The sequence below is a fragment of the Sciurus vulgaris genome (assembly GCF_902686455.1).
Source record: "Sciurus vulgaris genome assembly, chromosome: 4".
NCBI classification, from domain to species: Eukaryota; Metazoa; Chordata; class Mammalia; order Rodentia; family Sciuridae; genus Sciurus; species Sciurus vulgaris.
In genome coordinates, this window is record NC_136464.1 from 113,696,257 (window position 1) to 113,840,435 (window position 144,179).

Below are 144,179 nucleotides of genomic sequence, written 5' to 3' on the forward strand. Positions count from 1 at the left end.
ATGCAAAAGTACATTGACAATAATCACTTTGGAGAAGAAAAGATATCAAAACTTTAAATAACCACTAAATACCAAAGCATAATCCAACTCAAAATGATAGAAATCCTTGTGAATAAAAAGCAAAGAACGTCTATTGAGAAATCTTAAGAAAATCTATGAAAATGAGAGAAGATGTGTTTTCCTGGTTGAAAACATTGACTCTTTGCAAATTGTTTGAGACGGAAAAATTCTAAAATGATTCTCAACAAATTTTAGAGTAATTTCATGAAATAGTTTTAAAGTTCATTTAAATAATAAATAAGTAAAAATAGGTAATAAACTATCATCAGAAAAAAGTTGTGAAAGTTGCTCTATCATTTATAAAATATTATAAAATTAAATTATTTTGTACTAGTACAACATAGAAAATGTTCATCATTATTAACATAGAATTATGGAAAAATGGAGCAATGGAAATATAGAGGATTACCCTATTATCATTTGGCCCTTTATATTTACACATAAAATTTTTTATCTAAGGGACCAGTAAAAAGTATAGCCACAAGAAAGGAATAAATGAATTAATCAATATACACAACTCACATAAAATTTAGTATGTGGTGTTATGGGCTGAATGTTTGTCTCTCCATAATTTGTATGTAATTTGAAACATTACCCTTAAAGTGATGGTATTAGGAAGTGAGGTGATTGGGAGCTTTCTAAGAGGAGGTCATGAGAGTGGAGGCCTTATGAAGAAATTAGTGCCCTCATAAGAATCATAGAAGTGTGTTTCTTCACTCCCTCTTTGTGCCCTGAGAGGAAACAATGAGAAGTCAGTAGTCTGAAAACTAGAAGAGGACCCTCACCAGAATCTGACCATGTTGGCACCCTGATCCTAGACTTCTAGTCTCTAGAATTGTGAGAAATAAGTATTTTTTGTTTAAGTCACCCAACCTATGGTGATAGCAGCCCAAATTTATTCAAGATATGATAAAGCAAGAACTATCAAACAGCGAAACATGAAATATTCAAATTATGTCACTGAGAAAACCGACTACATTTTTAGAAAGAATCAATTCCTGTGAGTCCTTAAGCCATATATTGAAATACATTTCAAGTTGCTTTCAGAAAACAGTGTCAAAACAAAAAACACTTTGAAATATGAAAAACGTGAAGGATTATCTTATTTCTGAAGGAAGAAATACTCTCTAATCCCTAGAGTAATGGAAGAACTTAGAAAAAAATGGGTATATTTTGAATGATTTTATGTTTAGAACTTCTCTTTATCAAAAATATCATTAAGTTAAAAGGCATAGTACAAATTAGGAAAACATGCCCCAATTTCACAAAGAATGAATATTCTCAATATACAAAGAATTTATATAAATTTGAAAAATAAAAAATATTATCTAAGAATCAGTAGTAATATGAAAAATGAACTTTAATAGCCAATACATAGAACTGGAATTTCATGCATCCAATAAGCATGAGAAGAAAGATTCAACCTCATAGTCATTCAAAAATACAAATTGAAATGAATATAAAATTTCATTTTTCACATATCTGAATAGCAAAAACATTTAAAAATGTTAGTTATCTTGGTAAATAGGAACAGAAAACATACATTTTCCTATAGTGTTTGTGAACATATACATTGGAAGAAAGCAGTTAGTTTTAAGGACCTTATACTCTTGCTCAAATGTTGATGACCAATTCTAGTGATTCATTATAAACAAATGATCAGAAAAGGTAGTCAAAAATGTATATAGAGAGAGTTCATTGCAGTACTATCTATCACAGAAAACACTGTCCATTAATGAGAAAATGACTAAATTATGACAGATACATAATGGAATATGAGATATTATTTTGAAATGTAAGGACTAAGGTTGTAGCTCAGTGGTACTTTCCCAGCATGTATAGGCCCTGAGTTTGAGCCCCAGCACTGAAAAAAAAACTTTTAACAAAGAAAGACATCACAACATATTTTTTTTACTCATTATTGAGTAAAAGTAAATAAAAAGAAAATGCAGTATAATCTCATCCATATAAAAAATTACGGCACCAAAAATATTCATAGTGATTTTCTCTTGTTTGGCAGGATATGCTAATGTTGGATAAAGATTCAACACTACTAAAAAGAAATTAAAAGCACGCATAAACAGTTTTTAGTTGATATTATGGCTCTACACTATTGGGGACTATTATGGTTTGGATATGAGGTGTTCTCCTGTATATTCAGAGATAAAATGATTTGATTAGGAGAGTTGTAGCCTTATCAGTCCATCCTACTTTGAATCGACTAACTGGGTGGTAACTGTAGGCAGGGCAGATTGGATAGGAATAGGTGGGTCCCTGGAGGCATGTCCTTGGAAGTTTCCACCTCTCCTATGGTCAGTCTCTTCTGTCTCTCTGCTTCCTGGCCACAATGGACAGAGCAAATTTCCTCCACCACACTCTCCACCATGAGGTTCTGCCTTCCCTTGGGCCCAGAGCAATAGAGTCAGTCAAGCATGGACTAAATCCCAGAAATCATTAGAAAAACAAACAAACAAAAAAGCTTGATCTCTTCTAAGTTGTTCTTGTCAGGTATTTTGGTCACAGCAATACAAAGCTGACTAACAAAGTGACCCCAACTCCTTCTATCTTGTCATGCCAAAATCCTGGAGGGTTGCTTTCATTTCCAAGAAACAAGACTCATTCTTGCATTTACAATCCAGACAGCAGGAAGAAAGAAAGGGGGAATGTAAAGAAAATACTTCTTCCCTTAAGGATGCAACTCCTAAATTCCAAACATCACATTCATTTTTATACCATTGGCCTGAGCTTATTCACAGGTCCACACCTAGGTGTAAATGAGGCTGGAAAATGAAAGCAATCATTAATTGGGTGATTTTGTGACTAAAATTTCTATTGTTGTATAAAAAAAGGAATGATAGAATATTAGGAGACAATATTCACCCCATTTCACCTCTTTGGTCACCTAGAGATCCATGTGCACCTTCACATGTAGAGAACATATGCACTCATTTCCCAAGAGAGACAATCCAAAAATCTCATTCAGTCATTAAATGTATCTTAATGTCCAAGAATCCTGGAAGATGCCCAGTCCTCTCCATCAGACTGCAGAATTGTTCTACTTGGTCCAACATCCTACAAATCAGAACACCAGTTATCTGTCTCCTCTACTCAACAAAAACAAAATACAATGGTGGGGTAGAAACAAGCTAACTGCATTAAAGGAAAAATGTTTTCCCTGATAAGTGGAGAATGATATATAATGGGGGTGGGGGTGTGGGGAGTGAGAGAAAAAAGGAGGAACTTTGGATTATGTAGAAGGAAATGAGAGGGAGCAGGGATATAAAAAATGGTGGAATGAGACAGACATCTTTACCCTATGTACACGTATGATTACATGAATGGCATGAATCTACATTGTGTACAACCATAGAAACAAAGTGATGTACCCCATTTGTGTAAAATGAGTCAAAATGTAGTCTGTAAAAAATTTTAAAATAAATAAATTAATTAATTAATTAATTAAAAAGTTCTCATTTGTTAGATTAAGAAAATGTGATATATATACATAATGGAGTTTTACTCAGTCGTAAAGAAGAATGAAATTATGGTAATTGTCAGTAAGTGGATAGAACTGGATAGCATTATGCTAAATGAAATAAGCCACATGCAGTTTTCTTTTATATGTGGAAACTAGAACAGAGTAAGGGAAGAAAAAAGGAAGGGGTAGAATTTCATAAAGATAGAGGAAAAATCAGTGAAGTAAGAGGAGATTGATGAGGAAGTAGGAGGCACAGAGAAAACGGAGGCAATACAAAATGAATTTGACAAAATTACACTACGTACATGTATTAAGGTGTACATAAAGTTGGATCTAAATCCAACTCTAAAGCACTGATTTAAAAAATAAGTAAATAAATAGAGGGAAAATCAGTAGAGCAGAGGAGGGGGAACAAGAAGATGGAGGAAGAAAAGGAGTGGGGAGGCAGTGGGGACTGAAATGGAGCAAATTAAATTTCACACATTTGTGATTGTATCAAAATGAACCCAACTATTATGTTTAATGCACTAACAACATTTTTAAAGTTCTCATTCATATAATCACTACAATGAAAAGAAAATGTATAAGTTTAAACTTAGCAAAACATAGGCACAGTGTATATGCTGAAAATTCCCAAATACTGACAAAACTAAAGGAGATTTAAATATACAAGAGAGAAATTGTGTCCCTGGATTGAAAGATTCAGTGTAATAAAGATGTCAATATTCCCCAAATTGATCCATAAGTTTAATGCGATTCCTTTCAAAATCCCAGCAAGGGTTGTTTATGTTTTTATAGACATTTACAAACTTACAATAAAACATATGAAAAGGCAAAGGTGCTAGAATATCCAATACATTCTTGAAAACTAAGAATAAAATGGAAGCAATCACTCAGTTTGATATCATGGCATACAGACACATAGTCAAGACAGAGCATTGGTAGAGAGATAGATACATAGGTTGATGGTATAGAATAAAGAACTCAGAAATATATGCCCAAAATATGTCCAACTGACTTTTAATAAAGATGTAAACTGGGCATGGTGCTGTAATCCCAGCAGTTTGGGAGGCTGAGGCAGGAGGATCAAGAGTTCAAAGTCAGCCTCAGCAATGGTGAGGCACTAAGCAACTCAGTGAGACCCTGTCTCTAAATAAAATACAAAATAGGACTGGGGATGTGACTCAGTGGTTGAGTGCCCCTGAGTTCAATTCCCAGTACCAAAACATACAAAAATAAAGATGTAAAAGCAATTGAATGAAGAATAGCCTTCTCAACAAATGATGTTAGAACAAGATATGGAACCCTCACCCAATAAAACTAGCAACCAGACCTAACCCTTAACACAAAAATATATGTAAAACTACAAAACTTTAGGGAAAATATTATAAAACCTCAGAGTCTAGGATTAAATAACTTGACAACAAATCGGATTCCCAATAGGAAAAATTGGCAAATAATATCTCATCAAAACAAAGTTTTTGCTTTGTGAAAGATCCTGTGAAGAAGATATAAGATCAGCAGCAAACTGGAAGAAGACATTTGTAAACCACAAAGAAATCCTTCAAAGTACTAATATCAAGAATATATAAGAAACTCTCAAATGTTCAACAATAGAAAATCAAGCAATCTAATAAGAAAATGGGCAAAAAACATGAACGAAAATATCAACAGAGAATATATAGATGTCAAATGAACACATGAAAAGAGTTTCAACATTATTGAACTTTTAGTTTTGTCCATTAGGGAAGTGCAAATTAAAATCTCAGTGAGAAATGAGCACTTAATATCTGTTCATATTTATAGCACATTCATTCAAAACTATTTTTTTAAATGTGATTGTGAGGTGAGATTGAGAAAAATATGTGTATGACCCCCTGGATCAGGCCATGAAATGCTATATAGACTCTAGCATTTCCGGGGTCAGTCTATGTATCCATTTACAAGTAGAGAAGATTTAGGACTGTTACCTCTCTATATCTTCGGTTGAATTTGGATTATTCCATGTTGATCTCACAGTATTTGTTTATTCACTCACTCAATAAATATTCTTGTGCCAGGCACTGTTGAAGGTATACTTTTCCCTCCCTAAATATTCCAAGATGGGTGGAACCTAGAGAGAGAAGTTGTTCAGAAATAGTTTTCCATCTGTCCTGCTCACATTATCCTCCCAAACCTGAAAAGAAAGAATGTAGATGCCAAAAGAGCAGAATACAGGCCAGGAAGACAAGACGTGCTTCCTGGGTACATGTTAAATACCAACACCGGTCACACGTACAGCTGCTGAGTACATTCACTCACCCTGTGGACTATTTAAAAACACAGCAGAGATTCAGCATGGTTCACCTGGACTGGAGAAGAATCTCAAAGATACCAGGTCCTGGTGTATAAAGAGAGGATGAAGACTTCAAAAACTTTTTACTTTCTCTCCTCTTTGTGTTTTCTTTTATTGTTTTCTTGTCTTTTCTGAAACAGGTTTGCTCCTAGTTCCTCATTTCCAGACTTATATTGGAAATATTTTAAGTACCATAAAATAAAAGTTATTTAAGCTATATATGTCCTTTACAGGGCCTTAGTCCTCTAAAAGGAAACACTGATACAGAAATATATTTTCTCAATGTGTATAATAGTATAGGGAAGGCCCCAACATGAAAGAAAGCATAAAGCACAAATTTTGGAAAATAAGTCAGGGAAAGCACAGATGAGGAGTTATGGTAACCGTCTGTCAAAGCTTAAAATGAGAAGTTAAAAGGAGTAGCACCATTAATAACACTGCAAACAGTAATCAGATAGCAAACATTATACTCCCATGCTGTGAAAAAAATCTGTCTTAAAAGTAAACAACAACAAAAAAAGCTGCCAATGAAAAACATGAGTCTAATGTTATCAGTAATTTTGAAGGTAGATGTGAAATCTATATCAGATATAATTAAAAGCTTTGGGAAAGGAAACATGCCAGGACATTATTATAAACAGGAGTCTCTTAGACTTGGTTTACTCCCACATTTGGGAAGTAAGCATTCCCATAGAACATGGCTCTGGATTTTAACAACTTGTTTGACGATAGACAGTAAATGAATCATGAATGGAATCTACATTTTCCAGCTCTTGTTTTAATGGTCTGGCTACAAAAATATATATATACCTTTTCCTTAAGAAATATACTTTGACATTTAAGAGTTCTCTGTTTCATGGACCACCTTTCATTAAAAAGAGTTAAAATGGCACTTTCCTTTGGACCACATCTAACAATCATCCCTTCTAAGCAATATATGCTTAATCTATGTTGCTTATTTCTCATTTGACTCAAAGGCAATTATTCAATGTTGAAATTTTAAAATAATTTTTGCTCTTAGTATCCATGGTATGAATTCAAAGAGGACAAATTCGCATACTATTTTTCAAAGAAAAAGTCAGAAGCGTATGTTTTAATATGTAAAATACAATAAAGCCATTCTCAGATCGTAATATCAGTATTGATTTATACATTAGTTGTTGTAGATAATCAGCCAAAGAGCTTAGAGACCCCCAAATCATTCTATAGGAGGCAAACTGTCGGTTTCTTCAGAATCCACTCGTTCGTGCCCAGCAGGAGACCATGCCCTAAATAGGGACAGAAAGCTTGACTTAATAAACTCAATATTTCATGTAAGCCAAAGATGGGATTATTTAATTTAATAGGAAACAAATATTACAAGAATACAGGAAAGCAGCACAGCTTTCACACTGACAGCATTACTACTCTTATTAGTAAACAAAATTCTGGTCCACAGCAAACACAGCCAACCTGAAACAGCAGTGGCATAATTTTGAAACAGATATGCCATGGAAGAAGTCACTCCCTGGGAATTTCTTACCCAGGTGAATTTCAGCAGTCCCTGAGGGTTCATATTTTTCTTTCTTGCCTGTAAATACAGTCACTATTAAGAATTATCACTCCAAATTTGGTTTGCTAACATTTTTGAGAAATCCACATAATAGCAAACAAGTATATAAACCCATCAAAGTTGTTGATGTATCTTAGGAAGAAAAGAATGAACTAATACCAGGGTATCACTAAGATAGGTGTTAGTTAATTCAGTGATAACCCATGTCCTCTTAAAAGTGAATAATCTGTTTATTATTAGTGATTTTCTGCTTTTAAAGTTCACATTTTTGTAAACTTGTAATAGAAATTGGAAAATGCAGATACCTAGGGACTGCCAGAAATAGAAACTGCTTTTTCACATTTATAATTTCAGGAAGATGGCCATCCTTGATCTTTGTTAGTAAATTAGCATGAAGATTCTACCAGGGGGAAGAGCCAAGTAACAAAGTAGTAATGTTGTTAGGCAGAGAAGAGAAATAATATTTAAGTAAGGTGCTTGTAATGTCCTCTGCAAAGAGTCTCCCTGGACCAGAACTAACTCAGGATAATTCATGTGATCTATATTTATCTTTTGGTCTGTGAAAGCTATAATTTTGTAAAATTTCTAAATGTGGTTTTTCCTTGTTTTTAATGGAAAAGGCAAGGTTTTGATATGACTTTGAATCTTGATTTAGCCTCTAATCAGCTGTGTGATATTGACTGACTAACATTTGTGATAGTTTTCCCATTTGTAAACAGGGAGAGTAATACCTGGTTTGGGAGGCTTATTGTACAAATTATTTGAGATAACACAAAAATAACCAAATGCTTGGTGGAGAGAAGAAACTCCAAAAATGGTAGAGCCCTCTCTTTTCTTTTCAGGCTAGAGATCAATTTCTATAACTTTTATGATTCCTCACAACTCAAAAACTTCTACATATAATGGACACTCAATAATTTCAAATGACTACATTACTAAAATATCTCAGCAAAACTGTTAATATGTGAGTTTTAATCACTATCTCCAAGTAAACAGAATTTCTACCCTATAATTACAACTGAAGATGCACAAAAAAGAAAAATGCCAAAGTTAAGGAATAGCAGATTTGTATGGCTTCTGTTAAAATAATTTTTTAAATTTTTTTTATTATTTAGATATTTATTTTAATTAAAAATCATAAATTTACATAGGGCAATATTGTTTGATTCATTCTGTTATTTTTTCCCTTCCCCCCCACCCATCCCACCCCTCTTTCCCCTCTATACAGTCCTTCCTTCCTCCATTCTTACCACCCTCCTTATCCCTAACCCGAAACCTAACACTAACCTTAACGCTAACCCCTCCTACCCCCCTTATATGTCCTCATCCGCTTATCAGCGAGATCATTCGTCCTTTAGTTTTTTGAGATTGACTTATCTCACGTAGCCTGATATTTTCCAATTTCATCCATTTGCCTACAAATGCCATAATTTTATCATTCTTTATGGCTGAGTAATATTCCATTGTATATATATACCACAGTTTCTTTATCCATTCATCAACTGAAGGGCATCTAGGTTGGTTCCACAATCTGGCTATTGTGAATTGAGCAGCTATGAACATTGATGTGGCTATATCTCTGTAGTATGCTGATTTTAAGTCCTTTGGGTATAGGCCAAGGAGTGGGATAGCTGGGTCAAATGGTGGTTCTATTCCAAGTTTCTGAGGAATCTCCATACTGCTTTCCAGAGTGGCTGCACTAATTTGCAACCCCACAAGCAATGTATGAGTGTAACTTTTTCCCCACATCCTCGCCAACACCTATTGTTGCTTATGTTCTTGATAATCACCATTCTAATTGGGGTGAGATGAAATCTTAGGGTAGTTTTGATTTGCATTTCTCTTATTACTAGAGATGTTGAACATTTTTTCATATATCTGTTGATTGCTTGTACATCTTCTTCTGTGAAGTGTCTGTTCATTTCCTTAGCCCATTTGTTGATTGGATTATTTGTATTCTTGGTGTAGAGTTTTTTGAGTTCTTTATAGATTCTGGAAATTAGTGCTCTATCTGAAGTATGAGTGGCAACGATTTTCTCCCACTCTGAAGGCTCTCTCTTCACATTGCTGATAGTTTCCTTTGCTGAGAGAAAGCTATTTAGTTTGAATCTATCCCAGGTATTGATTCTTGATTTTATTTCTTGTGCTATGGGAGTCCTGTTAAGGAAGTCTGCTCTTAAGCCAACAAGTTGAAGGTTTGGACCTACTTTTTCTTCTATAAGATGCAGGGTCTCTGGTCTGATTCTGAGGTCCTAGATCCATTTTGAGTTGAGTTTTGTGCAGGGTGAGAGATAGGGGTTTAATTTCATTCTGTTGCATATGGTTTTCCAGTTTTCCCAGCACCATTTGTTGAAGAGGCTATCTTTTCTCCATTGCATATTTTTGGCCCCTTTGTCTAGTATGAGAAAATTGTATTTATTTGGGTTTGTGTCCATGTCCTCTATTCTGTACCATTGATCTACCTTTCTGTTTTGGTACCAATACCATGCCATTTTTGTTACTATTGCTTTCTAATAGAGTTGAAGATCTGGTATTTCGATACCCCCTGCTTCGCTCTTTCTACTGAGAATTGCTTTAGCTATTCTGGGTTTCTTTTTCTTCCAGATGAATTTCATAATTGCTTGCTCTATTTCTGTAAGGTACATCATTGGGATTTTAATTGGAATTGCATTGAATCTGTATAGCACTTTTGGTAGTATGGCCATTTTGACAATATTAATTTTGCCTATCCAAGAACATGGGAGATCTTTCCATCTTCTAAGGTTTTCTTTAATTTCTTTCTTTAGTGTTCTGTAGTTCTCATTGTAGAGGTCTTTCACCTCTTTTGTGAGATTGATTCCCAAGTATTTTATTTTATTTTATTTTTTGAAGGTATTGTGAATGGGGTAGTTTTCCTAATTTCTCTTTCTGAAGATTCATCACTTATGTATAAAAATGCATTGGATTTATGTGCATTGATCTTGTAACCTGCTACTTTACTAAATTCACTTATGAGTTCTAAGAGTTTTCTGGTGGAATTTCCAGGTTCCTCTAAATCTATAATCATGTCATCAGCAAACAGGGATAGTTTGAGTTCCTCTTTTCCAATTCATATCCCTTTAATTTCTTTGGTTTGTCTAATTGCTCTGGCTAGAGTCTCAAGAACGATGTCGAATAGAAGTGGTGAAAGAGGGCATCCCTGCCTTGTTCCAGTTTTTAGGGGGAATGCTTTCAGTTTTTCACCATTTAGAATGATATTGGCCATGGGCTTAGTGTAGATGGCCTTTACAATGTTAAGGAATGTTCCCACTACCCCAATTTTCTCTAGTGTTTTGAACATGAAGGGATGCTATATTTTATCGAATGCTTTTTCTGCATCTATTGAAATAATCATGTGATTCTTAACTTTTAGTCTGTTGATATGGTGAATGACATTTTTTGATTTCCGGAAGTTGAACCAACCTTGCATCCCTGGGATAAAACCCCCTTGATCGTGGTGCACTATCTTTTTAATATATTTTTGGATGCGATTTGCTAAAATTTTGTTGAGAATTTTTGCATCAATGTTCATTAAGGATATTGGTCTCAAATTTTCTTTCCTTGATGTGTCTTTGTCTGGTTTAGGTATCAGGGTGATATTGGCTTCATAGAATGAGTTTGGGAGGGTTCCCTCCTCTTCTATTTTATGGAATACTTTGAGAAGTATTGGAATGAGCTCTTCTTTAAAGGTTTTGTAGAACTCAGCTATGAACCCATCTGGTCCCGGACTTTTCTTTGTTGGTAGGCTTTTGATGACCTCTTCTATTTCATTGCTTGAAATTGATTGATTTATGTTGTGTATGTCCTCCTCGTTCAGTTTAGATAATTCATATGTCTCTAGAAACTTGTTGATGTCTTCGAGGTTTTCTATTTTGTTGGAGTATAGATTTTCAAAATAGCTTCTAATCATGTTTTGTATTTCACTTATGTCTGTTGTGATATTTCCTTGTTCAGTCCGAATTTTAGTAATTTGAGTTTTCTCCCTCTTTCTCTTTGTTAGTGTGTCTAAGGGTTTATCAATTTTGTTTATTTTTTCAAAGAACCAACTATTTTGTTAATTTTTCCGATTGTTTCTTTTGTTTCAATTTCGTTGATTTCGGCTCTGACTTTAACTATTTCCTGTCTTCTACTACTTTTGGTGTTGGGCTGGTCTTCTTTTTCTAGGGCTTTGAGCTGTAGTGTTAAGTCGTTTATTTGTTGATTTCTACTTCTTTTGTTGAATGTGCCCAATGAAATAAATCTTCCTCTAAGGACTGCTTTCATAGTGTCCCAGAGATTTTGATATAATGTGTCTTTATTCTCGTTTACTTCTAAGAATTTTTTTATTTCCTTCCTGATGTCTTCTGTTATCCATTCATCATAAAGTAGTGTATTATTTAATCTCCAGGTATTGGAGAAGTTTCTGTTTTTTATTCTGTCATTTATTTCTAATTTCAATCCATTATGATCTGATAGAGTACAAGGTAGTATCTCTATCTTCTTGTATTTGCTAACAGTAGCTTTGTGGCATAAGACATGGTCTATTTTAGAGAAGGATCCATGTGCTGCTGAGAAGAAAGTGTATTCGCTCTTTGTTGGATGGTATATTCTATATAAGTCGGTTAAGTCTAAATTGTTGATTGTGTTATTGAGATCTATGGTTTCTTTATTCAATTTTTGTTTGGACGATCTATCCAGCAGTGAGAGAGGTGTGTTAAAATCACCTAGTATTATTGTGTTGTGGTCTATTTGATTTCTGGACTTGAAAAGGATTTGTTTGATGTACATGGATGAGCCGATGTTCGAGGCATAGATATTTATGATTGTTATGTCTTGCTGATTTATGCTTCCCTTAAGCAGTATGTAATGTCCTTCTTTATCCCTTCTGACTAGTTTTGGCTTGAAGTCCACATTATCTGAAATGAGGATGGATACTCCAGCTTTTTTGCTGTGTCCATGTGCATGGTATGTTTTTTTCCCATCCTTTCACCTTTAGTCTATGGGTATCTCTTTTTATGACATGAGTGCCTTGCAGGCAGCAAATTGTTGGATTTTTCTTTATAATCCATTCTTCCAATCTATGTCTTTCGATTGATGAGTTCAGGCCATTAACATTCAGGGTTATTATTGTGATATGATTTGTATTCCCAGTCATTTGACTCATTTTTGTTTTTTGACATGATTTGGTTTCTCCTTTATTTGGCTATTCCTGGAGGGTAATTCCTCCCGTTGCTGATTTGCATCGTTGTTTTTCATCTCTTCCTCATGGAACATTTTGCTGAGAATGTTCTGTAATGCCGGCTTTCTTTTTGTAAATTCCTTTAGCTTTTGTTTATCGTGGAAGCATCTTATTTCATCATCAAACTGAAAGTAAGTTTTGCTGGGTATAAGATTCTTGGTTGGCATCCATTTTCTTTCAGGGCTTGGTAAATGTTGTTCCGGGCCCTTCTAGCTTTTAGGGTCTGGATTGAAAATCTGCTGATATTCTTATTCATTTCCCCTTGAATGTAATTTGATTCTTTTCTCTCGCAGCCTTTCAAATTCTGTCCTTATTTTGTATGTTAGGTTTGTCATAATAATGTGCCTTGGTGTGGGTTCTGTTGCAATTTTGTATATTTGGAGCCCTATTAGCCTCTTGTACTTGGTTTTCCATTTCATTCTTCAGATTTGGGAAATTTTCTGATATTATTTCATTGAATAGATTGTTCATTCCTTTGGTTTGTTTCTCTAAGCCTTCCTTAATCCCAATAATTCTTAATTTGGCCTTTTCATGATATCCCATAATTCTTGTAGATTCTGTTCATAATTTCTTATCATCTTTTCTGTTTGGTCAACTTTGTTTTCAAGATTAAATATTTTGTCTTCAATATCTGAGGTTCTGTCTTCCAGGTGTTCTATCCTATTGGTTATGCTTTCTATGGAGTTTTTAACTTGGTTTATTGTTTCCTTCTTTTCAAGGATTTATGTTTGGTTTTTTTTCAATATCTCTAACTCTTTATTGAAATGATCACTTGCTTCCCGTATTTTTCCTTTAACTGTTGATTGGTGCGCTCATTTAATGCCTGCATTTGCTCTTTCATCTCCTCCTTCAATGCCTGCATTTGCTCCTTCATCTCCTCATTTGCTTCCCTGATTGTTTTAATTATGTACATTCTGAACTCCCTTTCTGACATATCTTCTGCTGTGCTGTCATTGGGTTTTATTGATATAGTATCTAGGTTTGTTTGGGACATTTTCTTCCCTTGTTTTCTCATTTTGGTCAGATGTCAGTGGGACTTTGTGATATTGCAGAATTCTTCTATTGGCTTATAGTGTCCCTGTAGATATCCAGTGAATCACCTTCCTGCCTTCAGTAGCCTGAAGTCTTGTAGTAATTTGATAATACAGTGCTTCCAAGGAAAGCTGTCCCTAGCCCGCTACTGGTTCCAGGACTTGGAGCTGGCTCTGTGTGGAAAGACTCTCACTGGGGGGCCTGCTCCGAGAAGCTAGCCTGGAAAGGTGCTTCCCCCCGGAGGGAGACAGGCTGCTTGGGGAAGTCCCTGGCTGCCCTGTCCTGGTGCCTGAAGCAACCTGCAGGCATGAACTTGCCGTGCTGGCTCAGGGACTTGGAGCTTGGTTCTGTGCAGAAAGGCTCTCACTGGGTGGTCTGCTCTGAGAAGCTAGCCTGGAAAGGCGCTCCCCGCCGGAGGGGGCCGGGCTGCTTGGGGAAGTCCCTGGCTGCCCTGTCCTTGTCCCTGAAGCAACCTGCAGACAGGAACTCGCCGCGCTGGTTCAGGGACTTGAAGCTTTGTTCTGTGCAGAAAGACTCTCACTGGAGGGCCAGTGTTAATGTAGCAAAAACTTTTGAAGATTTTTAGTACTACTTTTAATGGTAAATTAAAAGCAACAAAGTAAAACCTAATTTGTCAATGAGCATTCCAGACTAAAGAAAGTACAAAATTGTTTAATCAAGGGCATGTCTAGAATATTAAGCAACTTAAAATGCTCAATTAAAAAAACAACTTAAACAAAAAGAAAATATATTAAAGATGCAGATGCCTTTAATAATAACTCTTAGAAACATAAATACCTAAGTATCTTTTAAAACCTATATGGTAGCCGTGCACAGGGGTGCACACCTGTAATCCCAGCTATCAGGGAGGCTGAGCTAGGAAGACCACAAGTTCAAGGCCAGACTCAGCAACTTAGCAAAACCCTATCCCAAAAAAATTTTTAAAAGGTTAGGGGGTGGGTATGAATATAGCTCAGGATAGAGGCTCAGGGGTTCAACACTGAGTTCAGTTAAAAAAAAAAAAAAAGAAAGAAAGAAAAAGAAAAAATGTATGGAAATTCACCAACATATTAACAATACCACTGGGTATAAAAATTTGGGTGATTTTTATGTACATTTTTATATTTTTAAAATTTTTTGAATGTCCTACAAAAATATGTAATACATATGAAAGTTAAACACAAAATACATGTTAGCATTAAAATTATTATCCAGGTTAGCTCAATATTTAAAAATCAACTAGTTACCACACTAACAATTAAAAACACATGCTTATATTAATTCATGAAGAAAGTATTTAACAAAATTCAAAATCTCTTCATGATAAAAATTCTCATCAGACAATGAATAGAAAAGAACTTCTGTAACCTGATAAGGGGCTTTCACAAAAACATACTTCATGTGAAAGATTGAACACTTTCCCCTATGTTCAAGAAGAAAGCAATTTAGGACTCCTATGACAGATGTTAATAAGAGACAGTGACCTTGCTAAAGTGTGGCCCGGAGACTAACAGCCTGGGCATATCTGGGAGCACATTAGAAGTTCAGAATATTAGACCATCTCCTGGGCCTACTAAACCAGGACATGTAGCTTAACATGCTGGTGGTCTGTATGCATATACCATTTGGAGAAATATTTGTGTAAAAGATCAGCACAGGATTTAGAACTAGACACCTTTGGATTTCAATCTCATCTTCCTATAATGCAGCAATGAACAAGTCATCTAACTCTCTGGATTTCAGATTTCTCATCTATAAAATGGGGAAATGATACGTCCATTGCCAGGTTGCCATGAGAATAAAGATCAAGTGCCTGATAGATCTATGCTACCAAATGTGCTAGTGTTAATAAAGTTTTCATCCAAGAAGCCTAACATATAAAATAGTGACAGTTTGAAGTGGATTATAAATGTAAACATACAGAGAGAAAGTCAACATTCCTAAAACTATTAATAGAGAAAAAGAAAGGGGAAAAAAAAAGAAAAAACTCAGGTCTCCTGAGTGCCAGACTATCATACACTGTGTTTGATTGAACTGGGCCCTTGTCATAAAGCTCAAACTCACCTCACCCCAAGCCACTTCCTGAATTGCTGAATTATTCATTTCCCAACATGACATTACAGTCATAGGTAGATTAGTATTAGTCGGTATGTACTGTTGTCACATCTAAAGGCCAAATTGAGACCTAGGTATGACATCTTCCTCTCTGATATTTGTTTTTTCAAACTTTAAAAAAGAAAGTTCCTTATTTCAATCCTGTCGATAGCTCTACAAACGAAATTTGAAAAATAGTTTATCAGAGAATAATAGGTAAGGTGGCAAATAGGAAAAAAAAACCTGTCCTAGAACTTGATTTTAGCTCTAAATAGGTAGGAAAGGATCAAAAAAATGAATTTCATCATTCGTATTGGTCAGCAGCAAAGAGTTAATGGAGCTAAGGAAACACAATGGGCTTCTTACTCTTGATTCCAATATTTCAGAGACCTAAATCATCATCATGTGCTCTTTATGTCTGATTTATTACCTTCCTGCTGCTATTTTAGCCAATGTCCCCTTTTGTCCTTAATGAGGATGTAGAACATTTGGTCACCAGTCATGTTCTCAACGTCCTTATTCTATCATCCCTCACCTTTTTTCTCATCAACTTTGCTAAATTTTATCTTATGAACAAACCATTTTTCTTGTTGCTTTTCATTCAGATGAAATACCAAATTCATCCCTCTCTCCTCCTATTTTCTTTAGATCCCTGTGGAGACATTTTTTTTTCAGGGTCTCTGAAAATTGTGTTTCTAGAAATAGCTATATAGTTCTCATCTGCTGCTCTAACATCATGTCTGACTTCATATAGTGAGACCAGCTCCTGTAAGGTCTGATATAGGCTGCAGGTCTCTTTAACACTATTTAGTATTTCTGTGCTGTATGGTACCAATTCTAGAACCATGTGCATCAGAAACCATCCCCAGTGCAAGGTGAAAAATAAGGGCACTGTACTAAATTTTCATGAGAACATGTTGCCTTGTATTCTCATATGTCTTTCTTGCTTTTTCCATTTTAAATGTTCTTTATTTTGTTGAAATAGGATATTAACACTGCTCTTTTATGAAAGAGTCTTAGCAAAACTAAAATGCTCGCAACCCTCCATTAGTGTCTTTATCTTTTATTTCTTCTTTACTGCTCTGTGAAATCTCAAAGTTTGGGTATAAAGGTTAGGAGCACACACCTTTATCTTTGTGGTCAGGAATGGATTTAAATCCTTCCTATTTTTTTGTGTGTTTGTGAAGTACCCATGCATAGATAAGTTGTTAAACCTCTCTAAGCTTTTGTTTATTTATATTACAATGGAGTAATAGTACCTACATTGTGAGGTTGTCAAAGAATACACACACACACAGAGCAATGAATCAAATAATTGTGACGATTATCATGTTCCATGAAGTGTTATTTGGCTAAACATTTAAAATAAGTTCCCATCTGTTCTCAAGGTACCACTTTCTCCAAGTGTAAGATCAACATCCAGTCAACGTCAAAATCTCAGCTTTAACTTCAGTTCAGCACCATCAGTCAGCACTGCATGATTCAAGCAAAGCCAATGTATTAGCCGTGTTTCTCATTTTTTATATTTCATGATGCTCAGATATCTTGAAGTCCTTGAAGATCAGGCAAGAGATTGGCCCTCCGAGGGTAAGCTAATTCCTAGAAATGGCAGATGATTTACTGACTAGTACACCTTTCCTATTCAATCCAACGAATCCAAAGATCACACCCATATCCATTTCCTTTAGCTGACTCTCACACACCAAACCTGTATTCCTCCTGCCCTTAATTACCTGAGGGCCAGGTACTGGAAAACTAACCACCAACTTATGGCCCTGAGTCCACCAAAATTATTTAACCTAGAAATTCCAAGGTGTTTGGCTTACCCTGCCTTACCTTTCCCCCAGAAACCCAATAAAAGTTTGTGACCATGTCTTCCCTTTTTTCTGCCTCCTCACTGACAGAGTGCTGCCCATGTAGTCCTGTGTGTTGTACTTCCTGATTCTAAGAAATTATCAGTAAAAAAATCTTCCTTCTTGGCAGTTGTCTCTTGATCTGTTGGCATCACTAGACCCGAGTGAAAAAACAAAACACAAAAAACTAGTGAATTTTGATCCAATCAGCAAAACAGACCTGTCCCAGATGTTTCTTTCTTTCTTTCTTTCTTTCTTTCTTTCTTTCTTTCTTTCTTTCTTTCTTTCTTTCTTTCTTTCTTTCTTTCTTTCTTTTAAGCTAAATACTCCATTAAATTTGCATTAACCAAGGTACTACTATCAGCACACAAATGTATTAATTAACAATAAACACCTCTCCACCTCTACTCCAAATCTACTTGGTACTAGATATGAATAAAGAGTAGTCCCACCTTATCTGTGGGGAATATATTCCAAGGCCCAAGTGGATGCCTGAAACTAAGTATCAATAGTTATATATATAACTATATGTATATATATAGTTATGTTAAGCATATATATATGTATACATATAGTTATGTATAAACTTAGTTTTATATATATATATGTATATATATGGTGTATACACACACACAGTGTTCTTCCTACATATACATAACTATAAAAAGTTTAACTTACAAATTAGGCACAGTAAGAGAACAATAATAATATAGAACAATTCTAATAATAGCTGTAATGAAAGTTAGTTGTGTGAAAGTAGTCTCTATCTTTCTCAAGACAAATGGTCATATTTTCAGACTGAGGTTGGCAGCAGGGAACAGAAACCATAAGAGGTTTAGTATGTCTGGAGTGACTAGAAAATGGATTGGCTTCCCAAGGATAACTTTCAGAATTGAATATCATCCTCACTGAAAGATGGCACAGATTTAGATCCCACTCTGGCTCCCACTTGAAGTGCAATGGTAGATAATTGAATTCAGAGAATTTTCTAAACCAGGATTCAGTGATCTTACAATCATTCTTTTGTTTCCTTGGGGTCAATAGCAATACAGTACAAGAATCATAAAAGAATTGAGAAGCAGCCTGGCCACTCTTGCTCATTTCCTATGAACAAACTCACTTCTGATTAATTTACTTTGTGTTAAAGGATGTTAAAGATTCCTTTCAGTTCTTAAGTTATATGAAATTTTATGATTATTACCATCATTTTATTTTCTCCCCACTTTTGATACAGTTTGCTGAGATACCATTGGGAGGTGTGAATTGTTATAGACAACAGATAAGGCTGAACTACATAAGTGTATTTGTTTCATTCAAATAAGTAGTTTCATAATTTGTTTCATTCTGAAGTTCAAAAATTTGAGGGTTTTATTTCTTCCTATCCTACTTGACCAAAATAAAAGTTTCTTGCAATCCCCTAAGAAATCACACTCTCCGGAGAGTCATATCCCCCACCTTCTGCAGCCATTGAGGATGGTAAAATGGAGCACAGAATTTTAGAGATTCTGAATTCCTCACTGTCTTGATTCATTCTGGACATTGACCAGAACAACCTGCTGGGAGACCCCAATAAAAAGGCCACCTTAACAAACACTTTGCCTTTCCCTTCATTTATAATTGAGGTTGAACTTGTCAATAAAGCTTTCCAAAGGCCATTCACCACAGTATTCTTAGACTAGTATTTACATTCTTTCCCCCTCCCCTACCAGAAGCAAGACTATTTTTCGTTACCTTAAAAAAATGAATAGTAGTAGCAGGCAACTGGAAGCAGACCTTAGCTTTTCTATCCTGTTATGGTTTAAAAAGGTACCTACTGTAACAAAACACATCACAGACAATGAGAGCTTGTCCCACTCTCCTCCTGCTTCAGCTCTTCTGATGTGGTCTAAAGAAATTTCTAAGATGGGGTCCTGAAGTCTTTTTGCTCCCTGCTTCTCCTGCTGTGACTATTCTGTTGCACATTGCCACTTTTCCCCCACCTTTATTTGTTCCCTCCAACCTTTGATAACAAATGATATGATATATTACTGGACTTGGGCCCAATATTTTTCCTTCCCCCCCCCCTAATATCCACTGTTCTTATTGGGTTCTTATGATTGTGCTCACACTTATGAAGATGATTCTTTGTAGACCTCTATTAATAAATATAAAGTAAAATAGTAAAGCAGCAACACTAATGAGCTTGTTCCTTTTCTTCATTTTGTCAATCGTAATCACCCACTGCCTGCACATTCACCAAATATTGAAAGTGGCTCTCCTCCTTATTTGTAATGTTTACTTTATTTTACCTCAAAACATATGCAAATAAAGATTAATTGCACCCAGACTTTGTAGATCATTTTTTAATTAACAGAGAGTTCACTGTGCTTAGAGAATATAATGATTAAATAGGACAGCAAAATGACTAATCCATCATAAAATTTATAAGTTCCTCACCTCGAAAAATTTCAACTTAAGATGCTTTTAGTCATTTGAACAATTCAGCCTTGCAGTAAAAGACAGGAAGGCAACTAATGTGAGCTAAAGCCCTGTATTTGCATTAGCACCAATCAAATAGAAGAAAACAACATAACCTATTTTAATTACATTCAAGGTGTTTGTCCTATTAATCTGAAAATTAACCATGAAAAAATAAATTCCATTGGTGCAATACTATTCTCTGTGTATTGGAAAAAGAAATAAAACTACCCTGGAGATAAAGCAAAATGTGGTAAACCCATCTTACGAACTTGCATGGTGGTTTCCCAGGAAACCAAAACTCTGCAGATGTACCAACTAAAATGCAGATGTGGGTATTTCAAATAACTAAATCCAGTTTTCATTCCTAATGAGGCCAATCCATTTCCAGACTTTTATACAGAATGCCATCTTCTTCTAAATTGAAATTAAAATCTGATCTCCCAAGTATAAACTTGGGTGCTGTTTGAGGATGAACATTTTTACAATGAATTTGATTTTTAAACCCATATACTATATATTCTCATAGACTGGCAACTAGTGAACCACCAGGTAACCTTGCTCTTTGGTATCTCTCCAGGGGCTCTGCTGAATCATCGCCTTACAAGTCGTGTGCCAACTCTGGAACAAACACAAACGTATATTTCCTCTCCAAATGCACCACTTCTGCCAGGAAACTAACAGATGCACCAACAAATGTTGCAAGTCTGCCTATTAAACATGGAGCTCATTGAATTTCTATTGCATTTCTCCAGCACAAGTGCATTTGGAGCAAAGAAAGAAATTAAAATGAAGTCAGGTGTCATTCAAGAAAATTACAGTCCCACAGAGGACAGTTTTGAGTTGCAGCTTTGAGTTGCCATGCTGTGCCTTTCACAGCTGCCTACAGTTTCTGTCATTAATAATCAGTAAATAAGATCTGCAGGTGGGCCCGGAAGGCACCCCGAGCCAAGAAGACGGCAGTTAGGGCTTCTGTCTCTAAGATGGGTGGCCAGGCTCATTTGCACAACCCAGCTTATGTTTCCACACAAAAGTGCAACCCTACTTAGCATAGCTTCGGGGAAGCTGCCACAATACAGGGAATGCTAATTACTGTAACCAACTGGCAACGATGCATCCAAAATTAAATGGCCTGTGACTGAGCAGATGAACAATTTTTATGGCCCAAAGATCAGGGAACAGGGATAGTTTGTTAAATTAACTGACAGCCTCTTTGGTCTAAGTAGGTGAGTTGAAGTCATTTGAAAGCTGTGTTTGCATGCAGTTACATACCAGAGTCTCTCCTGTGTAAGTACAGTTCCCCCTGCAGTTTTATGTGGGAGTATGGCTACATTTAGTACATAAAATTCACAAAGTTCCCCAGTTCAGTTCATAAATGACCAGGAGAAGCCATTCCAAATCCCTGTGGGATTGATCTTTCACATACAAAGATCTTCTCTTTTTAAATTCACCTGAAACTAATTCATAGAGTTGTGGAGAGAGGTTTTTAGTAAACCTACAGAACCCTGCATGAACAAAAGCTTTTAACTTCTAATTTCCAACATTGATCACACTTAGAAACCAAGCTGTTTCACCAGCATATCTGAAGTGGCTGTTATTACAAGTTCATTCCCAACTTTAAGGTTTATCTAAAAGTCTTTCTGAAAAACAAATAATATAGAGATGGGAGCAGAGCCTCTAAAATTACCAACATATTGAAAAAAACACTTTTTCATATCACAATTGAATTCAGAATTTCTCAGATATTTTCTCTGATATTTTGCACTGAGTTCTCAGGGAGTGACATGGGGACTATTCTGAGCATTATAAGATGTTTGCAATATCCCTCAACTCTATCCTTCACATGTGTTTTACTCATCTTTTTCATTGTTGTGACTAAAAGACCCAACCAGAACAATTGCAGAGGAGAAAACGTTTATTTAAGGGCTCACAGTTTCAGAGGCCTTTGTCCGTTGAAGACCAGCTGCATTCCATGGGGCTCAAGGTGAGACTGAACATCATGGTGGGAGAGTGTGACAGAGGGAAGCAGTTCACATCATGGTGATCAGAAAGCAGAGAGAGAGTCTCCACTTATCAGATACCCCAAAGCCATGCCCCAATCCCCACCTCCTCCAGTCACACCTTACCACTTCAATTACTGCTCTATCCCTATCAGGGGATTAATTCACTGATGGTTAAGACTCTTTACAACTAATCATTTCTCCTCCAAAACTTCTTGCATTGTCTCATGTGTGACCTTTTGGGGGACACCTCACATCGAAACCATAACAACATGTCAGTAACAACCCCTGCTCCCTCCCAGTTGTGACAACCAAAAATATTTCCAGGAACTGCCAAATGACCCTGGGAAGCAAAATCACTGCCAGTTGAGAACCACACTTATTGAATTCCTGTGATATTATACCAGACTCTGTGCAAGACAGAGAATGAGTAAGCATTAGATTGAGAAATAATAGTCAAACCATGACACAATTCTGACCTGAAGGAGTGTGTAACTTAATGAGAGACACAAACATACACATCAAAACTGTATGATAAAGGCTAAAATAGAGATATGTGCAGGATGTTCTGGACGTATAGAAGTGGGATGACAACTCTTGGAGGAGATAACTATGAGTTGGGACTTGAAGAATGAGTTGCAATTGACAAAGTAAAGAATGATGGAAAAAGCATTCCAGGCTGAGGGAACAGCATGGGCAAAAACTTAGAGATGTACAACAGTGGGTATGTATGAGATACTGCATCCAGTTTTAAGTGGTTCACTCCATTGATACTGCAGATTTTAAAAGCACATAAAATTTTTGAAAACAAGAAAAAAATGCTGTGAGTTAGGAGTGGAATATATCATGTTTTATGTTATAAGAAGGTTCTTCCTAATTATTAGTTCTAAAAATATTGATTCTATAGTAGGAATACAAAGAGATGTGTCCTTGCCATGTAGATGCTCACTGTGGTAGACAGCTTTTCACCCCTGTAACAAATACCAAAGAAAATCAACTTATGGAAGGAAAGATTAATTTTGGTTCATGGTTTCAGTCCATGGTCACTTGTCTCTATTGTTTCTGGGTCTGTGGTGAGGTAGAACATTGTAACAGAAGGGCATGTCAGAGGAAAGATGCTCACCTCATGGCAGCCAGAAAGGAGAAAGAGAGAGAGACAGAGGCACAGAGAAAGAAAGAAGATAGGGCTGGGAACAAGATATAACCTTTTGGGGCACAAACCCCAACTATGTCCTACCTTCTTGCAGTTTTCCAATAGTCTATTCTATTATTCTATTATGAAAACATCAATGGATTGATCCACTGATGAGGTCAGAGCCATGATGATCCAAACATTTCCCCAAATCCCCACCTCTGAACACTACTGCATCGAGGACCAAGGAAACTGTGATACTCTGCCTGGCATTGTGAGGTCAGGAGACAATCTTGATGAAATCAATGAAAGAAGATAGTACCAAGATGCAAAGAACCATTAGGCTGGAGGATAGGAGTGAAGTGGGGGACGGTGTGGTTAGTCAGTGCTCAGGACTTAAGTCTATCTTTGAAAATTGCATAGAATCTTGATAAAAGTTAGCAGTAAACACATTTACAATGTTCAGGAGGTGGGAAAAGAGCAGATCTCCAACATGGCTGGAAATTTTGTTGGTTTTAGATGGTCTTACATGATAAATGAAGGAAAGATTTATTTGCCTAGAATATTTTGCATTTTATGATAAACACCACAGATTTTAGCACCATTCATACATAAAGGTTACCATAATCATTTATTGGAAAGTTTTTATTTTGTTGGAAAAAAATTTAAAGCCATTCCTTACCATATACTGTACTTCTGCAACCAAATGTCAAGCCTTTAAGAAATGACTTCTGCCATTCTCCTCCATTCCTGACTTCAAAAAAATGACATTCACTTTTCTCATCCCCATAGAGCAGGCAGTAAATAATGCCTCTGACCACAGATGTTTCTGCTCCACACCCCTCAGGGACTCTGTTGCCTGCAGCCAATAAACTTAGGTACATTCCTGCCTAGAGCAGGTAATAATCCAATCCAGCTAGTTAGCATCCTGCAAGTTAACTCCTTTGCTCCCAGAGGCAGGTGTGGTAATCTCTTCCCTTTTTCTTGCACTTTCTTTAGAGGCACACAATTTTGATTATAAAGGTATTACGTTGAATATAAAATGTGCCTTCCTATTACCCTTTCCTTCAGGAAAGAGATCAGAAACCATATTATAAAACAAAAAACATACAAGGAAAGAAATTTCCGCCTATGGTTCTCAAATTGGGATGTACCTAAGAATCATACGAATATCTTCAGGCTAGAAATTCGGTACACATGGGGTTGGAAACAAATATCTACTTTTATTTAGATGTTTCTTACACAAGGTCACATTTTTAAAAACAAATTTTAGAGGAAAACAAGTTATCATTTTAGAGAACATTTCAGACATCTTGCTGAAGATTAGGCTTACCTTTACTTTTTTCTGCAAATGAATGAATGAAATGATTAATCAACAAACAAACTTGTTAACTATGAAACTTTGGGTGATGACCCAAATGGATCAGGCATATTCAATGCTTCAATATCACCTCAGGAGTTCTTCAAGGAAATCTCCAATTTCATTTCATATGGGTCAGACCCAAATCTTCCTTGGCTTCTTTCATAACTCATGTTTTTCAAGGGATACAGGAACTCCAAGATACTCATCTCAAGGAATCTTCATCCATTAAACAGAAGAGAAACTGTGTCAAAATCCATTGTCATCAGTTGAATGTCATTTCTTGGCCGAATTTAAGACCTGATGATAACAGCCATAAAACCTCTAGTTTACTTGATGCTTCACCTTATGTCTCAATTCTTTGTCTTAAAAAACTCAAAATGGATCAAGGACCTCAGATTCAGACCAGAGACCCTGCATCTTATAGAAGAAAAAGTAGGTTCAAACCTTCAACTTGTTGGCTTAGGATCAGACTTCCTTAACAGGACTCCCATAGCACAAGAAATAAAAGCAAGAATCAACAACTGGGATAGATTCAAACTAAAAAAGCTTTCTCTCAGCAAAGGAAACTATCAGTAATGTGAAGAGTGAGCCTACAGAGTGGGAGAAAATCGTTGCCACTCATACTTCAGATAGAGCGCTAATTTCCAGAATCTATAAAGAACTCAAAAAACTCTACACCAAGAATACAAATAATCCAATCAACAAATGGGCTAAGGAAATGAACAGACACTTCACAGAAGAAGATGTACAAGCAATCAACAGATATATGAAAAAATGTTCAACATCTCTAGTAATAAGAGAAATGCAAATCAAAACTACCCTAAGATTTCATCTCACCCCAATTAGAATGGCGATTATCAAGAACATAAGCAACAATAGGTGTTGGCGAGGATGTGGGGAAAAGGTACACTCATACATTGCTGGTGGGGTTGCAAATTAGTGCAGCCATTCTGGAAAGCAGTATGGAGGTTCCTCAGAAAGCTTGGAATGGAACCACCATTTGACCCAGCTATCCCACTCCTTGGCCTATACCCAAAGGACATAAAATCAGCATACTACAGAGATACAGCCACATCAATGTTCATAGCTGCTCAATTCACAATAGCCAGATTGTGGAACCAACCTAGATGCCCTTCAATTGATGAATGGATAAAGAAACTGTGGTATATATATACAATGGAATATTACTCAGGTATAAAGAATAATAAAATTATGGCATTTGCAGGCAAATGGATGAAATTGGAGAATATCATACTAAGTGAGATAAGCCCATCTCAAAAAACCAAAGGACGAATGATCTCGCTGATAAGCGGATGCTGACACATAATGGGGGGTGGGAGGGGTTAGTGTTAGTGTTAGGGTTAGGGTTGGGGGGGGCAAGAATGGAGGAAGGAAGGACTGTATAGAGGGAAAAGAGGGGTGGGAGGGGTGGAGGGGAAGGGAAAAAATAACAGAATGAATCAAACAACATCACCCTATGTAAATTTATGATTACACAAATGGTATGCCTTTACTTCATGTATAAACAGAGAAACAACATGTATTCCATTTGTTTACAATAAAAAATAAATTTAAAAAAACGAACACATACAGAGGGGGAGTGCCTGAGTTAAACTGGGAAACAATGGGATGTGGCTCTGATCTAACATCAGCCAAAGTAGAGCTGACTCTGAGGCTTGAAAAATCAAAGAGATAAGAAGAAGAAAGAAACAACTTCATCGAAATTAAATACTTTTACTTTTCAAAATGAATTATTAAGAAAATGAAAAGATAGGCCAAAACCTGAAGAGAAAATATTTGCAAACCACATCTCTGGCAAAGGACTTATATCTAGAATATATAAAGAACTCTCACAACTGAAAACAAAGACAACCAATTTTTCAAAGACAAGACTTAAAACACTTCACCAAAGAAGATATATAGTTGGCAAATAGCATATGAAAAGATCATTTAGGGCAATGCAAATTAATATGATAATAGATACCATTACACATCTATTTTAATGGCTAAGCATATGAAAGGCTGACTATCAAGATTATAGAACATACAGAATTCCTATACACTGCTGGTGGAAATGCAAAATGATAAACCACTCTTGACAACACTATGATGGTTTCATAAAATGCAAACACACTAATAAATTCTGCCTGTTGTAGAAGGTTTGCTGTGTCGATAATAAGGGGATATAAGAATGAAGAAGCTAAAAGTGGAGCCTCTTAATCTCCTTTGGGAACTAAGAAGGATCATCTATCTGTTGGTGGTTTTCCCTGGCTGGGAGAGTGAATTACTATCAATCAACTAGCAGAACGAAGCCTGTTTTCTCACGTCTGTCTCAAGCCTGGCATGTAAGGCCCAAACTTCCAGTGGGTAGCCCTGAAGATTCTGCATCACTTCTCCAGGCACACTCGGTGCCTGTCACCACCAGGAGGGTACCAGCAGGGGTTGTCAACTGCAGCTGTTTCCCAGCTGTTTATAGCAGAGCTACATTGCTTCAGGCTGAGAGTATGTGGTTTGTCCAGCCACCTGGTCTGTTTATTTCCATCCATCCTCTATAAATCTACAGATGGTGGTTTAAGTGCTATTGGAAGTATCACAAAGTCTGATCTTCTTCTTGCATTGGAGTTAAAATTTTATAAACTCCAGAATGGTGCAAGGCCTTCCCCTGGACCTGAACTCATTTTCAGATTAGGTAATACCAGAAGATTTAGCTGGTCATTCACTCTGTATCCTGAGTTGATGTCAGAGCTTTGTGAACTGGTGGATTCACTCTTGTTTTCTCACTTTGCTATTTAAAATGAATATCTCTTTTTTATTTCTAAAATGACTAGAATCCTAACAGAAATGAGTGATATCATCTCAATCAACTAAGCCTAGACCAAGTCATTCCTGCTCCAGGAAATTTCTCAGTATTCTAGCCTATAGAGATTCATCTCTCTTATGCCTGACTTACCATCACACTTACTGCTATACACATTCACTTGACTTTATTACATATATCACATATAGTAATCTGCATTTTTAATTCATAGTCCAATCTATTTAATACACTACCAATAAGTTAGTTTTCTTGAACACTTACACTTCCTTTCTTAGAAATTTTCATTGGCTCCCAAGAGCTCACAAAGTAAAGTCTGAAATACAAATCAGGAGACCTCTACTGCTAATTTCAGCCTATCTCCTTGGTCTATCTACTCTGGCCCTTTTCCCAGTTTATCCCCCCACTAAAGTGAACCATGGATTGTCTTTATAATTCTTTGCTATTTTCATAATTTAGCAAATGCTATTGCCTCCACCTATAACATCTTTGCCCCTCCTCTATATGTCTATATCTGACCAGCTCAAAATTTTTTATGCAGTTTTTTTTATGTCCTCTTAACCTTCCCACTTCCCAATTCCCATTACCACATATTTTAATTCTCTTAAGACTCTTAATCATCTTATTCCTTTTTAGGAGTTATTTGCCCTAGCAGTGCTATAAGAACCATAATGGTAAGGTGAAATCCATATCCAGTTATCTTCCTTCATAGTGTCTTGCATATAGTAAAGCTTAACAAACAGTTCTTTCAATTCTTTCAAGCTCAGTGTTATTCTCTGAACAGAAGCAGCTGGGCCAGAGTTCGAGTGAAGGGAAGAACTTGAATTTTTGCCCTAATATTTGTTAGTTCTGCATTCCACTTAGCCTTAGTTTCCTCACATGTAAAACTGAAATGAGAGCATCTTCCCAATCTATTCATAGAGTCATTGATCAGCTAATGACACTTTCAGACAATGTGTTGAAAGTGTTTTGACAACCACAAAGTATCACACAAGATAAAGTCAGTAGGTGCACATGCCTTCATTAAAACATATATATTTTATATATGACAACTAAAGATGTTAGAGTAGCTTACTGACTTTTTTAATTTGGTTTTTTTTTTTTAGTTATACATGACAGTATAATGTATTTTGGCAAATTATAAATACATTGAACATAACTTATTCTAGTTAGGATCCCACTCTTGTGGTTGTATATGATGCAGAGTTACCCTGGTCATGTATTCAAATACAAGGCTAGTAAAGTTATATCTGATTAATTCTACTGTCTTTCCTATTCCCTTCCCCTCCCATCCCTTTGCTTCCCTTTATCTAATCCAGTGGATTTCTATTATTCCCCTCCCAAACTCCCTTGTTTTTGGGTTAGCATCCACGAATCACAGAGAACATTTGAACTTTGGTTTTTTGGGATTGGCTTATTTCACTTTGCATAATATTCTCCAGTTGCATTCATGTACCAGCAAATGCCATTATTCCATTCTTCTTTATGGCTGAGTAATATTCCATTGTGTATATATACCATGTTTTCTTTATCCATTCATCTATTGAAGGACACAATAGCTTGGCTATTGTGAGTTGAACTACTATAAACATTGATATGGCTGTGTCATGCTCAGTGACTCTTGTATAGTATACTTCAGTTGTATAGTACCCTTCAGGCCAGAGAAGATTGGGAATCTGTCTCTAAACATTACTGTCAGAGCCATATTGCCTGGCTGTCTTACGCAATTTCCACTAAACAATTTATAACAGACACTAAAAATATTTGCTGAACCAAGTGGATTCTGTGACATTTTGACTGGAAGTTCAAAAGAATTTAGAACCTCCCTGTCTGAAAAAATATCACTTGAAGTGCAGTGATTAGGAACACATGCTGTATGCCCTATCATACAATATCTGTACTATCCTAGGTAATGTCTCACAACCTCTCTAAGCTTCCACCAGCAAGTAAAGTATAGGAAGGTGGGAGATTTTGTATCTATTATGTTCATTGCTGTGTACTCAAAGTTAGATGGGTGCTTGGCATATAGTACATGTTCAAATATATTTGTTAAATGAATGGTAACAATCTCACAGAACTGTTCTGTGAATTAAATGAAAAGTATCACTTAGAGTTTATTACAAAGACTGGAATACAGAAAGTCATTTTCAGTAAACTGGCCATTATTACTATAATAAACTTATAATCATTTCTTTGAATTGGGCTGGATGGAGAGAAGGCTTCAGAAGGATGGATTCTCTAAACTGAACACCTAATCTTGGTTAGTATGGACTGCAAATTTAGAAAGAATTAGAAAGCACATTCTGATGAACATTGATTGCACAAAGGTACCTCTGTGAAAGCAGGAGTTACCACTGAATTTCAGAACATGGAATAACTAAACAAAAAGAACTCACTGATGCCATACACCAACATCATATGCAGATTTTTTTAAATCAAAGAAACATATTTTCTCGAACAAAATGCCTCAAAAATTTTAATATAGAAGCAAATGTATAAATAAAGCATTCATAGGTCTCTAAGTAATCATTCTTTTATATCGAAAGGTGTTCTATTAAAGGTAACATTTACATCCACAGCTGGAAACCACTTATGAAATCAAATGTATATGTTGTCATTTTTTTAGCTAATATTGATACATTGAAAATTGTGACAGTTATTTAAATATTGGTTTTTTATTAGTTTTTTTATTGTTACAGAATTAATTTTGATTCATTGTACACAAATGGGGCACAACTTTTCATTTCTGTGGTTGTGCATGATGTAGGTTCACACCATTCATGTAATCACACATGTACATAAGGTAATACTGTCAGTTTCACTCTTTCTGTCCCCCATCCCCTCCCACTCCATTTTCCTCTTTACCACCATCCAGAGTTCCTTCATTCTTCTCTCCCCCTCCCACCCCTGCCACCCCCCTCGTTATATATCGTCACCACTTATCAGAGAAAACATTCGGCCTTTGGTTTTTTGGGCTTAGGATCAGACTTTCTTAACAAGACCCCCGTAACGCAAGGCATAAAAGCAAGAATCAATAAATGGGATAGATTCAAACTAAAAAGCTTTCTCTCAGCAAAGGATACAATCAATAATGTGAAAAGAGAGCCTACAGAGTGGGAGAAAATCTTTTCCACACATACCTCAGACAGAGCACTAATCTCCAAAGTTTATAAAGAACTTTAAAAACTTTACACCAAAAATACAAAGAACCTGATCAATAAATGGGCTAAAGAACTGGGCAGACACTTCACAGAAGAAAATATACATGTGATCAACAAATATATGAAAAAGTGCTCATCATCCCTAGTAATTAGAGAAACACAAATTAAAAGCACCCTAAGATTTCATCTAATTCCAATTAGAATGGCTATTATCAAGAACACAAGCAATAATAAGTGTTAACATGGATGTGGGAAAAAAGACACACTCATACATTGCTGGTAGAGTTGCAAATTGGTGCAGCCACTCTGGAAAGCAGTACAAAGATTCCTCAGAAAACTTGGAATGGACCCACCAATTGACCCAGCTTTCGCGCTCCTCGGTTTATACCCAAAGGACTTAAAATCAGCATACTACAATGATGTAGCCACATCAATGTTCATAGCAGCTCAATTCACAATAGCTAGATTGTGGAACCAACCGAGATGCCCTTCAGTTGATGAATGGATAAAGAAACTGTTGCATATATACACAATAGAATATTACTTGGTCATAAAGAAGAATAAAATTTTGGCATTTGCTGGTAAGTGGATGAAGTTGGAAAATATGCTAAGTATTATTGTTAACTTAGAACAGCAATGCATAACACAGAGGGATAACCAATATTCAAATAACACAATAAAATATAATTAACAATACTATTGTCCTTGACTCCAAAGCATCTCAAGATCCTTGAGAGTCACAGAATTATCAAGAATTCCAGTTACACTTGTCATTCTGATACTGGTTACCTAAGTTTTCTGGTTGTTTGAATTCTGGATAATAGAGGTTTATTATATAGTTATGTGAAGGCAGGTGTAAGTGGGGACAGTACCAGTGCATACATACACATACAGCATGAATACAGTGGAAATTCAGAATGCATACATCTTTTCATGCCTTGTATTTCTTTTCTAAAGCATTGTCTCCTTCCCCCACCCCAAAAGAACACAAAATATTCTAAATAAGACAGTTGGCCAGTTTAAAACAGGGCTCTAGGCAGTTTAAAAATTTTATTATCTATTCAGCATATACTTTAAATCCTAGAAGATTGTTCTTTTTTACTTTTAAAAATTTATTTTAAAAATGATGTTTTATTCCTAAAGGAGTCCTGATTAAATAATGATTAAGAGGACAAAACAAAGACAGTTATATAAACATCAACAAATTCAAAATTTACTTAGGGGGTTGGGGTTTAACTCACTGGTAGGGAGCTTGCCCAGAAAATCCACCCTGGATTTCATCTCCAGCACTGCAGAAAAGTACTATTTTAAATTGTAGCCTATTATCATTCAACTAGACTTTATCTTCTGGTGTTTACCTGTCCATTATTTATCTACTTCATCCGTTTCTCATATCCACATAAACACTCTTAAACTGGGCTTTTCTATTTCATTAATCTTTTCAATTAAATCAAAAGAAAGGAATCCCTTTTTCTGAAAACTTTGCATATTACTCAACACGTATGGCATAATCTGTTTTCCTAAGATAAATTCCTAAAACAAAAGAAGTGGTTTTAATTCAATTAGCATTTCCCATATCTTAGTTACTAATGATAAATATCAACCTAACAGTATGGAAAATGTTAAGTCTCTCAGGCAATGAGTATTCATCTGAAGGCCACAATACTGAACTTTTTAATTATTTTTTTAAGTTGACAAAAAATAATTGATATGTTGGTGGGAATCAATGTTATGTTTGATATTTGTATACACGCTGGAATGATTAAATTAAGCTAATTAACATATCCATAACCTCATATGTGTTTCATCACAGTGCAAATGTGTAATACAGATCTACTCTCTAAGTGATTTGAAAATGCACATTAATTTGTTATTAACTGTAATTACTGTACTTTGCAATTGATGTCAAAAACTCATTCCTTCTGTCTGAAGCGATGTACCCTTCAGCCAAAATTTTCCTACACCTCCAGCCAAGATAAATACCATTCTACTCTCTACTCTTTGAGTTTAACATTTTTAGATTCCATGCAAATGAGATCATGCATCACAATACTGACTCTTAGTGAATTCATAAATTTAGTAATCACCTATTTTCCACACCTGCTCCCTTTGTTCTTGCTATAAGCCTGGGTACAGTCCCAAATCTATTTTCCTTTGTATGCATCTTGATTATGAACAGAAGACACTATCTCACCCAGCCAGTTTCTCTAGGTCCTAAGGACCTTGCTATCCTTGGTTGCTCTTGAATGTCCTGATCATCCTTTTCGAGATGAAAAAACTCACCTGATCCCTGCCCCAAAAGAGACTTAATTCTTGGTGTCCCCACAGAACTGTGCAGACTTCATGCCTCTCTCCCAAATTAACTGTTCCCTAAGTGGTAGCTGTTATGGCTATACTATCCTACTATATTTGACCAAGTTTTATATTGAGTGACTCAAGTTCTTGGAAGGCATACACCATGTCAAATCCAGGTATAACACATGATTTCTATAACATAGTGCATCTTTGACAAAGGATTTTTGGCTGACCAGCCCGTGAAATCAAGTCGGAAATTACATGAATGGCATTTATAGCTGTGCAGTCTCTGCTACCTCTTTGAACCTGAGTGCTCTTAACTATAAAACAAAGTACGGCAGGATATCCCCTTATCAGTATCATTGTAAGGAATGCATAGTATGCATTGCAGAAATATCTGCTGGTCTGAACCTCTCACTATTTTCATTGGATTACTTTTTGCAGCTTGGTATAGTTATGTGTCCAGGAAAGAAATAATGATAATAGTCAGATTTTTGCTTCCTCTTAGGTTTTGCAAAACTAGCGTAATGAGGTTCAGATTAGTTCTTGAAAACGTATGTTTAACTTTATGCTTTCATTGAAAGCTAAGGAGAAAAGAAAATTGGAACAAGGAAGGAAAGTATTCATCAAAGCGCTTATAGGTTGGTAAAATACCATCTTGCTTAGGATGGGTGAGTAGGGGAACAAAAGATTTCATTTGGCTCAAGTCTCATGTCTCATATATATTAAATGAGCCAAATTTTTTACTTTCAACAACTAGCTCAAAAAGAATACCAATAGTAAGGAAAAGGAAACAGTGTAGAGACATACCACTGATAGGAAAAGGAAACATCCAGCATTCAGTCTGAACTTATATACTAAGCCTGGCACAGTGGTTATCATGCAAGCTATTCCTAAGGCTGAAGTAGGAGGATTACAAGTTTGAAGCCAACCTGGGAAACTTAGCAAGACCCTGAATCAAATCAAATCAAATCAAATCAAATCAAATCAAATCAAATCAAATAAAAAATAAAGGCTGGGGTAGAGTGTCTCTAGGTTCAATTCCCAGTACAGCAAGAAAAAGAAACCTATCATACATTACAATCAGCACACACGCACACAAATCAAATAATACTTATAATTACCACATGCAATTCACTGTGTCTTTGGGTTCCATTCCCTTCTATGAAAAGTTTCTTAAAGTGTCAGTTGCAACCAGAACAATTAGAGATGAAAGTGAGCGGATGGGAAAAACAGAGAGTCAATATAAGTTACTAAAGCCCTGCAGGATAGAAGGACTACACACGAATCCCAAGTAAAATTTTTAGTACATCCACTCAGGCTGGTTGGAGAGAGAATTAAGGGGTTTTAATATTTGAACCTACTCTTGGTTGGCCTGCTCCTCACTTACAAAAACATTTCATGACCTTTCAATGAGGATGTGATCCATGGGTTTAAAAACAAAAATTTTCATAAGACAACACTTGTCTGTAGTGTGCCAGGACTTATTATGATGAGTCCTACATCATAAGGCAAGGAATGAAAGCAATTTTATTGTATTATGTTTTGTGTTAAAAATAATTCATCTATTAAATGTAAATCTTCAATATAAACCATAATATTTGTAATACTATATTGGCATTTTATTTTATTCTTAAAAATACATTGAGAATCTTTAAAAAATAAATAAAAATGTGTTCCAGTCTCTTGACCTATGAAAGTACCTTATTATAACTATAGGTGATAAGGAGTTTCCCCACAGGGTTGGGGATATAGTTCAGAGGTAGAACACTTGCCTAACATGCTTGAGGCCTGCGATGGATCTCCAATGCTGAAAAAAAGAAAAGAAAAAAGAAAAAAAAAAAAAAAAAACTTCCTTTCGTTGACTTTCAGCAAAAATCCAGTTTTCTTCCTCTTAAATTTGCATACATAACATATCTACTAGAAGAACATAGATGGTTTCTGAGGCTCACAGGAGCAAAGGCTGGCAGTATTATTAGTTATAATGGCATATCTCAAGAGCAAACAGGTCACCAAAAGAGGAAAATGGGGAGATGGGGAGACACCTAGGCACAGAAGCCCATAGCAAACATGCAACAAACTCCAACAGACAGCTTCTGGCTACAAATATCAAGCAGCAGCTTTCTCAGTGATCTTTCTCTCTAGCATTCTCCATGGCCTAGGAGCCATGACCTTCCAGACTCTCCACTTTCCTTTGCTTTAAAGTAATGGTTATCCAGTGAAAGATACAAATCACTAGAAAGGGGTTTCCCTGTTTGTGAATTCATGAATTTGCATTTTTCTTTATGTATCCATATAGGGGAGTCTGATTTTAAAGTGACTCTTATGAGTATTGATTACCTGGTATATTCTAGTTTCTGGCCTTTTAAGACTTAGAGCAAAGCCCAAAGCAAACTAAATTCATCAGAATAATACCACCTGTGGAGCTCTAGGGCACAGTTCACAGCTTCTCCAGGTGCTTCTGTCCATTTCATGGATCTCCTAGGTGACCCACTGGTTCCTGGGAGTGCAGCAACCACTTATGCTTCCCTAGAACCAAATATGGAAGTTCTGTATATGATAGGTACTTATGCTATAAAGAGATAACATTTTATACATTATTTAAGAACCTCTTCTGAGGTTATTTTGCCTGATTCTTTTAACATACAGTTGAGAGGTCTGATGTCCACAGAGGTGCAGTGACTTGCCCTCCATCACACAGGTAGATAAGCTGTAGTGACAAAGTTATCTTCTACCCACCTTGATGTCTAAAGCATTTGTTGTTGAGATTACTATGCATCAAATGTATATGTGATGGTGGTAATGAATGGTGAGAGGGGACAAAGAAAGTAAAGTCAGAGATCAAAGAATTGAGGATTCTAATCTAGGGAAATAAAACCATACCTTAAGTAACATTTATAATAAATCATTGCTTAACCAATTACTGAGAACGTTGAGTGTGTAAAAGAGGTGTTGGGTCCTGTTTTTAGAAAAGACAACTTGACAAGATCCTGGCCAGCAGATGAAGACACCATGGGTAAGTACATGATGCCTTTTTTGGGGAAGTGCCCTGAAACAAAATGCAATTATTTATAGAGCATCAGTAAATAGGAGTTTGAGTTCCTATGAGGGAGCATCACCTTGGAGATTTATGAGGGCAAGAAGAAAACACTTGTTCTCCTATGGGCAACTTAAAATCAAAAGCAGTCAGAATCTCCAAGCTGGTTTCTCTACTCTATTACTTAGGAAAGTCCTATAACCTCTCTGCATTGGTGATTCTGTTACAATCCTTCTGGAGGTAATATTTTCTTCATTTATTCTCTAGAATTCAACAAACATTTTGGGAAGCAACACTTAGCCTTGGGTGAAACTAAACTATCTCTTTAAAATGAACTAATTTAAAACAATTGCCCAACTTGTAACATTTTAAAATATTTAAAATTATAACTTGCTATGTAACAATGGCTGGGGTGAGCCAATAACAACAGCATTCAAAACAAAATCACTGTAGAAATTGACATTTTTGGATGAAATAGAAGAGTTGGACTCTGTTTTTCCATTGCTAAAGTGGCTCATTAATAGTAGAGTGGCTGGCACATTATTGTTAGTCATTAAAGTATTTGTTGAATGAATAAATTAAGGCAGGGCTCTTGTTTGTTTGATTCACAGCTGTATACCCAGCCCTTACAGTAGTGCCTGGCACATAAAAAGTATTTAAATGGGATGAACAAATAAATAACTAATTACATTTATTTATTTCACAATCACTTATTATGATTACATTTCAACTCAATGTGCAGGTTCAGTATTAAAACCTCTCTTGCTACTTGAGAAGACAGGTTTAGTTTCTGGCTAGCACAGTGTGACTTTCCCACCAGAATGTAAACTCCATTAAGCAGAATTTTTACTGAGTTATCCTTAACACTTTTAATAAACATGAATCAAGAGTGAATTCAGTTTTGCAATGCAAGTGGATAACAAGTATCAATATATTCTAAAAATAAATAAAAACAAAAGCCACTGTGCACAAGAAACCCAAGTTTTTCTATTGTAGTAAACATCTTTGCTGCCACCATCTTGAGATATTTTAACGCAGGATTCCCAGGCCTGTGAGAAGATGGTACCACACCTGACGTCTGTGCAACTGGACTAGCACCTCTCATTAATATTTAATGCAATTTTTATGAGTTTTCTCAGTTTTAACCACAATCCAGGTGGGGGTGTATAAATTTAAAACAAACAAAATTGTCATTCAGGAATGAAAAATAAATGTAATCTGAAATCAATATTTATGAAGTTGTGATTAATTGACTGATGACCAAATGATTACAAAACGTCTGTCTGAAACATCTACTCAAATTTATTAGCTTTGACCAAAAAAAATTAAAAAAACAATCTGAACTGGGTCAATGAAAGAATAATGCATTCCTAATCAATTTTTAATAGCACTTAAGATTTTATATTTTTTTAAACTTGCTTTTAAATAATTTATCATTAAAATGAATCTGATTTAAACAAGGGGTAAAAGGTGTTCCATAGCTATTTGATGGTTTTCTTAGCAAAGAAATTCAATTATGACTGACTTTTTATTACTGAACTACTTTATTAATAATAATACATCTTGCACTTACATGAAGGCATTGAGCCAACATTCTCAGAGAGTCCATCAAGTGTGATCTACAATTTAGATCCAATTCTAACTATTATCCAGTGATTTACCTTACTCTTGCCTCAATTTCCTCATCTGTAAGAGGAAAGGCCTTCATGATGACCCTCAAAAGTTTTTGTAGGTCTACAAATTTATAAATAAGGGTTTAGGAGGCCTTCACCTATTTTAGGTGTCATATGTAACTGATTTCTGCAGGTCACAGGGCTTCTCATATGATTCTACTAAAAAGGTGAAATAGATATCAAGCAGCCATGCTTGATTGGCATGATTATAAGTCAATGAGCCATGTAATCTTTGCCTTCCTTTTAGAGTAATCACAGCATCATCACACAATTTGAGTCAAACAAGTTATTTAGAATATGATTTGTCAAAAACCAGGAAATCCTGTTCACAGAGCAGAGAGAAGAGATAGTTCTTGATCTTGACCCACTTGCATTATTAAAAGTTAAGCCTGGGAAATGACCTGGAATCAATCTGGACCTTGATAAAGTCGTGATCAACCTGTATTGTTAACAATATTATTGGTGGGTGTACGTGTGTGTGTGTGTGTGTGTGTGTGTGTGTTGGTATTTATCTAAAAAGCAATAAATGTACAAAGTGGCTATGTTGTGGTATGAGTCTACTTGTGCTAATGCATATAGTAACATATTAATTAAAATGTTTGCAAGGATATGCTCTAGAATGGCAATAGTGATTACTGAAAAGAATTAGAGAGATGTGGCAAAAGAATATTTTATATATTTTTAAATACCTTAATTTAAAAAAAAATTAGCGTATATTATTTTCATAATTCTCAAAAGTAACATGGTCTTGTGTTTTGAGGTAAAAACAAATAAACATGTTTAAAATAAAACAGCCTGGGCTTTTAATAAAAGTAGGCTGTGGCTAAGGAAAGTATTGCTGTCTGTGGCATATTCACTTAGTACCAGGTATTAGATAGATTAGATGCAATCCCTAGCCTCGAGAAACATAGTCTGTTGTGGTGGTAAACACATAATCAACTATAATAGAATGTGATCAGCATAGAACTAGTCATATGGTCAGAGCACTAAAACAGCACTCAGAAGCGGTGACAACAGTAGTAAATGTGGATGGAGATGTTGGAAATAGTCTAGATTTTAATATTCTACTTAAAGTGTAGGTTAAAATGGCTTTTTAAAAAAATATTTTTAAAATGTTGATAGACCTTTATTTTATTCATTTATTTATATGTCGTGCTGAGAATCAAACTCAGTGCCTCACACATGCTAGGCAAACACTCTACCAGTGAGCCATAACCCCAGTCCAGTTACAATGTTTTAAAATGGTCTTTGTTACTAGGTATTGACACCAATCACCAAGATAATGTGTAAGAAATTAATTTGCCTGGCAAGGATGGAAAAGTCTTTTTAAAAAGAAGTGTCTTGGGCTAGGGTTGTGGCTCAATGGCAGAGCACTTGCCTAGTATGTGCAAGGCATCGGGTTCAATTTTCAGCACTGCATATAGACAAATAAAATAAACATCTATTGCCAACTAATATATGTGTGTGTGTGTGTGTGTGTGTGTGTGTGTGTGTGTGTATAATATATATCACATATATATGAAAGGTCTTTAATGTGTCTTTCTGATGCACTGTTTCCAGGGATGGATGTTGGAGGCTGAACATTCTTAGTCTTATGCCCCCTTCAGAGGCTGTAGAAGGAGGCCCTGAAAGCAAACCATGTTAAATCTGGGCAAAAGAAAGCATTAAGATGGGAAAAGATGAAACCAGAATGACCAGAATGACAGTAGGTGATGACCTGGAATAGTCTTATTCTAAATCCTGGGCTTCACAGTCAGGCACTTGAAAGATGCTGGACCTCATATAAATATGACTTTTTAGGAAATAACTGAATTAGATGACTTATGCCAGACATTCTGAAAAAGGTGACATTAAACAGAATCAGTATGATTATTTTGCCCAACTCTTCAACTGCAAGCATATGATGGTCTCCAATTGCTAAGAAATAAAGTCACTAAACTGAAAGAATTCTCACTGCCACTTCTAAGCCATTTTGGACAAGATTTGGGATTCTTCAAGTGAACTACTAGCTGTTCCCATTGCATTATTGCCTGGCCCTTTTAATAGACATGATATGATAGTAAGTATAAATTGCCCTCATTTAAAACACATATGCACACACCACACACACACACACACAACAGGTAAAACACTAAGAGGCAAAGATTAAATAAGTTGCTTGATATCACAGAACTAGGATGTTGTTGAGGGCAGGGATTTCTATTCCAGCTGTCTAGGTTCAGAAATTCTTACTCTTAAGCCTGAGGCTGCTTTTTGCCATTGTATTGCCTCTTTTTCAGAAAGATTAATAAAATCTGTTCCTTTAATATTGTTTCTAAATCTCCCAACTCACAGATTATATTCGTTTGCATAATACATCACATCAGCTCTTCCTCGCTTAAATCAAGTTACAATTAAATTCCAAATCTGTTAATATTTAAGATTCATTTAGAAACATTTAGGTTTTTTTCTTTTTCACATTTGGGAAATACTAATTTATAACCACAGAAATTCTCTCATGGAGTTCCACAACAAGGCGGTACACTTCATATCCAAGGATGCACTTGAAAGAGTTAAAATGCATTGCACAAGATCGCAGCTCACATCATTTGCAGCTTTCTCACTATGAATGTAAACCAGACTCCTGGCTGGAATCCTTAAATCTACTTTTAGTAGAAATCACAGAAGGGTCAACAACGAAGAGAATCTTGTCTTCTCGGAGAGCTGATACTAGACGTATCCAGATTACTTCTGGATACACCATGAGAAAAATTATGGTTTTCAAAGCGAATTATCGTGCTCCCTGGAAGCACATGGTATCACTTCAGAATGAAAAAAGGAGCTGAAAGGAGTAGAAACGTTGTTTGGAAAAGTTTAAATGTATAGATAACGTCTTTTTTCTTCGTGTCTCGACTGCGTCCAGTTTAATGTGTGGGGTTTCATCTTCAAGCTATCCCCCATCCCAATAAAACTCTCCAGGGAAAAATCTGGGGATTTAAAATCGCCGATCCATACTTCTTTCTACTATTACCCCTTGCCCTTAAATTTTCAAGATCCTCGATACTTGCAGAAATCCACCTTTCTTCTCATTCTCAGGAATCTTGCGGCTGCTGAACTGGGGAAAGTTTTTTTCTTTTAAGGAAACGAAAAAGCCCGGGCGAAAGCGCGTTTTCGTTTCCTCTCCCGGACGGACCCTGCCGGGCCGCCGTAGCCGGCCTCGCGCGTCCTTGGTCCTGGTGAAGAACCGCTGTCGGCGGGACTTCCGTGTTGGCGGGATTCTGAACGCTGCCATGGCTCAGACGGTGCAGAACGTTACATTGTCTCTCACTCTACCCATCACGTGCCACATTTGCTTGGGGAAGGTAATGGTTGATTGCGGGCACAGCTACGAAACGCGGTTGGGTATGAAGTGCCCTCCGGATCCGAGAGCGGTCACGGTGCGGGCGGGGATGGGGCGTGAGGCGCCGCGCTGGGAGAAAACGCCAACCCGCGTTCTCCTCAGGCTGCCCGGAGGCCGTGTCCCGGGCCCGGCGGAGCGTGCTGTTATTAGTGGGTTCATCTGGAAGCCTTGCAAAGCAGGATGACACTGCCCTGCCCTTCTTGCACCACCGGAGGCCTCACATGGGCCGACGCTGGCCGCAGAGGGGCCGCATCAGAATTGCTTCGCCGCGGTATTTTAGCCCCTTCTGCAGCCGCGTGTGGCTTGTGGCCCGTTAAAGCACATTTCCTCGGAGCCTCGTCTCAGGTTCCTTAGTGCCCTGTACAGAGTGTTAGTGTTCTGGGGCCTACAGTGCTATTGGGGGGGGGGGTGTGGTCCATTTTAAGACCCTTATCTTATTTTGGCCTCTAGGATGGCCTTTCTCTTGGTTCAGAATTTGAAAAGTAAATAGTTCATGCCCCGGGGTGGTGTTTAGAATAAGAAGGATGGTCTTTAACTCCTAGAAGGGATCCGTGATCTGACAGAATACTGTCTTTGTCATGCAAAAGGTGCCTAATGCATTTGTGAAATTGTGGAGAAAGTAGTTCTGATTTAGAAACGGAGTTTCCAGTGTTCTCTGGTATTTGTCTTCCCTTATTTTAGTTTTTGCCTCCCATTCGGCTTTTTAAAGAGCATTTCTTTATCTCGTGGATCAAGGAGGGGGAATATACACAATGAGATTTTTTTCCACCCTGAAGTGTTTTTTTATGTTTGTTGTGTGTCTGGGTCTGTGTTTCCCCCCACAGTGTAGACAGACTACAACCATAGGCTTAGAATTAACCCTACGAACTTAATAGGGCAAAGATTTGAGTGCCAGTCAGTACTAGATTGAGGTTCATGTGCTGAGTTCAGGAAGTAAAAGGAAGTCAGGATTGGAAGCCACTGATAACTCTTGATACCAATCAGAAAGAAATGCCAGAGAAGTAGCTAGCAGACGTGCTGTGAGTGTACATAGGGGAAGACTTGATCAATTCTGACTAGAAAAATCAAGAATGACTTAATCACGGATGGTGTTTGAGCTGGCATTTGCCTTCACTGCCAACTTGCCATGCTGGTGGGAGGAGGAAGTGATGTTTCTATTTGCTTCAGTCCTGTATATTTGGTTTCTGATAAATTTCCTGAAGTACTGTTAAATTCTGAATGAATTTCCAACAGTAGCCTTAAAGCTGACAGAAATATCCTAGGGACCAAATTTCTTTTGGTCTTCAGTGTATATGTTGTACGTAGTTTCTGTTAGTAAGCTGCCTTTTAAAATTATGTTGAATTGCATGTTTTACATTTACCAAACCTGTGCATTTTGTGTTTAACAAAAGTGATATCAAACAGAATCTGCTTTGCAGATTACAGAATGCTTGAGGATGTATTTGTTTACTCCTCAAGTTAATGCTATGAGTTAGATGAGGTTTGGTTTTCTCATATTTTTAAATAAGGAAACAAGCTTAGAGTCTCTAATGGTGGAACTTTTGTCATTAGTATCTTCAGTAGAATGTTTCCTAAAACACCTTGAGCTCATCCATGCCACCAAACACTTTAGGTGGATTCACCCCAGCACCCTCACCCAGTAATGGTTAGTTTTATTCTAAAATAAGAACCAGATAATAAAAATTAAAGGCTTAGCAATTTGTAAACAGGCATTTTTTTCTGTTATGAAGGCAGAAAGGTGTGGGCCTGAGGGCCTGGGTTCTATAGTCAGATGACTTGGGTTCTATCTAGGTTTTGCCACTTACTGGTTATATGACCTTGTACAAATTATTCTCTGGGCCTCAGTTTCCTTATCTGTAAAATGGGAATGGTAATAGCATCAACTCCCATCTTTATGTTTTGGGGAAAATAAATTAAACATACACTCTTTAGTATAAAATCTGGCACATAGTAACATTCAGTAACTGTTAACTTTTACTCTGGGCATTGAGACAGGCCCCCAAATTGAGAAAATCATTCTTTTCAGTGACTATGTTTTGCCAGTTGCTTTGAGAAGCCACTGCACTTCTGGAAATTGCCACAGTACATCCAGCAGTTTTAACTGGTTCCATATGACTGTTGACTTTTCTAATACAATCTGCTTGTGCTACCCATTCTCCCACACACATATTTCTGGGGTACTAAATAAATAAATAATTTTTCATTTGGAAAGAAATCTGTGTTGGTCTAGCTCCATAGTATTAAGAATTCTGCTAAGGGTAAACCTTTTGACCGAAGTAATAAGAAATGAAACCAGTTTACCTACGATGTGGGCATTCCATCTTCTCACAGTGTCCAATAATAGTATGGACTTTTTTGTTAGGAATACTATCAGAAGGATCCTGTTTCATCAAGGACTGCCTCCTTTGCTCATCATCCATCTTGTTGATTTAAAAATTTGAAAGATAGGACTAGGGACAAAAATCTAATGCAACACTTCAGGTTAAGAAAATTCATTTATCACTGGGGATTTTTGACTGGTGAGCAAGTCATCCTCTTTAGTACATTGAACCCATGTTTGAATCCTAATTGCCTCAAAGTTCCCACTAGTGGGATTATGAGCCTTGCATATTATTGTCACAAGTAAATTGCCATCTGGAATACAAGTTCTACATTTTTTTCTCTTTTCCAAATTAAGTTTAAAGAATATAGTCATTTGACAATGTTGACTTTAGATACTTAGAGTATAATAGGAAGATAAACTCAAAGTGTTGATAGAGCCCAATAATTATCAGGTTGGTGTATAACAGCTGCTGTATCTATTAATAGGATTCCAGTTCATCTATAGAGCATGTCTGTTGGGAATGAAGGTAGAAAAGGGAAGAGAGGATAGACAGGATTGAGGACCTCAATAAGTACGTATTATTAATTTACTTATTTCATGTGGCTTTAAAGTTCTAGAATATAAATTCTGGCTCAGACCCAGAGTTTCCTTAAAACATAGCAAGAATAATGTGGGAACTTCATTTTGAAGTTTCCAAATTCTGAAGGTTGAAGTAGTGAGGCCCCTACTATAGTCATTTCTACACCCTAGCCTTATCATTCTAGGTCTTTGTTAGGGAAACAAGATGTGACAAGGTACAAAAAAGAACAATAATTCTTTTGGGAGATTAGGCTGACTCTTGTCCCTAGCAAGGGTGCTAAAGAGGCAGAGGAATTGATTTTAAATATAATTGCCAAACTAGTTGATAAAGCTGATCTACAATTTCTTTACTCCTGTCATCTCATTAGTACATAGTCTCTTCTTTCAGGGACATATGCCCTATTTCTTATTCTCAGATTATTGTTTGTGAACCCTGCTGCAAGGAAGAAAGAACTGTTTTTTAACTAAAAAGTTTATGTGATTTTAAAGTGGAATTACACTGAATACAAATTCATGATCTGCCATCATAACCTGTATTATTATTTCTTTGAGTCTCAGTTTACGAACCCCATTAACTTGTTAGGAAGATTCATTTGGATATCCCAGACCAATAGTTCTCAGTAGGGTGGAGGTAGATTTTGAATCATCTCTGACATTTGTTAATGTCTGAAGACATTTCTGATGTTTCCTAGGAGACTGCTACTGGTATCTAGTTGGTGAAAGCCATGGATGCTGCTATCTAAACATCCTACAATATATAGGACATTGCCCTACAACAAAAAAATTCTTTAGTCCAGAATGTCAGTAGTGCCCAAGATAAGAAAGCCTGCCCTAACTGAGTGTGTAACTCCTAGTAGCTGAGCCTAGGATGGTATGAATATTAATGGACCACAACTTTAGGTGTGACTTCTCCAGCTATATTTGCTGTTTTAAGAAAGAGGTTTCAGTCATAATTTCCCTTAAGATGGAAAACACTCATATAAAAGAAATAAAATGACATAGAAAAACAGATAATAGGGTTAATCTTTTTTGCACCAAGAATAGCACCCTCTGGTCCACTGCAGTGTGAAGAGTCCTCGTTTTATACCTTGCTGTCTTAACTCTTCCTCCTCCTCTTTCTCACCAGTCTTATGGGACATTACCTTAAAATATCATTTCAACATGCTTTCTCCAGATGAATTTGGGATTATATTTGTCAGTTACCTTGCATGCAGGTATATATAAAAATAAAATGTGGTCTTGCATTTTTATTTCATAACAGTGCTGTTTTGTTGCCACAGGTCCTGTTTAAGAGTAAATTGGATAGATAAAGTGAACATTTCAATTGAGAGTATTTTATTGGATGAGAACTGAGGGAGGGATAGATTCTTTGTATTTTGCTTTGCAGGCTACAGTCAAACAAATGACTAGTAACTTGTTTTAGTAGTTCTTTCTCCTTTCTTTCAGTTCTAAGCTAAATTTGTACCACTGTCCAGAAATCATCATCTGAAAAATACCCCATGCAAAGAAATGAATTAGTCAATGGTTTAAAAAAATCCAACACAATGACAGTGATAATACAAATGATTCTCCTATGAGTGACACTGTTAATGGCCTTTAGTAGACAGAGCCACTTAGTCTTGTCTGTGGTTGTTCTTCTGTATCATTTTAGCATGTTAAATGAGAAGTTGAACTCCCCTTTCTCTGCACAGTTTATCTATAGCCATTGATTTTGTGCTTCTTGGGATACTTTTTGGGATTTTTATCTCAGCTTTCCATTTTAGTACATCATAATTCACTTCTGTTAATCTTACAGTTTGCAAAGCATTGTACCAGATGCTCTATGTAGATAGAAAGAGTAGGACATTGCCCCTGTCCCTAAGGAGCCTGAAATCGAATGGGAAAGGCAGTATGTAAACAATTTTCTAAGCAAGGCACAGTGCAGAAAGAAGCAAACATTAAGTAAGTTAGTGAGTATCCTATTGGACAAAGACGCAGTTGTATTAGCTTCTTTCTGTCACTGTGACAAAATTCCTGAAATAATCAGCTTACAAGTAAGAAAAGCTTATTTTGCCTCATAGTTCTAGAGATTTCAATCTATGACTAGCCTCATTACGTTGAACCTGTGGCAGCACAGTACATCATGAGAGAAGTTTGTGGAGGAAGCTGCTCACCTCATGGCATCCAGTAAGCAAAAAGAGAACGAGAAGGAGCTGGAGTCCTAATATCCCTTTCAATGGCTTAATTGTACTGAACTAATTTCCTTTCACTGGGTCCTACCTCCTAAAGATTCTACCAGTAGCACCATGGGCATTTGGCAGACATTCATGATCCAAACTGTAGCATTCTACCCTTGGTTCCCAAAGGCATATGTCAGCTTCTGGGCAAAATGTATCCAACCTATTTCTAAGAGTCTCCAGAATCTTAACTATTATAGCACTGCTTAAAAGTTCCAAATCCAAACCCTCCTCCAAGGCTTAAGGCAGACTCATCTATGAGCCCCTGTAAAAGTTAAAAAAAAAAAAAAAAAAATTGCATACTTCCATGATACAATGGCATAGGGTAAACACTACCATTCCAAAAGCAAGTAATAGGGTCATAGAAAGGAAGGATTTGACTAAAGCAACAAAAACCTAATAAACAAAAACCTAATAAAGCCCTCTTGTTCCATGTTTAACATTAAGTCCTAATGGTCCATGTCTGACATTCTGGCCATACTGTAGTAGAATATGAGCTCCCAAAGGCTTGGACAACCCTGTTCTTATGACCCTTGCCGGGTTCAGTCTAAAATAGTCACTCTCTTGGTCTAGCTCTGCTCACTGCCTGTAACTTTCCTTGGCAAGTATTTCACGTTCCTGGCATCTCTAACTTTCTAGGGCCTTTTTTTGCAGCTCCACCCATCTCCTTTTCAGGGCCTGCACATAAGGGCTAAAATACTGCCTGACTTCCTAGGCTTTCCTTTGAAATCTTGATAGAAGCCTTTATGACACCCTGACTCTTGCATTCTGCATGCCTAAAATCTGGCATCATGTAGATGATGCCAGGGTCTGTTACTGCTTTAACACAACTGCAGTAGTCTCAGAGTGCCTTGACAGCTGAAAAAAGGGAAACAAATTCTAGTGAAACAATTCCCTAGGTGTCTGTGTGAGCAGGGCCCCCTAGCCCTCCTCTCAGTCTTTGAAACAAGTTTACACGTTTATGCCTTTGAGCGCATGGTGAGTGGCATCTTGCCGATTCCTGAGATGCCTTAATAATCTTTCATAGTGTCATAATGTGAAATACTTGACTTCTTTCTGATAGTGCTGACTTTTAGCAACTGCCCCTTACTTGGCAGCACCTTTAAAGGTGCTCCTTTTCTGGGCAAACTGTAAGTTTTCCAAATTCTTCTGTTCTGTTCATTTCTCCTGATTCTCACATTAAATTTAGCTAGAAGCAACTGGTAATACCTATGCCACTGCCTGAATGCTTTGCTGCCTTAAAAATTTCCTCTGCCAAATAAACTAGACAATCACCATTAAATTCCACCTCCCACAGAATCTCAGAATATATATATATATATATATATATATATATATTTCAGCCAATTTCTTTGCCGTAATGTAAAAAAGGTAGCCTTTAGTCCAGTTCCCAAATGAAGTCCTATTTCTCTGTGAAACCTTATAAGCATAACCTTTACTATCACATTTCTTTACTTGTACATTTCTATCAGCATTCTGATCTTCTGAATCTCACATTAAGCTCTTCTTAAGCTTTCCGTGCTTTTTCTAGCCTGCTCCTCCAAACTTTTCCAAACTCCTTGTGCAAACCAGTTCCAAAGATTTATGACCATATCATCAACGTATGTAGTCACAGCACTGAACTCACTCTTGATACTAATTTTCTGGTAGTCAGCTTTCCATTACTGTAATAAAATATCTGACATAATCTGCTTATAAAGAGGGAAGGTTTATTTTGGCTCACAGTTTTGAAAGTTTTTGTTCATGGTTGGTTGGCTGTGTTGCTTGGGCCTGTGGCAAGGCAACATATTGTAGGGTGTGGTTGATGGAGCAAGCTGCTACCCTGATAGCAGCTGGGAAGCAGAGAGAAAAGAAGGGCCTGGGGTCCCAGTGTCCCCTTCAAGGTCCACCCCAAGTGATCTGATTTCCTGCCTCTAAGGCCCACCTACCTCTTAAAGGTTTTAGCACCTTCCAATATTTCCACAGGCTGGTGACAAAACTTTTAACATACGGACCTTCCGGGGACACCCAAAATGTAGCTATAGTTAATCCTAAAAATCATTGGTGAAGGCTTTGCAGAGGAATTATCATTTGATTTGCATTTAAAAGGTGAGAGGAATTTTATTTTGGTTGTCTGGGGAGGATGGAGAGGCCAACAGGACATAACAAGCTAAGAAAGGAGAGCTCCATAAATAGGGAGCTCCTACTGTCCATTTTCTTTTTGTGAACATCAGATAGATCATGTGGTTGAAATGTAGCTTGTATCAAATACTGAAGTGGCAGATCCAGGGAAATACCTTTTTAAGAACTAGATTATATTCTTCAAATGCTATACTTAAAACTACAAGTAGGGAAAAACCGTTGCCATCTTGCAGGAGAGCAGTGAAAGCTGCTGATTCACGTTTAGTAAAGTGGTTCTGGCATCAGAGTGAAAGGTGGACAGCTGTGAGCATTTGGAAGCTTGGGAGAAGATCGTTTTAATAGATCAGGGACAAAGAATGAGAACCTAGACTCATTATTGGGGTGAAGAACATTTGGGTGTAAATCTGCCATGCAGTGGCCATTCTGAGATGTACGTTTTCCCCATTCTAACATATCTAAAATCTGGTTGCATCTTACAAGTGATGGTATCTTGCAATTGTAATTGGCAATGTCTTTCATTCTGGTACATAAAATATTAGGGAATCTTAAGAATCCCTAACTTCTTACACTTAATGTTTAATACAGTCTTTGGTGACAGACTGTATAATGAGGATATGTAAAAGAGGTAAGAGGCAGCCCCTTTTTAGTCCAAGTAGATAAGTGGTGACACCATTATGTGGAGGAGATCAGGTTTGATTTTGAATATGTAATGGTGCAGGAAACTGTAGGATTCTTATAAGGATTTGGTTCCCAAGACATAGTAATAGACTTGTTATTTTGTGTGTATTGGGGGGAGAGGGATTGCTGTGTGAAAGTATCTGGGCTACCATCCATTATTTATTTTGAAGCCACACCTAAGTGAAAAGGGTACTAGGTTAAACCCTTATTTTCAGAGGCAAAAACTGATGCTCAAAGTAATAGAAGTGCTTACCCATCAGTAAATGGGAGAGCTGGAGTTGACCCCAGGTTTGTCTGTGGAAGCCTAAGCTCTGCTTCTTACCAAGGTTCAGTTATAGAGAAGTTGAGTGGTTATCATAAAGCTGATATTAATGCCATATGGCACATGACAGTAATAAAAAAAAAAAAGAGAACATATCAGATAAGTTGACCCAGGAAAAAATATTAGGAAAAGTAATTGTGCCACTTCAATATCTTGACTATATGCATTTTACTCCCAGTTTCTGTTTTCATCATAGTCTCCAGCATTACTCCAGCCTTACTGAAATGTACCCATTGAGTTTATCACTTTTTGCTGCCATCATTACCACTTAAGTAATTTCACTTATTATTTGTGGTGGTCTATTATTATTAGTCCTTTTTCTCTCCATTTCTCCTTGGCAAAAGCCAGCTCTGGGTAAGCTGAAATAATTGTCTATTTCCTGCCTGAACCTAACTAAGCAGCTAAATATTGGTAAGAAAAATAAACACTTACGCTAATTAGTCTTGCTTTGCATTCAAAACCACAGACCTCAAATAGGAACTCAACAATGTAAGCAGTTGTGCTGCATGCCTCTAGTAAACTTTATCATATTCAGAATAACTGCTTTGTTGTCTTTTCTCAAATCTATATCCCACCTCCCTTCTCACTTTCAGCTGATAACCTCACTTCATATTTAATGACAAAATATAAGCAACTGGGACAATTGGAACATGAATGAATTCCTTCATCTTTCCCATCAGCAGGTCGTCAGTCCCTTAGTGTTTGCTCTTAAACCCCTTGCTTTCCCTTCTGTTAAAAAGGAAGACAGTTGCTCACTGCTATAATAAAACAAAATTTCCTCTTGGGCTTTGAATTCCATTCCCCTTTACCTAGAAATTTTTCTATCTTAACTATAATACTCCCTCACCCCTTCACTACTAATATTCCCTCTATACTATATCATTCCCTTTGACTTTTCTGACCATGGTCTAATTAATTAGTATGCTCTATCCTTTGCATCAAACCTGAAAGAATTGTCTGTGTACATCTTTCATTGTCTCTCAACATCCAGTCAGATTTCCTTCCTTACCATTTGCTGAAACAGGACTTTCTAGTAACAGATCACAGTGACTTCCATGCAGTTAAATCCTACAATCTCATTTTAGTTCACATCAAACTTGATCCCTCATCAGTATTTTGCATATTTGGTTACTGTCTCCCTCTTGAAACACATTCTTCTCTTAACTTCTGTGATACTGTATTCTCCTTTCCAATATGACAGGACCCCTCCTCCTCCTCCTCAGTTTCTTTTGCTGGTTGTTCCTGCTTTTTCTCTACTTGGTGGAATGCCCCCCACCCCTGCTGTTTTGTCCATACAGGACACCTCCTCCAGTGACTTTAAATACCATTATCTTTTATACCAATGACTCTCAAAACTTGCCTTGCTAGACTTATGTACTTAATTTTTGGGGGGCAGGGTGGGTAACCAGGAATTGAACTCAGGGGCACTGGACCACTGAGCCACATTCCCAGTCCTGTTCTGTATTTTATTTAGAGACAGGGTCTCACCGAGTTGCTTAGTGCCTCACTTTTTGCTAAGACTGGTTTTGAATTTGCAATTCCCCTTCCTCACCCTCCCAAGCTGCTGCAATTACAAGAGTGTGCCATTGTGCCCAACTGAGACTTATGCTTACAAATGGGCTTGGCATCACAAATTTCACGTGACTGAAACTGAATTCTTGATTTTCATCATGTGTGAAACTTGCTCCTTCACCTTTGGAACCTTAGTGATACCACCAACCACTGAGTAGCTCAAAACCATTTTTAAGATTGGGGTACTGTTTGGGAAGCAAATGCATATAAAATACTGATCGCTTTTAAACATGTTTCTCATGGAGGGAAGCATCTTAAATCCTTTTATATAATAAGTAATTTTATGTCCTGAACATTGACTTTCATCCATTTTTAGATGAGTTTATGACTAAAAAAATTAAATTAAGTTACCATTATAAAAGTAGTTACCAGTTCAAGGAGATAACCCTTCCTTAACTAAGCTTCTTGGAGGGAATAAGGTACTATTAGGAATATTATAGGGTGCAGGAGGGGTGGCAGAATTTTTGTATTTCCGAAAAAGTTCATGGCATACAGATGAAGTTAAAACATCCATGAACACATTATACTGTGTACTTCAAAATCACATGAATTTTTAAGAAAAAACAGAAATGCAACTAAAGTTCAGATGTGTCTGCCACTTGATACTGACCAGAAAAAATGCCTCACAGATTTTATGCCTACCTACTGCTAGGAGCACTTTGGAAATAGAGTTTGAAATATTGTACTTCATGGTTTTTTTCTTGTTTGTTTGTTCTTTTTGTTTTTAAAGGAATCTTGTCAAACCCTTTGAACTGAATAATTAGATTTTTCCAAAAGCAAGTTTAAATTCATCTTCAATAATCTCTATTTAGTTTTCTTGAATTAGTGTTCATAATCAAGGGAGTAGCAAAATGTTTGGAAAGCCAGACTGAAACCAGAAAGGTCTTTGCAATGAGACTGAAATGATTACCTTTCTGTATTGAATAACTATGCATCTGTGAATTTTTTTTTTTTGACAGTGCAGACCCCTTCCAATTAATAAATACTTGGTATTCTTCTAAGGCAGACATAGAGCAACACAAGCATTTTTTCTGAGGAAAGTGGTTGATGGTAGTACTCTGTCTTAATTCTCCCTCTAATTCTGCTTTCCCTTGATCTTCTAGTTTAGTACCCAATGCAGAGAGCCCTACACTGGTGGTATTATTATTTTTATTATTATTATTATTATTAGAACAGGAAAATATTGAAAATGGCTGCAGAATATTTTGAATTCCACAGTGGAAATACGTTGATCAAATGAAAGTCTAAGTCTTTATGTGCTGTTTTTGTTTTTATTGTTAAATTAATGCTGTTTGAAAAATATTGTCAAGATTCCCTTGTGCAAGTTTCATCATCTAATAGAATGTTAAATATTGCCTTAATAGTAATTCATTCATTAAACAAATCAATTAAACAAATCTTCATTGAGTACTTGCTCAGTACCTGTCTAACTTCTAGGCACCAGGAATTTAGGGATGAATGAGACTGGTAAAGAAAATTCTGAGATGAGTTAAAGTTAACAAAGTTTATTTGAATAAGAAAATGGTTTTAAAACCAGGCAGCATTCTGGACCAAGTTGGGTCCAGAATGCCCTGCTTCACCATGTATGCAGGGTATAGTTCATAGCCAGAGAAGAGGAAATGGCACACAAAAAGCAGCCATTTGTTACAAGAACATACTGTACTTTTCTCTTTTTCCCTTGACAAAACTGCAATAGTCAAAACACTCCAGTAACTCCAGCTACCTAATTTCTTCACACTTTGTCTTCTTTACTTGTAGTGTATATTCACCATATTTAGTTCATATGGTTGCAGTTTATAAAAGACAGAAAGAGATAGAGAATGTACATGTGGAAGGCCTTCATAAAATATGACTGTGAATGTAAGGTATTGTTACTTGTACACATTTAAATGGAGTCAGGGATTTGTATATTTCATATATCTTTATATTTCTGTCACCATTGTTTGTTGTTTAGATAATAAACCACTTGAGATTGGGACTCATACCTTTTAGATTATTTTTGCTTTTATGACTCTTTGGTTCCAGGAAATTTCTAATGGAATGTCTTAGTCTGTTTTGTGTTGCTATAACAAAATACCTAGTACTGGGTAATGTATAAAGAAATAAGTTTATTTGGCTCATGATTCTGGTGACTGGAAAGTCTAAATAGAATATCACCTCTGAGGGCCCCCTAATTTATATTATAAACACAGCAGATGGCATCATATGATAGGAATGTATATGAGAGAGAGAAAGGAAAAGAGAAAGACAATAACATGGTGAGACAGGAAGCAAGAGACAGAGTCCAGACTTACTTTTTTATAATAGCCAGCTCTCCTGCCTAAGCACTCCTGGGAGACCTAACTCACTCCAGATCACCATTAATCCATCTTAATACCTAATCATCTCTCTGAAAGGACCTATCACCCCAATATCATACATGATATTGGGAATTGATGCCTCAAAATGAGTTCTTTTGGGGACAGACCACATTCTGACAATATCAGATGTCAATGCTTAATGACTGGTTGCTGTTATTCTGTAATGTAATGAATTAAGGAAAGGATTCAAGCAAGCATCAGAAGGATAATGGGGCAAATGATCTTTAAAGAACCTTCTAATCTTGCCATCCCATAATTCTAAAATAAAATAGTTTGAGGAAAAATGTCCTAACTTTAGTTGAACCAAAACAAAAATTTTAAATTTTTTTTTTTTTACCATGAATGTGGTCAAGTACAGAATAATACATTTCATAAATATGTCAAGTTTCAGCTCCATAACCAGCTATCTCAAACTAGCATCTCTGTTATACATGTAAAGAAATGATGTGGTAAAGATAATCAGCATTTTTAAGTCCTTCATATTCCCTGCTATACACTCACTTTTCTGTACTCTAGAGAAGCAATTTGTTTGCTCTACAGGAAATATTGGGAATCTAATTATGACTGTTGACTGCACTAAAAGTAATTTTTTTTTCCAAAGGTACGCCAGCCTGTCATATGCATCAACAATCATGTATTTTGTTCTGTTTGTATTGATTTATGGTTGAAGAATAACAGCCAGTGTCCAGCTTGCCGAGTCCCTATCACTCCTGAAAATCCTTGCAAGGAGATTATAGGTAAGGGCCTATTTTATATACACTGAAGAGTAGATTTGAAACATTTTCCAAGTTACATATATTTGGGGGAAGGTTGAAGTAGTTTTCAGTGGTATTACTTAGACAGCGTCATACTGATGAATTAGTAATTTATATAATGTGTATGTAGAGCAACTGAAGGGCACAAAGCACTGTGAGAGATGCTAAGAGAACTAACACTTGAAACTTCATGGAACTTACCAGTAGAGACTGCATGTGGACCAAAATATTAATGATTTAAAGTAGCAGACGCTAAGGGCCAAAAACAATAAAACAAAATAAGGCCTGGGGAGTTTACACAGGAAAATTCAATTAAGAACATTGAGGAAGGTTTCATGAAGTAGGTGGTCTTTTAAGTTGGACAATTCAGGATATATAAAATCTTAACTAGTAAAAAGTAAGACATTGGAGGGCATTTCATGGAGTGAGAATACTATGAACAAGACATATGTAAAATAATAAGCTTGTTTTTTGGAAATGATCAGTAGTCTAGTTTGGATCTGACTAGTGAAATAAGACTGAAAAGGTAAATTAAGACTAGTGTAGAGAAACTCATGACAGCTAAATCAAGGACCTGCTCTATGGGTGGGAAGAAGAAAAAAGAGAGCAAAACACCCCTGAGTTCAAACCCCAGTATAATAGGAAGGAAGGAGAAGGAAGGGAGGAAGAAAGAGGAAAAAGAGAGAGAGAAGAAATCATTTAAAAGGTTTTTGTTTGTTTGTTTTTTGTCTCTTCATGTACGGTATTTCTTTTAGATTACCAAAATTAAAATGATTTTTGTTTGTTTTTGCTTTAGGAAACTGAAAGTGAGTCTATAGTTACTCATATATAGAAAGCACCTTTCAGTAAAGCTTAAGTCATTGTACTAGTCCTTAGTTAGGGAAAATGGACTTAAATATGATATTTACAGTGAAAATGGAATGGAGAGCAAAAGGACTGTAGATAGGACTTTGGAAATAAAGATTCAAAGGAAGGGCCTATTTTATATACACTGAGGAATAGATATGAAACATTTCCCAAGTTTTATATATGAGGCAAACAAAATTGGCTCCAAGATTTCTTGCTTTGATACCTGACAAAGTCTGTCAGAGGACTAATTCTCTGCTGTGTTGCTTTCTGTGGGGTTAAATCTTTCCGTCTCTACATATTTACCTATTGAACTTTACCAAGGAACCAGGTCTTTTACAGAATACTAGAGTTTTTTTAAAGAAATTTTTGTAATTGTAGATGGACAGAATGCCTTTATTTTATTTGTTTGTTTTTATGTGGTGCTAAGGATTGAACCCAGTGCCTCACATGTGCTAGGCAAGTGCACTGCCCCTGTGCTACAGCCCCCGCCCCAGCCCCAGAATGAGTTTTGATAATTAAAATAATCTGAATTTTTTTCTCTCAGCTTTTCTTCACATGCCCCCTTCTGCATTCATTTATTCATATCTCAGTGATATTCTATAAATTCTCTCAAGTAAAATAGTTGATCCATCATTGCATTTGATATAATATCTTGAAAAAGAACTTCTGTAAAATGCCTAAAAAGCAATGAAGGTAACCACAGCAGAAATGAAGAACTCTGAGAAGAGAATTCATATTGTGAATATTTCTAATAAGTCATGCATATAATTAATACTGTGACTCACAGTTCATTGTAACTAGGCTATTAGAATCAGTGAACATACACATTAATTTTTTCTGGTGTCTTACCAGTAACCAGGCATGTTTGAATACCTTGATTATAATCATGTATACATACGTATATTTAGTCTGTTGACTAAATGTAAATATAGTAATTGGTTTTATTATTATTTAACAGTTGTTTAGCTTTCAGATTTTCAGTAGTCCAAATGTGAAAATTAATAATACATAGCCCTTTTCCCTATGGAGTATTTTATAGTAAGATATATAGGTGAGCAAACACAATATGATAATTTACTGCAGGCATTTCTTATGGTGTTATTTGATTATTTGTTTTTCTCAGAATTAAGATAGAGAAAAGACCTATATGGCAGCCCAAAATTGGTAGGAAAGTGAAAATATAGATATTAATCTGGGGAACTATATAAAACAAGAAAAGGGTTCATTTTCATTCTGCCAAAATCAGTATTTTTTCTTTCTTTTTTTTTTTTTTTTTCTTATAGGAGGAACAAGTGAAAGTGAGCCTATGCTAACTCATACAGTCAGGAAGCACCTTCGGAAAACTAGACTTGAGTTACTCCATAAAGAATATGAGGTAAACATCAATAAAAGTTTAAAATTATGTCAGCACTTTATTTGAAGTATCATTGAGCTACCTCAGTCCCCAGACTTCTTAGAATAAATATTCAGTGAAACATTAGTTTGAATGCCAGTTAGAAAAAATATCTTATTTAGCCAAGCTAAGTGACAGATGCCTGTAATCTCAGTGGCTCCGGAAACTGAGGCAGGAAGATTGCAAGTTCAAAGCCAACCTCAGCAACTTAGTGAGGCCCTAAGCTATTTAGCAAGACCCTGTCTCAAAATAAAAAGAAAAAAAAAAAAGGGATGGAGCTTAATGGTTAAGTGTCCTGGGTTCAATTTCTGGTACCAAGAAGAAAAAAAAAAAAACCCAAAAAACAAAACTTGTTTGACAAAATCTTTTTCTTTTCTTTTTCTATTTTAAATAGGGGACGATTAAAAAAATATTTAAGTACCAAGTAAGGGGAGAAAGGAGAAGAATAGGATTCCAGGACAAAGGAACAGATGGAAGCAACCCCCCCCTTATTTTAATTTTAAAATTTATACCTCTATAGACAAGTTATTTTGTGTTTGCATCCTTAAGAAGTTGGAAGAAAAAGAAACCATCATGTGAAAGTATGCCTGTATCCATGATTAACATTTATTTCTGCCTATAAATTCACTGATGATTACAAGCTCAACCAGTTTTTATATAGGAAACATACTTTATGTCATCTATTAGTGTAGAAATTTTAGTGTGAAACATATTTTCTGATTCTTGTCTAAAGGTGAATGAACAGACATTTACCATAGTAGTGGAATTTTTTCCAAAGAAATTCATTGCTAATGAAATACACATACTTTTAAGTAGTAGACATTAAGTCAACTTGTCATTTTATGTTGATGTAAAGTGGGGGAGGTATTATTGAGCTCCACTTTTGATACAAAGTATCTGTTGTTTTTTTGTGTGTGTGTGGTTTTGGTTTGGTTTGGTTTGGTACTAGGGATTGGGGATTGAACCTAGGGGTGCTTTACCACCCCTATTTTTCATTTTGCATCAGTATCTCACTAAGTTGCTTGCTTAGGCTGGCCTCAAACTTGAGATCCTCCTGCCTCAACCTTCTGAATCACTGAGATTGTAGCTGTGTGTTCATGCCTGGCTTGACACAAAATATCTTTCAGTTAGACTATCTCAGCCACCTCAAAACTTTTCTGGCCGCAGTGGCACACACCTATAATCTCAGTGGCTCTGGAGGCTCAGGCAGGAGGATCTCTAGTTCAAAGCAAAAGCGTGGCACTAAGCAACTCAGACCCTGTCTCTAAATAAAATACAAAATGGGACTGGGGATGTGACCCAGTGGCTGAGTGCCCCTGAGTTCTATCCCTGGTACACCTCCACAAAAAAGCAATGGGGCAATAATAACACATCTGATTCTTACATTTTTCACATACATGAGTATATAAACGCCTATATTTATATTTGTTTATTAATTAACATTAATTAGGTAAAGAAGTTATTTTATAATGCTACTTTGCTTGACAGTTACAGTTTAAAATAGTAACTAGTACTATGATAACTCTTTAATTCTTACGTACTTTATATTTTTACATACTTTATATTTATCATATGGAGATACTAATTAGAGTAACCTTTTGAGAGACCACTGGCTGTCTTTAGTTTGTGTTTTGCTGATATTGCCTGAGACTGAGTAATTTATAATGAACAGAAATTTCTTATGATTCTGGAGGCTGGGAATTCTCAGATCGTGGTACCAGCTTCTGGTGAGGGCCTTTGTGGTGCATTGTCCCATGGTAGAAAACAGAAAGGAGCAAGAGAGGACAAGAGGAAGAGAGGGAAGGGTACTTGCATTCATCCTTTTTATCAGAACCTACCTCTCAATAATTAACCCTCTCCTATGATAAAAGCATTATTCCATTCATGAGAGTAGAGTCAGATGGCCTAATCACCTCTTAACAACCCACCTTTTAATAGTGTCACAATAGCAACTAAATTTCAACATGAGTTTGGGAGAGGACATTCAAATTATAAGCAACAGCACGTGGGACTACTTGGAGCTTATAGTCTAACAACAGAATTTTAACAGCCTCATTTAAGGTGACATATTTATTATGGATGAATAAATGGCATTACAGAAAAGAGTTCTAATCCAAATATTCAGTGATTACAGTTAGGAGATCAAGCAGTTTCAGAGTGGGAAAACTAATTCTTGGCAATAGTCTTGGTAGTAATTGAAGAAAACTAGAAAAGCTGAAAGTTAACTACAGGTATTATTCTGAAATGAAAATGGAAAGCTAAATGATATAATCCCTACTTCAAATATAGAAGCAAAAATATAAACATTAAACCAAACCCTGAGCAGTCAGCTTGATCTACACTTAATTAGCCTTATTAAACCTAGTTAAATAGGCCTCAGATTTTTTTTTCTGAAATGAAATCTGCTTCTCTTTTGAAATTCATGCATCTTTTCTTATTTTCTGAATACCTTTAATAAAAAGTACCAATTTTATTTTTTAAAACTCCCAACTATCATTGAATTAAAGTACAAGTAGCACAAATGTCAATTTTTATTAAATCACAATACATTCTGAGAATTTAAAACATATGCAACTTTCTTCTTACAAAGCTATTATAGTGTGTAAAGAATCTGTGTATATACAGAAATTTGAATATAAAATCCAAAAATATATTGGCTTTGGTTTAGCATTTGTTTGTGTTTATTGCCTGTTGCTCCCTGATGACTGTGTGTTGTTTTTTTCAGGATGAAATAGATTGTTTGCAGAAAGAGATAGAAGAGCTTAAAAGTAAAAATCTCAGCTTGGAATCACAGATCAAGACTATTCTGGATCCTTTAACCTTGATGCAGGGCAATCAAAATGAAGACAAACATCCAGTTGTAGATAATCCAAGTAAAATTGACCCAGAAACTGTAGCAGAATGGAAGAAAAAACTCAGAACAGCTAATGAAATCTATGAAAAAGTAAAAGATGATGTGGATAAATTGAAAGAGGTAAGTTGGGTGGTTTTGAAGATTCTTTAAATGCCTTCAAAAGTACAAATAACCATATTACCTTGACTCATCACTAGATGATTTGAAAAGGGACAGAATCCCTGGATGAGCGTTTATATGCAATATGAAAACTTTTTCTCATTAAATATCATTAGCTGCCAAGAAATATCAGGTGGTTCCATTTGTGACTGTAAGTGGAGACTCTATAATGCTTCTATATGAAATTGCATTTCTGGAACAGTAACATCAATTTAAAGAATATGTTTCTATTTTCCCCTTTGTGGTTTGCTTAAGCTTATGTCAATGACTACCTTATGTGCATGAAAACAAAAGCATACCCGTTTCCTTGCCCGCAAAAGGAAAGGTTTTGACCATCTCTCTTATTTGTGCTCCCATCCATCTAACAAGATAGAGAGAACATAGGTGAAAAAGGTAAATTTCTAGGATTTTCTAGTCTACAAAGGGAGAGGCTATCCCTGTCATCAGCACTGTCTGTGATAGTCAGGTGTGATAGTGCTTTCTTGAACAAAGACCAGCCTTTAGCTTTACTTAAGATTTATCTGTCCTGGAGTCTGGTTGTGCTGAATGGAAATGGTTTTGTTGTACTTAGGTCTACTACCACCCATTCAGCTATCTACATTCACCTAAAATAATGTTATTGTATTGAATTACTGACTCCTGCCCATACAGTGATTAATGGGTGCCATATGATATTTTAAAGAATTACCACTGTATCCTGTTAGCAGGGAATCATCTGCAACTAAGTGTAAGCCATCTTTCACATATGAAATAAATGCTGTTTGGGCTGAGAAAAGGTCAAGAAAAGAGGAAAAAGGAAATAGTGCTTTCAGAGAAAAAAATGACAGATATAATTGCACTGTTTGTTGCAAGGTTAGGGAATATGTATATGTTCTTTGTATATTATTAGCCAACCTTAGTTATGTTGGTTTGTTAGAAGACAAGGGGAAGTCTGGTGTAGTGGCACATGCCTGTAATCTCAGCAGCTCTGGAGGCTGAGGCAGGAGGATTGCAAGTTCAAAGCCAGTCTCAGCAAATTAGCAAGGTCCTAAGCAACTTAGTGAGACTCTGTCTCTAAATAAAAAATGAAATGCCTGGGGATGTGGCTTAGTGGTTAAGTGCCCCTGGGTTCAATCCCTGGTACCAAAAAAAAAAAAAAAAAAAAAAAAAAAAAAAAAAGACAAGAGGAATGACAGCTAAGAAATTATGTATTTATCAATCTGCAATGTTTCCTTTGGCTTTCATAACTTTTCTTGAGCCATTGGTAAGCTCTGTAGGATCTTCTTCATAATTTTTAAATTTTTGCAACAAGTGCTTCTTAGAGCGTGAGGCTCTGTGTGGAAACTACTCTGGGCTCAGAGTGGTGTGGGGATTGTTTTTATAAATCAGTGAGGCACAGTGGCTCACACCTGTAGTCCCAGCAGCTCAGGAAGCTGAGGCAGGAGGATCACCAGAGCAAAATGAATAAGAAAACATGGAGTGCAGAGACAAAAATGTGATATTAAAAGGTAATAAAATATTATAAATCAAATACAGGTGTACAAAAGATTCAGAATAAAATGCTACATAGAATGAGCAAAGTGTACCTTTTTCCTGATGTTTCCTGAACTGGGTAAGTTTTGAACCATCAAGAGGGCAGTGTCATTACCCAAACATTGTTGACAATACTGAATAGGTAGCTACATTGTTAGTCTTCATTACTCTTTTAGGTACAACAAGTAGGTAGAACTCTATTCTTTGTAACCTTTACTTACCTTACTCTGATAGTTGAAGATCCTAGCCTGCCCTTAATGAGAAATATTAAAAAGAGAATTGCACATCTGGAGAGAGACCTTGAAACAATAGTGATGCAGTATGGGATTGGATATGGGAGGGAAAAAAAATCAAGAGTTTCTAATTTAAGCTTGTAGTCATCTTCAAAAAACATTCACTAAGTGCCTCCCCTTATGGTGCTGTACTTGAAAGCTTAATTCATTGTATGAGGAAGTAAATGGCTTTACATATATCTTCAGAGGGGAATAATGTTGTTTACCAGTCACTTAAAGAATTAACCCTCCATGGTCCTGGTGGGTGTGTAGCCATGAAGATGAGCAAGGGCTCAGAGCCCAAAAGGAACCTGGATGATTCTAAGAAAGGGTATTAGGTTTTATGCCTCCAAAATGTCTTTTGTCCTACTTCTATTGTGAGAATGCACATTCAAATGCACGTTTGTATTTAGGTGGGTAATAATATAGTTGGAAGTTTTGAAAATTAATCAAAAGCATAGGTAAAATTTTTGAAATATGTTTTTAGAACTTTTTGATTTTTTTTTTCCCACAATTGTTCTTGTGCTCCGTTAGCTGAATATGTTCTAGGCAAAGAATTTCCCTTGCCATGTGAGTTGAGTTTGGTTGCTAGTCTGGAAGTCTTATTTTTGTTTGGAATACACAAATGCAGTGACTAAGGAATTTAAAGGAAGTGACTTTGAAAAAGATTCTAAAATTAAAAGCACTATTTTTCAGGTTGTCCAAAATCAATATTGAACCTCTAGATTTTTCTAGTTATTGTTTTCTTGTTAGGTAATTTTTAGGGTATTATATAATTAAAAAAAAAAAATTATACTTGGGAATTTTTTTTTAAATCAAGGTCTAGAATCCATGGAATTGATTAGAAAATACTGATCCATTTTTAAAGATCCCAGAAATTGTCAGCCAGAGAATTGGTAAAGCCTTTTTGAAGAAAGAAGGCAAATAGTTCAATAATATTTTATTTATCCCTAGAAAAATATTTTTAAGTAGCAATCAAGAAATCAGTCTAATAGCTCAAAAATTAACTCTTTGGCATTTATGTGGTGTAATGTTACTTTGCTTAGAGTGTTCAGATGTGCAAAAAAGAAAAAAGAACACATTTTTGCCATTAGTATAGATCTTAATGACTTTAATCTAGCTAAAATATAGCTTTGTTTATTTCCCTGGGTAGTAGATGGGCAGAGTGCTTGGGGAATATAGATTAAAAATGCTTAGTTGTGTTCACCGGTTCACATGTTATTCCCAATGGTGATTTTCAATTTCCAAAGACCATGTTCTATTATTCAGTTTTCTGATATTATTGCTCTAAAAAATACAGATGGCTCATGTCATAAATTTTACTAGGAACTTTTGTTTTAGCTTGTGTATAGTTATTATTTTTTTTAACTTTTTTTAATTGTAAACAAATGGGGTACAACTGGTTTCTTTGGTTGTACATGAAGTAGAGGCATACCATTTGTGTAATCATACATTTACATAGGGTAATGATGTTTGACTCATTCTGTTTCAACTATTTTTTTTTTAAGGCAAATAAAAAATTGAAATTGGAAAACGGTGGCCTGGTGAGGGAGAATTTGCGACTAAAGGCTGAAGTTGACAACAGATCACCCCAGAAGTATGTATTTTGCACACAAAGCAATATTTGAGATTATGTCAGTCGTTTGGACTAGTCTGCTGTAATAGTGCATGGATTTTACTGTTTTCACTTTATTTAAGCAAGTAGAACGTCTTGCTTCTAAAAGTCAAGTGCATACTTTTTTTAGTAAAAATCTTATTCGCAGTTAAGGCTAATGTTGAACAAAGGATTTATACTATCCTTTTTTCATATTTGATTAATAAAATTATTTTGAACTATCACTTGGTTTTACAGATAACTGTTGAATAGTATTAATAATGAGATTAAAGTAATGCCCTTTAGCTGTTTTCTGAGATAATCCTAGTAATAGTTCATGTTCATATAGTGTATTCTCCTTACAGATACAACAGAATATAATTAATTTTCTATTTACAAATGAGAGAATAGAGACATAGAGATTAATCTAAACCTATGCAGCTAGCAAGTATTTAAACTCAAGATGGTTTATCCCCAGAGTCTATAATCTGAATCATTACACAAAAAAGCTTATGTGAAATAGAATTTATGGTATTTTTCTTGGAATTTTGGACTGATTTGAAGCTAATAAATGTGAATTTATTCTTCCTTCACGATGGAATAGTTTTTATTCCATTCTCAAAGATACAGGATTGCAAGTGCTGACCTGCTTAATAGTCTGTTAAAATTATTAGAGTAGGAGTTAAGAGTTGAAGATGGAGTAGAGATGGCAGATAATATTTGTGGTTCATTTTCTAGGGGAGGAAAAAAAATAAAGGACAAGTCAGAAGACAGTAGGCCCCAAAAGTCTGGCAGTCTTTCTGAAGGATGGCATATCATAACTGTGTCTTTTCTTCTCATCCAACCACTGAACTTCATTTCGTTGTTGTCATTGTTTTATTTGTTATTTTTAGATATGCATGACAGTAGATTGTATTTTGACATATCACATGTAAATGAAGTATAACTTCCCATTCCTGTGGTTGTATATGATGTTATACTGTCCTGTTATACTGTTCTGTATTCATATATGTTACACTGGCCCTGTATTCATATATGAACATAGAAGAGTTACCTCTGATCCATACTGCTGTCTTTCCCATTCCCATTCCTCCTCCCTTCCCACCATTTCCCCTGCCAATTGGTGAACCTTTACCTCCAAACCCCACCACCCCCACCTATTGTGATATTGAACTTCATTTATTTCTTCTGAAAAGAACAAGACAGAAATAATCAAATAATGAACAATTTATCCTACAAGAAATAACTCTTTGTTATTTACATAGGAAAAGTTACCCTCAGTAAAATCTCATGTGATATCAGAAAATAGTTGAAGTAAACCATAATTATGCAAAGCAGAGATCACTAACCAGTAGAGAAAGAAGTATAGTTTTTACTTTTAAATAATTCCTTTCCCTTTGCTTGCCAACCCTTTTTCTTTCACTTCAGATAATGTTCTACTTTGACAAATTAGGGAAATAAGTGTAGGAAGTGTTACTGTTATGTAGTGGTTTGAATCTCTGCTCCTATCATTTATTGGCAGCTTGCCTTGCCAGTCATAGTAATGCTTGTCCATTAGCCATTTCCCACAGCATACTGAATGGAACTGAAGCTATTTTGTTTGTAGCTTTTATTTCTTGAAAAGTTGCCCACCAGATTTCAGATGTAATGCCAGCCACAAGGATGTGTGTTTTTAAATATCAATGCCTTCAACCAGATAAATAACTGAAGCATCTCACCTGAGGTAACCTGGCTTCTCTCAAATAACCACCCTCACATCTGAATCCACTATAACTTTAGGATTTGCCATCTTTTACTTCCTTTCCTTCCCTTCATGGGAAGGGAACAGTGTTCATAGAAAAATGATTGAAGCTGACTCCTATTCCAGATCAATTTGCAATGCACTGAGGTATTCAATGCATTACATTTGACTTATAGCCTTGTTTACTCTCCATCACCAATCCTTAGTGGGATTCAGAGAGAGACTGACCAAAGCTGAAAATACCCAGATATAGTTCACCTGAGGAGAGCTCCTACTTATACAGAAAATATGAAATTTCAAGAATTTGAGAGTAAATGCAAACAAAATCATTCATTTCATTTTATTCCCTCAGGTTAGAAAGTACTTTAACCAGTTATTTTTTTCTCTTGTCTGCTTGGTTAGGTATAAAAGAATACTTTTTATAAACATGGTCTTAGTCTCTAATGTATCCCTCAAGTTGAGCAGATGCACTCTACATATCATTATAGAAGAGAGAACTTTAAGATTTAGGACTATAGAGGGGAAAAAATTAGGAAGATAATGTTAGCTTAGGTTAACTAACATTAAAAAAATTACCCTACACAGGGTGACTTAAACAACAAAGATTTGTTTTCTCACACTTCTGGAGGCTGGAAGTCCCATATAAAGCCTTGTCAGGATTGATTTCTGATACAGGCTGTCTTCCTGACCAACATTCACCTTCTCATTATGTCCTCACCTAGTAGGGAGAGAAGAGTGAGGACACTGTATTCTCTTCTTATAAGGATGCTAATCCCATTGGATTAGGATCCCACACTTACAACATCATTTAACCTTAATTACTTCCCTGTTCCCAGGTACAGTCACATTGGGGATTAGGGCTTCAATATATGAATTTTGGAGGTCTACAGTCCATAGCAGAATGTATTTCTTTTCAAAACACTCAACCAACTACCATGCTATTCCCAAAACAGGTAGACTTAAATCTAGTATAAATTAAGGGGGACTTCAACATATATATTGGTTTCAAGTACATAGTATTATTTTTAATGTCTTAAAAAACAGTATTATTCCTTAAAATGAAAATGTGGATTGTCATTTAACTCCTACTACTATCTTACTTTTCTGTATTATATGTATTATATGAAGTCTTAAAAAGTATCTGGACATTTCTCCTTCCTTAACTTTAACTTTAAAACCCTATTAAGCAGTGTAGTAGAGAGCCTAATGAACATATTCCTCTAGGTTTCAATAACATCCATCTGTTCTTTGTCAAAAGTTCATTTGTCTGACCGGGTGTGGTGGCAGACACCTGTAATCTTGAGAGGCAAAAGTGGGAGGATCTCAAGTCCTAAAGCTAGTCTCAGCAATGTAGCAAGACCCTTTCTCAAAATAAAAAAATAAAAAGGATGTAATTCAGCAGTTCAGAGCCCCTGGGTTCAATTCCTGGTACCAAAAAAAAAAAAAAAAAAAAAAAAAAAAAAAAGTAAGAAAGAAAAAGAAAAAATTCATTATCTGAATATCTAAATGAATGATTCAGAAAATGTAGCGTTTTTCTTTGAGTTTGACTATTAGCTGCTTTTTTAACCTTTCCTTCTAAATTAATTTCACCTGGAGGAAACCACCTATTTAGCTCTTCAGTTTATCCTAACACTCCTAAGAGAACAGGGTCTGATGTTCAAAGCTGAAGGGATGGAGACATGTCTTTTAGTTTACAAAGCTAATAATCTGAAGAAAACTCACCAGCCAACCCAGAAATACTGTTTTCCTTAACACTGTATAAGAGGCTTTAAACTATATAAAATAAATATTCCTTCCAACATCTAAAGTAGGTTAGGTTCTCTTGCTACAATTTCCCTATGTACTTTCCCTTCTTAGCACATATCACAATTGATAATAATGAACATTTGGTATAATTGCTTTATGACTTTCTTGAACTTTGTGAAGCAGGACTATAGTTAATGTATTCACTGTTGTGTCTACTGCATTTTAGAGTTGTGGCTCATGAACTGGACCTAGTATATATGAATGAAAAACATAGCTCCTAAGACTATGAGGAAGCATACAGATCAGTCCAGAATGTGTACACCCAATAGGAAAAATAAGTATATTTCTTCATTAAATTATTATTAGGGACTTGAGGTCAGCCTCATTGATTTAGTAAGGCCCTAAGCAATTTAGCAAGACCCTGTCACAGAATAAAAAATTAAAAAGGACCAGGGATATATCTCAGTGGTTAAGCACCCATGGATTCAATCCTGAGTACCTCCCCAAAAAATAGAGTAAAGAGACATCTTAACCCATTTCATTAGGATACTGATTAGTAACAAACTGATTATCAAACATTTTTGAGGCAATTGGGTAAATTTGACTATGGGACAGGTATTAGATGATATCAAGAAATTAACTGTTAATTTGGTTTAGTTAAATGGCTACTTCAGAAAATACACATTTATCTTAGTTTATTTGGGCTGCTATAACAAAATACTCACACACTGTGCAATTTACAACAATAGAAATTTATTTCTCATATTTTTGGAGTCTGCAAAGTCCAAGATCAAAGTGCTGGCAGATTTGAGCTCTCGTAAGGGCCAGCATCCTGGTTCATAGATGGCTGTCTTTTGGCTTTGTTTTCAAATGCCCTGGAGACTCTTTCAATTGAGGAATTCCTCCTTAATTCTTGAGGAATTCATCCTTATGACCTGAAGGCCTCCAATGGCCCTTTCCCCAAAAGGCCTCCAGATACCATCATCTTGGGAATATAATGTAACAGGATTTGGGGGAAGGACACAAACATTCAGTCTGTGGCATCATATTTTCTTTGAGAAATGCCTACTAAAATAATGGACAGTAGAATACTTTAGCAAAATACAAAGGGATGTATGTGTAAGGGTAATTAGGCAGAAATCTAGATAATGGTTAAATGTTGGAGATGAGTATATGGTGGTTAATTATACTGTTCTCTCTACTTCTGTGAATTTTTATAATTAAAAATTAAAACCAGCAAAATATGGTCCAGAAGGCTTGTAGTGTAATGAAGCTAAGAGATAAAAATACATGAAATAAACTCTAAGCCAAGTATCAGAGTGATATGACTTTAGAGAATGGCAAGTGGGTTGCCTTTTTCATCAGAAAGGCAGGATTTGAGACTAGCTTTGAAGCATGGAGGTTTCAGTGAGGAGGAAACAATCTGAATGAGAGGAAACAACTTGTGCTGATAGGAGTGGTCTATACAGCTCTGCAGTAGTAGATATGCATCATGTTACTGCTCAGGAAACAGAGGCTTCCTTCTGAAATTTATCAGAGAAGAAATTCTATAATTTTCACATCTCTCTATTGTGACCATCATTGCTCCGCTTACATGACAGCAGATAATGGAATGAGACAAACATTATTACCCTATGTACATGTATGATTACACAAATGGCATGAGTCTCCAGCATGTACAACCATAGAAATGAAAAGTTGTACCCCATTTGTTTACAATGATCAAAATGCATTCTGTAAAAATTTTAAAAATGTAAAAATTTCTAGAACTTGATAAAAAGAAAACCATTCATAGATATTCCTTACCATCATCTTTGAAGGTCTTCCTGGGGGAAAAAAGAAAAAGATACTATCTTACTCTTGAAAGACTTCGTTTTCTTCCTGGAAGTGTGATAGCCACAAATAACTTAAGTCAGACTTCAAGATAGTGGCTATTAAGAATAACTCAGTATATGATAGAAAAATAAGGCATTCTGCCCTCTTCAAAGGGGTTAGAAATACTGGGTCAAATTCAGATTGACATATAAGGCTTTCTTTTATGTTTATTGTGAATTATTTATATTAATTACGGAACTCCAACTAAGGCCTGATTCCAATAATATATAAATTCTGAGCCGAAAATTCTATGTTTGCTTTTAACCATTATAGAATAATATTAATATGTTATATCTATAGAATAAGACACTGGCACACCAAAAAATAAACACTCATGATGAAAAAGAAAGAAAATGAAGTGGCAACTGTTTGGTATTGAATTTCTCATATTACTAGGATCCCTAGACTTCAGTTACTACTCCCAAACTGTATCAGGAAATAATGGGATATATCTGTCCTTGATGGGTTAGGAGTTCGTTAGTGATTTTTTTAAGTAAAAGAGGTATGAGAAATTTACTTAGAAAGCATTTGAAAAGTTCCTGCCTTATTTTCCAGGATTCCTTATTAGTTATGCCTTTTTTATTTATTCATTTACTTGTTTATTTTTTCATTAGCCACTCTAGGCAGTAAATTGGCCATGTCACCAGGAATGAGTCTTTAGCAGAGCAGCTATTGTTGCCCTCAGCCACTAAGTCACCATAACAGTATGGGAGGTAAAACTTCATGTATAAAACTCTACAGATCATTTTTATCAAACAGTTTAATGGAATTAATGGCTTCACTTTCCAGTAATATGTATTTAAGAATGCTATGCATTATGTCATTGTGTCTTTAGTGAGATCTTTGGATTTGATAATGTCTTCATGCATGCTGCTCATTCTACTACATAGCAATCCCAAGGCTTGCCATTTTAGACCAGTTTTAAGGGATAATAAAGGTTATAGGTACTCTTGAGACAGAAAGTACTATTTCCTTTACTGATATATTTTAAAAAGTACTCCAAAGAGGAAATAATAGACTTCATAGATTATGACATGAACTTTCTTCCCTTTCTACTGTATTTTTTTGTGAACTATCTCATCTACTCCCATAGCTTTAGTAATCGCCTTCATGTATACTTGTATATCAGAAGATCGTAAAATAAAACCTAAATCTTTGGCCATACATTCTCTTCTGAACCACAGATTCATATTCCTATTTTGTACCCTCACTAGATACCCTGTGCCTTAAACTCATCACAAAGCATATGGTAAATAGCTTAGCTCTAGAGATAGACTGCCTGGATTCAAATATTGCTGCTTCCACTCTTTCTTTCTTAGCTCTATCCAATTCATTTTTCACCATACTTGAAATTATCTTTCAGTAAAATATAAATCAGGTTATTTAAACAACATGCATAACACTGCCCATGTTTTCCTAAAATGAAATCTAGACTGTTGACAAGCTAATGTATATCTGCCTCTTCTTTTTCATTTCATTTTCATACCCTAGCTTATCTCTGTCCAGTTCTACCAGCCTTCTTCAGTGTCTAAAACATACTGAACTTGTTTCCTCTGTTTAGTGTGTTCTGCTTCCAGATCATTTGTGCTCTCCTTCAATCATCAGGTTCAGAGGAGTCTTTCCTGACCATTCAGTTGAAAACAGCCTTCTCCTTCAGAATTTCTGCTTACTTACTTTATCTTATTATTATGCTATAATAATAAAATCATGGTAGTTAATAAGTAGAGCATGTTGATTTTGAACACAGACTCTGGTTCCAGACTTCTTAAGATAGAACATTGCTCTGTCTACCTATATCTCTGTCATTTGAGGGAAAAGTATTTTGCCCTTTCTTATCTAATCTTCTGTGAAATATGGGGCCAAGTGAACTGTGGATATACTACTTAGCCTCTTAGGGCCATAATTTTGTGTTAAATATGGATAGTATGTTCTTGAGAGGACAAGCTAAGAAAATTATCTATGTCTTTAGCATAATATGTAAAATAAAGGAGTTGGAGGCAGGAGGGGGTAATTTTGTATGTGTCTAAATAATTGTGTCCGTTATTCTCCCCTGCCTCAAATTATTTATTTTCTTGCTTAGTTTTTATCCTGATACTCAGTGACTTTACTACTTATCTATTGCCTGAAAAAAAAAAAAAAAAACTTCAAAACTTCAATATTATATTTTTCCACCACTTTCCCTGACCTACACCTGGTTGTTTAGTGTGTTCTTCATAACTTACTTCTTGTAAAGCCTTTGTGATCCATTTCTTCATATTCCCACTAATTTAGATTTGCTTTATTTCATCTTCGGCCTTTCATAACCTTCTGACTGCTTACCCTTCTTTTTCATGATAAACCTTGAGCATGTGCTTTATTGTTGCCTGAATTGTAGAATATGAATCTGATCATCTCCCTCTCCTATTTAATATCCTTTGACAATTCCCCATTGACTGCATAGTAAGCCCAAATTTCATAGTACAGTAAATAAGGCTCTTGAATACATCACTTTCAGCTTAACCTTCTTTCGTCTCTAGCCTCCTTCCCCTTCTGTTCTCTGCTTTGACTGTGATGAATTTCCACTGGACCCACATTTACCATTTCATGCTATACTTTTGTATCTTTGTTCATGCCTTATTCTTGTCTTCTTTGGTGTTCCCTGGTGCCTTTCTTTTTTTATTCTTCCTGTTTAATTCCAACATATTCTTTAAAATCTAGCTCAGTTGTCATTTATCTCTGAGGTCCTCTATGATTTTTCCATAGGGAGCACTTTGTTCTTCTGATTATTCTCATAACCTTTGTTTTAACATTCATGTTGTGTACTGATCAGTTTTATGACTGTCATGCCCAGTTAATCTGCCAGCTCATTGACACATAAGGCATATTTTTTAAATGCACACGTATGTATCTTTTTACTCAAAATACATATGTTTATATGCGTGTGTGTGTGTGTATATTCCTTCTCTGGGACCTGGCAGAAGGAAGGAGCCCTTATACTCTAATACTCTGTATTAGCACTTTTAGGGAACTAACTAGGTTAAGATTTTGAGTTTCCTTGCAGCTTAAAGTACAAAAGTTTTTAGAGGGCAGAAAATCAGAGATTCCTAGCATTTTCTCCAAATAAAGAAAACAAGAGATTCCCTGAAGTTTTTCTCTCTAAATTGTGCCAGAGATTGAGAATTAAAAAAGGGAACAGAAGAGACACATTAAGAGCTTGCATGACTCTGGTCTTGTGCGAGTCTCTTGCCTTTATCAGATTTTCCTGGCTGACTCTAAACAGTGGCCTAGTTCTAGTTCACAGGTCTGTTCTTAAACTGTGTCTCAAGATATGCCCATGCTTCTCTAGCCTTCTCTGTCATCAGCACTGCTAGTCTGACTGACTTTAGCTATTGTACCTTCTTGACCTATTCTGGCCTTTTTTTGTTTCTCATGATTTTACTCTGACAAATACAATGATTTCTGGTATTTGACCTCAGCCTGATCTGATGACTGATTCTGCTATGCCCTTTGGTTTTCCCGGAAGGGGAACTTGTAGACTGTCCATGAGCCTGATGATACCCTGAGGACAGACTGTGACAGTTGGTTGTGCTCAAGCCCCCCAGCCACCTGAGGGGCCCTTCTCTGGATTTTCAGCTAATTGGGGATAGACAGTTACTACAGTTTTCTGTCAACTTGTCTTTATTGTATTGATAAAATATTTTAGGAGCCTATAATACGTGCCAATAATGAAGCATATGATTGTCAGAGAAATTTTGAACTGTTTGAGAACAGGGATGACTTCTGTTTCTTTTGTTTCCCTTCTTTATAGTCCCCCTTAGCACACATTAGTCCTCCATAACTCATCTGAGTAATAATTATAGGATAGGTGCATCACAGTTTCTTGTTTTGTTTTATTTCAGATTGCTCATCATACAGCGATAGAGTGTGTGTATTAGATGGTGGAAAATATATAAACAAACATTAGTCCAGAAGATTTTTTTACATGGTATTGTCACTCAGTGAAAGTCACACTCTTTTACACTACTGAGATTTTGTTGTTACTATATTTGGGGAAAAGATATGTCCTTGAGTCCTGGTAGAAATGTAAAAGAATATTAAATAGAATGTTTTAATATTCTATCCTGTGAAAGATTAGGATGCCAAGACAGAAAATTAGGATATATCTGCATGGAATAGAAATGAAAAAGATTTACCAAACAATGAAATTTATTCACAGTGAAAAGTGTAGTGTATCTCACAGGCAGTGTGAAGAAAATAGTGCTTAGAGTTAGGCATCCTATTTTTGGCAGCTTTCCCCAATGTGCCGGTCAGGAGAAGGAAAGAAGCCTTGGAAATACAGACTAACTAGTTACAGTTTTCAAAGAGTCAGAGACCAAGTCTCAGTCAACCAAGAAGCAGGGAAGAGAAGTAGTTAGCATGAAACAATACTTTAGTTCTCTTTCTTATGACCTCTGTTGACCCTGTGTGTGGGTCAGTCATTAGAGACTTAGCACAAGTGGGACTAGTCTATTTCTCTTCATTTCACATATGCCACTCACCATTCAGGGCATTTATGTTAAGGATTGCTAGTTTCAACACCAGAATTCTTCTTAACTACAAATACATGGTTGGCTTAATAAAAGAAACAAAAGAACTGCCTTTAAAATTGTATGATTAATATGACCTATTATTTTTGTATGCTACTCTCCATTTGAAAATTTGAAAAACAGACTCTACCTTGCTTTTTTAGCTTTTTAAACAGTACTTTTGGAGGGTGAAAGAAAGAATTACTTCAAGCCCTAACTCTGTTTTGTTTATGTCAGCTTTGTCTTTAAGGAAGAAATTTCATTTTGTTAATCTTGCAAATATTGAAGTACTTTCCTTTTTGTGATAAAACCACGGTGCAATATAACATAGCTTGTGCTTTTTTATTCCCCCAAATTAGATCCTGAAACAAGTAACCTATGAGATTCTTAGGCCTTGTAATTTTTGTTTATAATTTTGTGCATTTTATATGAGAGATATCTTTTTCTTATAGTTAATGATACCTGCTGATAGACAAGCTCTTATACTTAGCACATTTAAGTACATTGTTTTTAGTTCATGGTGTTGATAAAACACGTGGGTTGGTATGTACCAGGGAGCTCTGTCAATGCTATTACTTTCCTGCAAGGCCACTTATCTTTGAAAGTTTCAAAATATTCTTGAGTTTGTGCCTTGAACATAGTTGTTTGATAGATGTTTGTTGATCTCATGAACACACATCTGTATGTATTCCTGTAGTTTTCTTATTACTTTTCTGTTTGTAGTAGAAAATGTATGTATCAGTAAAGAGTACAACAATGTTAGTTTATTGTATATGTAGACTTCATGCTCAGTAAAACTTGATACAGAGTGTGATACTTTTTGATGCAAAGTGATATAAAAGTAAATCAGGTAGAAATAGGTACTGATATTCTTAAGAAGGAATCTCAGATTCACATGGTTTTGGACATAGCCTTTGGAGTAAGAATGACTTGGATTCCTGCTACTTAACCTATTATGTAACTTTGAACAAGAACTTGAACTTTTGTAAGCTTCTCATTTCTCATCTTTAAAATAATAATGGATCTTGCTTCATAAAGTTGACATGTTGATGAAATAGGATAATAATTGTTGAGAATATAGCAATTTACCTGACCCCAAGTATATACATAATAAATTGTAGCTACTGCTATTCTTAGTGTCAGCATCATTGTCAGTAGTGGTCATTTATACTACTGTTAAAGATTTATTTGTTATAATTACTCTTGGTAAAATCTAGCTAAAATATCACCTGTTTTTTGAATGATGGGCCAAGGAATAGAAATTTTCTGTCTTGAATTTTCAGGAAGGAAAGATGTTTTTCTGTTTTCTCTCAGTATGCTGCATTATGTAACATTTTTGTGCGACCAACATATGATCAATAAGTTCTCTAGGAATGTAATATTTTTGTAACTGAGTACGTAATTTTTAAAAGAGAAAACTCTTGAGGAAGTATTGTCTAGTTATAAAACTCAGCAGCAGATCAAAATACATGGGACACTTCCCAAAGCTTCACTAGGTAAAGACAGAGTGCTTCTCCCCAACCCTGCTAACACATACACTGTGATGAAATAGATATGGGTAATGTGCAAATAACTCATACAAAGCAGATGAGATAAAAAGGATGCCAGGCCATTTGAGCCCTCTCCCCCCACCACCAAATATGGTTTTGAGTTCCATACAATCCTGGTTCTCCCTGTCCTCTACATAAAATGTGCCCACTTACCTCTGTACTGTACATATACACACAAAACAGAGACCAGTACCAGGACTTCTCATTTTGCTTCCCCTCCAATCAAAACTCAGGTTTCCTAATGAGCTCATGGTACAGGCTACTTGCTCAAGTTTTTTGTAATCAAAATGAAGAGTTTATGAACTCAAGGAATCTCCATAATTGGTAGATTGTGTTTCCAGAGAATATACTTAGGAAAGGGAAAGAAACATTGGAAAACTTCTTTCTCTGAAATTTTACTTCTGTGTATGTTTAAAATAAGACACTTGATTAATAACTCTGAAAGTTAGATAATGAAAAGATACACAATTGTAGCAATATAGACAGGCAACTAACTGTATAAAATCCACTCTATGAATGGGTCATTCTTATAGTAATTTAAAAATTCTTTAAAGAAAAAATTTTGATACTCACCCAATGTATTTGGTTTTCTTCCATATTAGCCATTGTTATAAGTAATTGTCACTTTGCATGGTTAATACAAAATGATTAATGCAAGCTAAAACCATGCAAAGAGATCTTAATAATCAGTGGAAAAAATTACAATTGTTCTATGGCCTTCAACTGTTTTTGTCCAAATTTTAGCTCTTAATGTCAATTATAAATGTGTATGGATATGAAAAAGCAGTAAAATTAGTATGTAGTACACTATATTTATGTGGTACAATTTGAAACATTGAGAATTAAAGTGTTATTTCCTTGTAAAAAACTTAAGGAGACTATTTGAATAGGACTTGCCTTGTCATCATATATACAACTTATGATATGAAGCTGGCATTGTTTTGATACTTTGATGAATTATTACACTACTGCATTTGTATCAACTTCTAACATTTTATCCTCTCTGCTCTCAATGTAGTAAAATATCTCTACAAGCTTTAATGTGATTTTTTTTTCTGCCTGTATTTCTTCTAGACATCTTTATCCTTTTAGCACAACTACTTTTCTCATCTCTTTCAGTAAGTTTGCCTCTATTAAGTTTCTCTGGAATCTCTAGAGTCTCTTGAATGACTTCAGGAGACTTGGGTGTGCTACCTTGCCATAACATTCCAACAGTCAACTGTTTCTTCCATAACTACATTTATGTTTAATTCTAATTTCACTTCTAGCTTTAACACTTTTTTTTTTTTCTGAACCACACCTTTGTTGGCCAGTTCTGTCTTTTGCTGTGTATTTTTATAAAATGTCATATGGGTTTTCACTAGGAAACAAGGAAGCAGCACAACTATATTCTTTGCCATCTGTTAACTGCATAGTAGATGCTGGTGACCAGTTACTTTAGACTTTGAAAGAGGTGACCTGATTGGTTACTGATCATGATACACATCTATTATTTATGTAGTCTTTTGTGAATTGAAAATCCAAAAGTGAAGATTTTACCTAATGTAATTACTGACAGTTAATATAATGTAAAGTGAAAATTGAACTATGTTGTTGGGTGACTAGTATTATTAACTAAACCAGGGTAAATGAAATTTGTGCATTTTAGAACCATGTTAAACAAGGGTATAAGCACTGAAAACCTATCTAGAAGGTCAGACCACAAATGCTGTTCCAGGTCCAAAGATTGCTTTTGCTGCTTACTATTACACACAGCTAGCAAGTAATGAAAAGATATGAAATCAAAGATTCATGAGGAAGCAAGTGGGTTCACTTTTCCTGTGTCCCCCTTGTTCCTCAAGAAGACCTTTCTGCAGATGACATAATTTTGTTCTTCTTTAGAGCTGAATGAAACTCCATTGCATATGCTGATTGAGATTAGCCAGACTCAGAAAGTCAAGAGTTGCAATTTTTTTTTTTTCTCTCTCTCTCAAGTTTGGAAGTTAGGGATAAAAAAAGAAAGAAAGAAAATGACATGAAAATAGAAGAGAAACCAGTAGTCTAGAAAAAAGGGTTCCTAAGGAGGGAGGAGGGCAGAGAGAGGGGGATTAGGAGAATGAAACAGATGAAATTATGCACTGTTAATGTACGAGTATATCACAGTGAATCCTGTGATTATGTACAATGAACCAATTAAAATGGTAATAAATAATAATAAAAGAATGAATAAACTCTTTGGGGTTCTTTTTGAACTAATATGGAAAATCACCAAGATGTACTAATTTCATGAAAAGAGCAAGGTGCAGAACAATATGAATATTATGCTGCTACTTCCTTCTGAAGTTTGGTAGTTTGGGCAACCCACTGGGATTAATGAATTTGTTTCTTTACTGGGTAGAGAACCAGAGAGGCAACACTTTCACAACTAGTTAATAGCAGCATTGCAATGATGTATCTTTAAAGTATGAGAATGGTATTTATTCAAGAAATACTTACAAAGGACTGCTGTATACTTGAAATTATTCTAGAGATCTAGCAGTGAATATATTAGTCAAACTCCCTGCTCTCCTGGAGCTTCAATTCTAATAGGGAAGTCAGAATACAGATAAATTGCTTAGTTCTGACATTTACTCTCTTACTTAATTTGTTTTTTTCTAACCTCCTTTAATCATATCTTATTCCTTTTATGTGATGAGCTATAAGAAAATGTGGTCTTAAGCACATTGTTTTTAGAAATGCTCTTACTGTAGTTAGAGTGATTCACAGTTCAAATAAGTAGGACTTGTCATTTCTTTTACTTCTAGTAGGAAAGGAACAATTTTGTGCCTCTGTAGTTGTTTGGACAAGGACAACTCTTTTCCATCATTTCTCATCCAGAATTACACCTCAGTTAACAATGCAAGCTGAAAAATCCTTGAAATGTCTACTAGATTCTGGCAGAATACACTCCCAATATCAATTGCTTCTCCCAAACTGTTCTACAGTGTTTCTCTGGCATAATGAAATCTTTGGCTGTCACTGCTACTTTGAAAATCAAAGCCTTTTGGTCTCTTACGGAATGCTTATAAAAATACCCCATTTTGAAACTTGCTCAGGAAAAGAAAGTATGGTAGATGGTCTTAGAAATCCCTCTGGCTTGCCTTGGCATTGTTTCATTTAACGTTATATACTCTGGAAATTTCTGGAATTAATATGAATAAATGAGTATTTTTAAAAACCCAAAGATAAGCTTTTATACTAATTGTCTTTTTCCATGGAGGTATATTATCATGTATATATCCCTAAATGTTATTTCTAAATGATAAATTGCCCTTTGCCAAATTTAATATAGGTACCTTGGGAAAGGAAAAAATTCCCCTAACCCCTCTGTCAAAAGTCTCATCTGATAGTCTTTTACTAAGGTAAAAATGGAAGTTTTTTTGGATTGACTTTTATAGAATGTTAAGCCTACAATTAAAAAGCTGATACTGTGTATATGTTAGTCTGGGATGATTTCCTTGGTATCATTAATAAAAATAATCAAATGTCTGAAGTACATGTAGTTTAGTAATATAGCGACTCACATAACATGTAAGAGAGGGCCAAGGACCTTTAGGCTTACTTATTCTATGGTGTTGACTGTCTTCATAGAAGGCACTGATGTATGTGAAAGTAAGAGAATGATATTTCTTGAAGAAATGTTTAACAAGGGAGTGCTGTGTAACTGAAATTATTCTAAGGATCTAACAGTGCAGGTAAGACCATTAAACTCCCTGCTCTCTTGAAGCTTCTACTCTAATGGAACCAGAAAACAGATAAATCATATAGACTGATTAATCAATTGATTGATTCTATTGCTTTCGTTGTAGATTTCTTGTCAGTTTGACTGCCAACTTGGGTCTTTTATTAGCATGGTAAAAAGATCTGATCACTAAGTATTGTAGACTTGTAACATGTTGAAATGGAGCTTCAGAGTATTGGGGACAGTGACCCTTGGAAAAACAGCCTGACTCCATCAGTGACTCCTGCTTGCTTGTCCCTCTTATGTGCATTGTGTTGCTGGCCTTTGGTGTTAGTTTTCATAGTATTTCAGCTTTCTGTCTGAAGTAACACAAAAAAATTGGTTAGGAATATCAATGACTTCAACTCAGAATCCTATGTCATCTCTTTTAAAAACACAAATAAGGCTGGGGTTGTGGCTCAGTAATAGAGCACCTGCCTAGCATGTTCAAGGCCCTGAGTTTCATCTCCAACACCACAAAAAAAAAAAAAAAAACACAGAAGAAGAAAAGAGAGAAGAAAAGAAAACAATGTAGGGAAAATAGTGTCTTAAAATAATATATATATTAATAATATAATATAAATAAAAAATAAAATAATATGTTTGAAATTCCAAGTAATAAGAAGTTGCTTATTGGAAAATATTACTATTTGTCATTTCTCATTTCTTATATAGATAAATTTCCTGTTATATCTTTTGGTAACATCTGACTTACTATCTAGTAGCATTATTTGATTTTAAATTATTTGATACCTTTATTAAAATACTGCACTTGAAATAAAGAACAAATTTGATCTTGGTACAGCAAATGTAAAACTGTCACTTTTGCTATTTGCATTAAATGAGTATGCTACATGGTTTTTCCATTTTACAACGTGGGTTATTTGTGCCAGAGAAACAGTCAAGAACTCACAAACGTTTTTTGTGAAATATACCAGTCTTTGTCCACTTTTTAATACTACTCTTGCAGAACTACACCTGTCAAGTACATTTACAAGCCAAAACATTTTTAACAAAGAGGAAAAACTGTCATTCATTTAACCAGATACTCATAGTAGTAAACTTCATCTTTTAAGATGGAGAGACTTGTTATTGTAGTTGCTTCTGTTTTTGTTATGCCCATGGTTTAGCTTTGTGTTTTAAAAGTTGAAGGGAATATGCTCTCTGGGAGTTCAGTTAATTGCAGAGAGTAGATCAATATTATGCAGTCATGTCTTTTAAAGCCCTATCTAATCCTGAGAATTCATGATTCTATATTTACCTTTGCCTCTGCTTTTTTCCCTTAGTGAGAAGAGAGGCAAGAATCATGCTGGTGCTGAACTGGGAATAAATTGGGCCAGGGGTTTTAGTAGGTGATGGGCTGTCTAGAATGTGTGGTTGATTCTAGGAGGTACAGTTACTGTTGGCTCCTTGTGCTCCTTTATAGTTTTTTTAATATATTTTCTTAATTATGAGTATTTTTATATTTGTGAGAGAAAGAAAGAAAAAGATAAACCCAAAGATAAAAACAAATTTTAGAAGTTACCTTCTCAAATACCTTCCTGCACACAGGCCATCCCTGATTTCTTAGAGAGAGATCAATATATGTCATCAAAAGGTTGATCGAAGCTCTTGACAAGAACCTGGGTACAGGGGAAGTATTTTTTATGGGCTTGTTTTTGTACTCATTTCTTGCAGTTTCCTGAAAGATAGAATTTTCCTTAGTGGTCAGATAGAATTTAAGCTGAATATTTTCTCTTCCTTGGAGCTGAATAGTTTCATTCATGTGTGTGTCCCAGTCTTAAATATACCTCTTAACCTATAGTAGGTGCTCAAAATTTATTTTCTGAGCTGAACCCAGTACCCATTCTTGAGAGAATAATGGAAAAAAAAGAAAACCAGGTAAAAACAGTTTTTGATGTGTTCTTTCTAGTCAGTCTCCAAAATGTTCCCATTCAGATAATGTAAAAATGTTTTTATGCATACTATTTTGGAACCACAAGGACTGACTTTGTATTTCAGAGTTGGAAGATATGATATTGATATCCTAAATTGTAAAATGCCAGAAATAAGTAGAACTGAAATGAATTAAAGCTTGGTGCTCAGAAAGGCCACAGAAAATCTTCATATCGAGGATAGCTATAATTGAAAGGGTCCAAATAAGTATTTAAAACCACCCCTTCTGAGACTTCTGAGTTTCTGAATTTCAAATTGGTGTTTTATGTTTGACAAGGTGACATTGTATAAGAAATGTATTGTAAAACCCTGCTCTACAATAAGAAAATGATTGAATGTAAATATTTCAAGATGTGGACCACTGTTCAAATGTTATCATAAATCTTTGCCATTGTTTTAGGGGATAACTCTTCATGCATATATGAACTGAATTGATAGAGCTAGTTCCTGGAAGGGAAATCATCAGTGAGTTTCTGCCTCCCTCTTATCATTAGTCTGATTATACCACTAAAATGTCCAATTAGATCTTTGCTATAATCATATGTTTATTAGTACATAGGTGGGGAAACCCTTTTTTGAAGATATCATATCTGGCATAGCTTTTGTTCTATTCACTAAGTGGCCCGAAATGTCATTGTTATGTGAAATTAGAATGTGCTGGGACAATTTGCATTTTTAAACTTTGAAAACAGCTTGAACTATATATAAGATTAATTATCCTTCCATTCCTTCTAGGTTTGGAAGGTTTACAGTTGCTGCTCTGCAGTCCAAAGTAGAACAATATGAACGTGAAACCAATCGCCTCAAGAAAGCCCTAGAACGAAGTGATAAATATATAGAGGAACTAGAATCTCAGGTTGCACAACTAAAAAATTCAAATGAAGAGAAGGGAACTATGGATTCCATTTGCCAGAGAGCACTTTCTGCAGATGACAATGGGAACAAAGGTAGTGAGGAGGATGTGGCATCAAAGAATGAAGGTGATAGTGCAAGAAAGCAGCCTGGCTCATCCACTTCCATTACTGTCCACCTGGCAAAGCCTTCCAGCGGCCGACTCTCTGACACCAGTTCTGCCCGACAGGAAAACACTAACAAAACAGAATCAAATTGCCCTAAGAACAAAGACATATATCAAAAACAGGTAGAAATAATGTTAGATGTGACAGATACAAGTATGGATACTTATTTGGAAGGAGAGTGGAGTAATAAACCAAATGACTGTGTACCCTACAAAGATGAAGAGCTTTATGATCTTCCAGCCCCTTGTACTCCTTTGTCCCTTAGTTGCCTTCAGCTAAATACACCAGAAAATAGAGAGAGCTCTGTGGTCAAAGCAGGAAGTTCCAAAAAGCACTCAAACCATCTCAGAAAATTGGTGTTTGATGATTTTTGTGATACTCAAAATGTTTGTAATAAAGATTCTTCAGAAGATGATACAAGTAGAAATGAAAATGAAAAAAAATCAGAATGTTTTACTTCCCCAAAGACAGGATTTTGGGATTGTTGCTCCACAAGCTATGCCCAAAGCTTGGATTTTGAAAGTTCAGAGGAGAACACAATAGCAAATTCTGTTGGAGAAATATCTTTAAAATTGAGTGAGAAATCAGGCTCATGTTTATCCAAGAGGTTGAATTGTATTCGCTCTTTTGAAATAAACCGAACAAGAACATCTAGCGAAGCATCAATGGATGCTGCTTACCTTGACAAAATCTCTGAATTGGATTCAATGATGTCAGAGTCAGACAACAGCAAGAGCCCTTGTAATAACGGTTTTAAGTCAGTGGATTTAGATGGGTTATCAAAGTCATCTCAAGGCAGTGAATTTCTTGAAGAATCTGAAAAGCTGGAAGAAAGAACTAAGCTAAATCTTTCCAAAGGTTCTCTAACTATTGATCAGTTAGAAAATGGAAATGAATGGAAACATACTTCCTTTTTTCTCCTCTCTCCAACTGACCAAGAAATGAATGAAGATTTTTCACTCCATTCTACTTCTAACCCAGGATCTAATGACATCAAACCCCCAAGCTGTTTGTTTCAGACAGAATTTTCCCAGGGTGTTTTGTTAAGTAGTTCACATCGACTATTTGAAGATCAACGGTTTGGGTCATCTTTATTTAAGATGTCCTCAGAGATGCACAGTCTTCATAACCACCTTCAGTCTCCTTGGTCTACTTCCTTTGTGCCTGAAAAGAGAAATAAAAATGTAAATCAGTCAACAAAAAGAAAAATCCAGAGCAGCCTTTCCAATGCCAGTCCATCTAAAGCAACCAAAAGTTGACTCATTAGGGAGGTGTCATTTGTGGTTTTGTCCTGAAAGGAACATGAAAGTTTTTAAAAGTTATGTTTTTCTCTTCTAGGTGGTTTTGAATTGATAATCTTTAATCAGATGCCAGGTCAGAATACTAGCTTAACCTGTACCCACTGAACTTATTTCATTTTGAAAAGACTTTGGTCTTTTTATTTTTATTTGGATATCTTTTTGACCTGAGAAGGTAGTGAAAGGGTTTTTGTTTGTTTTTTTTTCTTTTTAAGGAATATTATATGTATCTGGGTTGGGTGGGTTTTGTTTCCTTGAATTTTATTTAACTTTTAGATACAGTGTCTTATTAATGAAGCTCAGTTGTCTTTAGTACTGTGTTCTTAAGTAAAACTTTTAGTATTGTCTGCATATTGCTCATAAGAGTTTCTTTAAAGCTTTTCCTAAGATGTAGGTTATTTGTATGCCCCTTTTTATTTATGTTTCATGATGGCTTAACTTTTATACAAGGCCATAATGAAGAAATAGCACTATGACTTAAGTCCAATATTCTTTTTACTTTTTGTTAGGTTTTATGTATATATTTGCTTTTTTTTTAACCATTGTGCTTTGTCCAGTTTTTGTGAAAATGTTCTGCTAGTGTGCAAGAATACATTTTCTAAATGAAAGTATTCATTTTATGTCAGGTAGCTTTATATTTGCTTATCTTTTTTGTGTGTATGTAAAATCAGAAATTGAGCATACTTTGGAAGGAAGGCATGATTGAGTTTGAAGAAGCTTAAACATCACAGCTTCATTGTTCCAGATGTATAGATGCAGAAGAACTCTGCCAAGTTCCTTGATCCATTTATACCATAGTGGAGGGTTTTTCTGAGTAATAAAGTTTTTCTTTGCATGTTACTAGTCTTTGTGGAAATGCATGGCAGCATTTTTGCTTGCTCTATTTTCTTAAAAGAATATTTCTTTAAACTTCTTTTTAAAAAGAAGTTTCAGTTGGCTAGTATGTAGGACAACATTTTTAAATGAAAAGTTGAGGCGGGTAAGGATAGGTAAGAGCTAAGCACAAGTTTTAATTTGGACTCCGAAAAAGTATATTATTCTGAACATGTTTGGTATGCCTATAAATGTCTTAAAAAGTGGGTTTGTATGCCAATGACTTGTTTATCTAATGTGCACTGAACATTTTACATTAATACCTTATTGTTTTACATTAATACTGCATGCTTTTCTATGTGAATTGAATAAAGAATGTCATAAACGCTGTATGGCTTGATGTCTCAGATGTTGAATTAGCCTATAAAGACAGGAAAATTTATTTTTAATTGATTTTTATAAATCCAGATCAATCACCTGTAGCCCATGGACCAAATCTGGTCTATACCAGAGTTTAGAAAGGCCTGTGAGCAAAAAATGGATTTTAGTTATTTTTAATTGTTTTTAATCCAAAGAATTAATATTTTATGACACAGGAAAATTACATGAAATTCACATTTCAAAGTTCCTAAAATAAAGTCTTACTGGAACACACCTACATTCATTTATTTACATACTATCTGTGGCTGTTTTTGCAATACAACAGTAGAGTTGAATAGCTGCAATGGAGACCATATAGATTAGAAAGCTTGAAATATATACAATCTGCCTTTTTTACAGAAAAATTTGCTGACCTTGTTATAATAGACTCAGAATTCAATGAAATCATAAAAATATAACAAAATCACTTTTATGATTTGGAGAATTATGCTTTCTACTTGCAGAAGCAATAGAAAAATATAAAGTGTAAATTTTTATCATTTTCTAGTAATTGTTCATTATTTTCTTTCTAAAATGTTAAAGCCAATGGATACTTTCAGAGCTATTAGCAGTTTAAATATCTTTTATAATATGGTTATCCATTAGGAACTCCAAGTATGGAAATCTTAAATTTTTTGTCAGCAAATGTAGGAGTGCTATGGTCTGAGTGTGCCCCCACCCCAAATTAATCTGTTGAAACCTAACCCACAAGGTAACGTATTAAGAGGTGGGGCCTTTGGGAAGTGATTAGATCATAAGGGCTCTGCCTTTCTGAATGGGGTTAGTACACTTATAAAACAGGCCTGAGGGAGCTTCCATGCCCCTCTACCACATGGCCTTGATCTTTAGACTTCCCTGCCTCAGGACTGTGAGAAATAAATTTCTATTATTAATAAATTAGCTAATCTAAGGTATTTTATTATAACAGCTCAGATGAACTAAGAACATTCTAATTCTGTCTATAACCAGGAATGTGTCTGCTTTGAGTCCAAATACTGATAGTGTGTCTTGTAAATCTAAGTGTTTAGCCTTATTTACTAATGACTAATCTGTTGGTCTAGAGTGCTTCCCAGTTACCTTCCAGAGTTCCTTCATTCTTCCCAAAGCAGTATTTCATACACCAGCCTAATTAAACCCATGCTGTTTCTGTTTGTACAGAATTTGTGTTTAATCACATATTCTTACTTTTATGTCTTTACCATAATCTGCTGGCATGACAAATAGGGAAGTCTCACATATTTTCAAATATGCCATATATGTATGCCAAACAAAACAACATTGAGACCAAATATTTTTCTCCCGTATCTCCTGTAATCCTCTTTTAAATCCTGGAAGATGAGGACTCCCCTAATTTACAGAAAAGCATCTTAAGGATTAGTAACAACAGCTGAAATTGAATAGACCCATATCTTAAAAATGGGTCTCTAGTTCCAGAGCTTATGCTCTTCCATTCCCATGTGTGAGTTTGTATTTGTAGACAAAGGATGAACGGGTTTGAATTTCCCAAGAATTCTTTTAAAATTATTTTGAGAGTGTTCATGTATTACTTTTCAAGTGGCTTTTATTTCCTGCCTGGCCTGTATTCCTTGGTCCTGGCTCTTGTTCCTAAACAGAAGCTGTATGTGTGCCACTTTTAAAAATTCTCAGTGGCTCTGACATTTTTATGAATTTAAGTTTTATTTTGCTATTAGCTAATTTCACTAAAGTTGTGCTAGAAAAAGGTACTTTAGGGATAGCACTTCATGTTTTTATAAAAACAGCTTTTGAGGCTATTTTTTCTAAATTGCTGACTATAGCAATATGACAATGCTAGGGTTTTGTTGTCATGACCTTCAGTTCTTTTAATTTTTAAAACCATCCCATCCAAAAATTATGTCCTTTTCGTTGGCAATTGAGTCAGCTGACCCCAAAACTGAAAATGGTAGACTTAAGTATCTTAATTTCAAATTTGTGTGGCTTTCCTGTCATCTCTTTGGTAACTACATTTGTTTGAAACAGGTACCACTGAACAAGACAACTTGGTCTTGGACTATATGTTTCAGGAACTTGTCTCCATATACCTGAATGGTTTTCAACTATTCAAAGTAATAATCTGCGGAGATTTTTTTTTTTCCCCTTGCTTTTGTGCCTGTGGATGGTATTTGTAGAGAGCATCAAATTAACAGTTTATGCTGTGTGGCCTGTTAGAAGTGTTTCCCAAAACCTCATAAGAAGGTCTGTCTTTCCTATTTGTGGGAGTCCTGCAATATAGCCTTTGCCTATCACAATGTAACCTGATCCCTTTAATAATACTTGGCAGAGAGAAAACCTTTTAAGCAATGATCTCAGAGTGCATAGTGAACATTTATTGCCTAATTCTCGGAACCCCACTCATAGTGAGGAAGCATTTATTAAGATGCATATTTGAGAATCCATCTAGAGCACAAGCTAGGGCGATCTTCAGTTTTATGTGCCTAAAACAGTCTAGAATACCTTAAGTTGCCAAGTCCACTTTTTGAATCAAGGTAGATTCCTAGGTTAACTGTGTTAATGGAGACCCTGTCTAATAACATTAGTTGGATTAAGCCCAGTGTCTTATTTGTGTTTAATCTGGGGGTGTAAGGACTTTCCCCAAAGGGCAAGGATTTGACTTAGACATTTACTGAGATTCATGAGAAGGGAAGGGAGTCTGTAAATCTGGTCCACTTTGATTCTTCCTTAACAACACTGGTGTGTAGAAGAGTGTCTATGTTGCAAAGAGCTTGAGCAGTGAGGAAATCTGGCGGCTTCATGGAGGTGCTGTTCTTACTAGGTCTCTGAAGGTTGAGTAAACAGTTGGGCACATAAGACTTTTTTACAAGTCCAGAATTCAGGAGGAGGCGCCTATTTAGCCCCGGTTTCAGAAGCGCAGAAAGAACGATATCCTAAAGTCAGGGCTCATTACTGAATGAGGTTTCCCCGTATTGCTACAGCCTGAGCTTTGCAAATTGGGCTTTGCTCCTCCTCCAGTCAGAAATCCCCCTGGAGACTCTGGGTCTTGCCCTAGCCGCGTGGACCGGCGGCCTGCTGGCGAGACAGTGATTCCCCTGGCGCTGAAAAGCTGAGCAGGTGGTGGGACTGGCCCATCAACTGTCCATTAAGTGGAGGCTTGACCCTCTGAAGCCTGGAAGGGGCAACCATGCCTCACCCATGGGGTCATCTTAGTCATCTTGGTGAGAACTTGGGCCCTATCCCACCAGCTTAGGTCAAAGCTTCCCTTCCTCCCTCGGATCCCAAAAAACTCAGCCTCCCCGGATTCCCCCCAGCATTGCCGGCTCCCCGACTTCAACCTCAGCCCCCTCCTCCTCACTCACTCCCGAGGACAAACCCGCCCATGCTTCTCCAGCTGGAGTTTCCCGCGCTTTTCAGGGTGCTCTCAGTTGGTCCCTTTCCAACCCTACTCCGACCGCATGTTCTGCGGTTTCCTTTCGTTTTATATTACTCTGGAAACCTGACGATTAAGACGCGAAACCAACAAAGAGTTTTCTTTCCACCTTAACCTTGCACACAATCCTTTAACAAATTAATTAATCCTAATGAATTAACACTTCATTTATTTAAACGCGCTACAGTCCATGAATTAAATTTTCATGCAGTGATTAAAGGCTGTTAAAATATGCATGATTTCGTTAAAATTTTATAATAAATCAGGGCAATGTGTTACATGACAAGGCAACTATTTCCCAGTCCCTCGCAAGGGGCTTTGATTTGTGCGGGCGGCAGGAAGGAGGGGCTGCAGGCGGCGGCGCCGGCCAGCGTTAGAGCCGAGCGACAGGACCCAGCTCCGCACACTCTCGGGCTTGGACTCGCTGCCTCGCGGTTTCCTCCGCGGCTTCCAGACCCTCTTGAGGATTCTTCTGCAAGCAGAACAGAGCCTGCGGAGGGCGACCGACGCCCGCCTCTTGGTCCTCGGAACCGCATTCGTTCGGGACTGGGTGGGGGTCCTCTGCTATTTACTCCAATAGAGTTCCCTGCAGTCAAGGCATGCAAGTGTCCAGGTCCAAGCGACCCACAGGAGTCTGCCTAAGGGAAAGAGACTATCTCATCGCGTGGGGTCACGGGCTGGCTGGTTGTTCTAGAGTTTTGTTTGTTGTTTTAACCCGGGGGCGCGGGGGTGGGGCGGTGCTGAAAGCTCCTTTTCTGATCAGCGCACTCTTCCAGTTTTGAAAGGGCCGGGCGCGGATTGGGCGGGGGAGCCCTTGCTCCTCGCGGGACCTAAATCGTAGCGGCCTGTGGCCTTGTTAAGTGATACGACTCGTTCACTTGGGCTGCGAAAGTGTTTCCGGCAACTGGCAGGCAGGGGAGGCCGATCCCTGATAGGACAGAGACGTAGTTGTCAGGCATCACTGGTAGGGCTTTCACAAGGAAGGTGGGTTTTATATGTACAGAGACTGGGGTGGAGATATATAAATGTAGATCTATATCTATGTAACGTGGAGAGAATGCCTGGCAGTGAACTTGGCTGAGATGCCTCCTCGGGGTCGCAAGGTCATCAGCGACATCCCGGGGTGGGGTGTTTTACATCCAGGAAAATGTCCCCAATGGAAATTACATTTGAGTTTAAGAGCCAGAGGAAAGAAAACAATGGATTTTCCACTGGTGTACTTGAGAATGTCGCCTGCGGGTCCCAGCTGGAGCCTAGTCTGCTAACCGAGCTGGGAGCCTTTAGGAGAGAAGATCCGGACGGGACCCAATACCTCACCTACCCGGGACTGGGGACCAAGGGAGGCCAGAGGCTACGTGTGCTAGACAGAGCGAGGTAAAGGAGGACAGTGGCCTCCAGAAAATCTCTGAGCGAGTAGCAATCAAGAGCGCGGCTCCAAACTACAGCTAGGGGCTGCGTTGACCACCAAGGGCAAGGTCACCGCCCTGCACCAGGCTGGGTTGGCGCCGCGGCGTCGGGGACTGCCAGAGGAGCTCGGAGGGCCTCTGGTGAAACCGGCGAGGAACCCAGTGGTGACCATCGGGGAAGCTACCAGGCCAGGATGCACAAGGAGTAGCAATGAGAGAAAGGGACGATCTATGCAGCCCAGGCGTGACCCTGGGAAGGCGGCGCAGAGGCGAAGCGAAAGCACCGCACCTGTTCCTCCTCCGTTTCACACTTCGGAGAGAGTGTCAGAGCAGGAGGTCGCCAGGACAGCCCAAATGCGGCCAGTCTTCTGATCCGAAACCCCTCCCCTAGGGCTGCTCCTCCCCTTGCCTGAATAGCGCTAAGTGGCTTCTGAAGTCCGCGGTATCTGGGCCCTGGGGACTTCCTCTGAACGCTGTGGCTCTCGCTGAGCGGTGAAAAGTGCCTTGTTCCAAACTTGCTAATATATGTGAAATATGCGACGCCCTGAGTCCGTGAAGAGCACAGGCCAGGTTTCGGCCTCCGGGACCCAGGTAGTATGGCCTATAGGTGGGGTCAGACCCCAAGGTTCTTACAAGAGTGTGGGGTCCGACTCCCTCGGCCTGTATATATACAACTACCGTGCACTTACGTCGACATTTCCCCGGGACGAAACCCCAGTCTTTAAACCCCGGAAATTAGGGTCCAACCCCAGAGGCGGGAGGTAGCGGCTATTGCGTCAAACACTAACTTTTCCCTGCGCCCCACTGGAAGAAGAAAGGCAACGCCCAAATGGACAGCCGCTGTCAGGCTCGTCCTAGCCTGGAACAGGTGCACCCGGGTGGGGGGACAGGTACTGTGCCCGCTCTTTCACGGAACCTCTCCCACTTGTCCTCTCTCCAACCAATGAGTCCACTGGCTGAGCTTGGGATAGGGGAGCTACCAAAGGAAAAGTGAAGTGAGGCCTGCCAAAGGAGGAGGAGAAAATTAATTAATGAGGGAAAGAAATGTGTCTCTGATCCAGATGATAGACTCCCTGTCCCTGGGGGCGGAAATTCCTTGGAAATCAATATCTGTGCATTCATTATCCCTCTCTTGATAAAATGCAAAGCTATGAGATGGTGTGTGGGGGAGGAGGGAGATCTGTGTGGGTCATTAAACAAGAAGGTGGGGGGAAAATTGCCCAGGAATCTATGCCAAGGCTCAGACCCCATGTGGGCATCATTAGTACAGGCAGGGGCCAACTAGTTACAGCAGTTGCCAAGCCAGGAAAACAAAGCAGTGACATATGGGTGAGCTGAGTCCAGGCAGGAAACCCTTTCCTTTTACCCATCATAAGTAAGTGGGAATAGGCTTGATGCTTTTGAAAGAACTGCCTTTAAAACTACCAGTGTGCCTTGCTCTTTAGCCTGGAGTTGAGGTCCAAGAATGTGCAAGGTAACTTTTCAAGCATCACTCTGCATTTCTGTTCACCTCCCTCTCACCATATCTATTATACTTGTACCATAAATGCCTTTCTTCTGTAGCTTCCCCATGCTCATGAACTGTCACCTCCTAGAGGACAGGTACCCATAATTTACACCTCATTTTATCTGTAGTGTTTTGCCTAGACTAGAACTCAGCAAGAATTTAAGGAAGATAAGGTAGCAGGTAAATGAGGGAGGGTCAGAAAAAACAACAGGCTGGATAAAAATTGACATCTCTCCCTGGGTCAAGCACACTCAAAACCTCTCCTGCCCAGTCTCCAACTCCTTCTTTTATGGGGGGGGGGGGGGGTACCAGGGATTGAACTCAGGGCCACTCAACCACTGCTCCAACTCCTTTTGAAAGAGACCCCGTCAAGGATCTCACAACTCTATCAGGCCTTTCTTGTTGAACCCTCCCTGCCTTTTTCTCATGGCCTTCCCCAAGTGACCTCTCTTCCTTCCTAAACACATGTATTGCTTGATAGAACTCTTTTACAGCTGCAATGGTGGAAAACAGATGTGGTCAGGTGGGCTTCCAATCCTTGGGAGAAGAAAAAGGAAGAATTATACCCAGTCCTCCTATTTCCCTGAAGAAAGAAGGGATGGGTCTGTTCTCACCCAAAGGTGGGAAGGCACTCCAGTTGTCCAGAGGGAGGTGAGCTAGGAAAGGAGTATTGGTAGGATGGTGAACTGCTGACTTCAGGCAGACTGCACTTCCGCTGAGTTTACTAGAGGCCTCCCAGGGTCAGAGGGGTAAACCAAAGTTCACTTGAGGATATTTAGGGACTCCCTATCTATGGACCCACCTGGCCCCAAACCTATGCTTGTTTGCATTTCTAGCTGCCCTGTACCCTTCAGGGTCCCTAAAGGCCAGCTTTTCTTTAGGGAGGTGGAATGCAGGCTGCAAGCACTAGCCCTCAGTCAGAGGTAGGGAGGAGCCCTTTCTTACCCACCACAGAAGAGTACTGGGATCTACCAGGATGGATGTCAGGAAGGATTAGGTTAAGTCTGGACACCTGGAGTGACAATGACCATTGGACTCACTTTTTCCCTCCAGCAACGTCCACTCATCATCCATTCCCTGTTGAGATAAAGTTGCATTTAGTGCTCCTAGGGGACTGCATAATGGATGGAGCCGTGGCTCCTTCTCGCACCAGCAAGTGAACATTCTTCTTACTTCCCTTGCGGGTTAGAAGGAAGGTAGGGGGTGGGAGGACAGAAAAGAAAAGAAAGAAAAAGCCTTGGTGACGCCTGTGGGCTCTTCTTGGAATCTGAATAGGTGAGTGGATATGCTAAATACACGAGCATGTGTTTATGCAAAGGGAAGAAAATCCACAGAAATGCTAATTTAGGTCTATAATTTCTATAGACCTAAACACATGTATTGCTTGATAGAACTCTTTTACAGCTGCCCTTTGGTGGAAATACAGATCTCCGTGATATGTGAGAGACCTGAAAGATTATTTATCTCATCTCTGCTTCCCTAAGCAGCCCCTTGCCTCTTCCAGTTCTCTTGTGGCAGATATGATAATATCTGGGCCGTTATTATCACCCCGGGCAAGTGCTGTGTCCTTAGGGACTTAGACACCTGAACTGCTGCTCTTCTGGGAGGCCCTTGATCTGCCTGCCACATGATGGCCATATAACAGGTTGGCTAATTGATTTATTCTTCTTAGGTCTTGATTTTGCAGTAAGAAGAAGAAAAACCCAGATTTGTGCCTTTTCTTTCAGATTGATTGGAATTAATATTTTGAATCATGCTTTCCCATAAGCTAGCTTCCTTTTGAAGAAAAATATATAACAGGCAAAGAAACAAAGGATGGAAGAGAAAAGAAAGTTAATTTTTCCACATTATATTCCCTTTTCTTTCAAGCGCTTTTCTTTTCCAGGAGTTTCCAGCATAAAATGTGAGTGAGCTAGTGTGTGCAAGCGAGAGTGTGTGTGTGTGTGTGTGTGTGTGTGTGTGTGAGAGAGAGAGAGAGAGAGAGAGAGACAGAGAGACAGAGAGAGAGAAGAGGAAGAGAGAAGAGGAAGAGAGAAGAGGAAAAGATCCCAACTACACCCTGTTAACTACTTTTTCCTTTTGATTACTAGGAGCCTCAGATCACTGGGAACTCGTTTGAAACGTAGGTTTGTACACGGTTAAAGGAGACAAACAATAAGAGAAACGCACAATTTCAACAGCCTTTCCCGAGTAGAAATCACATGCTCCTTGTGGCTAAGTGGCTGTCACTGGTGGTGCCTGACACAGTTATAGTCACAACAACAACAACAACAACAAAGTATGCGGAGGAAATTAAATTATGTGAAAATCAATAGCGTCTGACTGCTTCAAACAAATGTCTGTCACCGCGACTGTTCTCCAGGAACCTATTTATAAACCTTGAAAGAAACAGTTTCTTGCAGCAAAAGACAGCACCTTCCGCATTTCTGCGTTGTTATTTTTCCCTGCTTACAGAAGAATGCGCGGGCATAATTTAACATACAAATGCCCAGCTGTATACATTATATAACAGCTTGTTAGGCATCCTGGAAAGGTGTACCTAAGTAATGCGCATATATTCAGGACTTGCAAGGGGAGAGGAAAAAACCCACAGAGGGGTGTGAGTTTAGTTGATCTTCCTCCTAAAAGGTGCCTACCCTTAGACAATAGCTGGTCTTTCTGATCTTTCCAGACCCGCGATGGAAAGGTGAGGCGTGCAGTGCGCATGCCCTGGCAGCTACAGGTGCATCACCTGCGCTGTCCTTGCTAGTGGTCACTATAAGAGCAGCTCCCACGCGTCGGTGGCGGTTCGACGAGCGCGCGCTCGTGCAGACGCACGGCGCAGCAGAAAAGGGAGAGCGCGCGCTAGACAGACAGCTGATGCCTGTCAACGCGGCGGGGCCGCAAGCTCTCGCGAGAGCTCCCCGGGCCGGTCGCGAGAAGTGGGGCTCAGGTGTAAGAAGAGTGCATCCCGTCGGCGCGCCGGGCTAGAGCTCTCGGAGAAGCGGCACCGCGAGGCCGGCGCGCGGCGCTCTGCGCGGTCAGGGAAGCGCCGGGCGGCAGAAGAGCAGCAGCAGCCTGCGGCGCGGCCGCCGCCAGCCGCCGCTGCCGCTGTGGTTGCAGCCTCAGAAGGGAGGCCGAGGGAGTCGGCGAGAGCACTTTCCCGCGGACTTTCGGAGTGTTTGTGGATTTACATGCCCAGCCGTCAAGATGATGTCCATGAACAGCAAGCAGCCACACTTTGCCATGCATCCCACCCTCCCTGAGCACAAGTATCCGTCGCTGCACTCCAGCTCGGAGGCCATCCGGCGGGCCTGCCTGCCCACGCCGCCGGTAAGCGCCCCGCGCCCGCGGCCCGGGCCCGCGCGCCCGCCCCCTCCCCCTCTCCGAGACGCTGCATGTCGGGTGCTGGTGTGTGCAGGTCCGGGTGCGGGCGATCGCGGGCAGGCGTTTTTTAGAGAAATCCCGCTGTGAGGCACGTTTTGTCCAGCGGCGCCTTAATGTTGTGTTCCCGTCTGCCTCTGCCTCTGTTTCGAGCGCCTGCGACCAGTGGGGAGTTCTGGGGCTGTGACTCTCGACTTCCCTTCACTTTCTCTGTTAATTTCACTCCTCGGAAAGGCGGTCTCTATGCGTGCCCGGGTGTGTGACACTGGTCCCCAGCTGCGAGTTACATCTCCATTTCTTCTTCTTCTTTTCCCCTTCCTGTTTTCGTCTCCTACACCCGTTCCCGGAATGTGCTCCCGTGTCACTCTTTCTCCCTGCTTGCGTACCCCTCTTTTCGCTCCTCTCCCTTTACTGTTCCCCTGCTTGTGTCTCCCATTCCGTCTTTTTGCGTTTTCCACTCTTCCCATCCCCGTTGTTATTTTGGTTGCTTTGTGTTTGCCTTTTGCTTGTTGTGCTTTCCGGCTTGTGTGTGTGTGTATGCGTTTTGTTTTTGCTTTTTTGGTTTTGTGGTTTTTTTTTTTGGTTTGGTTTGTGTCGCCTGCAGCTGCAGAGCAACCTCTTCGCCAGCCTGGACGAGACACTGCTGGCGCGGGCGGAGGCGCTGGCGGCCGTGGACATCGCGGTGTCCCAGGGCAAGAGCCACCCTTTCAAGCCGGACGCCACCTACCACACGATGAACAGCGTGCCATGCACGTCCACATCCACCGTGCCCCTGGCGCACCACCACCACCATCACCATCACCACCAGGCATTAGAGCCAGGAGATCTGCTGGACCACATCTCGTCGCCGTCGCTCGCGCTTATGGCCGGAGCAGGCGGCGCGGGCGCGGCGGGCGGTGGTGGAGGCGCCCACGACGGCCCCGGGGGCGGTGGCGGCCCGGGGGGCGGCGGTGGCCCAGGTGGCGGCGGCCCAGGGGGCGGCGGCGGCGGCGGTGGCCCAGGGGGCGGTGGTGGCGGCCCGGGCGGCGGGCTCCTAGGCGGCTCGGCTCACCCGCATCCGCACATGCATGGCCTGGGCCACCTGTCGCACCCGGCGGCGGCGGCTGCCATGAACATGCCGTCCGGGCTGCCGCACCCGGGGCTGGTGGCTGCAGCCGCGCACCATGGCGCTGCAGCAGCAGCGGCAGCGGCAGCGGCAGGGCAGGTGGCTGCGGCGTCCGCAGCGGCGGCAGTGGTGGGTGCGGCGGGCCTGGCGTCGATCTGCGACTCGGACACGGACCCGCGCGAGCTCGAAGCGTTTGCTGAACGCTTCAAGCAGCGGCGCATCAAGCTGGGCGTGACGCAGGCCGACGTGGGCTCGGCGCTCGCCAACCTCAAGATCCCCGGCGTGGGATCGCTCAGCCAGAGCACCATCTGCAGGTTCGAGTCGCTGACGCTCTCACACAACAACATGATTGCGCTCAAGCCCATCCTGCAGGCTTGGCTAGAGGAAGCCGAGGGTGCCCAGCGCGAGAAAATGAACAAGCCCGAGCTCTTCAACGGCGGCGAGAAGAAGCGCAAGCGGACTTCCATCGCCGCGCCAGAGAAGCGCTCCCTCGAGGCCTACTTCGCTGTACAACCCCGGCCCTCGTCGGAGAAGATCGCAGCCATCGCCGAGAAACTGGACCTCAAAAAGAACGTGGTGCGGGTGTGGTTTTGCAACCAGAGACAGAAGCAGAAGCGGATGAAATTCTCCGCCACTTACTAAGGGGTTTGGGTGGTGCCGGGCGGGGCAGAACAAGAAGCTGAGGGTGCGTTTCAGGGGGTTTTCCTCTGACCTGCTTCCCCTCACATTTGGAGTGTCCGTTATCTTGCTTGCAATTGGGGAGTCCCTCCTCACTCTTTCCTCGGCCCCACTCTGCTCTCCCTTCCCTTACCTTCCCCCAGCCTAGAGAACAGGGATGCTGGGTGTGGAGAAAGGAGAGGACAGCAGAGGAGGAGGGAGAATTTAGATGAGCAAGGGAATGGGGATAAGGAAAGTGAGGCCTGAGCAGGGGAGTTTTAAGGAACAGGATGGTTCTGGGGACTAGGGTGGGGGGGCGACACGGGAAGGGTTGGGAAATGGACTGTTTTTGACCAGAAACACTTATCAAAATCTCCTGGGGACCAAGGAACTATGTACAAAACAAACCTACCAACCACCAAAAATTAGACAAATAAAACAAAAACAAAAGCAAAGAAAATGCTTTAAAAATTTAACTCCGTGACCCATAATTGGCCACTTCATTTACCCCCAAGAAGAGAAAAGGAGCACTACCATTATTACCACCGCCCCAACCCTACACACAAGAACTGAGTTTAAAAAAAATAAAATAAAATAAAACCGAAACGAAAGGTGAAGTTTTGGGTAGGGAAACTAGTTGTTCTGTCTACGTGTTTAATTTTTCCCTCTAAATCTCACTTCCACCCTGTCCATATCCTCTTTATTTTCCCGCTTCCAAGGAGACGCCAATGGCCGCACTCTAGGGAAGTGAGTGGGGGCACAGCTCAAAGAGGGTTGAGGTTGAGAGACTGTTAAGGTGGAATCCAAGTTTCCACAGTGGCTACATTCCTGTGGTCTTCCTGGTCAGGTGAAAGTCTTACGAAGTGGGAGTTACTGTCTTTGAGCTGTCTAAAAGGCAGAATTTAGGGTCTCTGAAGTAAATATTTTATTCTAGAAAAATAAAACCATCATAACAATTATAGCAAGATTTTTCATTTTTGCTCCTAAGATCTAGAAAATAAACTATTTTAAAATCTGCTCCCCCCAACACACACAATTATGCTTGAGCTTGCCTTTTATTTTTCAGAGTGTGGCTTATTTCAAATTACTGGTTTTGGGGGGTTTTGGGGGGGGGTCCCTCTCCTATTCAAATAGACTGCTGGGGGTGGAAGATATTAGAAAAGATACTTTCATTTTTCATTTTCTCCACTGAATAAGGCTCATCTTGCTCTTCTAGGTCCCCTTTCCTCCTCTCTTGGAGAACGTGAAGTCGTTGAAATGTTGAGAAGTTTCTGCTTTCAGTTGGGGCAGGACTTGGCTGTGAGAAAATCACCTAAATCCCAGAAGAGAGGAAAACAGATTTAAAGGTCTTCCCCCAACTCATTTGTTTCAAAAAGGTCTGCATGTTCCCCTGGGGGAAAGCAGAACAACTGTTTCCTTTTTGTTACTATTATCCAAGAGTCATTTGTTACTGGGGATAAATGTTGGGTAGCAAGAACTTTAATTTGCACTATCAGTTGCTCAAATAGAAAATCATGTATAGTATTTCATAGTAATAATCAAGGTACTTTACAAGCTGCTGATGGATTGGAAAAAAAATGAGACAGTTTAAGGTGGTTAGGTAAAATGCCTTCTTTCTTCTTTGTGTACAAAATACTCTTTGGATCTCATGTGGAGATGGTTTATTACCATCCTTTAACCATTAACTAAAAATTACAGAACAAATGAGAGAAGAAGAAGAAAAAAAAAAAAAAACCCTGCCATTTAACAATATTGAAATCATGCATGATCTGAAAGGTGCAGAAAGAAACACAATTAGGTCTCACTTTGGTTAGGCATTATTTATTTAATTATGTTATATATCATTGTTTGCAGCGCAAACATTCTATGCATTTGAAACTGAGCACTAAACTGGGCTAGCTTTCTGGTAGACCGTTTTGTGGATAGTGTGATTTCACAGTCTACTGCCTGTTTCCACTGAAAACACAACATTCTTGTCATACTCTTGTATTTAGAGGAAAGGAAAAAAAGGAAGATTATTGTAAATATTTTATTTAATGCACACACTCACACAGTGGTTACAAACTGCCAGTGTTAATCCTGAAATGTTTCACGGATTGATCTACCTGTCCATGTATGTCTGCTGAGCTTTCTCCTTGGTTATGTCATTGCTCTCCTACCTTCCTCCTCCCCCACTTCTATCAGAACCATTTCTGTGCGCCAAAATACAACAGGGGGATGTGTCCTAGTACACTTACAAATAAAACATAACTGAAAGAAGAGCAGTTTTATGATTTGGGTGCATTTTTGTGTTTATATTGAGCCAAGTCCTGGTAGAGCCGTTCAACAAATAATTCAACCAAAAAATTCAACCAACAAAAATAAATAAAAGGGGGTGAAGGGGAGGATATCAAAAGGGGGATCAAAAGAAGAGAAAGGGTGAGAATGTTTGCATTTTTTCTTTTTCTTTTTTTCCTTTTTTTCTGAATGAGAATTCACTTTCAGATAACTCATGTGAAAAGTGGTGCTCTGAATAAAATGAATTCTATATTAATTACCTGTGTTTATCAAAGTTTTTCTTTGAACTGCAGAAACTTAAATCACATTACTCTAGCAGAGTGGTGGAAGTTAATAAATGACCAGGCACCCAAAAACATTTAAACTGAGGGTCAGGAACAGCAGCATTCTGGGTTTGTATTTGTTGTTCTTGCCTAAAAAATACTTCTAAAATTGTTGTAACTGAGTGACTTTTCTTTGGAGGTTAATAAATTTAGAAACCATTCACTGATCTGTCCAATTACCCTGTTAATGCTTCTGTTCATTGGGAACATTTAGTGTGCCACCTACTGCTCCAGAGCGACCAGAAATATCTCGATTTCTTGGTGATCTGGGACAAGAGCAGATGCCAAATGTACAAAGTTTCTTAATATCTGGAACTATATCTTCTGAAGTCATTCTATTTTAGCTAAATCTTTTAATTTCACCGGCGAATCTGTGAAACAAAACACTTGATGTTCAAAAAAGAATAGTACATTTTAAAAACTGTGATTTTAAACAGTTGTTAATGTTTTAAAAAAAAAAGCACTAGAGATATTTTTTAAAATAGATCCATCAAGATTCATTTGTTTCTGTTATTGACTTGAAATATCATCAAAGTTTCTAATAAAATGCATTTGTAAAGAAAATCACATTATTTTATAGAAAAGTATGATGAGGTTTCATTGTTGAACCAGGAATGAACAAAAAGATTTACAGAAGTTTGGTTTTTTAAAAATCTGCCCAAATGAAAATGTTGCAGGCAAATACATTTGTATTAAATGATAATTGCTAATGTATGTATTAAGAATTTAAGCATTTGTTTTGTATAAAGTAAAATGCTTACAAGGTAAAAAGAAAATTATTATGTTAATAAAACATCATGAAAACACATGCTTTGCATAGTTTCCTATTTTATTCAGTAGGAAACTGTGCAAAACAAAACATGTTTTGCTTTCTGGTGAATGAACCTGTCGTGTACCACTGGAAGGAATACCAAGACCATCTTTAACTGTCAACCAATGAAACAAGCAAAAAGTCCTCCTAAAGAGGAGGCAAAGTTTTGCCGTGCAGAGGTAGTTTGACCTTTCAAAGTTCTCTGGTTCTGAAGAGAGGAACTTCTCCTTAAGTAGTTTCTGCACCTGTCAGTGGGTGGAAATAAAATGTGTGACACTGAGTTCTTTTAAAGGATAATTTCAAAATAAGTTTGAGAGAGTAGGAGAACTGTGTTTCAGTTTCTCAGGAAATCCAGGCGGCAGAGTAGGAAAGGCATAAGAAAAGCGAGCATTAAGTCCATTTGTCTCATTAATGCAATCCATTCATCTTAAATTGTGTCTTTTCCCCAGTCCTTGCACGGGGTCCTGCTCCTTCCGTAGGTCTGAGAAATGATATCCTCAAGATCCATCAACTAACTTCTAAATAGATATTTGTTTAATGCGTGTTCTGAAATTGCTCTCAATTTCGATTATACTCTCATAAATAAACCGTAGGCACCCACTGCCGTGAATGTATCGATTTTTGCTTTCTTGTGATATTAAGACTACTTGGGTCCACGTCCTACATGAGGACACAACGGGAGAGGACAGAGCACTCTAAACCGGGAAGACTCACTTGGTCAATCCCGCCCTCGACTCTTGCAGCACCGCCTGGGCCTCTCCTAGTGTCACCTGCGTGAAGTATCTTTCAGGTTTGAGGGGCTTTCATTGTCCCTAAAGTTGTAATTGGACTTTCTGATCCTGGCTGAAATCAGCGTACTTCACCCCATTCTAAGGACTTTGGTGGTCAGAGGGAAATAAAGGTGATGATCACGATTGTTACTGATACGGTTCTACCATCAGTGTTATTGCAGCCGCGGTCTTAGCCCCACGGTGAGAGCCACACAATCCTTGCGGGCTGTTTCAAAGGAGACCACAAGCTTAATTGATTTTTTTTTTTTTTTAATAGCAGCCGAAATCTAATTCTCATGGGGACCTCTTTTCCACCTGCGATAAGCCCTGTCGCAATAATTACGTTATTTAATATTTGATCAAACCTTCACGCCACTACCGCCTCGAATGCGGGGCTGACTCATAGGGCAGCTGGCGAGTCGCGCGACCGGAGTCCATCCGGGCACGTGCGGTGGGGACGCGCGACCGCCTCACTAAGGTTGGCTTTCCCTTTGAATAATTGATGGCCTGAGAGTTCTGGAAATTAATAAAATGAATGATAACAAGAAGCTAATTAAAAACTTTAGTAATTGTTGTCAAGTCAGCTTGATGGGAGACAGACAACCCTCTCTGAGTCCCTTGCTGAAAACTGGTGGATCTGTAGGGCGGGACACTGGTCCGCAAGTAAACTGCCAAGCGCTCCTCAGACTCCGGAGTCATTTAGCAGGCGACTTCGCTCAATTCCCTACAGCTGCAATCTGCAGCTATCTGGTCTCTCCGACATAACTTTTGGACTATCGGGGTGTTTGTTTTGGTGTGTGCCGTTTCAAACCACAGGCAGAGCTGATTGGGTCGAAATTGCAACCAGGAAGGGACCACCCATGCGAGGTTCTTGCTCTCCCACCGAAACACCTACCCACCGGAGGGTCCCAGCGCCACCGTGTGCGCGGCTCTTGGGTCTGCGGCTAATCCTCTGTGGCGTGCCCCGTTTGCACCCCTCTGCCGCCTGCCGGGAAACCCGCAACCCCGGGGCTTCTAGTAGCCTGAGGTCGCTGCTCTGCTCAGAGGGTTGGACAGCCACAGGCCTGCTGGCCTTGGTCAGGATTCCGCCAGGTCCAGAAGGACCCAAGTGGGTTAATGGCCCGAGGCTGGGCCATCCCGTGCGCGTGCGCACGGGTAGTCCGCGGGTGCGGACCACCCGGAGCTGCGACGGACTTGGCGCGCACCCAGCGCACGGGGAGCGCGCCCAGTCTGCACATGCGCGTTGAACGATCCAAGTCCCTTAGGAAAGAGCGCTGCAGTTCCCCAGCTCAAAATTAGGCGCTGCCAGAGGTCTCCTCCCATTCCTAAGTGCCTCTGAGGACGTTCTGAGAGAAAAGGGAACAGATGGAAATATCACAGAGGTTAAAAATTGTTCCCATATCCCCAGGTTGCCTAAATCAACAGTCACCTTAAACGCAATAAAACTTTCAAAACTGGTTTACACATTTTAGAATTGAGAGGAATACAATCTTGGTTTTGTTTTGTTGCTATGATTCAACAATACCAAAGCCCTGCTACAGATTTGAATTTATCAGGCAAGGATTTAGATCCGGGGCAAAGGGATGGCTGGCTGGCTGGCTGCTAGGTTTTCGTCCGGGGAATTTAGTGGAATTTTCAATCTCAAAGCGAAGGTTGGAAATCTCAGGTTTGAGAGAGGGCGACCAGCAAAAGTGTAAAGACCTTGTCTTTCTCCCGCAGACACTAGGGTGGGGCGAAAAAGCGCTCGCATTCCAGCCGGCACCCACGGGAGGTCTCTTCTATCAGATTTAGGTAAGGAAGCGGATAGGAACAGGTGAAGGGAAACGGGAGGGGCTAACAGAGACCCTGGAAGGAGAGTTGTCAAAAGAAGGGATGGAGAGGAAAGAGACTTCTTGCACTGATTAAGTAAAACGAATCACAAACAAAAGTTTGTTTGATAACTCTAAAGCCTGGCCTCAGTGCAGCCTAATGTATACAAACTTTTGTAGACGTGGATCAGAATAAAACAAAGTGTTGACAATTTCCAGCCGTGGAAATTCACTTACGCCAGTCTCTTTCTCCCACTCTCCGCCCCCGCCAAGTGTTGACAATAAACATTTAATGAAGGCAGAGACCTGGCTGTCTCCAGACAGTGTCAGAATACTTTAAGCAGACCATTAGCACGGCTTCTTCCACTTCAAACATCGCGCGGTACACTCTAACATTATTTTTTTTAAAAAATACAACGTGTGAGACAAATAATACGTTCATAAGATATCTTAAGTGGTCTGGAGTAGTTCTGATATCCCCCCTGTACTTACTAACAGAAACTAACTCATTGTAGATTGCTCGCGCTTAAAAAATGTTAAATACAGTTAATGCAATATTAATCGCCCTTTGGTGATATAAAATGCAATATTTTCAGGCAGCTATCGAGCTTTTCTAGAGGAAGAGCTGATGAAAAGAGTCACAGCTGAATAGTGGAGAGGAAAAGCCCGGTATTTATTGCTTTTGTTTGGCTTTTGGCTACAGAGACAGGAACCTTCTAATGGGGTAAGGACATTTATTTTATCTGCAATCTATTGCTGCGAGAACAGGGGCGGCAGATGGGGCTGGTGCGAGATTCACAGTGTAATTTAGAGCAAATCCTAATAACTAATAATGATTTATGTTAATTTTGATCACTTATGCGACTTTACCAAATCGTGGAGAAAGAAAGAGAAGCTGAATACGACCTGGAGCTCTGAGGCTGGCATCGGAGCTCAAGTGTCCTGTGCTTTGCGCAATGTTAAAAACGTGTTTTATGAGTTAGCAATGGAAATGCAAGCATTTAAAAAAGCAAGTAGTGTGCATTTGACGCTGTGCTGAGGTATTTCCCGGGGACTTGCATTTCTTCCTAAAACCTATCTAAATGAGGACTGTGTGACACCTTTGAGCGGCAGGCGCTTTTATCCCAATTTTAAATAAAACATATGTTTCAATTGTTTTATTTGCTTATATTAAACTGAGATCACGCGCGCGCGTGCGCGCGCGCGCGTGTGTATGTGTGTGTGTGTGTGTGTGTGTGCACGCGCACACGCCTGTTTGGAGCGGCGGGGAACAAGTATAAATCAAGCGTGAGTGCGCCCCGAATCTTCTCTCCAAAGTGTAATCCGAACCCGAGATTTGAAAATAGTTTTACCTCCTGTGAGTGGACTCTCAGGCTCCACCATCATATGTTATGCATAAGTTTTATTATTAGTTGGTTGAACAAGTCGGAGTTCCTAGATTTCTAATGTTTACCCTCTACCTGATATTTGTTTACCTAGAAACAACTTTTGGAAAGCTTTTCGGTCTCTACCTCTGTCTCCCCTCCACCCCAGGGGATTCCAAGGTTTTAAAACTTGAAAGTGCTTCTGCTTTCTTCACACCCTTGGTAAAGTGGCACCGCTTCAGGACCCCAGGGGCTGCCAAGGGAACCTAGATCCACACAGGAGCAGAACGATTTTCGCAGCCACCCAGTGCACTGAGAAGGGTTGGGATGGTTTTGAAAGGGAGGGTGCGCCTTGCTTATGGCAATTTACTTTTCCAGTTACCTTTTGCGCGTTTTAACGCCTCAGGGCTATAGTTTGAAAGTAAAACAGCATCAAAGCACCTCCTTATTAGCTCCGTATTTGAGAAATCCGAAGATGAAACTACCTAAAAGGTTTAATAGGGCGGAACAGCATTTATTTGCCAAGCAAACAGCCAGAGTACAGTTCAAAAGGGGTACAGTGGCTTATCAGCAGGAGGCTGGAAGAAGAAGAATGTGGGGCAAAGTGAATTTTAAGCTTCAGTTGCCAGGTTAAAGTGAATTAAATAAGCTTCAAGTGAGATGTATGCTTTGATTTTGAACATCATCTCCCTTGTCCAAAATTTATATGTAGTACACTACACAGACACACACACACACACACACACACACACACACACACACACACACACACACACCCTAAGAGGCTTTCCCTACTTTTCAGACTTGTCAAGACCTTTTTAGTAAGCTTTTACATTTTGTAGAGTCAGATTGGTTACCCCTTCAGGGATTTGATCTGCAAACGTTTTTAAAATATGATCACACCCTTTGAATTTTCATTGTTTTCTTTTTCTTTTTTTCTTTTTTAAGGGCACAGGTGTAAAAGTGCACTTGATTTCTTCTACTAGGGAAAAATTAAGCTACATGATTCAGAACAGTGTCTTTCTTAGGCATTATGCTGTGTTTTGTTTTTGCTTTTGAATCATTTCTATCAGTTACTGTATTGTTAGTATTCTGGGTATAAAGAAGACTTTATATAAAATAAGTCTTTAAACAAAATAAATCCAGGCAGTTGACGTTGCCTGTTTACTGATAATACTCAGGAGCTGGTGAGTGTTTGTGAGCTTGAATCTGTTCCTCCACGTGCATATCCATATACAAACAGATGTAAGCACATTTTTTCTGTTGTTTGAATGTAACTGAGTCTTATTTCTAAACTTTATTCAATTCTGTCTTAATGTTTCAGCACCAGAAGCAACTCCCTTAAAATGGAAGAGTGGTGCATTATTGAAACTCTCTATCAAACAGCTCTGGGGTGTAGCCTTTCTGCAAACGCTGGCTCTGGATGAGGTCTGACTGTCTGACTGCACATAAGCCCCTAATATGTTAATGGCCGTAGGGGATGCCTAAGGTACTATCTCAAGCTGCTTCGCACACCATATGTCAGGCCGTTAGCCACATGGATCTATTAATCAAAAGGAGCTGGAGAGGGAGGAGAAAGTCTTGGAAAGGGGGAGAATGAGAGACATGGGGGAGGGGAGAGGGAATAGAACCTCATTTAAAACCCCCAACTCTCATTTTTCTTATTTTTTAAAAAAATGAGTAAAAGTATATAAAAATTAAACCAATACAGTTTTCTTTTTTATTGAGTTAAGAACTGTTCACAAATATCTATCAGATAATTAGCATAGTATCTGGTTCTGCGGAATAGAAGAAAATTTTACCTGGAGGGTCCCGTTTAGTGTTCCTTTATTGTAAAACTTTTATAGGCAGGACTCTCAGTACTAAAAAGAAAGTTGTTTTGTTATTCATGTTGTTTGGCAGATGAGCTTTATTTAAAGTGGTTGGTGGGAAATAGGGAAAATGTGTGTTTAGGAGACATAAGGGGGCATGGAAGCAGGCACCTGGGGGATTTGTAATGAATATGTAATTTATTAATATGTTATCTACATGATCAGTAGCGTTTTCATCACCTTTCGTTCTTCTGATAGTAAATTTAACACATATATATTTTAGTCCTTCCTATAAGTTGACTTATGATAAATAAAACTGCAGAATATGCAAGATAGCAAAAAGTGTTAAGTGAGAAAGCACCTATGACTCCCACCTTTCTCATTTTTGCTTCATTTAGAAGTGTATCTGTAGCCTTTGAATGTCGAAAATAATTTTTGATTAGATATCTAGTTTAGAAAGTTTGTACTACCTTAGAAGTAACTATGTACTCAGCATGAAGAAATTATAAATCAGTAAGAATGTTGTCTATAAGAAAAATATTTAAATTTCTTTTTGAAATGCTTAATATGTTTATCATGTGACTAAAACTTATTAGTCTTAGGCAAATCACATTAATGTGCAGATTTTAAATTATCAACTAAATGTCTCAGAAACAGAACAATGAAAGGAGAACATTAAAGGTACTTAAATCTAAAATTTGCATTCTTTTCTTGTGTGATGCTATCTGGGAATAGAAAAAATATAAAATCAAAAGTCAATTTGGGGATATTTACTAATGGCTTTAATTTATAGTCAATAATAATAGACACATGAAGCTTAATTTCTGGATCAATTTTAAGCTTTAAAATCTATGATTAGTGATAGAAGTTAGGAAGAAATACCCCTGAAAAAATTTTTTAATATTGTCATAATTAGTAGACTTATACTGCAGAAGTTAATTTAGAAGACAATGAAATAATTGAAAAGTTTATTGATCTTTGGTTTTAAACATATATACATATGCAAATGATTGACTATGTATATTGGAAAGCACAGATTGTTCGTCTGTACCACAAACCCATGTCATTAACATACACTCACAGTACTCTATTATATTGGAACTATAAAGGAGAGAGGCAGCAGAATGTTCTTGCTTGTGGTTTAAAAATGCATTAATGATGATTGTAAAATTGTGCTCAATGATAAGAAACAAAAATTATATGACAGCTATTATTTCTAGTATAAAGTGTAGCCCTTTTACTATATATTGAGTTTGAGGCATTAAATGGTTTAATTTTTTTCATAAAAGTACCTGTCTATCTTTATGTAGTAGTGAGTTCTCAGTTATAGGGAAAGGTTAACACTGGTAGCTGCCTTTAATTAAAAAAACACCAACACTTTACATTATTTGGTTTGACTGGAAAATCATCTGAGGCTTGCTAAAAGAAAGCATTTAGAAAATAGAGAATTGTATTGTAGAGAACTGCAGTAAATCTGTAAATATGAAAGATTTCAAAGCACTGTATTTCATCCAAGAGATGATGAATACATAAAGAAAGGATCATCCTGAATTTCAAGATTATCTGGGCAGGGAGAAACACTTATTATCTTTAAATTTTGGTGCATGCCACTAGCCTTCATTTCTTTCCTTGTAGTTAAAAGGTAGCCCATATATCTGTCGCTTTGGGTTTCCAAAGACTCGTAACTTAATTCCTTCAGGCTATTCATCAGCACAGTAATTAAACTAGCAAATGGATGTAAATAAAGTGAAATTGGTTTCATGACAGATGAGGGGAAGAGGCCTCTGACATGAAACAAGGCAGGACAATAATGATTTCAGCAGTATCAGCCATGGAAGGAACCCCAGCTGGATTTATTAGGTGCTGCAAGTGATTTGCTGGAAGCGGGCAGAACAAGAGCACTCTTTAATTTGACAGGAATTTTGCATCCTAAAGAGCATATTGAAACATAAATCCAGAAACAAGTTCAGGGATATTGTAAACAGAACTATTGTTGAACTGAAAGTACTATTCAGTATTTTAAGAGAGATAGAGAGGCAGAGAGAGAGAGAGAGAGAGAGAGAGAGAGAGAGAGAAAGCATTCCCCTCCATATTAGAAGGATTTTATTTGCATAACTTATTGTTTAATGGAGGGACAAAATAATTATGAAGTATTATTTTCTACTTATTGAATTCTACTGATATTTTAGAGTTAGCATTTTTAATTTCCAGAAAATACCTAACACAATACAAAATTTAAAATCCAGCATAAGGAAAATATTCATTCAAATTAGGGATACAACCTTACATGGGAGACAATATGACAAACTTGGAGAGAAACCTGGATGGGCAACTTGTTTTAGAGAGTGGAATTATTGTATTTAAATAAATACAATAAAGGGATAAAGATCTGGTGGCAATTTATTGCCTCTAGTGGTCTGTGCCTGAGTAACCAGCAAGCAAATTTCTAGCAATAAAGAGAAATTGTCTCAAGTCCTTGATCAGACAAAACCTTAAAATCAAATATAGATTTGCCCCTGCAAAACAAGCAGTTCTATAAACTAGAGGGAAGTCACACTATAGCTTACAATGATGGAATAAGAGGAGAAAGTAGAAGGAATGAATTCTTGACTGGCTCAACAGGACTCAATTGGAAATTGAGTCAATCTTCCACTACAATAAGGAAATCACACATGGAATAAATAAAAGACAGTTTTTCACACTAGGAGCAGATTAGTCCCTTTCTTCATGAACTGCTTTTTGTTTAAATGTAGTCTTGATGATTTAAGACTCCTTTCATGAGGAGCAAAGGTAAGTAATTCTTCCAAAGTCTCAGTGAGTGGTACCTTTTCTTCCCACAAAATTCAAGTAAGATTTCAGTACAATGGCCAGATCTGGGAGGGGCAAGGGCCCCTCACTCCAGAGAGGTGAAATCTGAATACTCCTGAAGTTCTATGGGCAATTTGATTAATTAGCAGTCCATTCTGATCTGAAAGTGAGATGCAAGATGGACCAAGTTCTCAAACCTTTCAGAAAGCTGTGTTTTATAGGATAGTGGGGTGCAGGGGCAAATAGGTTGACAATACTCCTAAGGAAAATCAGATCTTAAAAAGTGGAAAGAAAAACACTCAATGCATTCTCCCTTCATTCTAATTGTGGGTGGTTTTCAGGCCACGGAGGAATTTATTATGAAACTCAAATGGCTTTCTCCCTGAGCCTGTCATTTTTTTAACAGAAAAAAATATGCCTAATTATTTTAAAGTTCCTTTCCAATCGCAAGGCATAGGCAAGTACTTTAATTATAATACAGTATGAATAGGGGGAGCATATGGAGGAGAATGTCAAGAAGAGGGTGCCAGGGGCAGATCCTCAGAAATCTGTATTCATTTCTGGCTCTTATTTGTTCAGTAATCTCTACCATCATAACTAAATCTTGAAGCACTGATGTAGTTCGAGTTGTTGTTGACTTAACGTCAAAATTCAATCACTGGGGGTTTTGCATCAGCCGGGCTACTTATTTGTCTAATAAATCCGTCATTTTGTAAGAAAAATATTTGAGCAGCCGTACTTGACCTCTTGGTATCCACAAGTCACATTTATTTCTCCCAGTTTACAAATGCAAAATCGAGATGATCATCTAATGCCTGGAGGAACTGTGTTGATTTCTGATTGGATTTTAGATGGAAATGTCTATTTTAAATACCTTGTGATTAAATTGTACATATAATAAAATCCATGCATTTTAAGCTGATTCCTGCTTGGAAACTTAACAACCTGAACTGCTACTCACACATACCGATGCCAAAAAATAAAAAAAATAAAAAGCCAAGCCAACCATCCCCTACAATGAACCAAACCTTTTTTCAGCAATTGTTCAAATTGAGCTTCAATTGGGATACTTTTTAAAAGTTATGTTTTTAAAATAATTATTTATTGCCCGATCCCCCGCACGCCTGAAAATGCACTAATTTGCGGAGGACAGGGCTTCATTACCCCAATCTTAGAGACATCACACAGGGAATTCATGACTGGCATTTCCAACCCCGGGACTACAGTCTTGAGTCTACTGCCAAGGAAACCATATCCCCACCTCTGCGTAGTATTAGTTAAGGAAAATAAGGTGTTATAGTAGATTGAATTAGTTTTATTCTCCAGTCCAGCAACGTGCTTAGAAAGTGTTTGGAAATATTCAGTTGACCCTTTCCTATCACTCCTCTTTCGAGAACCTTTTAGTATAAAGACCTCTTTACGACTTAAGAATCTTCCCGAAATCTTTGATCAAGTCACATTCAAGAGTTTCCTTGTGCAGTGTGGGGAAAAATGAGTCACCATTCCATCTGTTGTGGCGAAGTGCTTACGTAAAAAGAGATGTCTTCCGAATCACATTGAAAAACTGACTTTGCCAGTTGGTGATAAGGTTGGGAGAACTGGGGCCTCAGAAACCTAGGACAACTGAATGGGTGCCGCGGTTCCTGCGAGTAACGTCTTAGGGACGCAGTCTCGCCCGCGCCTCCGGTGGGCCGGGGGTGCGACCGAGCGCGCTGGGAGCGAGGTCTAGGGCCTGGAAACTCGCTCGAGTTTCGAACACCCTTCGCTTTCTTGCTCAGGCCGTGTGAGTGCGTGCGTGTTGTGTATTATTCAAAAACCAGGGGGAGGTTGCAGAGAAAGTGTTGTTTTAGCGTGTATCTGAAATCATCGCGATGGTTTGACCCATAGAGAAGAGATTTTAGGCCAAATGTGGTCAATAAAGGGGGAGGGACCCTGACCCCGCTGCCTCCGCCCCATCTCTGGCCCCTCTCTGGCCCCATCTCTGCACTGAGTTTCCGGCTCTTCGCAGCCCCCGCGCCGGCTCCGGCTGAGTTCGGGTGTTCGTACATTTTCCTCGGAATTTTGCTCAGTGCACGCTCAGAAGCTTTGAGACCTGGAGTTTTCGGTGGTGCGAAGAGGAAGGTACTCTTCTCTCACGTCTCCGCGCTCCAGGCACAGGGCCACCGGAAGCTCGATCCCAGCTCCAGGCTCTGGCACCGCGTCTACGCAGAACAGGGGTGGCTGGTGGTAGAGAAGCTTTCGCTCCCGCGGTTTACTGACGCCCCTAGATGAAGCCATCCGCCTGGGGATTCTTCAAAGAGAGCTGAGCTCTGGGCTCTGGATGAGAGAGTCCCAGGTGCGCTCCTATGTCTGCTCGCTTCCCGCTAAGGCCTAGAGGGGTCGCTAGAGAGCAGCAAGCTGCACGCAGCACCGGCGGCCCCGGGCGTTACCCGACTTCCTGCCTCAACTTGCTTTGAGCCTGCATGTCCCAAGCTTAGTAGGTGCTTGTTAATTACAAGTCTCATGGAGAGTCCACTAAGATCTGAGACAATACCTATTATATTCGTTTCTGAACAGTTCTCATAAATATGTCACTTCCGTTTCGAAGCTGGCCTTCCTGAATCTGATTACTTGATTTTCATTTTCCTCTAGTAGGACTTAAAGTATTTAATACATTTTAGAGAAAGATCCTGACGAAAAATATAATCAAGTCTAGGCTCACCCTTGTGTGTAAGAGTAACCATCAGCAGGACCAGCTCCCAGTTCCAAGGCTTGTGGGGTATGGAAGGACCAGATTATCTCTGTGGATTATGCGGTGGGTCTGACTGACAGCTCAAGTAGGAGGAGGTGAGGGACTAATTCTTTAGCATGTGACAAAACCAGACAAAATGAAGCCACGAATTTGTCTAATATTTGTTTCATTTACAAAAACATACTAATGAGGCTTTCATTAACTCACCCTGCTCACAACTGTTTTTACCTCAACCTCTCTTTTAGTTCTAGAGAGAACCAAGGGGTCAGGGTTTCTTGGATTTCCTGAACCGTTTGTTGTCCACTCTGCCTTCAGAGGTGATGATTTCTGAAGGAACTTTATTCTGACTATGGTTGGTGAGGAGATCAGGGAAATAGCTGGGAAGCCCCAACTCCCCCAGACTTTGTTGTGTGGGGCAGAGTTTGCTTGGAGCTCCAGTTATCTTCTAGATTCTCCTCTAACCTCAGTAAACAGGAGGAATGGACTTTTGCACTCAACACTATTTTCCTTAGTTATTGACTGAATCAAAACAGTACTAAGAAGCTGCTGTCATCATGAAGAGGGACTATGCCTCCTGAAGTTGCATCAGGAAGAGTGATCACTGGGAAACGGAGGGGAGATAGAGGAGGATAAGGTGTTTCTAAGATAGACATTTTAAAACTCAGATGATCCTAACTGTACCAATTTACTAGATGGCATTTCTTGAAGGAGCTTTATTTAAGTACTGAAAACTTCTAACTATAGTGTTTCATTTGGGGGAGGGTGCCAGGGATGGATTGAATCTAGGGCCTCTCCTTCTCAAAGCACATTCTGTAACCACTCGACTAAATCCACAGCCTCTAGGGGTTTAGAAGTTAGCCTTCATCTGCAAAAAGTAGATAAAAGTTCATAAACTTTTTAATACGAACAAAACAAGTAAAAAGGAGGAGGTGCTTTGGCAGTTTCAAAAACATTTACGTTAGCTTGTGGAAATAGATGTACTGTACTGTAGTTATTAACAACTTATAAAATCTTAAATCAATATAAATTAATTTAATTATGATTTGTAATTGCATTATGCATGATCAATTTGAAACACTACATTAAAGATAATTAGAGCAGGGTGCCATCACTCGTCACTCCCCTAATAGCTTAATGAAAAAGAATGTCATGTACCACCTTTAGGTTAAACCTGTAAATTAGGATAAATGCTTATTTTCCAATAAAAATGTGGTGAAATAATTATACATTTAATAGACATTTTTATGGCTCAATTGTAAATGTGTAATGGATTTTTTTTGGGCGAATTGTATTATTATTTTTTCCATGGACCTAGTTAAGTATTTATTAGGGTTGATTGAGCTGTCAGTGTTTTTTCAGGATCAGACCTCGAGGATTTGAATGAAGACTAACTTTTATGTAAAAATATCATGCTGTCCTCGGAGCTTGTGCCAAGAGGTCACTGCAGATGGAGGTCCTAACTTAGCATAATGGGTTTAACATTTCCATGACATCATCAGGGAATCTGAAAGGAGTCTAAGGATAATCAGAGTGGTCATTCAGAAGAACAGTAAATATTTTATGAGGATATATAGAAGACAGGAAAGATGGTCAGAAAGGTGATTCTAAGCTCCTCAGAGTTCTGCGAAGGAGCTTCTCAGTTACTCACGGAGTTAAAAGAGACACTGCATATTCTTATATTAACAAGACACATTTGAGAGGTTCAGAATGGGACCCTGGTTAGGCATTAGTTTGTATAAGATCATTTTTGTTTCCAAAACTCTACATATTTTGTCAATATGAGGTATTTATCCTTTATATGCTTGCAAACAGTAATAAACATTCATAATGCCTGGAACTATTTTAGTTTGTTCATTTCCCAATATTTTCTGGTATGGCAAAATAGATTATTTACCTTTAAGATGATTATTGAAATCACCAGAAGCATATTAGAAGTGATTGTGAATGAGATAAATTCAGTAAGTTGTATTATTTATTTTATTTTCTATCTTATATTAAATGAAACTTGAGTTCCTGTGTTACTACAGGTTTTAATGAATTCACCTTTATCCACCATTAAATTTCCACTTCCAAACCCAGGCAGGTATTGAAATTGAAATGTATATGCCATATATAGATATATATATATATATATAACATTTATATATAATATATATTATTTATATATTTATCAGAGAAATATATATACACACATATATGTATATCAGAGAAAGAAACAAAAAAGTTCACAAAACTACATGATTCATAGTTTTAAACATTTTCTCTAAATTATAATAATTTTTTTGTCAGATTTAGCAAGAATAGGAATAAACTTATTTTATTATTTTGTTAAAAGTAGCCACATCTTTTTTCAGTATTTGATTAAATACAATTGCTTGAGTTTATCATTATTATTTATTATAATGTTATTATTTTATCTTTGATTTATGTGGACTTTCTGGCATGAATGATTAAAATGAATGCTTTGGGTTCAGTTTCAAAAATGCCAACTACAATGAGTATGAGTCTGCTTGAATTTATTTTTATAAAAAAACTCAATATTTCTAACATGAAAGGATGTTCATTGTCTCTGCAGAAGACACAAAAGTATTAAGTGGTGGGAAGAATAGATAAAATATTTTGCACTGTAAAAGTTAATCTTCTCTCCCCTAATCTGACCTTTCAACATATCATTCATCCTTCCAAATTCAGATGTTGTCATGCCATGAAGGTTTCCCTGGTCTTCCAATCAGAAAGAACGTATGCTCTAACTCTTGGGCATGTTCTTCCTGTCTTTCCTTGCCTGTCCCACACTGCTTCCTCCTGCAAGGACATATTTGTGCTCCTGTCTTTTCTGCTATAGTAAAAGCTTCTAGGAGAAGAGAGTCTTATTTTTTTAAATCTTTATATATTCCAGCAAGACTAACATAGTGTTACATGAAGTAGATAATCAAATTTCATCAATATGTGAAGGGAAACAATTTTTTCTTATTATCATATTGAACACATGTAAATAATGCAGTTTCTTGCTCCTCTTTCAAATAGTTTCATTTTACCATGGTGGTTTCACATGTAGCTGGACAAATGGCAACAATGATCTTTTCAAGCTATAGTTGTTCTCATCTTTTTATTTTCCTTTAAAATTATATTCTGCTAAAAAAACCCTGCAGTTTTATTTTAAGGCAATTTAAATTAAGTTAATATTATAAATGTTCTAATTTTATTCATATAATTTGTGGAAATTAAATTTGTGCAATTGCAATCACATTATTGCAATTAGTTGTGGGTTGTTTTTATGAGTAGACACACTGACCCCTTGAACTGCAAACATACCCCATTATTTATGCCACTCTGAGCATTTCTTGCCTTAAAAATTTGGCATTACATGGTCACCAGATATTAACTTGAGAATGTCTGTGCATGATTTATTCTTTCTTTCCTCTTTGCACAGTCACTGAATATTGCAATGTAATGATTTCTGCAAGTGGACCAGTCAAATGCCAGATAAATCATTCCTTTATAAGATGCAAAGTTTAAAGCACCAGTTAGCAAGTTTTGCTTCTTGGTAATGGGACTCAGCAAATTTTACTTTATGACACATTTTATAGCCCTTCTGAGTAGGTACAGTAATTACAAATGACTCTACCATCACACTTCATAGGTACCAAACTCTGTTCTTAGTCTCTGTGAGAATGTTTTTGATTGCAACTCAGTAATATTTAAAGATTGATACTATGATTTGACCAGTGCATCAAATATTACAGTGTTATTTTATGAAACTGTGATACCTATTGGTTTCCAATAAGGGAAAGGACTATTAAAGAATGTTTTAAGTGGGTCTTTGTAGAGAAACATAAATGACGTTGATCATTTCTGTTTCTAAATATAAAATCCATCTTGCATTTTTAAACACAAGAGAAATGTTATTTGTAATGACTGCTAAAATTCTAGTTCCTGCACTGAGGGATGTTTCTTCATGCTCCAAATTTTTCTTTGTCTACAAGAGACAGGAAAACACAATGTTTCTGGGTCCAATTCTTTTTGCATTAAACAAACCCCAAAAGGGGAAATGAACAGTTATGGGCCAGAACATTAAATTTCATGACTTGCAGCTATAGTGACCAAACATCTTGTTAATCAAAATCCATATTTTCTTCATGTTTTGAGCTATTTGCCAAACAAAGAGAAGGCAAAAACTCTACACTTATGCATTTCTACATTAAATGTAGAAACATTAAAAAATTAGATTAGGAAATAGATGAATATAATGACCTTACTCTCAATCATGTGCTGCCAGCTAAGTATTTGAGACTGAAAAATTGCACTAATGAAGCTATTTGAAGGCTTTTGTGGACAACTGCTTCCTCTTTGAAGATTAAATGAATGATGTTGATGTGATTAATCTTAGTACAGGGAGTGATGCAGCAGCTAGAAAATACCTTGGTGATTTTCATAATTAAACTGAATCAACATTTCAAAGAAATGCCAGTGTTATCACTTGTATATTAGAATTACATTCATTAGACAGAAGAAACAAATAATTTGAGCAAACAAGATTTTCCTTTTGGTGTATTGAGACTTCTGTCATGTCTCAGAGTATCTTACTATAAATCATCATTACTGTTTAATTTTGTCCTTGCCTTTTTAGCTGTTTTTGTATCTCTGTCTGCATATGTAGTGCAGTTAATGATTCAAAGCATCTTGCTTTTCCTTTACTTTCAAACCTCTTAACCCCACTTCCAAGGTAGATGTCTGCTTACTATGATCTTAGATAGTATTGAAGAAATCTCATTTTTAGTGAAGTAAGACTTCTTGGAATTATTTTGGTTACCTTGGGAAGAATGAAGTAAATCTGGTACCTTCACATATCTTTGATGAATTTAGATCTCACAATGCAATGTCATCTCAACTCATTTATTTTAAGTCATTTCTTTAAAAAAAAGTTTTTCTTATTTTTTTTTTTTCTGGGAGGAAAATTCTCAAAAGAGTCACACCTTTTAGTACTTGGTAGATAATTGAAATGAGAAAATAATCACAGCGTTCCCCATCAAACTATGGGGAATTGCCTTGGTAGATCCACTAGGAATGGTCTTTCTGACTTCTTAGTGCAAGTACGAGTTAGGTTCAAGGGTTAAGGATTACTGCATCAATAGAATCACAGTGTATTACTTGTTCTATCACCACTTTAAATTATTTTAAAGGTTTCTGGGTGACTCCCGGTAACCCTGGTATTTGCAGTGCTCTTCCAGCAGTTGCATGATCTTTCCTTTCCTGGTTGTTTAATAGAAATAAGAAATGCTTTCTTTAACCTACTAGATAAAGGACTGGTCTTTCTCTTCAGGGACCCCAATTTGAGTTCAACTTACAATCTTTCTTTCTTTTCTTTTCTTTTTAGTTGTAGATGGACACACACTTTATTTATTTTTATGTGGTGCTGAGGATCAAACACAGTGCCTCACACATGCTAGGCAAGTACTCTACCACTGAGCCATAACCCCAGCCCTTCAACCTACAATCTTAAGTGAAATGAGTTTGGTACCTGCCACCAAGTCACTGGTGATTGAAAATACTCATTCCCAAACATGTATTCCTTATAACTTCGTAATGCAGAAAATGACAGAATGATCAGGTGCCAAGCAGCTCAGGAACAAAACTTCTAAAATAAACAATGTTCCACAACTGATCTATGATGCTGGTATGCACTCCCTGCTATGCCTCAGCTAACACACAACCTAGTGGTCTGCAATCTGTTGGCTTTCTTCACGAAGTCCTCTGACATGTGTGCTTGATATGTCAGATAGTTCCCTGAACCCAGAAGTTGCCAGCTAGCCATGACAAGTAGATGGAAGTCAAGACTGGTTTACCACATTTGGAACTTTAGTCTGTTCAGATGAAACACTTTACAGCACTCACATGACCAAAATCAAATGTAAGTAATTTCTGAACCAAAAGCACAATTTCTTCCATATTCTTCCTCCTGTTGCTTGTAGCACTAAGCACAGCCATCACCCAAATCAGACCCAAAGAAAAGGGGAGTTTCAGGAAGCTCGGCTGTGAAGAGATATAGTAGAGGAGAAGAGCCCAGAAAATCTCCCCTGTACAAGGTGTTTGCCAAGAGGTGGGTAGGGAAACCAAGAGAGCATGCCTGAAGGAGGAGAAAAGGGAGACAGAACTATACACGGAGAGACCAAATTTGCTTGGGAGCAAACAGTCCATCACACTGGAGTAGCATAGGAGAAGTGGGAAGGGAGCAAGCAGATTACAGTGTAGGTGTGGCACTGAACAAACTGAAATCAGTGGGTCATGCAGAAGGAAAAAGACAAAGAAGGGAAATGGAAATTACAGAAACTGTGTGTAGAAAGTAGACCCAATTGCACAAAGAGGGAGCCCTGTTCTGCTTATGATGCTGACTCATGACTAACTGGAAGTCCATGTATCCTTGAGATGAAGTTCTTCCGGAGAACTCCACAAATATAATTCACAGACTTGTCCGCTGTCCAGCTCCACAGAGCTGAGGGCAGAAAGAGATAATTGCTCAATAAATCATTCTAATCCAGCATACTTTTTCTTTTCTAGAACACTGTAAGAAGTTGGAAACAACTGAGAGGTTATGAAATTGCTCTCTGTTCTGCCAATATTCTGGCGATGTTCCTGAGCTAGCCTTCCTTACCTTCTTTTTTAACTTCTCTGATGATGCATTTAGACACTCCCATCTTCTTCAGCTATGGTTTTGGCCAGGTCATACTTAGAATCACCTTTTCCCTAGATATTATTTAGATGTGTTTCTTTTTCTCCTCGCTTTCCTTCCTGCTTTTTATCGATAGGACACATTTTCTAATGCCTCACAGTTGATTTTCCTTTAATAATGATCTTCCAAAGAGAAAGTAACATTAATAATATTTCACTCAGTCTACTTTTCCTCCAAGCAGGCCTCATGGCTTTAAAAACATTTCAACTTAAAAGCAAGTTTGATATATCTCTAGTGGGCAGTGATCACAAAGACTGAGTACAAATCAAACTGAACTGACATTCACTACTAAAACTCTGGCTCCTTTGCCATTCTCCCATATTTTCTCAAAAATAAACGTTCTTTATCTTTACCTTGCAGTATTTTCTCCTGTGCAATTTTGCTAATAGTGAAACAAGCATTTAGCAATCTCTACACCTCAAAAGAAGTTTTGTTTCTGCTGGAATGTAGCAAAACATTTTTGAGATAATGTCTGTTTGTCTGTTTGTTTGTTACCAAAGGGCACTTAACCGCTGAGCCCTTTCTTTTATTTTTTACTTTGAGATAGAGTCTGATAAGTTGCCTAGGGTCTTGCTAAAATTCTGATGCTGGCTTTGAACTTGAAATTCTGCCACCTCAGCCTCCCAAGCTGCTGGATTATAGGCATGCATCACCATGTCCAGCGAGATAATGTCTTTTAATCCAATTTTGATTTTACCCTCTTAAGAATTCAACTTTTGCTATAAATTTTCTGAATTTCTGTAACTATTTCTATTCTAATTATTTCATTTAATTTTTCCTCATTCTTATCTATTCTGGAAAGATTGGATTCTTCATTCCCCTGGGGACAGTGATGATCATTGTTCTTCTTGCTGGGATTTCTTGCCCCCTTGTTTGACTAAGGACTGTCTCTTGTCAAATTCCAAGTTCATTTGACTTTCTTCATGAAGCCTATTGCAATTTGGCCAGCCCTACATATTTTCCTTTTCTGTAAATTCATATAACTTTCAACTATTTTGGACATCAGTATAATATGTTGGGTTTAGTGGCAGACAGGAGAACCAGAATACCTGGGTTTGAATCCCAACTCCAAATTTATTTGCTCTGTAACTAAGTAAATTATGTGAATTCTCTATGCTTCACTTTTCTCACCAGTGATGTGGAGATAATGGTATACTCATTGGATGGTGGAAGAATTTTCTGGACTTTTTCTATTATCTGTTCTACTGTCACCAGGTACATGATCAGCTTCCTGTTATCTCTGATTTTATCTTTGGGTTTCCTTCTTACTATTAAAGAAAAGAAAGTAAATTGTATATTAGACCAACAGAAGGCATAAACTAGGACCACAAAAAGGAGTTAAAATAAGGTCACAAATTTAGTAGAAAAAACTGTTTTGGTGGTTGATAGGAATCATTTCTTTCGTTTTTCCTTACATGTTTGAGCAGTTTGTGGTCTTTAGCTTTGCCTCAATTATAAAAATTCCATACTTAAAACCTGTTGGAAATGATATGTTATATTCTTGATTGCTAATCTTTTAAAAAACTGAATGAAAACTAAATTGGAATCTTCATTCCAACAAAGTAGTTACCCTTCTTGATTACTACTTTTATCTTGTCACTTTTATGTTTTATTAAATGAGTCTTTGTATTCCTAAATTTTACAGCTCCAAAGATGGGAGTAGAAATGTAGTTTACGTGCATGAACATATTTATTTTTATTATTCCCATAACAGGTTACTTTGTGGCAATAGTCTTTTGACATTCTGATGATACTCTGGTGTCCTTTTCAGAAAGAGGCAAAAACAATCAAGGCTGCAGCTAATACATGGGTTCCTTTATGAAGGAAATCCAATCCTGTGGAGTTCATACCTGACCAATAGTAAAAAACTCATTGCCAGGTACACCCTTCTAAATGGAGGAGGAAGTGACAGAAATATGAATTACTCCTCCTTGTATAATAGTAATAAGTTTCACGGATCCCTTCCTACGTAGGAACAACTGATGTGATTTTCTGTGACAGGAATGGAGAGGTTTGAGAGTAGGGCTCTAGAAATATAATCATCTTGTAGTTCTTGATGGAATTTTGGAAACCAAATGGTTTCCTTCTGTATAGCAGTATTAACATTACATCTAGGATACAGATTCAGTTCACATATGAGTTTGCTCCTCTATCTCTTATTCTCATGGAAGAATCAAACATAACTTTGAAAATTTCAGTCACTGCTATGTGACTTTTGTTTTTATTTAATACATCAACTTTTATATCTTTAAATGGATGCTGTTAAGATGACATCTATGTAAAAGAATTAATTTTCTGAGAAAATTTAATGTAACTAAATAACTGATATAAAACAAGCCTCATTTAAGATAATCACATTGTGCTTTGGGGCCTTGAACCTGTTTATAAAAATAGTCCAAAAAAAAAAAAATAGTCCATGTTCTATAGACCATCTATAAAACACTCAAATAATATAACATTTTTTATGTAGCTCCAGTTAAATCCCAGTTTCTAATGTTAGTATAACTGTATTTCAGAGCTAATCTCATTTCTTTTTAGACAATTTTCTTTTTATCAGATAATTTTCTATCAAAAGCTCTTCTAGAGGTAACACACAAATTATATTTCTGCTCTTTTTTTCCTTGTTCAACCTTCTTCCTTGACCTAAATACACTCCAGTTGGACTCTAAGATTCAGAACATCTGTCTACAACCTTTTGCAGAATTCCTCCAGAGACTCAGTTTTGCTCTTTATTTTTTATTACTAACCTCTGTAGAAACCCTGAACACATTTAGTTTCCCTACCGGTCCCAGATTTCCTAATTGTCAGTGACAGCAATGTATGCTCTCATGACTACTCACTATTATATGCATTCAGATTTTATGGTATCAACTCATGGATCCAGTGATGTTGTATTGTATAGTTTATTTATATGAGTAACTGTCTTTGCTTTATAATCTTTTTATTAAAAGAAGTATTTTCCTCTGAGTTTTTTGGAGTTCCAGGATCCTGGAAATCATATTGCTCATCATGCCTGCTTATCCATATGCAGTAGACCTCAAGGCCACAAGTTTAGGCAGATGTGGTGTCAAAAACCATAAATGCATCCTGCATAACATTTTATATTGCCATAGAAATGTTGAATGAAAAGCAATATGAACAGACCAGAACTCTTTAACTATTTGTTATAACCCTCACCTTTTCATACTAAAGATAAGAAACAATTGAATTCACTTTCATGTAACTGGACTGGCAGCATAGCATATTATACTTCTTTTTTAATTACTTTTGATAAAGGGTTAGTTTTGAATCAAAAACAGGCATCTTGCCTTATTGACTGTTACTTTTTCTGTAGACCATTCCTTTATTTGATTTCAGAATGGGAAACAAATTCTGGAAATACTGGAATTTGTAATGTGTACTTCTGAAATAGACATGACTTGGTTAACTGCAAGAAGAGGAAGATCAAGATCCTTTACAATGGAAATTCAGTCCTGTAGGCTGTTGTCATCGAAGAGAGACTTAATCAAAGTTGAACCAATTACAAGTTCCCTAAATAATAAGAATTCCAAGGAATAAAAGTATATCTGATGAGGCTTTTTGAAGTTGGGCTCAAATACTCATGGTAAAGCATGGTCTATTCTGAACACAAAAGAGGTATGTGGTCAATTATGTTGTGCCATAGTTCAACATTTAGGGCAAGGACAAAGACTGAGAAAAACTGAACGTGTTAATGCTATCACAGAGTTGCAGAGTGCTGCTTATAGTAAATGAGGGGATGAAAGAGGTTAGAGAGATGGAATGAACTGTATCAGTAGGTTTTTTAAGTTAGTGATTATTTTACACAGGTTGAGTTCAGAAAAATGCAATACTACCTGGAAATAGAAAACTAAATAGACATTCAGACGCATTGTGTTCGTTATTCCATCTTGTTTCTCATCTTGTCGCATAGGTCAAGAATCTAATTCTTTTATATATCAGTCTGTATAACTACAAACTCAGTCTCCATCAGTTTATTAAGGAAGTTTGAGGTTCAGGGAAGTACAGTTGTGTACTCTGGAGTTCTTTGGAAGGTCACACTAATGTCCATATTCATTTAGTAGCATTATCATTCTTTATTTCAATAAAATAAAAATGAAATAACTTAAAAATTAAAAAGAATTTGTGAAGTTCAAAACTAAATGCCCCTAAGAGGCAGTCTCACTTGCTTTTTGTGTCATCAGCTCTGAGCCCAGTGCCTGGTACTTCTTAGACACTCTCTAGTGTTTAGTGCTTAATATAAAATGATTTCAAGCATGACTAAATTAGGTTATTTTTGGAAAAATGGATTCATCAAAAGCATTTTATGAGTGTAGTAAGTCATTGTTATGGGTTAGATATAAGGTGTCCCCCCAAAACTCATGTGTGAGATAATGCAAGAAAGTTTAGAGGTTTAATAATTAGAGCATATGAGCTTTACCCTAATAGGTATATTAATCCAATTGAATGGATTAACTGGGTGGTAATCATAGGAAGGTAGGTTGTGGCTGGAGGAGTTGGGTCACTGAGGGCATGCCTTGGGGTTATATATTTTGCCCCTGATGAGGAGGTTTCTCTGCTTCCTGATTGTCATGTCCTGAACTGCTTCCTCCTCCACAACCTCTGTCATGATATTCTGCCTCTCTACGGGCCCAGAGTAGTGGAGTTCACTATTAATGGCCCGAGACCTCTGAAATTGTGAGTGCCAAATAAACCTTTCCTCCTCTATGTTATTTTTTTTCAGTTCTTTTGGTCACAAAGGTGAAAAACTGACTAAAACAGTCATGCTGATCCTATTGATTCTGCTTCATTCTTACCACAAATGATTTAGCTCATCATTATTTTGCATTTCTTGGGTGATCTAAGTGATATGTAATGCTATTTATAAAAGGCAGACTATAAGAGAGTCACAAATGATTTCCACCTCCTATTATTCATGCCTTATATAGTCTTACCTCTTGAGAAGATAAGGGATCCTGATCCTAGGGACTTGCTTCTAATAGTTGAATACAGCAAGTTATGGCATATTATTTATGCCACCAGGTTATAAAAAGACATATTTGCTTAGTGGTGCTCTTTTGAACACTCTCCTGAATCATTTGTCCCAATGGAGGCAGGCTTCCATGTTGTAAGCAGTCTTATGGAGAAGTCCATGTGGCATGGTAAGGAGGCCCTTTGTCCAACAGCCTGTGAAGATTTTCAGCCTGGCAATGAACAATGATGTGAGAACATTTATAAGCCGATTCTTAGCTCCAGTTGTCTTGAGATGACAATGACCCCCAACTGGCAGCTTGACAAAAACATCATGAAAGATCTTGAGTCAGAGGACCCTAGCTAAACTTTACCTAGATCCCTGAACCATAAAAACTATGGGATAATAAATGCTTTTTTTTTTTTTTTTTGTCCTAAATGGCTAAGTTAAGGGATGATTTGTTATGTAACGTCAGATAACCAATATACTGTTAAGTGTTAAAAACAAAAAACAAAAGAGTACTCAGGTAAAATGTTTGAAAAAATGGAATGTTTTTTACATTTTTCGTTGCTGTTGTAGCTGATAGTTCTAAAGATGGGCAGAAAGAAGGGAGCAGGAGCAAGGGTGGGGAAAGGAGAAGAGGGAGAGAGGGAGATTGAGTCTTTTTCCTTCTTCTCCACCAATGACTCTAATTTTGTATCTTCCCTGCTTTCTAAAACCACAGTCTTAGAGCTGACTTGACTTCATATTTGCTTTCAAACATGTCTTTAAATATATAAAGGCTGTTTATAGAGAAAATTAGGAAACTTAATCTACATCTTCTCTGTGTACAGAATAGGAGAAATTCTGGTAGGCTTCTGAACAAAAAATTGTAGGATTCTAAATCAATAATAGATGACATGAATATTTTCAAAATTATTTAGTAAACTGTGAGAAATCTTTTTAAAGAGAAAATAAATGGCTAAGTTTATATTGTTATCAAGTGTATTATATATGATTTCATTTAAAATATCATTTTATCTCTTAATTTATTTATGCTAACAATTGCAGGTATTTGTCAACATATATAAACTTGTTTCCTGACTCTTTGGAAATCCACATTACATTTACCTGCCAGTGCATTCATCCATTAATTTTTGTCAGGTGTCTAATCTTAGCAAGTAGCTGTGTTCTGTAGGCTTTGGTAATAGTAGGGAGTTAAATTATATTCAAAATGATATTTTATTTGTGAGTATATTCTGTCTGAGAGCATATTCAATTTTATTAACTGTAACTCTGAAACTTCTGAAAATTCTTAGGATAGAGAGAAATGTTTTGTTTCTATCTTTATTCTTGCTACATATGGTAATTTTCTGAATCCATTATTTTTATAGTATGTCATTTAAATATGAATATTTTAGAAGTTAATTGCAAAGATCATAACTGTGATAGCTGTGCAAAGCACACCGAAGCCAGTTATATCTTTTTAATCAAAGACAGAATCTGAAGAAAATACTTTTTCATATCTTCCTCCTCATGATAATCAATGCATTTTTATTACTACCCACAGGCACTGTACTAATATCTGTGTACCTTTTTTATTCATTCACTGAGAGGTTTCCAAATTCACCTTTTCCATGAAGATTGAGAAGTGATTATTGTCATTGTCCATTAAACTTGTGGAGTGCTTTATGGTTTACTCAGTGTTTTCACATAGCTTGTCCATTAGTGCTTTCACCATGACCCCATGTAGGAAGGGCATTTGTTACTATTCTCACTTATGCTGGAGGAGACTCAGGTTACAAGAATTTAAGTGACTCCCCAAATCACATGGTTATAAAGTGTTATGCCTAAGTCCCTAACTCATTGACTAACTCCTAGCCCAGTCTATATACTGCTTTTATTTTACAAAATTCCTGACAGATGCAATCATACCTTTTTTTTAACTAATAATAGGTGTTGAAATATTGAGTGACTCAGGTAAGTGGATTAACTTTAAATTGGTTCAGATTCATGTTGAAAGAAAATACAACTACTCTGAGTCTAAATTTTGCTCTATCTGAAACTATATAGCCTATTAAAACACATGTCCTATTAATAAGACATTTTATTGGCACATATTTCAACTTAGATTTATGGCTCAACTTATTCAACAAATGATAAGCGAAACATCTCTGGTTTCAGCTCAAAGTATATTTGATTTTAAAGGAACTGGAAAATATACTATCCTAAACTGGAGAGCGTCTAGTTAAAATACAATCCAGGGTCCAACTGATTGCCTAACCTATGTTGAAGAGTCATTTTCACAAAGACATGCTTGCCAATCACTAACTGCTTTGAGAGATCTTATGGCAGGCAAAACCGGGAATCCAGTGAGGATTTAGGTGTTTGTGTGTTTGTGCAGTCCCATTCTGGCTGCCACCTGATCCTTGTTAGGAATTGGGTATGTCTGTAAACTATTTCTTGGCTTTGGGACTATGGTTCAGTCCTCTAGCAAGGATGCCTGGTCCCCAGGACATAGGTGCTATTACTGTAGGATTCCAAGCTATAAAGAATTTCACTCTAATATGCATGTTTTAGGTGTTTGGCAAATATTTGTTAGAAATATTAATGAATATATACTTTCAAAACTCAAAATCTTCACAAACATAGAGAAAATGTGGTTCTTAGATCACTAGGGACCTACTTGCTATTTTCTTTATGGCAGTTTCTTTGTGGACTATTAAGCATGAGATTGAGTATTCTTCCCATTTGGGGTTTCTGTTTCCTGGTCAGCGGTTGAAAAGCATCTGAAATGTTTGTGACAGGAACCTAAAAGGGTTCCTCTGGATCTCTGGAGGAGTCACTTTCTGAGCAAGGGGTAAATTTGAGCCCAGAAATGCCTGGGTCAGCCAAGAGGTTCAACAACAGTGTTTGAGTGGGAAACCCCAATGTTGATTTCTTGGTTAAAATGATAATTTAGCATTTACATTTTCAAAACATCATTTTGTTGTTGTTTGTTTGTTTGTTTTGTACTGGGGATTGAACTCAGGGGCACCTAGCCACTGAGCCACATCCCCAGTCCCCTTTTCTGTATTTTATTTAGAGACAGAGTCTCACCGAGTTGCTTAGCACCACCTGTTGCTGAGACTGGCTTTGAACTTGGGATCCTCCTGCTTCAGCTTCCTGAGCTGCTGGGATTATAGGCATGGGCCACCATGCCTGGCTAAAAGTAATTAAATATATATATATATATATATATATATATTTAGTTGTTAATGGAACTTTATTTATTTATTTTAATGTGGTGCTGAGAATTGAACCCAGTGCTTCACACATGCTAGGTAAGCACTCTACCACAGAGCCACAACCCCAGCCCTCAAAGTAATTTTTAATAGCTAACAAGTCATTTCTCAAAGTGAACCTGGAAGGAAGGTCAACCTCAGTGATCCTCATGGTACAAATGAGGAAGTTGAGACAAGGGGATGTTAAATGACTCCCTCAAGGTTGCATAGAAAGTTCACTGAGGTGACTTCAGTTGAACTTTTGAACATGGCTTTCTATGGTGAGGCCCGGGGACCAGGGTTATTTTCTAAGGAGTGTTCACTCTTCCTGAGGCTGTATTGTCTAAATGTGGCTTGATGTGGATCTGAGATTTTTCAATGAAATAAGCTCAAGTATTCTTGTTCCTGAAGGATGTCAAGTAAATGGAGCATTTAGGACCAGAAAATTATTTTGGAAATGCAGTATTATAGACTGTGCTGGGCTGTGATTTTGCAAATTTTTCTCAGGAAGATTATTCATAGGGCCCTAGGGTCATTGCTCTTACTGTTGAACAAATCTACCACGAAATCTTTTCTCTTACAGGCCTACTCTTTGACTCAGCTCATTTATAGTAATCCCCCCTTTAGATTCTTCTTTAATTAAAATAAACAGACTACCATAAACTTTTTTTTCTTGTGACAAGGAAATGAAGCAACTGTTCATCCCCTATCAGTGCTTGTGGAAGACATAGACCTTCAAAAGCTCTTTGAGTCATGTTGCTGAGGATATTTCTTCCCCTGGGCCCCATAAGCTGTTGGGAATACCTTTATTTCTGAGTTTGCAGTATTATATTGGATGCTGTCTAAGAAAAATTCCACTACTTGGTGTCTTTAAGATCTTGTAACATATCTGTCTAGTCACAGGCACTTAGTTTTAAATGCTTTGTTAATAAAGGAATAAATTTAAGTCACTTTTTTAAAGCAGGGGATCAAACTTTTTCCTTCTTCCAGGGAGAGAATAATAAAAGCAGAGTGAGAAGGAGGAAAAGAGAAAAGGAAAAAAGAATTGAAGAAGGTAGAGTCAGCATGCCATCCAGGAGACGTTATATTACTATCTTACATAACCTCATATACTTTTATTAATAACTTTTTTGTAGATGAAGAAATAAGGAGAGGTAGAGAAAAAGAGGGGAAGGAAATATACTGGACTGCTTGTCCAGGTGGGAATATGTCTGCCATTTCTAAGTTTAATTATAATAGAACAAAACGAGCCCATGTTGAAAAAAACTCATCCTTTCCTAGTCAAACACTGAGAAAGCCAATAAGGACATTATCTGGAAATTATGTAACTGTTGTCTTCAAGATTTGGTCCAAAAATGGAATGAGTTAATAGCTCATTAATGAGTTAATAGCTCTGGGAAGTCTCTAGGTTTTAGAATGATTTCTAGGTTTTAGAATGTGAAGAATGTCATTCCAATTTTTGGCCAGCACATCTCCCATTTGCTAGTTTTCATTTATAATATCCCCTAACGTTACAGCCTACAATGGAACATTTAGACATCTTTTCTTGGAACTCTCTAAGGGTACGCTTAAGTCACAGTTCTCTAGCTGAGATATTTTGGAAGAGAAACTTTGGTTACTGCGGGGTTAAGCAGATGCTTGTGTCAACTGAGGTAACTGTGATGTTTGCCATCATATAGGAATATGAATCAGGGATCTGAATTCCAGGTTTGCATCTGCAACTTTCTAGTTATGCTGCACAAGTTATTGAATTTCTTTGTGTCTATGTTGCTTCATTTTGAAAATAGGTATGAGATTATTTACATAAGAAAAATGGAGTGGGGAACAAAGCAAAGGAAAATTCTTCTTCAGAGAAAAACATCAACTAATACATGTAGAAGGAATTATAACATAAAAAAAATCACCATTTTATAGTCCTAAATGTAAAAATTGACTCAGGTGGTATGGTCAGCCACTGTATGAAAAGGTGCTGAGGAATAGGAGATTCATGTTCTAACTGAAAAAAATGTCTTTTCAATAAAGAGGTCAGATGGTTACCCTGTTTATGCATAGCATAACTCCTAGATGGGTAACCTGACATTATGTGCTGCTATATAATAAGTGTGAATTACTTAGCATCTCCCATGTGCTATGCCTGACAAAAATGTTTAATCTAAATCTAAATCTCTAACTTATCTTCCAGTTTAAGGAAATACAAGAGGTGGAGGTTTGAGTTGACATACACCATGAGAAAACAGAAGGTTATATTTTTAATGTAGTAAACACCATAAAAGACAATTGGATTGAATTCTTTAAAAAGTCCAATATTATATTTGAAAAAACAAAGAGGCAGGGAGGACTATTGTGCATTAAAAGAGAATGAGGAGTCAAAAAAGCCCAAGAAATATATAAAATATCAACAGCAAGAGCAATGGAAAATGAATTAGAAAGCATTTTGGGGAGATCAAAGACTATGGGGAAAACATGAATATTGACTGGACATGAGGTGATATTTATGAAATAACTTTTTTCTGTAAAAATTCTATTATAATTGTAAAAACTTCTTAGGTATAATGTTATTTTATTTGATGATGTCCTTATGCACATATGTATGCTGAGAAACAAAGTAAATATGAAAAATTACTAACTGTATTTGACTCTCAAAACGGAAAGTATCAGAGTATTCCTTTTGTTTTTTAAGTAATTGTGTTTGAAACTTTTCATTAGTTAAAAAAAACTAATAAAGGAAATGTATGCAGGATACTCAAATTCTAAATTTATGAAAAGTATAAGCTATTGATAATGTAGCAGAATTATCTCCACTGTATCTATAATAGCATAAAATTATTGACTGATTTGTTGGCATTGGGAAGGACAGGGACAAACTTTATCTCAAAATGAAATGAAATTCACATAGTAAAATCAGCAGTTCAAAGACGGAAACTTAAGATTTTTTAATATTATTTATTCAAGTTTTACTAAATAAATCGTTTTACTGGATTTCCAAAATGGTCTGTCATTCTACTGGTTTGAAGACAAGTCTACAGAATAATGCTTTGGGGAGAACTTAGGAACATTATATTAATAGCACATTACATTTGCAAAACATTCTTTGTTTTCTTAATCTGAATGCACCCACAGTTACATAGGTCTACCTGCTAAATATGTCCAATCATCTGACTCTACTGATACATTATTTACTAGAGGCAAAAAAAGTCCAGGGTTTCTGTCTCCATTTATCAATGGAGAAGCTTCATTGATTTGCAATTCTGATGGTACATAGTTTACAAATGTAGAACTAAAACCAACAATTACTCCCAGTTCAATTATATGAACAGGGGAACATTATTTATTTATTTAGCACACTGAAATGTGCATATTTATGGAATACCAATGTGATATCTCAATACATGTTAACATTTTGTAATGTTTGTATCAGGGTAAACACCTCCATCTACTCAAACTTTTACCATTTCTTTGGGGTGAATATATTCAAAAGCCCTTCTTGCAGCTTTTTGGAAACAGACTACATTATTGCTATCTATAGTCACTCTACTGTGCCATAGAATATCAAAATTAATTTTTCCTACCCAATTGTAAGTTAGTACCTGTTGATCAACCTTTCCAGAATGGGAGAAAATTTTTGCTTAAAATTTACTTGACAAAAATACCCTGATCCCAGCAACTTAGTGAGGCCATCAGCAACTTAGTGAGACCCTGTCTCAAAATAAAAAAATAAAAAGGACTGGGGACATGGCTCAGTGGTTAAGTGCCCCTTGGTTTAATCCTCAGTTCCAAAAGCAAACAAAAAACCAAAAAAGCAAACCCTGGAAAAAGTAACCCAATCATCTATATTATTTTAAGATATTTTAAATTGTTTATGCCCATAATTGTGGAAAGGTAGCCTGAATTTTAGTTATCAGCTATGATTTCATAATAAGCCAAGTGATTATGATATCACTTCATTAAAGTTGAGAGAGTAAGTGGCACCAAGAGAAGAAATGAAGTAGACCATATATCTGCAGCATTAAGCAGGTATCAGTTCCACTGAAAGTAAAGAAAATAAGTCAAGATTTGTGTTGTACATATTGAAGTAGAAATTCAAACATTTGTTAAGGTTTTTGCTACCATTTATTAAAAAGTTTAAAGGATTACCAATATTTTAAAAATGATAGGTTATTACATCTTAGAGTTTTGCTATACATTGTTTTTTCTCTTATAGTTTGCTGTCTTCCTTCCTCCCTCCCTTTTGTTTTTTGTTTTCCTTTCTATTAGTTTTGGGTAATTAAGTAAAAATGTGTTGTAGATATGTCTACAGAATAATTTATGTTTCTGTGATAAATTTTTAGGAGTGGTAAGTGAAATATAAACACATTAAAAATAAATGGCCAGACAAATCTAAAATACACTGTTATTTGCACAGACATCTTTTTTCCTGCATCACTATTGCTCAATATTTTATTTTTCACTGAAGCATGCTTATTAATACTATTAAAATATAAGAAAACAAGCCAACCTTTTGGCTTCCAGCCTAGTGTTTCTTCCCAATAAACAACACCCCCTACCTGGATCAGTGATATATAATGTGCTTGAAAACATTAAGAAGGGGTAATATGGACCATTCTTTCTTACTCTGAAGGTCCTCAGACTCCTAAGTTTTTTTCATTTGCTTTTTATAGTGCTTACTGCGTAGTACCTGGCATATAATATTCACTTAGCTATTGTTCCTGGGAACTTTCAGTGACTATTGTAGCATACCTGGCACTAGAGCTTACCCTCTTATTAATATTCATTCACTCATTCACATATTCATTCATTTATACATTCCATAAATACTTATTGAGAATGTACTATGTGCTGGGCCATTGCACCAGATTTGATAAATGCTGAACGCATAGAAAAGTCTGGGAACTTACATCAATTAAATGATCACTCAAGTGCTAGCCTTCTTTTCTTCCCTCAAACATATTTCAAAAGATGGCAATGACTATACCTATTAGTTTACTTTGACTGCCATCAAAACACTATCAGTTGGAGTGGCTTAGGCAACAAATTTATTTTCTCATAGTTCTAGAGACTGCACTTCCAAAGATCAAGGTGTTACAGACTTGGTTCTTGTTGATGTTGTTCTATTTGTCTTGCAGATGGCCACTTTCATGCTGCCTCTTCACACGGATATCGCTCTCTGTATATGTACCCCTTGTGTCTCTCTATGTCCAAATTTTCTCTTCTATTGATGACATTAGTCATGTTGCATAGGCCCCACCCCATGACCTCACATTACCTTAATTACCTCTTTAAAGGCCCTATCTTCAAATACAGTTACATTCATAGGTACTGGGGGTTAAGGCTTTTATATATGAATTTCAGGGAAAACAATTCAGTCAATAATGCTTTACTGATTAATTTCCATGAAAGTCATGTTTGCACTTTCAAGGTGCTTCCAATAATCCAAACACCAATCTTATAAGTTGAAGATGTGCCCAAGGTGAAGGATACATATGTAGCAAAGCATACATATGTAGCAATGTCTAGATTTGAGCCCAGGTCAGTCTAACCTGACATTGTTTGATGTTTGATGGTACTGAGGTATTTCCTTGCCTATTCTTCCCTTCTGGATATTTGGGCTCCAGGTTATATTACCTTGGGGTGTGTGTTACACTACTGGATATTGGCATACAGTTGCTTAAATTGTCAATCTCACTTGTTTTTCTTTAAAAAAGAACATTTTTCTTGTTTCTTTTATAACATTGGACTTCATCTTAATTATTAAATGCCACCCAATTCATAAATTTCTGTCAATAAATTTCATATTACTATCAGACATGCTTTTTTTATTAAAATTATTTTGGATTCTGACTATGAATAAATGCAGTGTTTAATACATATAAATATTTGATGATTAACTTTGGTTTATTTGTATCCCCTCAGTTCAATCTATCAATTTAGGCAAGGAAGAAATATTCTGGACTAAATGCTCAATCTGAGATGTGAGCAGAAATAACTTAAAGCGTTTATTTTATACTACATAATGCAAATGTAACCTAGTTAAATTATCTAAGATTTAAAAAATCAATAAACATTTTGAATTCAGGGAGAATGTTAATACATCATTTTTAGTTGTTGGATAATGTGAAATCTAATATAGTTTGCCATTTCCAGCAATTCCTCCCTAGGTTCCTCAGAAGGGGCACAGTATTCTAGTTTGATAGATGGGCCCTTTTGGGAAACAAAATTGTAGTTGGATGGTGGCCAGTCATATCTCCTCAACTTCCTTCAGCTCAAAAGCATTTCTCCAATTAGCTACAAAGTTGAAACTAGTTGTCTATCATAAGAGAAGCTGTCTTTTCTAGTCATGTGGGATCTTTCTCCTTTTCTTCCTCTTTATCCTGGTATTGATTAGTATATGACTGGATTTTAGTAATTAGAAGCTTAGAGATAGTTGAATTTCCCTGGTAACTTGTGGGACATTTTCTTAGTTGTTACTAGCAAATTATCTAAGTATACATGAATGACTACATTTCAACCTCAGTAAGATATAATTTCAGGGAATGATTAATTGATTTGACCTATGTAAAAAGCAGAAACTCTGACCTTTAAAATATGCATATCTTTGGTCACTTAACATTGTTTAAAACATTTTGAATAACTTTCCCATTTGTGGTGAAAATAGTAAATTTATAGTAGATCTATATGGTATGCATACATTGCATATAGTATAGTATAAAAAATATAATAGACTTGTCTATTCAGAACCTTTGTTCTAAACATGAATTTGTTTTTAATTTGTTACTTTTAGATATACATGACAGTAGGGTGTATTTTGACATGTTATGCAAAACATAAATTCTTAATAAAGTCCTATAAGTGACTCACTGACTGACTGAATAAGTGAATAACAAGAAGTAATAGTACAACAGACTTTGTACAACTCCAAGAACACATCTTAAATGTCTTTGCATTTTTTTTTAAAGTTAAATCTGACTATCTTATTATTATTTGGTTTTCTTTTTTCCAATGTAAGGAATGATCAGGACAAAATTAAGTTCATTGAGTAGTTGGTTATTTGGATTTAGAAGTAAGTAATCTAAGATTAGACATTGGAATCACAATGGCTTCATTTGAATTATAGCTTTTCCACATTCAGTATAAATTTGAGTAAGTTACTTAACCTCTCTGAGCCTTCTATTTTTTTAAAGTTTTATTTGAGGTCTACAACATGACTGAACCTTCTCTGACTTATTGTTAAAATGGGGATTAAAATGTTGCCTACCAATAGGTTTCTTACAAAGATTAAATTCCTTGAGGTGCCTGGGTTTTATCAATAAAGTAGTAGCCATTATTATCATTCTTCTCAATGATTATGGTAGAATTTGGTGTATTTAGTGTATCCCTGTCCTGTTTACTTCTTTGATGGACACTACTCATTTTGCCAAGAGCTGCCAGTTGACCAGTGCTTCTCTTCCCTGGGTCAGACACAGGCGAATTTATGAACACCTTCTACTAATACTTCCTCTAGTAAAGGAAAGTCAACTGGACACAACTGCTTGATTTAGATCATTCTAGTACCTCAGGAACTTGACACCTAAGAAGGAATTTTCCAGGTAATCAAGGTATAAAGGTATAAAGTTATTTGCATTCCTCCCACTAGAGCTTCATCTCACACTCTTATGTGGGTACAAAAGTGAAGAAACTGATATCTTCCTTGTCATTAATTCTCTAGGCTCCAAAGGCTACACTTCACATTCTCAGTTTTTTCCCTCCACGTTAGATTATCCAATTTCTCAGCAATCCTGTTTTTATCCCCCATTTTTCTGCTTTTCCCTCTCACAAGCTTCTTCTCTAGCTGAAGACACTAGAATTCTAAATATTTGAGTAACTCTCATGGTAAGGAAGGATACTAAACACAGTGTTTAAATGAGGTCAAGTCTAAAGTGTATTTCTTCATAAGCAAGGAAAAAAATCAAAGATGTTAAAGATGTAACACAACACAAGTACCATTTTTCCTCAGCCTGTTTTTAGTCACAGCATGTATACCAGAGCTGCACAAAGAAGGGGATGGGCCAAGATGCTCTGCTCCCTCTAATACTGGAAGTACTGTGGCTCCTGGGATCAAAGAGGAAGAGCGTTTTTTTCACCTCCTATTCTCACACTTGCAATGCTATCAGAATCATAGTCTGGGCCATTAGGCTTTGATTTATTTTGGTGTTTTGAGGTGACATACTGATGTGTATGAGAAATGCCAGTAGAGTAAGCATAACATCCACAAAAAAACAGATGTTGAAATATGGAGGGCTGCAGGTGCATATTAACTCCTGTGTATTGGTATTAACTCCTCTATATTGGTTTCCATTTCCTCATCTTTTTTATTCCATCCTTCCCCTCTTGTGAATGATGGTTTGGGATAGGGAGGAAACATTGATACAATAGCACTTGCCTCATAGGATTGTTGGTGTTAAATAAGAAAATGTACAGGTACACTGAGTCCAATAATCATCCATCCATCCACCTTCTACTTATGCAATCAATATCTGTGTGAATCTACTATGTGTCAGCCACTAGGTATGACACCTTAATGTAGAGAATGACATATAGTCAGTACAGTTTCTTTTTGCCTGGTCTTGAATTTCTGATATTAAACTCCATAAAAATGAAGTTTAGCTAGAGAAATGAAGCTCTGTCCCTAGAAGAAGAAACAAAATTCCATCCAGAGTCTCTGCCTGTCTGCCTGGCCCCATGTCTCTGACAGCCCTGGAAAGTGTTGACAAGTCTTCATAGGAATTGAAACTTTCATGTGTTATTAGAACTCTCACTCTCCACCTTCCTCCACCATAGCCATCATCTGTATGAAGCAAAAGATGGAAGTGAAATTGAATGGTCCAGAAGCAGACCTTCTGACCTTTTCCCATGGGTGAAACTGGGGAAGTAAGCACATGACTCCTTAGTGAGTTGATACTCCAGGGAGAGGAGCTGTGCAAAAGCGTGAAGCTTTTAGGCACATCTGGCCCAGGGCAAAAATGTGAATTTAATTACAATCATCTTCTACATGCCAGCCTGACAGCTTGGGATCCATCCTTCTACAGCAGTGTCAGCTCCTCCTCTCTGCTCTCACACCATGCTGCCCATCATCCTTCGTGCTGCCTAGAAAAAAACTAAAAGTGCTCTGTTAGGCACTATGTGATTTGAAATAAACTACATTTTCAGGGCAACTTTAGGTTCACAGCAGCAAAGAAGGTACAGAAATCTCCAATATACCCCTCCCCCAGCATGTATCAATGTCATCCACCTGAGTGACATAGTTGTTTCAATTGATGAACTTCCATAGCAATCACCTGAAGTCCATAGTTTACATTGGGTTCACTCTTGGTGTTGTACCTCCCAAAGATTTGTACAAATATATAAAGACAGGTACCCAATATTATACTTTCACACAAGATCATTTTTTCTGCCCTAAAAATCCTCTGTGCTTTTCCTATTTCAGCCTCCCTGAACACACCCTTAAACCCTGGCATCCATTGAATATTTTCATTCTCTCCATAGTGTTGGAAATGGCCTTCAGCTCAGAGCAGTATCTATTCTGGACTTACCTCAGGTCCAACTTTGGATACAGAGGGGAAGGATGCAGTATCACAGAAATTGGAATCATTTGGCAAATGAGGGAGTCATGCTCTTCCTTTCCCTCTAATCTCCTATCTCATGTGGCATGGCACAGTTTAATTCTGAGCTAGTATACAGATGGTTGATCCTCCCTTTGAGGCTCATCCATGAATTTCCAAACAGGGGTGGAAATTCCAAGCCTGTTTGGAAATTGTGGAATGTAGTGAATTAGAAGAGCAGAATGAATGCTGCTTATGCTACCTCTGATTGACTCACCAAGCAAAATACTGACTGAATAATCTTTAGGTAACTGATCCTGGAGAGCATATCTGAAACAAACCGCTTCATGAGAGACCATCATCTGAACATTTAACAAGCTATGCCAAATCCCAAAAGATCATTCAAGAACTTCTACATTCAAACCATCCTTCCTCTGTGTTGGGAAGAAGGGCAATATGGTATCTGACTCTTTTCTTCTGATGGAAAGGGCAAACCAACAGACCAATAACTGTGGATTTTATATTTCCCTCACTGTACCAGGTGATGTCAGTGTGTGAGGGTGCCTTCCCTTAAACAAATTTGACTGAAGAATATTATCAGTATAAAAAAGGAGTCGGAGAAAAGAAAATCTTTTTATGACAACTCACTTGTGGTTTTGAAGTGTACTTTAAATGGTAAGATCACAGTAAGTAATTTAGCTGAAGTGTAATAATTGGGTTCCAAGTGTTATGATTGATACATTTCATTGAAAATAGCACCCTGAGGTTTTTCCAAATTAAAGATGAAATCTAAATAAAACCTTAAATAACCCATGTGGAAATACTTTATTGTAGTTAATAACCAAGCAAAAAATATGCTTATTTTATCTGTAGACTAATTCCAACATATTATACCTATTGTTACTTCCATTTGAAAGGCCTCACACTTGGCTTATGTAAAAATAATAGCATTCCTAACTATTAATAGCAAATAAGAGAGACATTTATGGACATTCATACATCATTTATAAATGACCCTTATGAATAAAGTGTTACAATGATTTCCATTAGCATAAGTTCCACAATTATGGCCTGCATAAGAGACACATTTTTCTTTCTTGAATGTACATATAAAAATCTGTCGTTTACTTTGCTAAAATTTTATCCATAATGCTTCGATATATTTCTATGCAACTCAATTACTATAAACTGAAATATATAGACACAGATGTGTCTTATTGGTTATGTGGGGATCCATGGGGGCCTGTAAGAAGTTACCTTGTCTGAACCTGTGTACATGATCATGGCACCATGTTCTTTTTAGGTCACAGTTTATAATGAGCTTGGGTTTTCAGGACTGGTTTGGACAAATGGATAGGAAACTACAAAACTTTAATAGTACCCTGATCTTGTTTTCCCTTTTCTTTAGAATCTTTTACTCCAAGACCTGGGGTACTAACTTCCTCCTCTGTAAGGGGTATTCAACCTTGGAGTAAATTTGCAAGGTAGCATTGATAGAGACATCTCTGTTATGGGAATGTGAGGCAAGAGAACTGATATTTATTGGGCTCTTGCTTTGTGACAGGTGCTGTATACCAATTATTTTGTTAATTCTTCATAACCACACTATATATCAAACTATATTGTATACATTTTTATGATGTACCTATGAGGTAGATTTTGCTATGGTATTTTTTTAGATAAGGAAACCAGAGCTCAAAGAAAGCATATAAATTGGCCCAAACTACATAGGACATAGACAGAAGGGGTTTGACAGAAACCTATGCTTATTCTACTATATTTATCTCCTGCCCCAAAAATTCTACCTGAGATTGGGGTCTTTTTGAGCTCTCCCAATTAACCCTCTGAAGCTATGGAGGTTCTTTGAACAGAGGTGTGCTTTTTGTAGGGCAATGTATTAGTTTTGTCTCACAATGCCAGGGTACTACCTGGCTCTGAGTTAGAAAGCATGACCTACGGATATTATCAAATAGGAAGCATGTCTTCCAGCTATTTGTTTACCACATACTAATATCCCTTGCCATAATGCTATATCTTCTTTGCAAGGTGATTTGTAGTGGGTAGAATATTCTAGCTGTGGTAGGGTCATTACTATCAACTGCTACCACAGTTTTTCCATGACTTGCCAACATTCCTGAGGGGAGGACAGTGCCCCTTCCACATTTCTTTCAGTGACTTTCTTATGAAGGCTCATCCACTCCCTCCCCATAGTGACTGGAAGCATCTGGAAAACAAAAAGGTAGTTCCTCCTTTAAAAATTAAAAAAAGAAAAATTAAAAAAAAAAAAGAAATCAGGAAATTCTCTCCTTGGGAATGCATATAGAAATGATCTATGAGGATTCTAGAAGCAGAAGTCACCATTTGATTTGCCCTCAATATTTGTACTTGAGTCCTAGTCCTCTGGACTCTACTACTTACTTAATGTGCAATTTCAGACAAATTATTTACCTCCATGTGTGCTAATTTCCTCATCTACAAAATGGGAATAATAATGGTACCCATCTCACATGTTCTTGTGAGGATTAGCTGAAATGATCTCTGGTTCAAAGAAAACTTCTGATTAATTAGAGCTATTATTATTATTATTTACTAGTCTAACTAAGACCTTACAATGAGTTCACAGTTCTAGGACTGGTGCTACAAATAATTCAGCCCAGTTGTTTTTTCTGCTTATTTCAACCAAAAGCATCCATACTTTTGATATTGACTTCTTTTTTCCATTTTCAAATTGAAAATTACTAGTTTATAGTTTTGTTGGCAAGATCATATTAGAATATAAAGACTTTTGATGTCTCAGATTTAAAATGGATATTGACTTTTAATATCAGTCTATATAATATTAAGAACTGACAAGTTCTTAATAGGAAAAACAAGTTGAAAGCATTATATTACTAATTTTTGTCTTATTAAATTTCTCCTGTTTTTGATTTCTAATAGTCTGATTGCCATTTTGCTATCAATTACATATTTCAGCTTTATCTCAGTGTTTAATCGACTTAAGCAAATGTCTGTTGCTAGATGTATTACCATTTACCAAAAAAGGAATTTGTTTCGTTTCACTCTCTTCTCCATTTTCATGCAAAATGTCAGCTTGCTATAACCCCTGACTCATTAAGAGTTTGTCAACCTCAAGTTGCATTTTTCCCTTTGAGACAAGAAAAATGAGAAAAATCACCTGTTCTGAAGAAAGCATTAGAGCATATAAGTACTGTTGTAATTTGCATTAGAAAAGCACTGTTGGTATTTCAAAATAAATTCTAAGTTACAAATAATTTCTTACTTACTTTTTTTTGAGATATCAGCTTTAATCCTAAAATTAATTCCAAGAAAATTGAGTTTTTAATGAGAGTGATATTTTCTTGAGGAAAATTACTGATGAATAAAATAAGATAATGAAAAGTATCATTATTTCTCCCCATAAAATATAATGGCAACATACTTCTTTAATGTTTTTAAAAACCTTTAAGACTAATAAGTTATAAAACCAAAATACCTCTTTTGTAAAGAAACAGAAATCAGAATGAAATTTTAAGGTTAACAGTGTTTATATGCATGAGCAATTATTGTATAAGGATATTAATAATAAATTACAGGGATTTATAAATAAGTTATCTATGGTAAACTAAACCAAGACTTCTAATTTCCTCTTTCACTTTGCATACATTGGACTTTTATTTAACTAAAAGCTATTTAGCAATTAACTACAGATGTTTTCTAAATTTTACAGGTCTCCTCTGGAGGTAGGCAAATCCAGATGTCTATTGCAGAAGATATTAATTCTGTAGCCCTTATTTTATAACCAATAATTTGTGAGGAATTCCTTGGTTTGTTGTTAAATATTACTTTAGAAATATCTGTTTATGACAAGCAGACATATCATAATTACATTCAAATTCTTGAGTCAAGTAGTGTGAAAGCCCTTATTTTTACAAATAAAGGCAAACTGCATGTAAATGACATCAACCTTCAAATAGTTTTCAGAAATCATCAGACCTGAAAAACACCATTTACTCCACGTAATTGAAATTGAACCGCTTGTGTTAACCTCAGCCTCTTTTCCTCGCTTGGTTCTGATCTCAACATCTCTAAGAGAGTGAGAAAGTCTGCCTGCCTCTAGCACATCCTGTTAATTCAGGATTTTATAAAAATACCTTGAAGAGAAGGAAAATATAAAGTACTATAATCATTGAACCCAATGATCTGATACTTATTAGGTCTACTCTGACTTACATTAGTCTTATTGAGCATAGGGACCAATATTTATCGTTACACTTGGAGTCCTTTATGAGACAGAGGGCTGCCAATTTTCTAGTAAATTGAGTGTGTCAAAGACTTGGATGAGCGCCAGCATCAAAACAGGCACAAGAAATGTGTTCTTACTGCAGGTGAGAGGAGACTAGACAAACTTGTATTGTTTCTGTCATCTTTATGATAATTAATTTCAACCATATTATCTGAATTAAAATGTGACAATTATTTATTCCCTGGACTGGTTCCCTGGAAGCTTTCCAATTTTCCTATCCTATTTTTGGAAAAAGCTTGGCTAAAATATGAACAAATCATTAAGAATTGATGCATAGATGATGTACGTATTCATATAGAAGATGACGCCTTTAAAACATGATTTTTAAAAAACATTAGTGGAGAGGAAAATGTATATGAAAACCGACTATAACTCTCCCCCGCACAGCTGGAATGCTGCATGATGAAAAGTAAAAAGAGTGAACTATTAGCCGGCCTTTTGGGCCTGCCGTATGGATCTTCATCCCTCACACAAACCCATGTTGGCTCGTTTGCTGATAGCTGTGATTGACTGTTGGGTCGTATTATCCCCTGCTGTTCCCCCTGCTTCACTTCTGGGGATATCAACAGCAGGAATCGTCAGTCAGGGCTCAATTGATTATCCTCAAAATTTGCTCCTGCTATTGACCATAATGGGGAAAAAAATTCAAGCCTCTGAATTATTCAGAATGAAAATATACACAGAAGAAATCGATAAGGCACATCTGATATTAAAGACAAATTAAAACAGGCAGTGGAAGGGAGCTTGAGGCAGCTGCTACATACAAAGGAGAAGGCAGTTTGGAGATAAAGGAAAAGAGTTTTTACTTTAAAAAAAAAAGAGATGTTATAGCTGTCAAAGCTTTTCAAAATTAATAGCTTTATTAATGGAGGCATTAGGGCTTCCTGACCAGCTTGTTCCTGATAACTGTTAGAATTGTACTTGAGATTCCAGCTCTGTAATTTCCTTCTAATAGTCCCATGGTCTTTTTTAACTTAACTGCGCCATGCCAGGCTAGAGGGATAAAATGATAGAAAAACGCTCAGGTTGAAACCAAGATACTAACAAAGATTTAGGACCAGGCAATAGATCTGATAGAATTTGATAGAAATTAGAAATTAAACCACTGAGAAAAACAGTGCCTTTCTCATAATTACGTTTGTGAGAAACACACTCTGCACCATGGATAGAAAGAATTCAGGTTCCTTGAAGGATGTTAGCTGCCCATGCTCATGGGAAATGTGTGAGGAATCTCTAGGGTAAAATGACTCCCAGTTTAATCTGGATTTCTGAGGAGAGAGGGATCTATTTAGAGTTATTTCAATGGCAGTGAAAAGGACAGTTTTTAGTTATCTGGAAATCTGATTTTTTTTCCAGAGCTCCACAGAACTCCAACCTCTCTTATTTCTTCATTAACAGGTGGGTTTAGGCCAAATTATCAAAAGATTAAAAAAAAAATGTTTAACTTCTCCATCTCTTTCTGTTGGTGAGATTTTAGCCTTGGTTATTCATCTGTTCACTTTCATAGGAGACAAATTTAGCCACTAGCACAAGGAACTTGAAACAAACACCACCCCCTTCCAGGCCACCCACCCAGGATCAGGAACCAGCTTGAAGCAAAAGGAGCTTTATTTATTCTGTAGGTGGTAGCAATCTCTCTGATTTTTGATTGAAATGTCATTCAATTAGGATCCCCCCCTGAACTTCTGAGTACAGACATAATCCTCCTGGGATACTTCTTTTACCCAACCCTACTTCTGAGGTGAGACCCAGTAAGTGGGGAAAATCTACCTTTCCTCTGAAATTAGCAAGGGCACTTAATGTCACAGGGCAGCACTTGATCTGCCAAAGGTGGAACTTTTTCACTTATTTTGGGCTCTCCTTTTAGATTTTCTATTCATGAGAAAAGTCACTGCTTCAAAAACTTACATGTTTTTTAAAGATACAGAATTGAAGGTATATGTCTCTGGGGTATCTCGGTCAGTTCCAGGAGGGGAATGTGCAACATAATCTGACATGCTTCATAGCAGGTAATAGGAAAGTGGTTTACATTAGGGGTGTCACTGAGACTATAAAGATGGGTTTTGTCATTGCCTCAGGAACAGTCCTTGACATGGCTTGTCTCAATTCAAGTTCCCACTATTGTTAATCATCAGGTAAAAGAAGAGAGGATTCTCATCCAGTTCACCTCTGAATTTCCAAGTTCTAGTCTTTCTTTTTTAACATGCATGCTAATCACTTTCAAACATCTTAAATGCTGTCCCACTTTCTAGAGGGGATTTTTTTTCTTCTTTTCCTTCTTTAAAATTCCAACATTCTTGCTCTTTAGACATTTTCACCCTCACCTGTGAACTTATTTCCCCGTTTGGTGGGAAATATGAAGCAGTCCAACAGGATTTGCACATCTACCTGCATCCACCATCTGCCCTTTGCGGCTGTGGTCTGCACCTCCATGGGGCAGTAGGTTGCATCCCTCTTTCTCTTTCAAGGACATTGTTTCAGTCTCTTTCCTGAATCACTAGTTTTTATCTTTCTACCTGATGATCCCCTTTGGCATACAGACCTGGTGTTGCTTCTCCTAGCTTGAAACAAACAAACAAACAAATCAAATAAACAAAAACCTTTCTTGACCCCATAACTTCATGCTTCTGTCTGTTTTTTTATCTTTTCTTCCCATGTACTTTTCCTAACTTTTGATTGTGAAACAATTTTAGGTTTACAGAAAAGTTGCAAAGATAGTACAGAGAATTCCCATATGTCCTTCATTTAGCTGTTTCTAATGTTAACATTTTACGTAACCACGGTACAATGATCAAAACCGAGAATTCCCATTTACTCTTGAAGCGCAGCAGTTATTTTCATTCTTGCTTCCAAATAAGGACACAATGGTCTCCACATCACTAAATTAAAAGGTCAATTTTATGACCTTGTTTGACCTATCAACAGCATTTCACATGGTTGACAATTCCCCCACCCTTAGCACGCTTTCTTCCCTTGGATTCTGGGTCCTCACTACCATGCTCTGCTTTTGCTTCTTCCCAGTGTTCTCTGCAGGTTTTTTTCTTTTCTTTTTTTTTTTAACCTTTTGACCTCAGAGTCGAATACTAGGAGGACCTCTTCTTTTTTCTACCTGATCTGACTAGGTGACCAATAAACTTTCATTGTTTTAAAACTATCTATACACCGATGACTTTCACTTTTGTCATTGTTGTTGTTATGGCTACAGCACTGAGGACTGAACCCAGGGCTTCATGCAAGCTGGGCAATGCAGCTCTGCCATTGAGCTACATTCTCATCTCTTTAAAATTTTTTTTTGGTTTTGAGATAGGATCTCACTAAGTTGCCCAGGCTTGCCTAAACTTGTGATCCTCCTGCCTCAGCCTCTGGAGTAGCTGAGATTACAGGTGTGCACCACTAGGCCCAGCTGATTTACACATTTTCTAACTCTAGTTTTGATTTTTCATGCAAACAATAGACTCAAATGCTGGGTTGTCTACTGTTAATCTTTATTTGAATATTTAACAGGCAAATTAAGCATAACACTTCCATAACTGAGCTTCTTCTCTTTTCTATCCCCCAAAGTATTCACATTGTATTCCCTGTGTCAGTTAATAGCATCTTTGTTCAGGACAAAAATTCTGGAAGGAGCTCCCCACCTCCCTCTCTCATGTCTCACATCTAATCTCTCACAAAAATTCTATTTGTGATGCCTTAAAAATATATCTGGAATGTGGTTGCTGTTCATTAACATCTCTGCCAAGACTCTGGTTCAAGTCACCATGATTTCTTCTTTATATTAGAGCTACTTACTGATATTACTTCTACCCTTGCTTCACATCTATTCCTCACTTATGGTGATCCTGCTAAAGCATAAAACAAATATGTTAGCACTCTGTTCAGAATGGCTCCCCATCTCATTCAGAGTATAAACGAAAATCTAGACAATGGCACAAAATTTAACATGGTCAGACTATCCTCTCCATCACTTATCTAACCTCTTTTTTTTATGCTTCACATGATCCCCTCCTCTGTCCCAGCCACACTGACCTTCCAGTTGTTCTTGGATATTTCAGCCTACTTCAGGTCTGCCTTTACACTTCCTCTTTCCCTTTCCTGAAGGGCTCTTTCTTCAACTCTCCTCCTGACTGGCTCCTCAACTCCTTCAGGTGTTTGTTCAAATGTCACTTCTCAATGAGGTCTATTTTAATCATAATTAAAATTATCTCTCCTCCTCAAGAGTCCCTATCCTTGTGTTTATTTTTTTTAAAAGTTGTACTCATAGCCATCAAAGTACTGTATATTTTATTCTGTTTCTTTGTACTAGGATGCAGGTTCCTTAAGATCAGTAACTTTGTTTTCTTTTCTTTCCACCATTACATCCCCAGTGTCTTCCACATTGCCCGCTACATAGTAGATCCTCAAGACATATTTGTTGAATAAATGTATGATCCTCCTATATGTCTGTGACACAGACCAGGCAAATGTTATTTGGGAAGGAGAATAAAACCTTTAGAACTTAGATAACTTGTCCAGAACAAATGAAAGTCTGAAAAGAGAGAGCTCATCTCTCAACTCTAAGTGCTTGGGCATTTCCTACGTGTGATGTTTAACTCAGGAGAAGCCATCAATCCACAGATCTTGATGAACTTTGTTAGGCAAGGGTTATGAGAACTGGCCCAGGGGCAGAGGAGTGTGCTAAAGTCATGGATGATTGTCCGATTGAACTTTTTGGATCCAAACTGCTTTTCACGAGAAAAGAATTCCAAGTAAGCTTCCACTGCAGGGTGATGAGAAGGAACATTAATCTTCCAGAACAGCTGTTTGCTCTTATAAAATACATCAGTCTTCATAATAATGGAAAATCCAAGAGACACCTTTGCTGATTAAATTGAAAGTCAATGGGAATCAAGGAATTGTCCATGCTGAATTATTAAGAAACTATTCCTAAATTGAGCTTTTTGGATGAGCAGCAAACTGGATTGCAGCTTGCACAAATGTATGTTTCCCTCACTTCCTTATTAGAAGTTATATTAGATGTATGCCAGCACATCAATCAAAGACCCCAAAACAGGTATGTGAAGTGGCCATCCATCAAATGGGATCTTCGACCACTCTACAGCAGAGTGACTTGGAATTCATTCAATGGCTAATGCACAGGAACAGGGAGAGGCTATGCAGAGCTGTTAGTTGAATCAAAAGAACATGGAAAATACAACTTTATTCTGGAATGAAACCAGAAGATATATTCAGCAGTTTGCTAATTTTGATTTAGGCTGCCAGTTTGAGAAATAGGAGAAATAATTCAGGCAAGTGTGGAAAGGGTCTACATTTAAAAATAAACTTTTCAATCCACAGAGAAATTGCAAAGATGCTAGAAGAGTTCCCCTTTACCCCTTTTCCTCTCACTGACTTCGTCATTATTAACATCCTACATTGGTATGGTATGTATCTGTCACAACTAGTGTGATAACAGCTACATATTAGTATTAACTAAGGCATACTTTTTTCAGAAATTTTTTGTTTTTGTTTTTGTTTTTGCCTAACGGCACTTTCTCTTTCCCCTCCAGGACACTACATTTACTTGTCATATTTCCTTGTGTTCCTATTGGGTGGGACAGTGTCTCAGATTTTCCTCATCTTTTTGTTTGTTTTGTTTTTATAATCTTGAGAGTTTTGAAAACTGCAGTCACATATTTTGTGGGATGACCCTTGATTGGGATTTTTAATGACAAGACTGGAGTAACATGTCTTTGGAAGGAAGATTGTAGAAGCAGAGTTCTCTCATCATATATAAAAAGTAATATGGTCCATATGACATAACTGTTGATGTTGACCTTGATCACCTGACTGAGGGGATGCCTGTCAGGTTTCTTTTTACTGTAGTCTTTCTTTTCTCTCTCTTTCCATACCATGCTCTTTGGAAGTCTTTACCTGTATCCTCAGTTAAGTAGAAGGGAGTGATACTTCATCTCCTGTAAACATTATTTGGGATTCTTCTGTGTGGGAGATTTGCCTTTTCTACCTTATTTATTTATTCACTTACTCATTA

The 144,179-nt window shown here is 37.3% G+C and overlaps 2 protein-coding genes across 2 annotated transcripts; both read left to right on the forward strand.

Annotated features, from left to right (window-relative positions):
* Positions 1-40,760: 40,760 nt before the first annotated feature.
* On the forward strand, positions 40,761-83,161 carry OBI1 (ORC ubiquitin ligase 1). The gene is made up of 6 exons (XM_079137231.1): positions 40,761-40,914; positions 53,725-53,860; positions 56,011-56,102; positions 58,846-59,094; positions 62,426-62,514; positions 80,377-83,161. Exons 1-6 carry the CDS (start codon positions 40,843-40,845, stop codon positions 81,917-81,919), a joined length of 2,181 nt encoding a protein of 726 aa, XP_078993357.1. The 5' UTR covers positions 40,761-40,842; the 3' UTR covers positions 81,920-83,161.
* A 9,287-nt stretch (positions 83,162-92,448) lies between these two features.
* POU4F1 (POU class 4 homeobox 1) lies at positions 92,449-97,289 on the forward strand. The gene is made up of 2 exons (XM_079138187.1): positions 92,449-92,819; positions 93,475-97,289. The coding sequence occupies exons 1-2, from the start codon at positions 92,697-92,699 to the stop codon at positions 94,615-94,617; spliced, it is 1,266 nt and encodes a 421-aa protein (XP_078994313.1). The 5' UTR covers positions 92,449-92,696; the 3' UTR covers positions 94,618-97,289.
* The last annotated feature ends 46,890 nt before the right edge of the window (positions 97,290-144,179 follow it).

Coding starts and splice junctions, on each gene's coding strand:
- POU4F1 (XM_079138187.1), top strand. CDS start 92,697: ATGATGTCCATGAACAGCAAGCAGCCACACTTTGCCATGCATCCCACC. Junction 92,820..93,474: donor CCTGCCTGCCCACGCCGCCG/GTAAGCGCCCCG, acceptor TGTCGCCTGCAG/CTGCAGAGCAACCTCTTCGC.
- OBI1 (XM_079137231.1), top strand. CDS start 40,843: ATGGCTCAGACGGTGCAGAACGTTACATTGTCTCTCACTCTACCCATC. Junction 53,861..56,010: donor TCCTTGCAAGGAGATTATAG/GTAAGGGCCTAT, acceptor TTTTTCTTATAG/GAGGAACAAGTGAAAGTGAG. Junction 62,515..80,376: donor GACAACAGATCACCCCAGAA/GTATGTATTTTG, acceptor CATTCCTTCTAG/GTTTGGAAGGTTTACAGTTG.